Source organism: Mya arenaria, chromosome 8 (assembly GCF_026914265.1).
Source record: "Mya arenaria isolate MELC-2E11 chromosome 8, ASM2691426v1".
Classification (NCBI taxonomy): domain Eukaryota; kingdom Metazoa; phylum Mollusca; class Bivalvia; order Myida; family Myidae; genus Mya; species Mya arenaria.
In genome coordinates this window covers 49,947,632-50,067,037 of record NC_069129.1, presented here as the reverse complement: position 1 = coordinate 50,067,037, position 119,406 = coordinate 49,947,632, and the positions used below count along the sequence as shown (strand labels likewise).

The following is a 119,406-nucleotide window of genomic DNA, read 5'->3' as shown; positions in this document are numbered from 1 at the left end:
TAACTACATGCTTTTCAAGGATCATGACACACTTGAAAACGACCCGGCTCCACTGAAAAGCCGGTTGGAAGCATGGATAACAATATTTATGTTTACGAAAGGAATAGCGTCGCATTCTGTTTATTATAATGCAGAGCTGGGGTCTGTAACGTACTGAATATCTCTTTTGCACTATATTGATTAATTTATTGTGTGATCAAATGGAGCATGGTGAATTATACCAAGCGCTTTACAGAACACTTCCAACATGACTTAAATGCTAAATGAGTTTTCTTATTTTCTCACATTGTTGAGCTTCTTTTTCAGCATTAAGATCTCGGTCTTTTGGCCACACTCGGCAAATGAATAAAAATTACCAAACACTGATTAACACCTACTTTCATTTTTGTCAAAATGCATATATACCACCACCACCGCTACCACCGAAATACACATACCTCAATTCAACGGAAGTCCCGTCGGTACTGGAGGTATGCGTCGAGCAGGGATGCACGTCATGCATTTGAGCTTCTTACAACTTCATGGTACAACATACCACTGATTACAACTTAACTGTCTTGGACCCATATAAACAGACTCACCTTAAATGCATTAGGTGCTACGTCGTATATATTTGTACAGTAGAATGATGACAATAAACAACGCCACGAACAATTGTGTGACCAGCGCCATACTACATGCATGTACCATGCTTTGCGATTTTGGATGATCACCAAATGCTCATTCCACGAGCTTGTTTTAGACTAACGCTTACGTATACTAGTACACGGAATGCCTTCTTTTCTCAATGACTGTGATATTTTGTCTACTAAAGAGCCTCTTACATTGTAAACTTTCCAAAATAAAGAAACTAGTTGCCTGCCATATTGAACGACATACATCAGACCACGGTAGTTTGATGGGAATAAACTACTGCTTTGTTGCCATATGGCCTTAACAAAAATTTAGTGACATTTAAACTTTTTTTTTCTTCAGATTCATCAAGGGGTCACTCATACCAACTATCTAGCATAAAAATAGTTATGAATTACTGCAGTTTCACAATGTCAGAAATCTCAAAATGCCTATAAATCTGATCTAGGCGTTTCGAGATTTTCGGACATTGTTAAGGAAGTAGGAGTGACACCTTTGATAAATCTGAAGAAAGCATATTTATGATTAAATGTCACTAAAAATTAACAGGTCATATGATAACAACTTAGGGGTTCATTCCCATCAATCTACTGTGTATCAGATAATGTTCACGGCCAACACCAAACGTCTCTTTATGATATTTACGCCCTACTTGTATTTATTCAGAGCTCAGCTCAGTATACGTCGCGAAGTGGACATTGGGACTCCCTGTCATGGATAATACACATATTGTTTGCAGCCGATCAAGTCTTGATGAAGACCAGTGTTGTTGATCTAAAAACGGGTAGCCTTTCATTCTTAAAAAAAATAATGTCGGCGCTAGGGGCCAATTCATTTCTCGCGGCTTCCACAACTTTTCGGCCCCAAAATGCTTGTTTTGCTTATACTCCAGGAGCATTTGGGGGAGGGGGTATCTTTCTTTATTTATGAGTGTTTATGGAGGTCTGCCTGCGCCCATTTGCTGCATTATAGTTATCACGACCTAAGTATATGTTAGAGTTCATTTCGGCGATCTACAGGAAATGGAGCGGGCGGAGCGAGGCCGCGGGGCGACATTTTTTTGGTGAACGCACTAGCTCAATTAACGCACTTCAGTTAACCCACTAGCTCCTGCCTTTGTGTAGTCAAGTGGTATTTTGGCGCGAAAGTTCAACCACCTAGGCGTTTCATTAAATGAGTGTCGGGCGATGGTAAATTGTCGCGGCTTTGTGAATATTTTATAAAAGCAAATAAAATTGGTTGATGTTTTTAAAAAAAACTGGAAAAGCACCCAAACATGAACCTTTATAATACATTTCGTTTAAAAAAACAACACAATGTGGATATTTAGGTTATTAGACTAACCTAGGTATATCTGCTTAACAGAACTTTACTGGGATGACCGCGTTACGAATTTTATTCATAACAATCAATAAAAGATTGCACATTCTGAATTTGCTTGATTGGTTATATATTATGAAGAGCATATAAAAGGAAGAAACGTAAATCAGATTTGTATTTGAATATTGTCACAAAAATATTTTAATTATGCATCAATTATGAATAGATGGCAATACGATTTGATAGGTAATTACTCATCTATATCCAATTCGGGTACATGACGTAAGCTTCAATTAACTGCCTTTAGACAGCCGCGACGCCCTGTCAATCGTAGTAACTTCACGCATGCGCAGAGGACAGGGCGATCTATGAAAAATAGATGACTTTACCAAATCATGTAGATCGACAAAATTCTCTCCACGAACTTAAATGTTTGTATTCACCTTCAAATCTGCTTTACATGATGTGTAGCTACAGTAAATCCTCGATTGTCACTGGCCCACAAATATGTACGAACACCAAATTGTGTTTATATGCCATAAGTGACATGAGATAGAAGTGAATGGAATTTTAAGTCAAATCCAAATACATGTATTAAAATATCTAAATAAATAGAATGCGATATAATGAGGTCCGGGTGTTACAGCCTGGTTTTTGCGAATAGAGACGACTTACTTCTTTAGCGTGATATGTGTACAGCAACGAAACAAGGGGTACCACCTTTGAGGTTTTAATCAACCATGAGTTCATCATTTCTCAGTGATACCCTTTTAATGACGAACGCCAGGCAGGGGGGCTACTGGTATCATATTTTAACATCTTTCGGTATGACGTGACTGGAGTTTGAACCGAGACCTTCCGCATCCGACGCTCATTTACTTATACATACGATGCAGTGTCATTTCTTTGGCATTGAACAAGTGTATTTGACGCGGTCAAGCCATATTTCTGACAGCCATACAGGTTACGGCACACCGTCTTAAAATCCAATATAAGAAGTATACGTACTCGTTCACATAATAGCTTTACTATGACAGAACGCACCTGTATTTCTATTATGTTTCGGTATTTCTATTCTTTTCGGATTTTAAACGGACACATAATCGTATGCACTTCATTTAAATAAAAAATGCTGGGATGAATATCCTTCAGGAAAATTAAGGATTACGGCGATAACATGATTTCTTTATTCTAACTTTGCAGTTGTTTAATAATATGTCTTTTTCTGTATTTTAAGGGAGTTCTTTGGTGCCACTTGATCGCCCTTTTACGTCCATGAAGCTGTAAAAAGAAAATCATGTATACACCTTTCAACTTAACGGCACTACTAGTATAATCCACAGTGGTTTGATTTAATGAAATTGAATGCTATTATTGAAAATAATGGTTGGTTGAAGTACATGTTGGTGTTTGGTGTTTGGTGTTTGTTGTTTGGCGTCCAGATTACAAAATGTTGGGTACGTATTGAAATACCGTCGTTATTTTTTTGCACGATACTTACTGCATGCACGCTAAACTTGCATGTAAAGATCCGCCTACTGGTCAGTTTTCTTACATGATAATTAATGTATATTCGATAACACAATACTTCCTCTAATAAAGTACACCTAATATCTGTTAAATCCGGTGCAAAGAACTACATAAGTATTGATATTACTTAAGGATAATTTCTAAACATTGATATTAGTATAACATTGCCTTTTTGTTACTGTTAATTTTACAATCGGTTTAAACGCTCGAAGGTCGCATAACACAAATTTTAAGCGCGAACTATTGCCACTGAACATTTACAAGAAACATAATTCTTAATTTATTAAAATTTAAAGTTGATTATTTGATAATAAAAGAGCTTAAACAATATTCTGATGAAATGCGTGTATTCCGCCATGTTGGATTTGCTGAAAATTGTTGGCAAAGTGTAAAGATTTCACTTCACCTCTTCCCAATTTTTCAATTGTTTGCTTAGAATGTCACTGTGGCATCATTTCGAGACCCTGGAAAAATGAATACAATTGGATTTTGAATTAAAGTGATAATGCATAAGAGCTACAACTTTAAAATTAATGTAGTTGCATATGCCAATTCATTTTAATCGCATGATTATACATAATAATACTGATAAAAAGGTTTAAATTCTCCCGTATTGTTTACTTATAATAAAGGTAAACTCAAGCACCTGCTCATCTCGCTGAACGTTTCTGGATCTATATCGTTTGTTACGGTTACTTGCCCATCTTACAACAACTACAACAGCAATAAGGACAAGTAAAACTCCTGGTCCGATCAAAAATTCCACCATAAACATATTCGTCGACGGTTTGCTGTATTGGTATGCAGCAGGTTGGTGTGTTTCAATATGCCCATTTTTTGTAGATTTTCCATTCTGTTGTTTAAAAAAATGGAGAAAATCTGAAAAAATGATAATACTACTGGTTAAATTTTGCAAACTGTTGGGTTAAAAGCCGGAACCAATAAATAAATAAATTGTCGATACTTTTCAAGGTTGATAGTTATGAGTTATAAAGGTCCCCCATATATCTATTGTCCTACTAATTTGCAAAGAGGTAAACATTTATGATAGCGTTTAGATTATAGGCCCTTTATTCATGTTATTATTATATTCATTTTGAAATTAATTTTTGCGTTTTTCTGCCTGTTAGGTTCTTATAATATACTGAACTACTACACATTATTTTATAAATACATTCAAAGCGCTGTGCCCTACATATAACATACATGCGAGAAAGGGTAAGGATTAAATATAATTAAATGTATATTATCGAAACATTTTTTTCTGTTACATTATTCACGAACGCGTTCATATGCACGTTTTCTTAATGTCATTACACATACATTCATGTTATAATATATTATAGTTCTGTATGTGAACATGGAATAATAACTTACACTGACAATCGAATGCGATGTCTTCACTTATGCACTTGACGGGAATTCTGTATGTCGGACAAGCCATATCACATGGCTGGCACTCCGATGTTGCATCATCCCAGAACGAATCGATATCACATAACAAGGTAAAATCTGAGCACAATATATAAATTATGTCGTTTGTTTACAAATACATTATATAAATTTAAAACATTGTTTTAAAATGGATTAGAAATAAAGGAAATTTGATGAATCTTATACTTAAATACTTATGTGAAAAACTACAGAAACAAGCTCGGTAGCAAAATGTTTAAACATAAACACGGTTTAATGGCACTGGGTAAACGCCAAAAATGTCTGGTCAAAGACAGAGGAGCCATATGCGTGATACTCTGAACATACAGTGCTTATTGGGGCTATCGTTTGGATGAAATACAGACGTGGTACACCAAAATGAATCATTAAGGTGCCCATATAGGCATATACTTGAACTTATGCAATCAAAAATTGAGTGTGCTTTTTACATACTTAGGAAAGGCATGTGTGCGTTGTGTACAATGAAGTAAATTAAAGAAGTCATTGTTTATAAAATGTTTTTTTATTTAGATACTTAGTGTATTGATACTCTAAAGCCTGTAGACAAACACTTTTTCATTATGTAGATCGACGTTAGAGTTCTTAACCAAACTGATTTTTACAATACTTTTAAAATCATTACTTTCCAAATCGTTAACATGCGATAGCACAAAGAAAATGTTATATGTTTTACACTTGCAAACATGAACTTCAAAACAAATCAGCAAATGTTTCAAACGTTAAGATTTGTCAGGCCTTCCCTTAACACTTCTGTATGTCAGAAGCTTCTATAAACCTTACGTTTCTAGTTACCTTTTTGAAGAACTGTCATCAGTTTATCATGCTCAGTTGTAAACAGAACATGGTCAGCATCGGTTGCAACATCGAGCCATGGGTCAACGAAGCGAAAATCACCAACTTTGACCACTAGTGTTTTCTTTAATAGTTTCCGCGACAAAATAAAGGATACTGGTCCCATTAATGTAACGTCAGAACAAACGATAACCACGATTTCCGACATTTGCTGGCCATGTTGAGGGAACGTTTGGCGAACGTTTTTACCCATCAACGAGGTGCTCACAAATACGCTATTTTCAGTGGTATCATACTTTTGTAAGATACCAAGCAGCATGTCATCTGTTGAAGAATTCGTAGTGAAAGTAGCAATGTTCTCTACACTGTCCTGTTTAACGGCAGCAATGGTTATTATACTACCAGATGGAACCATGGCTACGATGGATAGCACAGTTTCTTTTTCCTCTGTGAAACTATCGGCCCAGCTTCTCGGAGAAAGCCATTGTACGAGCATTGAAACTGGCGTACCTGGTAAAACACAATTGTACAGTCGAGTGCACAAAGAAGTCGTTATCCGCTAAACACGACCGCGCGTTTCGTCTCCCCTTGATTGTCACGTTATTTTTTTTTTAAAGGTATAATTGATAAATAGGTTGATTCTCTGAAAATATGATGACATCAAATTCTGGAATTCTTAAATATCTCGAGAAATACTGAAATATTTCGGACTGAAAATATAGTGTTCAACGATCCATATACATGTATATTTATATATATTTTATGATTTAAAGTAACATAAAACACATTACGGTTAATTTACCTGAATGACCTCTCCAATCCAACATCAAAATTGATATTACAAATAAACCGTTTCGTATGAAAAACCTCATATTTAAGATAAAAAAAGTGAAAAATTAACCCTTTAACTCAACTCTTCCTTTGTTCAAACACTGTTTAAACGATATCAAGTACGTGTATGTCTTTTAACTCGTCTTGAGACTAAACAACTTTCAGTCACGGTTTATGTTTCAATGTCATTTATATTTAGAGTAATGCGTAATTAATATCTGATATGGTACATCGCATACTAGTTTACATGTATACGAGAAGTACATTCAAATAAGGCGCTATAGTTTAAGCATAACACATGCAACCATTACAGCATAATTAGTTAAGCAATCGTAACTACTTGCCGAAGCAACACTTACCAATACTGACACTGATCAGAATAGGGCATTGACATATAACAAGCTAAACTTGCGAATACCATACGCTTTAATGATAGAGTTCCATATTTCTTTCTGCCATTTGTCTCTCAAATGGCAAAAACCAAGAACATGTGCAGTCATGTTTTCAGTCAATAAACTGCACAAGTTACATCGCTCTGGATATGGGCGTGAAATTTAGGATTTTTACACATAGTGGACGAACTTTCAGGGTATATCAAATAGATATAAAATGGTCAAATTTTAACGTGTTCACTGCAAGAATGCAAATTGTTAGGAAATCATGAAAATAAATCCATACTACGGCAAAAAAGTGTAGGGTAGGGAGGAAAATCATATGGTCGGTCGGGTTAGTGCATGGAAACAAACATTATGTGTTTTACGCCCAATCGTTATGGTGCTAAGAATACTAAATTTAGTGTAATTGATAATTGGAAGGTTCAAGATTTATTTATAAAACACCCAAAAGGCCATACATAATATATATTGTGTTTTCAACCGATTCAATGCATACACATTTCAAAATTAGACAATAAACAACAAAATGACAAATAAACATATACAGCAACTGCCTAAGAAAGTCGAAATGTTTCATGATGCTATCTCTTATACATCTTTGTCAATTATTATATGTAGCTTAATTGACAAAATCGAAAACGTTAATGAATAAAACGAACATACAGACATACAATTCACATACAAATGTCGTCTTTGAACACCATAATTTTCACAAGCGTAAATAACGCTTAAGTTCACTTGCATGATAAGTTGACATTATCACGTGATGTTATCAATGTAACATTAAAAGGTCAAAACATCCATCTCGTTTGTATAAGTCCTGTTGGCCTAGTAGGTAAAACACCTAAAGAATTGCAAGATCATTTAGACACATTATTCGAATATTGTAATACATGGGGACTCAAAGTGAATACCACTAAAACTAAAATTATGGTTTTTCGTAAACGTGGTGGATTATTAGACACTGAGCGTTGGACCTATAATGGAAACGTTATCGATGTAGTAAATGATTTTAACTATCTTGGAACTGTTTTCAACTACACGGGTAATTTTGCACTTAATCAAGAACATTTAATTGGCAAAGCCCTTAAGGCTCTGAATGTTCTATTATGCAAATGTAAAGATTATGACATTAGTCCAAAAACGTTTTGCCAATTGTTTGACGCTTTTGTTTTGTCTGTTTTGAATTATGCTTGTGAAATTTGGGGAAATTCTAAATCAAAAGAAATAGAGAGAATACACTTAAAATTTTGCAAAAGACTACTGAAGGTTAGGCCAAATACATGTAATGCCTGTATCTATGGTGAACTAGGAAGATATCCGCTTTATATACATAGATATATGAGAATAATGAACTACTGGTTTAAAGTTGTTAAAACTGATAATATTATTTTAAAAACTGTATATGAGCAAGCTTTGTCAGATTGTAATAATGGTAAAAGAAATTGGGTATCAAATGTTAAGAATTTGTTAGACGCTCATGGTTTTTCTTATATATTTGACAATGTTGCCAATATAGATTGTAAAGTTTTTTTGTATGAATTTAAACGTAGACTTCTAGATATTTTTCAGCAAAATTGGCTCGGAACACTTAACAATAGTACAGTTTTAACTATATATAAAGAGATTAAACCTTCATTAGAATACGAAAAATACCTCGATATTTTACCAACAAATTTACGCTTGTACTTCTCCAGACTAAGGTTATCTGTATTTCCTCTGAGAATTCAGACTGGTAGATATGCCAGAAACCGAATACCTCGAGAGGAACGGTACTGTTTAACTTGCAATACTAACGATATTGAAGATGAATTTCATTTTATATGCATATGTCCATGTTATTCCGATGTTAGGAAGAAATATTTAAAACGTTGTTACTATATGCACCCTTCTGTATACAAATTTCTACGATTATTGAAATCAAATGATAGAAATGAATTAATTAAACTAGCTTTGTATATTAAATATGCTCTTGTTATTCGAAATAATTTGTTGAATGTTGAAAGATAAATATTAAGTTCAGCCTCCATTTTTTGTTACACATAGTAAATGATAGTATGTTGCTTTGTTACACATAATATGTTGTGTTATATAAAACAAAAACGTATTTACCATTACATGTTGTATATACACGTTGACATGTTTTATGAAAATATATTTGTTTATGTAGATGATGTACATTGTACAAGTCTAAATAAAAATGTCTGTCTGTCTGTCTGCCTAGTTGTGAAGGCGTCAGTTTTCTATATTTTCGTGACTTTACCGGCATGGATTCGCACCTCACTGAAACCAAAATGCTTTTTGATATTTTAATTGTATTTTTTCTGCAATTTCGAGATCATGGAGTTAAATTATGATAAAATAAGTGTTTTCAGATGCATTAACTGGAAAACTTTCTGTTGGTCCGAAACACGAGCTAATCCCATTAAATAGATTATAGATGCGTGATTCACAAACTGGATCCAACGTATTAAATGATTAATTGAAGCTGTTGATCCACAGTAAGAAAACGTTCATTATTGTAAACGCCTCTTGACACCGGCTTAAGCAGTAATTCATTTTCAAGAATCATTAAACCATGTCCGAAATATACTTGGATGGAGATTCTTCACAAAAATATCAAGCCTTACGACGATATTATGATTCCATTTTGTCACGTTGTCTCAGATTCTTTTTACCCAAGAGGCTGTAAAAAAAAAATACTTATTAACTTCACTGCTTTTTTCTCTTTTTAATCAAATATTTTGAACAAAGATTAATTTGTATCGAATAACTTCACAACGTATAAATCATAACATTAGGGTATTTTATCAGATCGCGTTTTTGATTTACTTTTATTAAGTGATTGTCACAGTTGGAGGATAATATGATATTGGAAAAAAAGTCATGAAGCAATTAGAACAATGGTACACAATGGTTTTCGGAGATGAAAAAACATCAACGAATGAATCGTTTGGGTAACTATAAAAGGCTAGGTTTGACTACTGCTAGGACGTATTAATCCATTTATACTCGTGTTAACCCATTTTATCATTTGCCACTACAATTTCGTTTTCAATAGTATATGTCATTATCATGTATTTCTTATGGTTGATGAAATTTGGTATTGCTCAACTGTACTTTGAACAAAAATTTTAGAACATCATCAATATAACTAAAAAGTTGGTATAGAGGATAAATGTTTATTTTAGTGGAAGATGTGCATTGTTTATCACCGAGTGAGCACCATAAGTAATATTTCACGCGTGGTATTGTCGCGAGTGTACTATTTACTTTTGATTTTCACGAGGTGATATGATATTTAGTAAGAAAACCGAGCGAAATTTCAACCAATGACTTCATTCCGGAAATGAAATTAAATGACGTCTGTGTATTTTATTCGCAGCATTTTTATGCATTTATGTTATTGACTTTTACAATTAAACGGGTAAGATATGAGAAAACAGTGAAATTGCAGTTCAGTGTAGGTAGCCCATCGTTATATTTTAATACACCATCGGAAAGCATGAAATCAATGCACATATCTTCTGACGAGGAGGTATTTGAGTCACTAACCTCTCTACTAAGTAAATTACGCACCTATTTGTATACTTTATCGATCAAAAATCGTATTTCATTTTTTAGACGCGAAATATTTTCAGTGAATATTAACAAGACACTTAACAATTTTAGATTGGCTGGTTATCGATAAAAGGGTAAATGATTATTTCCTGTAATAAGTGTATAAGTTGTAGCTTATTATATAAATATCAATAATAGTCAATTTTTGTACATACTAGTATAAATTAGTTATCAAATACATTCATTGATTGATAAGGATCATAATTGAATTGAAAATGCGCTATATTTATATACATATTTAGATATTGTTTTATTTACGTGGAAACTCGAATTATTAAACTTTATCGAGAAAATAAAGATGCATAGCATCAAGTCGGCGCGATAAAAGAGTCACCAAAAGTTTGTTTTTTTTATTTCAATGATAAATTGTCAAGTATACACATGTTCGAAAGACATTATTGTTGATAATACTGTAACACTTGTTTTTGTTTTTGTGAACACACTTTACTGTTATGAGTAAATTGAATGGGGATAAATATGGCTATATATTATGATGGAATATGTTACATGTTTTCCTTTTGAATGACATTTGCCATAAACAATCAATTAAACTCAATGTGATTTATTCAAATTTCCCTTTCTCGCTGCTCGTTTACCTCCCCCCCCCCCCCCCACTATGTTTGGCATTTAATCGTTCAACGTGGAACATATCAAACGCATTCTTATGCAATTCTTTTGAACTGGTCCCTAAGTTTAAGGTACATTTAGGACAACAAACAATATAGTCGGTGCCTGCCGACAAATAATAATAAAAGACAATGAAAGATACATCCGGGCCTGGCAGTCCGGCCGAAGTGTTTGCTAAGAAAAGACGCATTATATGACCCCGGCAACACCTGTTTTATTAAAAAAAACTCTTCTATAATTCAGATAATCAAACATACGCACCGCGTTTCCGCCGTTTCGCTTTCATTGTTTGGCGATTGGTCTGATTGTTGCGACTTCTGCACCATTTCAATATTCTGGCAAATTGAAAAACAAATGGTTCTTAAATTGATGTGATAAATGCAGCATAAGCTATTTCTTTATAATCATTATAGTTGCATATTCGTATTCTAATGATTCTTGATATTGATAAAATACATAAATTGTCACGTATTCTTCACTTATTATAAAAATAAACTCAAGCACCTGCTCCCCTCGAAGAGGTCTTATAGCGATTGTACACCATGTAATAAAACGCCTCAGTCTCTCCAGGTTTTTGAAAGCCAATATTGCTACAACAGCAACAACAACAACAGCAACCACAACCGCTATTAGGACAAGTATAAATACAACTACTGAAATCGTCAACAATTTGCTGTCTTGGTATACAAAAGACTGTTTTGTTTCATTCTGCTCATTTTTTGTTGATGTTTCTTTCTGTTGTTGTTGTTTCACAAAATGCAGAAAATCTGAAACAAAGATAAAACACTAGTATGGTATTCAATTGATTTAACCTGCGTTCGGTCTAAAGACAGAATCAATAAATTAAAATTCAGTAATTTTGTTCTCAGGTAAACAGCTATGATTTGTAATGGCCCGCAATTTTCCTATTTTCTATTGATTTGCAAATAGATAAGCATTTATAATAGTGTTTGATTATTAGTGTACTTTTTATCATACTTTATAAATTAAATTTTGCGTTCAAATCCTTGTTTTGCTCTTATATAAATTAACTTCTTCCTGTACATGTATATTTTTTCCAAAGCGCTATGTCCGTAATGGCGTATGGTGTATGCCCGGAAAACTATGCTCCAATGCATTAATCATGAATGCGATATTTACTTTATGCTATTCAGCATCAATTCATGTAGGAATCGAGGGTTTTCTAGAAAGTAAAAATGCAATTAATAACTTACACTGACATTCGAATGCGATGTCTTCACTTATGCACTTATGACTTCTGTATTTCGGACAAACCATATCACAATGGTGGCACTCTTGTGTTGTATCATCCCAGAACAAATTGATATCACATGCCAGGGTAAAATCTGAGCACAATATATAAAATATGTCGTTTGTTAACAAATATATTTTAAACAGACGTGGTACAAAATAGGAATCGTTTAGGTGCCTATATACTTGGAACTTTAGCAAACAACAATCGAGTGTGTCAGTTGTAACCAAGCCCCCCCCCCCCCCCATGTCCGGGGAATAGCGGGGACTTTGACTTTCGGTCCAGCCAACTCCGGGTAAAATCTTCGCACTGCGGGGACGAACTGATTGTAAAATCCCCGCCAAATGCCCCCGCACCCCAGGGACAGTAGGTAAGGCCCATTCCCCGCTATATTTTGCGCGGAGACAAAACCACCGCATACGCCCGGCCCTGCGGGGCCACCTGGAAGGTAAAAACACGGCCCATTTCCCCGGCTATCCCCGGTATACCCCCGGACCTGGGGGGCGTGGTTACAATTAACTGGTGCATTAAAATACATTACTTTCCAAATCATTGACATATGATTTACACTTGTAAACATGAACTTCAAAACAAATCAGCAAATGTTTCCAACGTTAAGATGTTTCAGGCATTCACTTACCACTTCTGTATGTCGGAAGCTTCTATAAACCTTACGTTTCTAGTTACCTTTTTGAAGTACCTTCATCAGTTTATCATGCTCACTTGCAAACAGAACATGGTCGGCATCGGTTGCAACATCAAGCCAAGGATCAACGGAACGAAAATCACCAACTTTGACCACTAGTGTTTTCTTTAATGTTTCCGTCGACAATATAGAGGAAACTGGTCCCATTAAAGTTACGTCCGAACAAACGATAACCACGATTTCCGCCATCTGTTGGCCATGTTGAGGGAACGTTTCATGAACGTTTTTTCGCATCAACGAGGTGTTCACAAATATACTATTTTCAGTGGTATCATACTCGTGTAAGATACCAAGAAGCATGTCATCTGCTGAAGAATTTGTAGTGAAGGTAGCAATGTTCTCTATGCTGTCATGTTTAACGGCAGCAATGGTTATTATACTGCCAAATGGAACCATGGCTACGACGGATAACACCGTGTCTTTTTCCTCTGTGAAACTATCGGCCCAGCTTCTCGGAGAAAGCCATTGTACAAGCATTGAAACTGGCGTACCTGGCAAAACACAATTGTACATATACAGTGGAGTGCAAAAATTATTAGTAATCTGCTAAATATGAAAACGCGTTTCGTCTCCCTTTGATTGTCACGTTTAACATTTATAGACAAACATGTTCTTCAGCAGGATATAAATAGCTAGATTCCTTGAAAACATGATGATGTCAAATTATTGGAAAACGTCTTGTTTGTAAGTGTCAGTATACAGTACTTGTAAGGGATCCCCTTTTCGCCCGGAAATGGAGGTTTTTCTTAAATAAACTTGACCTTTGATCATAAGGATATAATGAAAATACATGCACTCTAAATTAACACGACAAATTTGAATTTAATCAACATTAATGCATATATATATATATATAATGTTTAACGTAGTTTCTGATGATTTAAAAGTAAAAAATAACATGGTTTATATACCTGATGCACCTCTCCGTTGCAACATTAAAATAACTAACAAAACTAAAGCGTATCTGGATAAAATTCCCATACTGATTATCAAAGTTGTATTTAAAACTAGATTTTTTTTTTAAAGTTATAATAATATGATTTTAAATATGTCTATGTCGTTTCACTCCTTTCTATGCTAATTAACTTCACTTGTAAACTATACTGTATGGATCACATTTCTTATCTCTGTAACAGTATCAATTACATCTAGATGGATCTAATTTTAAGAATATAAGTATTTTCCATGACCGAGAGTGTATGATTATAAGTATCTTCTATGGCCGAGAGTGTAAGATAGGTTCATCCCAACCCGAGCGTAGGGTGTTTTGCGGAAACGAGGTTTCCGTGGAACACCCTGCATGAGGGTTGGGATGAACCTATCTTAATACCTGAGCGGCAATGGTAGATGTCTTTTCTTCCACCTCAGTTAAACAAAATAAAGTTAAAAAGTATTTTAGCTGGAACTCTTGAATTCGTAATGAAAATAATTCGAGTATAGCTATGTGATAATTTATGGTTGTCATGGATATGCGCGCAGTGATTCAATTATGTAAATAGTCAAATCTTTATTTAAATAGTTTTGAGGAGAGTACAGCATTATTTCTTGAATGCAGCGTGAAAGCCTTTTTTGAACCATTTGAAGCGAGAAATAATTTATTTGTATTTTAAATATTGCCACACAACAAGTTGTCAATGATACTACAGGCGACGACCTCAAAAAGAAGGATACTTGTGTGATGACAATAACATAGGAGTTCCATACGGGTACTTGTTTTATCTTTGCGCGTGGGCAAGATAAGAATTCCCAGCATGGCCATGTTTTTGGATCTACTTATCTGAGGTGGGAGAAATAAAGATATATTAATAAATATGTATATATGTATGTATCGGTATTAAAATAATTTGTGTCATTTTCACCCCCCTCCCCCCCCACGAAAAAAGGAGATAAAAATAAAATAAAAATGACTAACACTAGAAAATAAAGAAAAAGATATAATTAGCAAAGCTCGGGCTCTGTGTGAATAAAGAATTTAGTGTATATAAAGACCAGTGGACCATTCAGGGTCGAGCATGCTTTTCCCTGAAGGGATCTGTTGGTGTTTGTTTCACGTCGCACGTTACACTAAATCTGACATCATAATATAAATAGCGTCGTTGTTACCTCTCCAGTCATCTTTGTAACCGTTATGGAGCATGCATACTAGTGTTTTTCCTGGTCCTACTACAGATGTCTGAATAATTCTCGAAAATATAACAGGGGCAAGTTCATGTGTGGTATTCAATATTGTTCTTAATTGGATATACATGTATAATTAATATGGCGTATCGGATTGCATGGTTCAAATAACCGGCGACCAATACAGTGAATGAAGTTAATAATGTGTGCATGACCATAACATTGCCTAAAATTGCACATTAAATACTACCCAAAGATTTGGTGTTAGAGGGTGCGCACTTTGGGACTACAATTAAAAAATGACGTCCTTTTCACAAAGACAACGAACAATACATGGCTTTCATGATTTAATTAGAGCTTAAGGTAGTTCAAAACGAAACAAAAATCCAACAAAATTATTCCATCCTTTTTTATTCTGACTGGTCGCCGGTCAGACGCAGTGGTTATTTCCCTATGCAAGTAAAAGTATTGTGCTTGAAGTTAGTAAATTAAGTTATATCGAACATGAGCCATGGTGCAAAGGGTACAAGTATATCGCTTACAGTAGCGTAAGGCTCAGTTTAATAGGCAAAAATTAGACGAGTACGCACCTAATCTCAAACTTAATTGTATGGAACATCTTCAACATATTGATTAAAGAGACGCTTATTTCTATCATTTACTAGAACGTTTAAACTTATGTTTATCTTCATTCGAATGAAGGGAAAAATATATATATTCACATTTAAACCTATCCTGCCGCGTATTTGATGTATTGTAACATATTAGAATATGTACGTGTTTATTTCACGTGTAAACGGAGCGACCTGAGGCGACGTATTGAAGCCAGTTACAAGACTCGCCGAGTTACCGGCCATTCAGCGTGTCCGAGTTAGCTCGGTATGGATGGAAGGCAGAAAATTCGCGGCAAAGTAAGTAATGCAAGAAATTGTCGTTTTATATAGACTCCATCTTCTTAAGGCGATCGAATTGTTGGGCTGAAGGTCAGTTGACCTGTGACTTTATTAGGTGGAAAGTCATGTATCCTGTCTATTGTCCAAATACTCCATTTTCTTATTTTCCAGAATGTTACTAGTTTTAAGTTAATATGCCAGATCGAGTTACATTTATTTAAATGCATCGGTGATCGTCATTTACACACACAGGGGCCAGAAACAAATCATTTTTGTTTATTTAAGCCTATATATATATATATATATATATACAAATAGGCTTAAATAAACAAAATTAATTTGTTTCTGGCCCCTGTGATTTACACAGAGCTAAAGTGAATGATTATGATCCTGTTGCCGACGACAATGACGACAATGACGACGACGATGATGATGATGATGATGTGTAGCCCGTATCTCTGGTGTTTGATCGGACCAATAAGTCGAAAATACTTTATACTAAACCCAAGCGCCTGCCTGAAACTTTACCTTGGTTTGCAAGCGTTCGTAGACATTGATGTGACAGCACAGATTTTTTTCTGAAATGTATTGTCTCTTAAAATAAGATATTGGTTTATTCGTTTTATGTCATTTCAAATTGGTTAGATTATTATCGATGTTACCTTCTGACATAGATGATACAATTGTAGAGAACAAAGCGGAAATAGGCGTAAGTTAGTATTGTTTACTTAATGCTTGATTTATTTTACTTTATATTTTAATTGCACTTATAATGTTTGATTTCCTTTTCTGCTGATTTGTGACGAAAGTTGACAGTTTATAGAATCATTCCTTGATAGAAACCTGGTTTAATGCTTGTTTCCATTTTAAAATGGCATTCAATGATTCATTGCTCCAGATGGACTGTTTTTAGGGCAGTCCGCCCCTGCCACTCTTTTTATAGCCCTGCCCCCTCTTTTGGTAATGCCTCTATCACAATTGCTCTATTAATGCCTTCTATCCCCTTAGTGCCCTTTTTATTTTCAGAATCATCTTCAAAGCTGGACGGCCATTTAATCGGCTGTCATATTTGAGACTTATTGCACAATACTTATGATAGTAGTGTTTCCGCTGGGTGTTTTGAGCCCTTGCCAACACCATGCTGCCACTTTGATGGTCCAAAATGTGCGATGCTTCCCTTTCATCTTCCCATGTGCCTTGTTTTTGTCATATGACCGCTTATTGTATATTTGTGTAATTATCAGACAACCTGTGTTTCCATAATTGGTAATTTCCTAATCCGATAATTGGGCAGAGTAACAGCCAATTACAGTACACTCAACGAGTTAGACCCACTTTCCGTTTCCCTCCGCGGATTTTTGCTATCGCGGCCAACACAATGATTTTATCGAATGTCCGCGTTCCTTGGAGTTTGAATTTAAGGCCCTCGGAGGGTGATCAGTCGACCGAAGAATTACAAACTCGGCGTTTCTCGGAGGGGTTAACTCCGCGAAACTCTGCGGACACTAGATAAGAATCTACGCTAAAGTTATATTTATTTTATTAAAATTTTTAACCGATTACGACGGCTCCAGTAAAATGCATGAAGTTAGCTTACCACAAGAATGCAGTCATATTTCACTAGTTGCACATGCATCTTACATAAACGTGTTTTTGCTAATGACTGATAAACACATTTCTTCCGAGAAATTCTAGGTTACACATTTTCGGAAAATCAGGAGGTCAAACACGCGTTCAAAGTTCACAGCACATGGTTTTGAAGGCCTTCTTGCCTCATTTTCTGTGGAAAATTCCATGAAACGTCATAGTTATTTTTAACCACCAATAGTAAATTCTACATTGTATTGATCACGCGCTTGACGTCAGAGGTCATGGTTCAGAATCGTGTAAATAGTCGGCTGATTTATGATGCAATAACTTAGTGGATATACTTTAATGATTCAATGTTTATAATTCAAGACAATATTCAATTGGCGTTTACGGACATAAATACAAATTAAACGTTGGTACATGTAAGAATCTTTTACGCTTAACAATGTGCATCAGCATAAAAATAAATAACTTTTAAACAAGAATGATTTCTTGCTTATCTGATTAGACTCGGAGTTCCGCCGCGGGATCATAAAATCGGATGATTCTCAACGCTATCGTTTATATCAAACTCGGCGGTAAGCCAGCCACTCAGAGGAACTCGGGGGGGATTTTAGCGAGGGCAACAGTTTTACCCTCGGAGGAAACCCGCGATCATCAACTTTATCCCTCAGAGTGAGCGAGGAAAGTGGGTCTAACTCGTTGAGTGTACTGTAGTATCAGAATGTAAATTGTGAACTCATTCATTTAATGATGAAAGTTCGTAAAATGAGATTGAAAAAGCGAAGGGAAGATGAAAAAGGTTGTCAAGCACCTATAAACCTTTTAAAATAATTGTTTATTGTGTTGTACAAACCAAGCATGCAATATTAAACATTGTCGTTTTGAAGCAGACGGTCATTGCAGATTTGTAAACATCTGAAAAGTGGCACTGAGACAATCAAATTCATGAAATTTGCTTTGTACCCAATAAATATTTTAAAGCTTTATGTAGCGTTTACATAACATGTTAACGATCATGTCAGAAAAATGGAACATTCGGCGAGAATTTGGTCAGACCGATTTTTCAGAGTTTTTTTCTCAATGTTCTATTTTGAATTAGTGATTTTTTTCACCAAGGGCTGTGACATTTAATGTCATTTGGTTCTAAAATATCAGCATGTTAAACATTATTTACCGAAAACAGTTAAATAACAGCCAGGCTGAATGTATCATTTGTATCCTATACCCAAACTAAGTTTTGGGGTTTGCCCCCCTGCATATTTGTTTTTATGTTTATTATGCCATCATGATTGTTTCAAATGTTTTATCTGTCTTTGTGTACTCTTCATTTTAGATGCTTTTTAGGAGAAAAATGTGACATTTCATAAAAGGAGACTCCAGACAAGTATACTTAAATATTACCCCCCAAAAGACCCAATTTTGATATTTAGACCCCCTGTTTTAAAAAAAAATCCCAACAAGAACATCATTTTGTTAGAGCCTGGAAATGAAGAAAAATTCATTAAATTGGTAATTAAAACCAAACATTTCTAGGGGGAGACCCCCCAAAACCCCCATTCTGGGAGGGGTGCCCCCTTCGCACACCCATCCCCATTCGCCACTCATATTGCTTGCCCTTTTCAAAAATCTACCCTGCCCTTTTTAAATACTAGCTGGAGCACTGCCATTAGATGGTACCCAAGGTGGGGATACATGTATGATCAATGAGAGCCTGACACTTATACCACTAGACCACTCACTACACGCATTGATAAATTCATTACCGGGGTACCTACATTTCATAATCACATCTGGTAATGTGAAATCTCTATGGGAACAGGTGTTGCATTTTACATAATATATTGAATATAAAACAGTACCATATTTGCATTATTATCAGGAGTTGTTTCGTTATTACTATTTCTATGAAAAACCAGTTGACAATGATTAAACTATATCTTCAATCAGTTCATGATATTGTTTATCAATTATAGGCTAAAAGTAAACAATAAAAGATAAAGCTTTGGTTTTCAAATTTAATCAGAAATAATTATGTTGATGTTTTGAACCAGGTTATCTAAACGGCATGGGGAAACAGGCACATGTTGTTTTTGAAGTTTGCACAGCATATTTTTAAATACCTGCCTAATAAATGCTAACATCAGACTTGTGAACTCTACTGGCTATAGGATTCAAATAGCTATTTGGAGACCCACCTACAATGCAACTGATTTCAAGACAAAACCTTCCATTTTCAATAAAAAAATAATTGCCGTAAATCTTCACATTTTTTAACAAAAGGGCCATTCACTTGTCAAAATGTATGAGTGGGACCCCAAATGTACATGTCTGGCACTGCCAAAGGTTCACATATCTGGCTTAAGTTAAAGCGAAAGTTAATGTGAGACTGTAAATAACAAAAAAAAATGGCCATTATGACAAGGATGAACAGAATTACAAAACAAAAAGTATGTTTGTGAGAAAATCCTGTTTAACTTAAAAACCTTTCTTTTTTAAATGCATTGCTCATCAGCGTCAAAACTGGATTTGACATTGAAAGGTAATTTCCCTTATTTAGACTCTGTTAATTTTATTAGCACCAAGCAATTGTTGGAAAGAATGAAGACTACAAGGCCTATCATTATGATGATGTTTTAATGCTTATTCTTTGTTTTGCATGAGATAATTCCAGAATGAAAATATATAGGTCTTTAGAAAACACTGAAATAGCAGATCTTTTTCTGCCTATCTCACAGAATATCTGACCCATTCCCAATTTCTCAAGTACTTGATCCAAAATTGACATAAAAGGCATAAAATTTCTTTCAAACTGTAAATTCTATGTCACAAAATTTCCCAATTTCTCTAGGGTCTTTTTCCCAAAATGGACTGAAAAAGCTCTGAATAGTGTAATAGTTTTGGAAGCGAAAGGAGTATAAACAATTTGACATGTACATATCTGGCATCTAACCGTGACAGGCTATGACGAAAAAATCTGGTAACCCAGTAATTCTGTCATAATTACTCCATTTTCACCATGACCATGACTTTTAATAGTCACCAGTGACTATGAAGGCCTCAATAATTATCATTCAGGAAAGCAATTTAACTGCAGACTGTTACATTTTCCCAACCCAAGTAAAAATCCAAGCTTGCTGATGTCCAAATGTTTGTCATTTTTAGGAGATGATGCAAACTCTTCCGTCAGTCCAGGCATGTCAGCTGTCTGTGGAGGAGACGACCCGTATTCTAGATGTGAACCTCAGTCAGGGCCTCGACAGGTCAGAGGTCACTAGGAGACGGGCTGTTCATGGATTCAACGACTTTGACATAAACCAGGAAACTCCACTGTGGAAAAAGTACCTGGAACAGGTAACAATATTGCCAATATTTTTGCTTGAATACATTATTGATATGACCGTTATATTTGATTAAAATTGCTCTTGACAATTGCCTAATTTGTTTGACAAAAGAACTTATTGAATGCATGTGCATTTGTTTGTCATTAGTTATTATGCATCTAGTAAATTTTGCCATTTGTTATACATGTAAGTTTTAAACAGTTATATTTACATCAGGGTGATTTGTCTTCATGCATTGGTCGAAATTAGCACAAGCCCGCAAGCCCTGCTCTGGTAAAATGTCTTCCGGGCTTGCTCAAATTCTGAATTTTATTTAGCAGGGCTTGTTCATAAATATGTTTCCATGCAATAAAACAAGAGTTCAGGCTTGTTCATCCAAAAGTCTAATTTCAATGACTGTTCATGCTGATCGTTGTCAGTAATCATAGTCATGTTTAAATGCTGCTTTAATGATATTTGTAATCCAACTACAATGTATATGTATGAATAACATCATATGTTAGGTTTGTTAATTTTAAGCTTGTCTATATTTCAAAAATAAATACTGTAAATAGGGCTGTTATGATAGCCTAAATGCCAGGGTCTTACGAAAACTTAAAGATGGACTCTTACTCCCAAGTAAGATGTATCACAATTAATACAAATGTTTTAATTTACCGAAAAGGATGAATAAATATCAAAACAATGGTTCTTATAATGAACGATGCAGTGTTTAATTTGAAAGAAAGATGCAGAAAACACGGTATTTCTACCTTATGAGATGATTGTTGATCACTGTAAATCTTAGTTAAATAGTTGAAGGTTAATCACTCAAAAAAAGTTTTTGTTATACATGTGTATGATTTTATTTTAAATACAAGTGTCACTTTAGAACTAGGTCAAAAAAAAAAAAAAAAAAGGATTGAAATTTGGAATTTTTTTGCTACCAAGTCTGAGACTCTAATTATATGCACATTAGTAGTAGTATGTAATATGAGGTACCCAGGACAGTTAATTTAAAAGCAGGTCCCACAAATGTATTGAACTGTCCTTGGAACCCCATATTACATACAACTCACATTGATAGAAAAGCGCTCAACTCTGGCTTTAATAAGTATTAAGTTATGCCCCTTGTTCAACTGAAGAAACAAGAACAAGGTGAGCGTGGGTGTTTGCACATTGCATCGCTCATGTTTTTATTTTTAAACATTTATATATCAACATACAGAGCTCAATTTCGGTTTCTGTTTGATGAATTTACCAGAAATAAGTCTTCACATCTGTCACTCTTTGAAATGCATTGACATCAAGAATTGTTGTCTTTGATCATTTTTGTATTTTCATGTTATCATCGTAGTCATACAGTATAGAGTTAAACTTAAGATTTACTAAGAGAAGCAATACAAATCCATGTATCAATATCGCCATTTCAGTTCAACAATCCTCTTATCCTGCTTCTACTGGGTTCTGCCGTGGTCAGCGTCTTTATGAGGCAGTTTGATGATGCTATCAGTATCACTGTGGTAAGTATTTGTAAAGTTTACACTAACAGGGTTTTAGCCAGGTTTTAAAGGGGCTGTATGTTGCAGAAAGGACAGGGTAAAAAGCACACATTGTATCTTTTATGGATTTAAACATTATGAAAATTTGACATTAAAGAATTGTGTTTAATTGAAGTAATAGGTTTCAACAGACACATATCTGTGAATTTGTATGGTTTTATAGGCATATTTATTGTAAATTAAAAAAGACGGGCTTAAGCATTTAATTCTTTGAAGGCAGAACAAGGCCCAAGTCTAAAATAATAGACGTGTGAAGGATTTGCCATATCAAAAATTGTAACCCCCCCCCCCAAACTTACAATTATCTGGACTATACGAGGCCCATGCTGGTCTCCATTAAAGCAGAAGGGAGATACCAAAAAAGGACAGGGTGCAACACCCGCCCATAACTCAAAACCCAACACTCATTTCTTTTACCTCTTTTGTGACAGACTAATAGCTTATTAAAGAACTATGCTTGGTAGAAACAAGTTTAGATGTCCATTTTATACGGCCATTAGAAAATGTCCTTCGTAGGGCTGGAATCTTCAACCTCCTAAGAAAGTGGGACACCTTCTATGCTGCTTACTGAGCGGAGCCCCTCCTTCGTCTTTTACCAGAGTTTTATTGAGAGTTTAGTTTCTTATAACACTTAGACAAACCTTTTCACAAATCAGCCGGTTGATGGAGTACTGTCAAAACATTATTTTGGAATCAGGTTTGTCGAAGTGTTTGAGCAAACTAATCACCTTTAGAATCAAACTCCAGTAATAAAACAAGGGCAGGGCTTTTTAAATGACAAAGACTGCCCTTGGTTAAGAAAAAAAATGGCTTTGTTTCCTAAATCTTCAATGTTGCCTTCTGACGTAGCATTTATGACTTAATTTATCACATTGTATACACACACTCTGATACACGCTATAGATTTACATGTATCATGCTCAAACTATTGAATCATTTATCAGATTCTATCAAACTATAATGAAATGTAGATTAGACTTCAAAGATATTAAACAAATTACAAAATGTGGATCTCAATACAGAATTATGTTTGAAATCGAGTTTATATTTTCTGAAAACTCAAAAGGCAAGCCAAAAAAAGAAAGAAAAAATGTTGAAGACAATTTATTTATTGGTTCACATTACTTTTCAAAGCCTCATGAACTCTTCCTCTTTGTAAAATGTTATTTAATAAGTTTTACTTTTGATAAGATCATGTTTATATTTTGTTTTATGTTATCACAATAAGTGAATAGCATCATGCTTAAGATACAATTAAGGCTGGTTTATGGATGCAAACTCAATATGAATGTATCTTTTTACTTGCAGGCGATTGTGATAGTTTCCACTGTTGCGTTTGTCCAAGTAAGTAAATTCATGTTCTTAAATAATTTCCAATTTGCCCAATCATGCAATCTTTTTACTGTAACTATAGTACAAAATGTAGTTTCTTAAAAACTGTTATGAATTGTTATTCTTGTCCTGATCATGTCAATACCATTGTTTTTTCTGTCACTCTGCTTATATAAGAATCACTGTCATACTACTTTTTTACTATACTTTATTGAAATTCTATTAACAAATGAATATGATCACGTTTTCAATGATTCCTATTATTGAAACATTACCTTTTTCTGTGTTCAGGAGTATCGCTCGGAGAAGTCACTGGAGGCTCTGACCAGCCTTGTGCCGCCCATGTGCCATTGGTATGTTCATGCTGCGATTGTGGCTCATTTTTAGCTCGTTTTTTTATTCTAAGATAGGTATTTTTTATGACCTTGGTCTTGTTGTCTGACACTAGTGTTGTAGAAAATCTTGAACCTTGGTCAAAAAAGAAACTGGTGATGATATTGATTATGCACATCATGAAACTTAATACACATGCTATGCTGCCAGAGACAATATGCACTTGTCTAGCAAGACCCATAACTCTGGCTTAAATAAGTGTTCAGGGACTTTATTTGTCAGCAGAATTCCAGAAATCTGATGACATCATCTTTCTTTCAAGCTCTTTTTATTATATGTTAATAGTTATTTTTTAAGATAAAGGAATGGTTATTGATTAAATCTAAAAATAAAATGGGTTTCAATAAAAATATCCTAAGAATATTTATCGTATAGATTCTGCCTGTCATTTAACATGTCTCCTCCAATCAGCGGAAGCTTCATAATGACTTAAATATCTTAATATTAGAATATGCAGTTTATCATCATATGTCTATTGTAGTTGTCTTTACATGTACCTTACTATGTATGTGTATTTTCTATTGTAGTTTACGCGAAGGTGTACACGAATCCCGTCTAGCCAGAGATCTGGTTCCCGGCGATGTGGTTGACTTGATGGTGGGAGACAGGGTACCAGCAGACCTCAGACTGGTTGAGGTATGTAAGACGGGTTGTTATTAAAGATAAATCTCAGGGATCAAGCTATTATTAGAAAACTTAAATTGTTATTCAAACAAACCAGAAATTTCAAACTAATTAAGTTTCTTCTATATTTCAGTGGTTGAAATTAGCACAAGCCTGCAAGCCCTGCAACAGTAAAATGTTTTCCCTGGCTTGCTCAGATTCTTTATTTTAAATAGCAGCGCATGTTAAAAACATATAGGTCTAGTGTAAGATAAATCAATGTTCAGTCAGGAAATTGAAAGAACAACACTGTGAATTCTTGCACTAAAGCATGGTTTTTACATTCTCTTTAGAGAAAATCATCTCCCCTCAATCACGGAAACTACTTTCTTCTGTAGTTTCCCTCTAAATGATCCCTGAAACTTTTGAAAAAAAACTGAGCTCTTGATCAAACTTTGTGCATTTTTTAGTAATATTCATAATTTCTCTCAAATGACGTCTTTATACCAAGATTTAAGTACAATAATGCAAATTAATTTTTATTTTCCATGTAACTTTATGAACCTTAATGATTTTTTAATAGGAAATTGGACTTTTTCAAGAATGTTTTTTTCTTTGCAGGCAAAAGACCTCGCTATTGATGAGTCATCCTTCACAGGAGAGACAGTTCCGAGTCCCAAGTCTGTGGCTACCCTGCCAAAGGACAGGTGTGTACCAGCCAGTATTACCCAGAGGACAAATGTGGCCTTTATGGGGACCCTGGTGCGCTGTGGACGGGGACAGGTATGGGCTCATTGAGTTTGAATAATAATTGGTAAAGGGACTTTGCAAACTTTTCATAATAGTTGCCTAATGCTTGATGGAATGAATATAATTTGCAAACTCAGGCAATCATAGAGAAAACTTGAATATTATACCTTATATAAATGCGTCCCTTCTTTGTGTATATAAAGTTGATCGGTCCGTATATCACTGTATTTTAATGAAAATCAAGTTTTAATGACGTCAGCGGTCTATATCATATTTTTGGCCGGTCCAGACGCCGCCAAAAAATAATATGGACTGCTGACGTAATAGAAATGGTGAGTGCTACTTGCGATTTTCACAAAGGCGAAAAAAAAAACTTAAGTAAAAGTTATTGGCTTTGTTGTATGAAACACATTAAAAGCGCTTTAAAAATAGTGAATGGTGATATAAAGTGTTCGGTATAATATATGAAATGTAACACAACACTTCGGGCCATATTGCATTATAGAACCGGCCAGTCAGCCTCTGGAGGTAAATAGACTTCGACTAAATCCTCGGTCCATATACATCTTTAGGGGCTGACTGGCCGGTCCATATAATGTCATAATACCCTCATTGGTGTGTAATATTTCCTAAATATAAAATGTATGATATCCAAAACATGCAAATGTCAATGAAATGAAGATGCAACCATGCTATATTCTTTGCATCTGTTTCAGGGTATAGTGATAGGAACTGGCCACAACTCTGAGTTTGGAGAGATCTTCAAGATGATGCAGAGTGAAGAGGTAGGCTGTCTCTTTTATTCCGATAGCCAGCAAAGAATTTTCTGTCCTTATTTGAATGTCCAAGAAGTGCAATTAAACTGCAGCAAATCTTTTCTATGTCTTCAATATTTTTTATTTAACACAGAATCCCTAAAACTAAAGTAAGCAATGTTACATTTAGAAGCATTGAGTCAATTGTTCAGAACTTTAAGTTAACAACTTTGTTGTTAAGCCTCTTTGTTAACTTGAAAAGGTGAAATATTTTATGAAATTATCATATATTTGAAATAAAACAAGCAGAGCATTTATTTGTCCAAAATCTGGTTAAAAATACTGCAAATCCATAGTGTGTCCATGGATCTTCGAGAGCAATAATGACTTGAAAGTTAAAAATGATGGCGTTAACAACGTTGTTAACTTTCACAAAGTCTGAACAATCGGCCAATTGTTTAAAAAAATGTTTAAGATATTCCAACTACAATAATGCTTTCAAAACTATTAAAAAGTTCACCATTGTATAACATGAGCTCTGTGTGTGGGTGATACTGATGCCTCGTGTTAAAGACATGTCACATGGTTTTTATTGTCATACAACGCCATTGGATGAACCACAAGGGTTTTTCTATTACCATAAAAGCTTATTCAAATGTGGTAGGAATTTGTTCCATAAATGAGAAAATAAATTATACAATATTCATACATGTATTGAATTGCAAAATTATGTAAGTGTTATACTTATAAGGTTTAAAATAGGAAGGTTTAAAATAGGGCAGGGTGGGGCACATAGGGGCATGTTCCCATGGAAGAAAAGGGAAAAATGTACCTGGCTGAGAAGAATAAGAATATTATGAAATTGACAGAAAATGTTGTGAATTGTGTTTATTTGATGTTATTTGTGTTTCAATCCAATATGTGAACTTTGTATGTATTTATAATCATATTTTCACTTTTAATCAAAACGAGTTTTTTTTTGACTATCTGAAGCATATAGAAGGGTATACAAGGTGGTCTGTAGGAGCAGAAGGGTGCCAACCAAAAATGAAAGGGAGCAGCACCCTTCTATTACTCTTCATCTTAAAGCTTTGTTATTCTTTGTTATAATGTTAATAAATGTATACTTCCAGGCCCCAAAGACCCCTCTCCAGCGCAGTATGGACGCCCTGGGCAAGCAGCTGTCTTTCTACTCGTTTGGTATCATCGGTGTCATAATGATCCTGGGCTGGGTTCAGGGGAAAAACATCCTTGATATGTTCAACATAGGTGTCAGGTGAGGCTGCTAATTTGTAAGTTATGTTTATCTTGCCAATTTTTTGAGGGTCGGGTCGTTTGTTTGTTGTTGCCTGTGTTGTCATAAGCATGCAAAACAGTTTAACCTATAAGAATATTCAACAGTTGTGATCTTCACACTTTCAGTCTGGCAGTAGCGGCCATTCCTAAGGGTCTGCCTATAGTGGGGAAGGTCACACTGGCCCTAAATCACATGTTATATTTCCAGTCTGGCAGTAGCGGCCATTCCTGAGGGTCTGCCTATAGTGGTGATGGTAACACTGAATCTAAATCACACGTTATATTTCCAGTCTGGCAGTAGCGGCCATTCCTGAGGGTCTGCCTCTAGTGGTGATGGTAACACTGAATCTAAATCACATGTTATATTTCCAGTCTGGCAGTAGCTGCCATTCCAGAAGGTCTGCCTATAGTGGTGAAGGTCACACTGGCCCTAAATCACATGTTATATTTCCAGTCTGGCAGTTGCGGCCATTCCTGAGGGTCTGCCTATAGTGGTGACGGTCACACTGGCTCTGGGGGTAATGAGAATGGCCAAGAGGAAAGCCATCGTGAAAAAACTGCCCATTGTGGAAACTTTAGGTACGCTCCTTGTATTCTCACAAACAACTCCTACTATCTCCTACTTTTTATAGCTCACCTGAGCACAAAGTGCTCAAGGTGAGCTATTGTGATCGCCCTGTGTCTGTTGTCGTCGTCCGTCGTCAACAATTTGACTGTTAACACTCTAGAGGTCACAATTTGGACAGTATCTTAATGAAACTTGGTCAGAATGTTACCCTCAATAAAATCTTGGACGAGTTCGATATTGGGTCATCTGGGGTTAAAAACTAGGTCACAAGGTCTGATAAAAGGAAAAGCTTGTTAACACTATAGAGGTCACATTTATGACTGTATCTTCATGAAAGTTGGCCAGAATGTTTATATTAATAATCTCTAAGTCAAGTTTGAATCTGGGTCATGTGTGGGTGAAAACTAGGTCATTAGGTCACATAATAGGAAAAGCATGTTAACACATTTATGACCATATGTTCATAGAACTTGATCAAAATGTTATTCTTGATGATCTTTATTGGATCAGGTGAGCGATACAGGGCCTTCAGGGCCCTCTTGTTTCTTAAAAGCTCCTATTTTATTCTTTCTTTTCTATGGGACAGTTATGGAGAGCTTGTCTATGTTCGAACTGTTATGAAAAGATGTTATGGAGAGGAATACAATTCAAGCTTATGATGAAGACAAGAAAACTATCAATAGTACAATGTTCAGACTGTTATTATGATAGATGATTAGCAATGCAACAATCACTTATGTTAAATGTTTTATCTACAGGTTGTGTAAATGTGATATGTTCAGACAAGACCGGCACGTTAACCAAGAATGAGATGACTGTTACGCATATACATGCCTCGGATGGTACATACGCTGAGGTAATCATTTTATATGAAATGATTATATTTCCTTCTATTTTCTATAAAAAAAACTGATGTTCATTTTCCATGAACTCCTTGGCTGTAAGACTTCATTGTTTGTTTCACTGCTGCTCTCTGATTGGACAAGCATGACTGTTGCTACATTTTAATTGACCAATGGTAAAAAAAAGAAAGTTGTTCCTAATTTTGGCAACCTCTTTTACAGACATTTAATGCCAATAACAAGTTTCTCTCCTTAACTTCACCTGATAATGGTTATCTAAAACAATTAAGGGTCATAGAAAGTTGGAATATGGATTCATTTTTTGTGTGTTCATTCGCAATTTGGCATAATAAAGGAACTGTGGTTTGATTTTTGTGTCTGAAATGGCATGGAGACCCTTCGATAACAAATATTGTTCATTTCAATTACATTAAGTGATACTCTTATTCAAAATCAAAACATATTACACATAACATAAATAAATTTTGAGTGATAAACTTTTAACTGCTGACTAAATAATGCATTAAGTATTGAAAATATTAATTACTGATAAACAGATTGTAACCGTGTATTTAATAGCTGAAAATGCAAAAATATTAAATGATTAGTGAGTGCTAAAAGATTTACCGTGATTACTGTCTCATACAGTAAAAATACTTTGTTTTCTGCACCATTCTTTCAGATTAAACTTGGTATCCTTCAATGAACCATTGTTTTCGACATTAATCATTCTGTTTTGGTATATTAAAACAACTATATTAATTTCGGTTAATCTTATTCGGGAGTAAGAGTGCATCTTTAACGCAACAGAAAAGGTTTTTTTTTTAACATAGCAGGTAGTTATTTCCAGAAATAAATATTATTTAAGAGCGGCTTATATGGAACTATTATGTTTTTGCATGTACATTTGTTTATTCTATTCCACTAGTATGCATTTCTGTAGGTGTCTGGTGTAGGTTACAACAGCGTAGGTGAAGTGAAGTGTAACGGCCACATAGTGGACGATCAAAGCTACCCCTCCATAAGAAAGGTGATAGAGATTGGCTGTATATGTAACGACGCTGAGATACATAACAACCTCTTACATGGTCAACCTACAGAGGGCGCCCTGCTGGCTTGTGCGTTAAAGGTATGTTGTTATTATAAAACCAGTGTTCTCAATAAGAACCGGCTGCCGGCCAAAATGGACGTTTCAAATGGCAATTGGGCTGGTTCAAATTTGGAAAACTAAATCAATTTTAAATAGAATAAGTAGAAGCTGGTCGGTTACTTTACTCTTTGAGACGGTTCAACTGAAACTTATTGAGAACCCTGAAAACATTCAATTACATTCGAACCCCATTGGCTCGAACTCCTAGGGACCAGTGAAAATACCTCGAGCCTCGGAAAATTTGAGCCAAGCGGGATTGTTTACCTCAATTCTAAAGAAATTGGTCCTTTACATCTAGTTTTGGGGCATATGAAATTTGAGCAAAACAAAAATTTGAGCCAATGGGTTAGGACTGTAGTTATGAACAATATGCAATCCTCTCAACAGTGCGGAGTGGAGGAGGTTCGAGTCCCTTCCAGTGATAGCATAAGTTAATTATGATGAAGACTGTTATATATATATATAATTCTGCAAACAACATTTCACTGAAAAGGGTTTCATCGACATCACGCATGGTTCAATAAAGTATTATATATGTTTGGCAATTTAATTGATTTCATCTGCATCACAGTTGGTTCTATAAAGTATATATGTTTTGGCGATTGAATCGATTTCACCTGCATCAAAGATGTTTCTATAAATTAGATATGTTTTGGCAAAAGGAAAAAGCTCATTGAAGTAATGTTTTTTTTCTTATCATGACTTTAAATAAAGGTTTTTGTATCTACTGTAAACTGAAAACTACGTAGCAGCCAGATTGAGAAAATGAATCTTGATAGAGGCAAACCACTTAGTGTTTTAATGCTGATCTATTGTGTCAAAATTTCAATCAAAGGGAGTGAACATCTAAGGCTATCGATAGTATTTTTATTATAATTGATTTTTGAAAATATGTTCGTTAGAGCTGCCTTTCCATGATTTGAAACCATTTTAGTCACAATTATTTTCTTTCAAAACAAAAACTTTCACTAAACTTGTCACAAAAATTTATCCAACCATTTAGATACTTAATTTCATTACTTATAAATTTAATTAATACGTCATTTATGAAAAAAGTAAAAATTAGCAAAAACTGGGATGTCTTTTGACAAGCATTAAAATATTTTATTATCAGTCGCTCATGTATCATTTTTAATCCTCTATATCGATACATTTCTATTTGCAGATGAACCTACACAACTTACAGAACCTGTACATCAGGGTGGATGAGACGCCGTTCTCCTCAGACACAAAGTTCATGGCAGTACAGTGTACGCCAAGATATGGACAGGTACTGTGTTCTGATAAGGCCGAGTATTTCTGAATATTATTCATGTTAAACCTCTAAATCTTTCAAGTTCGATAACCTGTCATATCACTGGAGTGACTCAAGAGTTAATAAATTAAAAGTTGTGTTTACTTAAGTATCGATGTGGCAAGAAAGAACATGATCCTCATTACTGTGAATTATGTCAGCAATTTCCGAATGTCTTTAGATACTTGTGCTTCTTAAGCAACAGGAAGTCAATCTTCATGATTCTCAAAAAATAGTTGTTATCATATATAAAAAAACTAGAATCGGTCATGTCTGGTCAATTACTTCAGAATCCTTTGTCCAATCAAAACGAAATTTTTGGCAGAATGTGTATGGGCTTACTGGGACAAGTTTTGTTAACCAGTTATATTGCTTGAGTCAATCAAGAGTTATCGCCCTTTAGATAAAGAAATTACCAGAAATCTGTCTTGATGATCAAATATTATAGAATCCTTTGTCCTATTACACCATAATTTTTGACTGCAAGCATGTACAATCTATATTGTTATGTCAGAGTCACTTGAGAGGTATCACTCTTTATTTTAGAAATTTTCTGGTCTGGTCTCATCTTTATATCCAATCATCATCAAATTTTATCTGAAATAACATTGGAATACTATTTCAGCCAAGTTCTTAAAATTAGATTTAATCCCAATTCTGGCCATGCCACATCTGAGTATCATTCTTCCATTCCAGAGCAAGGAGCTTATCTACTTTGTGAAAGGGGCCAATGAGCGGGTGTTGCAGATGTGTACAAAATTCCACAGCGATGGTGGGAATCTGCCCCTACAGGAACAACAGAGACAGATATATAGAAAGGAGGAATACAGGATGGGCTGTAATGGGCTCAGAGGTGGGTGGGGTAAACACACTCATTTGAGGTCATTTAGGTAATGAATGGATGGGGGAAGGAATGCCCATTAGGTGTCAGCATTTGGCAATCTGCATCTACAGGAACAACAGAGACAGATATATAGAAAGGAGAAATACAGGATGGGCTGTAATGGGCTCAGAGGTGGGTGGGGTAAACACACTCATTTTAGGTCATTTGGGTAAGGAATGGATGGGGGAAGGAATGCCCATTAGGTGTCAGCATTTGGCAATCTGCATCTACAGGAACAACAGAGACAGATATATAGAAAGGAGAAATACAGGATGGGCTGTAATGGGCTCAGAGGTGGGTGGGGTAAACACACTCATTTGAGGTCATTTGGGTAAGGAATGGATGGGGGAAGGAATGCCCATTAGGGGTCAGCCTTTTGCAATCTGCATCTACAGGAATAACAGACATATATAAATAGGATCATGGCTTACAGGATAGGCTGTATTGGGCTCAGAGGTGGGTGGGGTAAACTCACTCATTTGAGGTCATTTGGGTAAGGGATTGTTAGGGAAGGATATGCCCATTAGGCATTTGGCATCTTCCCCTACATGAACTAGAGGGACATTTCTTAAGACACAAGGCTTAGGATAGGGTGAAGTGGGGAAAAAGGTGGGTGGGGTAAACTCACTCATTTGAGGTCATTTGGGTAAGGAATTGTTCGGAAAAGATATGCCCATTAGGCATTTGGCAATCTTCCCCTACAAGAACAACAGGGACATTTCTGGAGGAACAACGCTTACATGATAGGGTGAAGTGGGGGAAGAGGTGGGTGGGGTAAACACACCCATTAGAGGTCATTCGGATCAGGTATAGATGGGGAAATACATGCCCATTGGGGGGTCAGCAGATGGCAATATTCCCCTACAGGAACAATAGGGACATTTCTGAAGGAACAAGATTGAAGGATGGGTTGTAAAGGAGGAAAAGGTGGGTGGGGTAAACACACCAATTAGAAGTCATTTGGATAATGTGTAGATAGGAAAGATATGCCTCTAAAGGGTCAGTAATTGGCAGTATACCCATTCAAATACAATTGTAGACATATAGAAGGGAAGCTTTGAGGACAAGCAGTAATAAGTTAAAAGGTTGGTGGGGGCAGTATCTTGTGGGTGACCAGAAAGGGCCAGTGGTTGGAAATCTGAAATAGGACCTACTGTGACAAATCTGTAGGAATATATTATGGTCTCAGAGACTGATTGATTGGGCTTTAGAGGCTCATGGCAAGATATATTTGTATGTATTTATTGGTTGAGATAAACAATGTGGTATCATCAACTGTCTGTATATATTCTTTAGACAGATGTCCATTCATTCTTTTTTGTGCTAATATATTATTTTATCCAATCTTCTTTATCACAAAACAACTGAATTGTTACATATTACAGTATTGGGTATGGCTCAAGCCACAGGGGACCCAATATTTTTTTCCCTAGCCTATATGTACTATTAAAAGAAGTGATATTGTTTTTTTGTTTTTCTAGCCTATATATAAATGGTATATTATATGTGTATACAGTATATATAGACTAGAAAAAAATATGTAAATAGTTTCTGCGCCCTGTGGCTCCAGCACAAATGAATTGTATAAATACATGTACATAACATTAAGATAGGTTAAAAGATAGATGTATTTTGACCATAAAGCAATTACATTTCCAGTGCTGGGTATGGCGTATGGGTCCAGCATGCAGAGCCTGGCATATGTGGGTATGGTGGGGATAATAGACCCGCCCCGCCCCGGAGTTCGGGAGGCTATAAGTCTTCTTATGCAGGGGGGTGTGTCTGTCAAGATGCTGACTGGTGACTCACAGGAAACTGCAAAGGCTGTGGGTAAGCCAACTATTTGATGAATGGTTATTTTATAATTTGAAAGGTTCTTCAAAAACACATTCTAACAAGCTGCCCCCTTTTTATTTTACTGTATAGAAATTATCTTTGTCATGTACATCCTTATACAAATCCTTCTTAAGAACAGCCAGCCTTGTAAGGATAGATAACAAAATTGAATACATTACATAGAGGATAATTGTTTGTTTCAGTGTAAGATCGTAATATATTTCACCGAGTGAGAACAAAAATGTATATTCACTTGAAATATTCACTTTTGGTGTCCACGAGGTGAAATATAATTGCTATCTTACACTGAAACAAACAATTGTTCTTTTTACTATATGCCTAAAATTGGAATTAAAAACTTCTAATTGCACTTTTTTAGAAAAACGTGCCAATTTGTATGAACATGTAACTTTATTTCGGAAATGACATCGTTGAAATTGTGTCCCAACCCTGTGCATGCTGACGTTTGATTTGGAAAAGAGAGCGGGCTTAAATTTCAAAACAGTGAAAAAAACAAATTAATATTTTCACTGTTTAAACAGTGAAATATCAATTATATTTCACTGACATATTAACCACCAGTAAGCATATAACAGTAGTAAAATAGCTGGTATTTACCACAGATCAGTGCTGGTGATGTCAAATTGCTAAGAGATTGTGGCAATCACTGAATGTAACTATTATGATGATTGTTTTTTCTCTTTGTACACCTCTGTTAGAAGAAATGTACATTGCTTATAAAAACATGATTGTGATACTTGCTTAGGACTGGTGTATTACATTTGCTAACTGCTTATTAAAGCTGCACTCTCACAGATTGACCATTTTAACAACTTTTTTTATTTTTTGTCATAGAAAAAGCAATTTTTTGCGTAAATATCTGCAAACCAATGATATAAGATTGCTGACAAAAAATCAGATCGTAGATTTTCATATTTCCATTTGAAAAATTAATGTTTTATGGCTTAAACCTTACTAACGGTTTTAGAAAAATGCATAAAACATCAATTTTTAAACTTATATTATATAAAAATCCGCGATCTGATCGTTTGTCAGCAGTCTTATATAACTGGTTTCCATGTATTTTCGCTCGTTATTGGCTCATTCCAAGACAAAAAATAAAAAAAGTTTTAAAGCTTTAAAGCTGAACTCTCATAAATTTACAGTTTTGACCTTTTGAAAAATAATAATCTCAGAATCAGCTCATTTTGGCATCAGTGTCATATAAGATAAATCACAATAGAACAGATCTCAATTATTTGGCAATCTTCCCAAAATTTCATTTTTCTTAAAGCATAAGTAACGCTTTTAGCCATAAACATCATTTTTCAATTGTAAATGAGAAAACTGCGATTGGATATTACCGTACCCCAAAGACAAAAAATAAAAAGTCAAAACAATCAATCTGTGGGAGAGCAGCATTTACACAGTTGAAAACCATCACATTTTTTTTACATTCTCTCATACACAAAGCTAGCTATTAGAAACTTGTCATTTCTTTTATATGTTTTAACTGCATATCAGTTCGTGAATTTGAAATATTTATACCCACAAACTTCCCTACTCACTTCTCTATGTCAGCATCTCGACTGGGTCTGCACCAGGAAGGAGGGAGAACTCTGTCAGGCGAGGAATTAGACAACCTTGACATCGCACAGCTACGCTCTATCATCAGCCACGTGTACATCTTCTACAGGGTAACCCCCAGGAACAAAGTCAAAATTGTCAAGGTAAGCTTTATATCTATGCAGGAACTACACATTACCCAGCTACTCTCAATCATCAGTAGTGGGTACATCTTTTACAGGGTAACCCCCAGGAACAAAGTCAAAATTGTCATGGTAAGCCATGTACAAGAGGTAGGCATCAACCATCAGTCATGTGTACATCTTCTACAGAGTAAACCCCAGGAACAAAGTCAAAATTGTCAAGGTAAGCTATGTACAAGAGGTAGGCATCAACCATCAGTCATGTGTCCATCTTCTACAGGGTAACCCCAAAGAACAAGGTCAAAATTGTCATGGTAAGCTATATGTATATACAGGAAAAAGACATCTACCAGCTATGTTCCATCATCAGTAATTGGTACATCTTCTACAGGTTGACCCCCAAGAACAAAGACAACATTGTCAAGGTAGGCTTTGTACAGGTGGACGACATTACCCAGCTACGCTACATCATCAGCCAAGTGAACATCTTCTGCAGGGTAACCCTCAGGAAGAAGTTTCAACATCGTCAACGTAAGCTATGTCTATACAGGAAAAATACATACCAGCTATGCTCCATCATCAGTCATGGGTACATTGTCTATAGGATAACCCCAAGGAACAAGGTCAACATTGTCAAGGTAAGCTATGTCTATACAGGAAAGAGACATGCTAGCTACGCTCCATCATTAGTCATGGGTACATTGTCTATAGGGTAACCCCCAGGAACAAAGTCGACATTGTCATGGTAAGCTATTTGCCTATACCAAGAATACAAATCAACCAGCTACGCTCCATCATTTATCATGGGTACATTGTCTATAGGGTTACCCCCAGGAACAAAGTCAACACTGTCAAGGTAAGCTATATATCTATACAGGAAATAGAAATCAACTAGCTACGCTCCATCATTAGTCATGGGTACATTGTCTATAGGGTAACCCCCAGAAACAAGGTCAACATTGTCAAGGTAAACTATGTCTATACAGGAAATAGAAATCAACTAGCTACGCTCCATCATTAGTCATGGGTACATTGTCTATAGGGTAACCCCCAGAAACAAGGTCAACATTGTCAAGGTAAACTATGTCTATACAGGAAATAGAAATCAACTAGCTACGCTCCATCATTAGTCATGGGTACATTGTCTATAGGGTAACCCCCAGAAACAAGGTCAACATTGTCAAGGTAAACTATGTCTATACAGGAAATAGAAATCAACTAGCTACGCTCCATCATTAGTCATGGGTACATTGTCTATAGGGTAACCCCCAGGAACAAAGTCAACATTGTCAAGGTAAGCTTTTAATTATCATATTATTAAACCAATATTTACATCAATGATTTTCACTGACATTTTGTATTATGTAACTTAGATCTAGGTCTAAAGTCATCTAGATATAAAGAATTGTACTACATTTACTATTTGTGAAGATTACTGAAACAAAATATACATGCAAACAAAGATGGTGCAAACTAGTATTTTTTATATATTTTAAATTTATGGATTGTTTCATTAAAGATCTTAACCACTATTCAAGTTGAAAACAATATGGAGAATAGGAAGAAAAAAACATGTTGCCATCTGAGATGTTCCTAAAGTTTTAAGATTATCTGTAGTAACTATGAAAAATAAAATATAAACCACAGTGCTGTATTTTAGTGAAATGAATAAATAAGCAGTCAGAACCAGAAATAATTCATATATATATATATATATATATATATATATATATATATATATATATATATATATATATATATATATAGGAGGCTTGACTTAAGACTCATGTACACACTCTATTTTTCTAGGCTCTTCAAGCTAATGGCCAGATTGTTGGAATGACGGGTGATGGTGTAAATGATGCAGTGGCCCTCAAGGCGGCCGATATAGGTATATCGATGGGCATGTCGGGCACAGATGTATCAAAAGAGGCAGCTGATATGATCCTTGTGGATGATGACTTCTCGGTCACATTGTAAGTTTTTAGTTGTTAGTTTAAACAGTTTATTTTAGCTTATTTCTAAAAAAAACTTGAGTGCTAATATGGATCACGATAGGAGTTCGTATCTTGGTTAGAAACCAGTACTGCAGTCAATTGTATGAAACTGGCTTATTCTTTGATTTGAATAAAGTAAGACAAAAAAATCAATATTTATCCAATTATTACTGTTGATCAATTCAATTGCTGTTTCAAACTAGTCAATAGATAACCTGTGGATATTATCTGTGAATAACGTTTGTGTGGGTTGACATATTGTGACCAAACTTGGTATATAGGAACAGTTTATAGAAACCATTCATGGGATTGCATTTAGGGCCCATAGGGTCATAGTCACTGTTACTAAAAGTAGATAACTGTTTGGTACTGAATAACTTTAGTCAGGGTTTACATATTGTGACCAAACTTGGTATGTTGTAAGAGTTTATGAAGGATTTCTGTGGGATTGCATTTGGGGCCCATAGGGTCATGGTCACGTTTACTTTTAAATTGATTTTTTATTGCATTTAAAAGACACCTTGTAACATCATTATTGTATTCTTTTCGAAGACAAATTATTGTTGAGCGCGCTATCCTTGAACAACTTTTTTATCAATTGGCTGCTGATGTCCATTTTGAGATAAAAAGCCATAATGACCCTTGTGAAGCTCAAACCTGTAACATCTTGGGTGGTAGGCACTAGTCTAGAACCACTGGACCACTCTTACCTTGTTCCTTGTTTACATGCATGTAGTTAGTTTAATGATGATATATGCTGGTTTGAAAGAACACATTATATACGCATTGAACACAAGTTGAATAGTTGATAGTTGAGTTATTGAGAATGTTAAAATTGTAAATGTTAAACAGTGATCTGGTTTGTATGTATGTTCTTAAGATGATCTTCTATTACAGAAAAAGCATCCTGCGTTTTTTTTGTTCATTTTCTATTAAAAATTTATTTTTTGTTTCAATTAATTTATGTGAATGTTTCCTGTCTTCCAGGAGTGCCATCGAAGAGGGCAAAGGGATCTTTTACAACATAAGAAACTTTGTGAGATTCCAGCTTAGCACGTAAGAGTTCTTATAAAATACTCCGGAAAAGCTTTTGATTTTTAAAAAAACAATTGTCTGTCAGGATATTTTCTATAAATAGCAATTTTTGTCCATATAGTTTAAACCAATATTTACTGCAATTGGTTATTAGCTTTTCATAAACGGATTAAAAGTATCGTCACACCATTGGTATTGTCAATAGCTGCCTCGAGCAAAAATTTGGCCATAGCTCAAAAACTAAGATACCCATATGATGATGAAACATGGTACACATGATGCAAAAGGCAATTCAAACATGTTTTGCAAGGCCCATAACTCAGGCTTTTATAATGGTTAAAATATGTTCCTTGTTAGACTGAGAAACAACAGCGCTCTTATTATCCCCCACTGAACTGAAGGTTTTGGGAGGGGATATTGTTTTGGTGTGGTCCGTATGTCCTTACGTTGGTAAATCACACATTTTTCGTCCATATTTTGGTAGGGATTGGTCAGATAATGAAAAATCTTTCGAACACACTAGAGACAATATAATTGATCCAACATTCATGAAACTTAATCAGAATGTTTCTCTTTATAAACTCTTGAATCTAAAACTGGATCACTAAGCCAAATCTTAGATTTTTCTTTAAGAACAATATCCTGGTAAAGATTGGTTAATTTATGTTTAAACTTGGACAGAATGTTACCCTCTATGAAATCTCACCACTTCTTAAAATGGGTCACATGGGATAAAAAAAAAACTAGGACACTATGTCATATCTTAAAACAAATATTAGGATCATATTTTTGAAACTTGATCAGAATGTTTTCCTTGATGAGGTCAGAAACTAGGTCAGTAGGTGAAATCTTTGAAAATTTTTGAGTATTCTTTGTAGATTTTAAAAATCTAGTCACATGCGATTATAACTATGTTTCCGATCCAATCTTCATGAAACATTGTAAAAACATTTGCCTCCATGAAATCATGGATTATGTTGAAACTAGGTCACATGAAACAAAAACTAGGTTACAAGGTTTAAACCTTGGTAACACACTAGAGGCTATATTTTTGCAATATTTCTGGTTCAATCTTCATGAAAGATTTAATCAGAATGTTTTCCTTGATGAAGCCTTTTGCAACTGGGTAAAGTGGGTAAAAAAACTAGGCCACAAGGTCAAATCTAAATGCTACACTATATTTAATATTCTTTTATTTTGACAATTACGAACAAACTCATATCTTTACATCCAATATTCATTAGAGTCCATCACTCTGCAGCTGTATTGCTTGTTTGGGTGTTGAATTTTTCACCAACATTTTTATTTCCCTTCCATCTACTTTGCCGAATTATTAAATTAGGCCAGGGATATCGTTTCTACAAATTTGGTTGCATTCTTATAGGATCATGTGCATTATTGTCACTGTATTAAATTCCACTGTCTCACTGATCATGTTTCAGGAGTATAGCAGCACTCTCCTTGATCGCACTATCCACCTTGTTTGACCTACCAAACCCCCTCAATGCTATGCAGATACTCTGGATTAACATCATCATGGATGGACCGCCTGCACAGAGGTATTGTCACTGTGTGTTAGTGAAATAATTCGTATGAACATTGGTTTTTAATGTTTAGTTTTTAATATTTTATAAAACGTTACCTTCATGAAGGGGATTTGTAAAGCATTTCAAGTATTAGTTCATAATGTAAGATAGACTTAAAGCTTCATACTAAAAATCATCTCTGAATATTTCATCACAAAAACAAGGAGAGTGATATCGTGCCTAAGAGATGTTTTCAACAGTACAGTACTTCTGTTGAATATCTCTCCACAAAACAAATCATTCTATCAATTCCTGATGATATTGCTCTTGGAATGTCTGATGAAATTGCTCGTAGAATTCCTTATGAAGTCGCTCTTGGAATCTCTGATGTAATTGCATTTTGAATTCCTGATGAAAACACTCTTGGAATTCCTTATGAAGTCGCTCTTGGAATTCCTGATAAAATTGCATTTTGAATTCCTGATGAAATCACTCTTGGAATTCCTTATGAAGTCGGTCTTGGAATTCCTGATTAAATTGCATTTTGAATTCCTGATGAAATCGCTCTTGGAATTCCTGATGTAATCACTCTTGGAATTCCTGATGCAGTCGCTTTTGGTATTCCTGATGTAAGCACTCTTGGTTTTCCTGATGAAAGCACTCTTGGAATTCTTTATGAAATCACTCTTGGTATTCCTTATGAAAGCACTCTTGGAATTCCTGATGAAATCACTCTTGGAATTCCTCATGAAATCGCTCTTGGAATTCATCATGAAATCACTCTTGGAATTCCTGATGAAATCGCTTTTGGAATTCCTCAAGAAAGCACTATTGGAATTCCTGATGAAATCGCTGTTGGAATTCCTGATCAAATAGCCTCTTTAGCATCAACATTTCCAAATTTTTGTACTGAAAATACAGTTCAATCGTAATGTGCAAAATGAATTTCAGAAAAATTGATAATCCTTATACTTTATTCATACAGTCTTGGTGTAGAGCCAGTTAACCATGATGTTATACGCCAACCACCTCGCAAAGTGAAGGACCCGATTATCACCCGATATTTCATAGTCAACATTCTCGTGTCAGCAGCCATCATTGTATGCGGAACTCTCTGGGTCTTCTGGAGGGAGGTATAACCCCCGATAACTTTCTATCTGCCTTTTTCCAAACCCAATTTTTGGGGGGTATTATTTTGCTAACTCTATTTTTGGGTAGACTATATTTAAAAATAATGTATTTTCTTAATTTTCTCTGCAAAAATTAATATTAAAATTCCATTTTCACAGCTAATAGATTGGAGATATCTTGTCAATGAAGTATAGATATGTAATTCATACATGATTATGATATGAGTAAATGTACACACATATGAATAATAATTAATGTTTTACAGATGAGCGACAACAAGATCACACCACGAGATACGACCATGACCTTTACATGTTTCGTACTGTTTGACATGTTTAACGCACTCAGTTGTAGATCTCAGGTATGGCTAGAATGTTTTGTTCTTGTTTTATGTAATAGATAGACCAATTCGAGCTATTGCATTTAAAAATACCCATTCCAGGAAGGCAAAATAAATACAATTTATTTAAGGGGGGGTGGGGGGTTGTTATAGAATTAAATTGGCCAATACTTAATCAAGGTTTTAAAGGAGGAAGGTCAAATTTGAAAGTTCCTTCTACAGGTGGATTGTATTATCAATCTGAAAGCCCTTACTTGTAAGCAATCTTTGCTATTTTTGACTAAAAGAAATAAAATTATACGTTATTTGTTACCTAATTGTATAATTATAGTATGTGCCCAAAAATATTTAAAAATCTTTTCCATTTCATTTAATGCCTTTCAAACATTACATTGATTGATCAGAGTGTTGTTAAAGTTAATAAGTGATAAACGACTTCACATTAAATTTAATTAAAGGTGAAATGTTTTATGATATGCTCATATATTCAAATAAAACATGTACAAAAAAGTTGTCTTAAATCTAATTTCAATTTCTAGAACAATACAGATTTGAAAAGTAACAACGATGGCTTTAACAACGTTGCTAACTTTATTTAACTGAATTTGTTTGTATTTATAGTAAAACTCTGTTCTGACTGTTTCCAGGATAAGTCCGTATTTGAGCTAGGACTCTTCACCAATCGGATGTTCCTGATAGCAGTAGGTGGCTCTCTGATTGGTCAACTGCTCGTTATATATTTCCCGCCACTTCAGAAAACATTCCAAACAGAGGCACTCTTCTTCTCAGGTAAGGGCTATATGCTGTAATATTTTGGAGTAATGTTTTGGGACTTTTCTTATTGTTTTTAGCTCGCCTATCTTTGACAAAAACAGTATTGGAGTTGTGATAGTGTCATTGTTATCGTCGTAGTGCAACAATTTGTACAAAAAGGTTAAACATATTCAAATGAGACATGTTTCTGGAGCTGACATGCTTAAAACGAGGACCACAATTCTGGTTTTAATAATTGTTATGCCCTTGTTTGACTGAAAAAAGAATGTTGGTGGATTTACTGCTGGATTGTAACTCGAGTGTTGGCATTTTATATTTTGATAACTACACATGAAAAAAAGGTTTAATTCAATGTATTGTTAATGAGCCAGCTATATCATCAATATAACTAAATAAAAGGTACACAAGTTATTTAAGAAAAATAAAATTATTGCGTATTTAGGTACACTTTTTTTTAAATAAAAAGAGTTTTAATTATTTGCCCAACAGTAATGCACAGGGTCATTAGCAACATCATGCTGTTATGATGTGAATCAGAACCCCTTGGCATTTGATAAAAAAAAACAAAATACAAATATAGATGTATGTACATGCGTATTATCACATGTAAATTGGACATGGATTTATTTTATTAATTTTTTCATTTTCAGATATCATATTTTTACTCGCACTGTCATCCTCAGTGCTGATAGTTTCAGAGATTAGAAAACGTATACAGAACGTTTTAGACAGGCGAAGGAAACAAAGAAACACGGAGGAAGAATCCTACTTCTTTGTTTGATGATAGAACACTAATGTATTAAGGTCTGAGGAAAATAGTTCTCTGATTGTCATTAAGATTTTTGAAAATGGGGGCAGGTAGGCAGATTTACTTTTGAATAAAAAGCAATGTGGTATTTTAAAAATGATTTTATGTTGTTCCATTTTTAAGCTGGTCTGGGTTTTTGTGGAAATAGTGACAACGTATTGTGACTGCCTTGGTGTGGGAGTCGGTGTTAGCATTATAATCCTGGTCAGAGCTCTTAAAATGTTCAAAAGATATTTAAATGAAGCATGTGAACAGGGGCAGTCTTGAATAAAAAAACTGACACTAAGTTTGTCTGACCTAACGATCATTTATTATTGTGATATTTTGTGATTTTATGTAACAATTTGAAGGGATTTTGAATGGATAAGAAAGATCACATGATAATAAAAAGGCTCTATTTGGGTCAGATTTGGGAAAAAGAGGAGACAAAAATGTATGTTTGGAAACTTTTTTATTTATAATATCTCATTGAATTCTGTTTGGAACAAAAATTGTTGTGTTAAATGTGTGAAATGGAATTCATGTTAACATTTTTTTAATCACGTAAATATTTGAAAACATATACAGGGTACATACATGTTCTTTTGCCAGTATGTCATTCCAAATTTCAAATGGATTTGCACCCCATAAAAAAGATCAGGACAATTTTAAGTTATTGAAAGTTATTTTTCTGTGAATAATTGTTGGATACTTTATCATACCTATGTTTTCAATTATTTTAATAACTTCAGCTGAAGTTATCTCATGTTATATTCCATATGTGTTATTTATGACTTTATATTTGTGGTTATTTATTTATAAAGTGTACTTGTTCTTTTAAATGTAGACATTTCATATAAATGCTGTTTATATGTATAGTTTCTACATGTAATTTTTGATGAATCAATGCTCAATTTTCTTAAAAAAATATTAGAAGAAACAAATGCTGTTAATATTATGTAAGCTTTTATCCAAATCACTCTCTTTTCAACAGGATTCAATTAAAAGCACCATATCAAAGTCATGGCTGTAGTATATATGTTAACTTTAAAGCCTATTGAAACGTTTGATGTTCATATAGATTTTAATTACCTGCAGCCAAACACAAATCCCTAGCAGCCAATTGTATAAAAATGGATAAGATACCCGGTGGTTATCTTTTGGATAAATTCCTCAAAAAGCATTTTAATTGGTTGTCAATAATTATTGAATAAAATATCGACCAATCAATACTTATTTCTGATAACTTAAACCAAACTAAAGGATTAACCAGTTTTATACAATTGCCTGCAAATGTATAACTTTACATGCTGCTTAACTGAGGTTTTCATTAGAACATTAAAATGGAACAATGCCATAAAATTACACGATATCTTATCTTGTATGCACTTTTACCACAAGTGAAATGTTTCTGTATAGTGACATCTTACTCTGAACATAGTTCTCTTTTTCTTTTTATATCATGCTTTTAATTCATTAAAAACGATATTTAATTGGTAAATCGTGCCATGTTTTAGCTGAATAAGGTTTTGCGTTAAAATGATATCATAACGTTAATTCGTTACCGATGTGTGTTTAATTTGTTTGTTTTTTACAATAAAACAGCTTAACATTATGTTCAAATGGTGACTTTAACAGTATATAATCCAAAGTTAAATTTCATTAAATCAAAGAAAAACATAAAATGAATTGTACATATTCATATGCATATATTATATTAAAGTGTGTCTGCAAGAAATGATAACTGTATTATGATTGTTAATAATTATTTTATATGTATATTTTGATGAAATTAACACATAAATAGTGCTTACAAATTTATAGTACTAAGCAATTTTATTCTTGTATTAGTAAAGGTTATCTTACTTAATTATATGTAGTTTGAATCTTGATTAGAATATTTTTTGATGTTTCATAATTTCACATGATGACATGTATTCTTTGTCCCATTTCTATTCATATGAGGTATGTGAATCATTTCATGAAATTTTATGAAGTTAATTTAACTGATGCAACGCCAATATTGAAAGATAATATATGACATATATGAAAGTTATACCTTAGCTTTGATCTGGCTAGTTTTATTTTGAACTCTAAAATTGAAAGAAAATAACATCCAAAATATATTTTTTTTTACATGTATCGAAATGAAGGCACTCAAACTTTATTCAAAAGGTACATAAATTATTGTATGTTTTAGTAATGGCATAGCTGGTCTAGACTTAATGTGCAGGCACCAAATTAGGCCATGTCCCCCTACAACACCCACAGCCATCCACGCACATTTTTGAAAATAAGTGTGCTGATGGAGAACACATTTCCATTGGTATAACTGACTTAATATTTTTGTTTCTTACCATTTCGACACAAAGAATGTCATATTTGAAAAATGTTGGGATGTGCAGTACAGACCTGTTTTTCTTGCAGGAGTCATGCCGCTGTTAAGTATAGATTATATTTCTGTGTATTTGTAAATCTTCAATTTTCATTATTGATTTGAAAAATAATGTAACACTAACAAACATCAATTTCCCTGGTGAAGCCATTATAAAAGTGCCATGCAGCATTTCAGAATGAACAACATTATTTTTATATCATGTATATGTTCGGTTATTCAAATTTATTGTACTTACAAATGGGATCATTATTTCTAGCCACATTGAAGATATTGGCACTTAGATTCATTATTTCACTGTTAATCACAGTTCATGATGTGTATTGTACAACTCCCTATTTAGGGTTAAAATAATTGTGGAAATCTTTCAATAAACTACAGGCTGTTTGTCGTTGACCCACTCACTGTCGGTGTGCAATAGTTGTTCTTTGGCATTGAATATAATTTAAACATTAATACATTACATTCCTTATTTTAATGGTAGTCAGTAAACATGAGAATATCCACCTCTTAATTATTATTATTTATATGTTCTGTATGTTGATAGTATTATCAAGTAAAACGTAACTAACTGTATCAGAGTCCTTTACACAAAAGTCAATATATATTTGCCATCCAATAAAGTTAGGGTACATTACTCTTTTTTTAAATAATATTTTTTTATTTCATTGTTAAATCATCTGACGTATAATCACATAATCTTTTTTGACCTGTGTTTTTGTTGATATTTCGAATTAAAGAAATAAATAACTGTTTTTTTAGTATACACCTATCACAAATCCACACGCAATACATATCGCAAAATACGAAAGACAGTAATCCACTCCAGTCCAATACAGCCGTATTACACTCTGCTGACGTCATATCAAAACAGATATCGTTGCGCGATGTTAAAATGAAGTTAGAAAACAAAATAGTGCGACAGCAAAATGACATTTATTATGAAAACATGTGATGTATCCAGTAATGGTTAAAATAAAGGGGTTATAAATAGTGCATTTTGATCCTGAATGTTGTTTTCGATTTTGATTTATTTTGGCTTGGAAAACCGAGTGTGCAAAAATCTAATCGAGTCGAATAAAATCACTGGGAACAAAACTCTATACCTAAAGCCTTATTGCATTAGACCTCATAAACTCTTCTTATTTACCTTCTTACTTAGTGACAAAAAACTGTTATAATTATCTACGTAACATAATCATCTAGTAACTAATATATTATTTATTGATTATGAATGCATACTGATCAACATTTAGTTGTTTGCAGTGTTGTCAAGTCCCTTATCATGATGTACATCAAAGGCTTAGCACTAGACTTGTAATGCCTTCTATTTTACTATATTGAGTTACAACGATCTGGCATTAAGCCCGCAATATGTAACTTTCAGCCTGTTTTCACTTGCTGTTTTGAAAATATTCTATAAATGATATGATCTTTGTGAGTGTTTGTTATACTTCATGCATAGCAACCCAAACAAATATGTCAGACACAATGCAGTATTTAAAGGAGCTCATCCAGATTTTATTATGGGTAATATGCAAAAAAGTGTTAAATGTGAAGAAAATGCTTTTTTGAATGATTTTGCTTTTGGATGTTCGTAATATAACTTCAAGTTCATGATTTATGTTGCAAATAGGAGCAAAACCAAAGTAACTGAATAACAACAAAATTTGGAAAAAAAATAATCTTGCAGACATAAAATGTGTTAACAAGTCGCTTTAGTCGGGAACGACGCTTGGAGAATTGTATCCAATTTCCCGAAACAGTTGAAAATGGAGGAGAAATTCATTTTGAGGAATAGCCAAAGTACGAAAAATAAACACAGTTGATATTTTTACCATAAACTTATTTACACATTGGTGTATCGGTACATTTGCTCAAGAAATTTATTGGACACTCCTAATTCTAAAAAAAATCAATTTAAAGACCATCTTGTTCTTTTAAGAATGGGTGAGTATTGAATCCGACTGAAATAAATGTCCAATGATTATCGGTGTTGGAGAGTGAACAAGTATTTTGGACAACAGCATCCCATCCGTACGGTGGTAGGGCGAATAGAAGGTTAAAGTATTATTATTTAAGTACATAAAATGAACAATATACATCTTGGAAAAGCGTTTATAGCAACACACATATTTAAATACAGTATACAAATGAGAATATATCAGCCAACTCCCTCTTATTCAGAGTCTATGTTCACCATATTATTTGATAAGATGTTGAAACTTAACACTTCTCAAGGATTATAGTAAGGCACCTGGAAGGGATTTAAAAATGGCAGAATGGAGAGGTAAGATGATAGGAAAAGGGAAAGTTATGATGAAGAAGGGACAGTTACATGTATATGGGAGATGGAAAGAGAAAGGGAGAGCGAGAGTATATGGAAATGGGAGAATATAATGGGTTTGGTGGGCTGGCTGACAAGGGATATTGGGAAGTAGAGGGATATTGATAGAAGGGAAAGAAGGGGAAAAGATAGGGAAATAAATGCCGAAGAGTGGAATGGAGTAGGGGAGATTGATAGGGAATGGGAACTGAGAGGGACATGGATATGGGAAAGTGAGAGGTGACATGGATATTTGATAGGGAGAGGGAAAAATGACATGGGGAATGGGGGATTGAGGACATATAATGATGGGAAATTAAGAGGTGATAAATATGAGTGAGGGTATATGGGTATAAGAAAGGAAGAATGAGAAGAGATATAAATATAGGGAGCGTGAAGGTGAAAGAGTATGGGTATGAGAAAGGAAGAGTGGGAAGAGAAATGGATATAGGGAGTGGGTAGTGAGGGTATATGGGTATGAGAAAAGGAGACTGAAAAGAGAGATGGATATGAGGAGTGTGAGAGTGAGGGTATATGGTAATGAGAAAGGGAGAGTGAGAAGAGAGATGTATATGGGGAGTGGGAGAGTGAGGGTATATGGTTATGAGAAAGGGAGAGTGAAAAGGGCGATGGAAATGGGGAGTGGGAGAGTGAGGGTATATGGGTATGAGAAAGGGAGAGTGAGAAGAGAGATGGATATGGGGTGAAAAGATACACCTTGCCCCAATTTCTCGAAACTTCTTAAGCTTAAAAGGTTTAAGCTGCTTATTTCGATAAGCCAAAATACATAGTTATAGTGATTTTTTTTCAATGAATAATGGTTTATTGCGATAATCGTAACAATAACTTTTATCTAAAGTATTAAAACTTTTAAAGGAGTATATAAAACGCAAAATATTGAAAGACAAAAGTAGTGGGTTTAGCTTAATCCTGTTATAAGAGACTTAAGAAGTTTCGAGAAATTGGGGCCTTATCTATAAATAATAAAGATAATAGAAGAGAGATGTATATGTGGAGTGGGAGAGTGAGGGTATATGGTAATGAGAAAGGGAGAGTGAGAAGAGAGATGAATATGGGGAGTGGGAGGGTGAGGGTATATGGGTATGAGAAAGGAAGAATGAGAAGAGATATTGATTTCGGGAGTGGAAGAGTGAGATTGTATGGCTATGAGAAAGAGAGAATGAGAAGAGATATTGATATGTGAGCATTAATTGCATTCCCGGGCAAAACCTGCAAAACTCGAAGAGAACTTAATTTGAAATAATTAACCAAAAAAATAAAGAAAATAAAGTTACCTTAACAGCAGGTGATATTCCATATTATTTCTAGTAAGCTCAATTGCGATAAAAATCTAGAACTATTATTTATATACCAACGCTTATTGGTAATCAAAAAGGAAAAGGACTAAATATCAAGAATGGAATATATAAAGTATGAATGCGTAAGTTTCTCGTGATTGAATAGTGCGATTGTGTTAGTGCTTATCACGATATATCGTTTGGAAACGGATAATAATAATTTGATGTTGTATGTCTTTGACTGACTTGGCATTCTTACGTTTTTGCAATTTTAACAACCATAAATAATGAAACAACCATCTCACACTATCTTTAATATAGTTTATATCTAGTATATAAGATAAAAACCAAGATTCCGTGTCATCTGTGTTTCGACATTTGAATTATGACAGGGTATTTAATGTAAAATGTATATATAACTATTCATTAGTGTGACTTTCAGACATTTATAAGGGTAAGGTTCATCATCATCATCATCATCATCATCATCATCATCATCATCATTAATATTATTATGTCCCCCCTTCGAAGAAGAGGGGTATATTGCTTTGCACATGTCGGTCGGTAGGTCGGTGGATCGGTCGGTCGGTCGGTCCGTCGGTAGATCAAAGCTTGTCCGACTGATAACTCAACAATTTCTGAACGTATGGTCATCAAACTTGACATGAAGGTTTGGCCTGACCAGTAGATGACCCCTATTGATTTAAGGGCTCATCGGGTCAAAGATCAAGGTCACAGTGGCCTTTAATGGTAAAATAATTTAAAAGATTGTCCGAGTGATAACTCAACAATGCCCTGACCTATGGTCATCAAACTTGATATTGAAGTTGGGCCTGGCCAGTAGATGACCCCTATTGTATTTGCGGGTCATTTGGGCCAAAGTCAAGGTCACAGTGACCTTGAATGGTTAAAGGTTGTTTAAGTGATAACTCGACAATGTCTGCCCTCATGGCCCTCATACTTGACTTGGAGGTTGGGCTTGACCAGTAGATGACCCCTATTGTTTTTTGGGGTCATCATACCAAAGGTCAAGGTTACAGTGACCTTGATTGGTAAAAGGTTGTCCGAGTGATAACTTGAAAATGCCCGCACCCATTGCTTTCAAACTTGACTTGGAGGTTGGGCCTGACCAGCAGATGACGCCTGATTTTAGGGATCAAAGGTCAAGGTCACAGTGATCATGAAAGCAAACTCAACAATTCCTGGACCTATTGTCATCATACTTGACATGAAGATTGGGCCTGACCAGTAGATTTCCTTCTTGACTTTAGGGTTCATCGGGCCTAGGTCAAGGTCACAGTAACCATTAACGCAAAAAAGTTAACAAATCTTCTCCAAGTGATATCTCAACAATGACTGAACCTATGATCATCAAACTTGACATGGAATTTGGGCCTGACCAGGAAATGACCCTTATTAATTTTAGGAGTCATTGGGTCAAAGGTCAAAGTCACAGTGACCTTGAATGCGAAAAGGTTTCGAGTGAAAACTCCTGTACCCATGGCCCTTAAATCTGACTTGATGTTGTGTCTGACCTGTAGATGACCCCTTATGATTTTAGGGGTCATCGGGTCAAAGGTCAATGGCACGGTGGCCTTGAATGAAAAAAGCTTGTCTGTGTGATAACTTGTCAATGTCTGCACCCATGGTCCTCAAACTTGACATTTAGATTTTGGGTGACCAGCTGATGACTCCTATGTATTTTGAGGTCATAGAGTCAAAGGTCATGGTAATAACACACTCTATCCTCACACTTTGAATGGTCATAATCTTAAAACTGCCTCATCGGTATTTAATTTCAGTGACTAATCAGCTGTCATTTCGGTCCATGCATATTTCATCCAATTGTCCATATAATCCTGACAACATGGCACTCGGGGGGTGGGGGGTGGAGGGAGCATAATGTTTGACAAACATCTGTTGTTAATAATATTATTATTATTATTATTATTATCATTATTATTATTATTATTATTATTATTATTATTATTATTATTATTATTAATATTATTATCTTTATTATTCTAATTATTATTATTATTATTATTATTATTATTATTATTATTATTATTATAAGATGTTTTTTCTATCAATGTATTAAATCGATCAATAAAGTCCGATCGATAACAATTTGTTTAATGTTTAAACAAGTTAAGCACTTTAAAGGTATTTGTACACATGCGCAGTGGAAAATATCAATTTACTTCCTTGTTGGTTTTAAAGATCAACTAAGTCATCAGTCAAGGTAAATATTGCTCTCTTTATTTTTAATTGTATGATTTATTTAAAGTTTAAGGCAATCTTTTATGGACCAAGAACAATTACAAAATAACACATTTGAAATAATTCCAATTTAACTTTAGATAGGTGTTTTGATCACTACTTTCGTTTTGAAATATATCCGTATAGGCGAAACATGATTTGTGTTTTAGATAAGTTATTTGACTTTATCGTACAAAAAGTTTACGTTTTCATTTGAATGAAACAGTAAGCTTATAAAAGTAATTCATATAGTTTGTTTACATAGATGGAGGTACCCGGAAGGAAGCGTGACCCTGACCTTGACAAGGGTTCCACTGACGCCACTGTCTACTGCCAGCCGTGTGGAGAGGGTGGTAAACGCGCTGTGGCCCAGGGCTTCTGTCAGACCTGCGAGGAGTACATGTGCGCTCCCTGTGTCGAATACCATAAGAGATTGAAGGTGACCAGGAACCACGTTCTGCTGTCCAAAGACAAGATGCCCTCTTACTACCCGTCCACCAAGCAGTCAGCTATCGCCGACACGGAGTATTGTAAAAAACATCCGAAAGAGATGATCAAGTTTTACTGCCCGACCCACGGAGACCTTGGCTGTGGTGACTGTGTCGTACTCGATCACCGCAACTGTAAAGTTGATTACATCGCTGATGTGGCTAAAGAATTTGTCATTGGAAATCAATTCAAAGAGCTGGAACCATCAATTAAACAAACTGAAGATATTTTCTCTGGGTACATAAGTAATGTCAAGGAACTTTTTGGCGAGATCGAAAATCAGACTAAGGATGAGATGGACAGACTGAAGAAGTTCCGAGCAGAAATCAACACCTACCTGGACCGCCGCGAGAAGGAGTTGCTCGACAACCTCCATCATGTGAAGAACGAGGATGAAAACTTGCTGAAAACCCTAAAAAATGATTGTGAGTTGACGAAAGCCGGACTTGAAGCCATGAGGATGGAACTAACTTCCGGTGAAGTCTCGGTGAATCAGAGGTACGTGACGGCAAGACGAGCCCAGAAGGAGCTACGAGTGATTCGTGACGAGTTGTGGAAGACGGCTGGTAGGATGAAGGCCCGGAAGTTCCGGTTTACTAAGGACGCGGACTCGGAGCGGCTGCTGGGATCGAAAACAGGCCTTGGAACGCTGGACGTGGTCGAAAATTTGAATAGTATGTACATGTATAATAATTACTTTAGCGTAAACAAATGCGTTGTTATTATTTGACTCTACTTCAAGGTAAATCTCTTAATAATTTCGCTTAAGTGTATATAATATTTTAAGTTATATTGTGGGGTTTTTTACAGAATGGTTATCCAAAACAATAATTTAATTATAAAACACCAGTTTAATACTTATGTAAACCGGTTTAATACAAGTTTGTTGATCATCAGTCAGTTCCTTCTGGTCAATCAGATAAACCAGTCCGGTTGCACTTACACTGCAAACAAACATAAGAGGGCCGCGGAGCAAACGCCAACGCCCGTCTGTATTTCCCATTCGGTATAACTCGAAATATACCATTAAATCCATAGCTTCTGGGCTTACTGTTAATATACGTATTGTCTCTAGCAACGATACGTACTGTTAGTGAAATAGATACAAAGCCCGACTTTTAAATCAATAATACGAACTTAAAATTAGAAAAAAAATATGTTCAAAATATTATTTCAAAGACAGTTGTCATTTTTTCAGGGGTATTAGAAATAATGAGCATTTTAGTGTTGCGTACACAGTTTTGCCCATCATTTGCACCCGGGTGCAAATATATCCACTAGATGGAGCTTGCCCTTGGGCTATGTTTAAGAGAGGTCAAGGTCGTGTCAAGCTGTGTGGTACTGTTCATTTTTAGACTTTTTCATGGTGTTTAGGATTTCTTTCTAATTTGAAAATTGTACTATTGGATTCACAAGGTTTTTGTTGGATAGAAATTGAGTAAGTATGATTAACTACATATACGATTATCGAAGTTTTTCTTTTTCCAATATACATATCACTTATCAATATGTTCGAGAAATATGTACGCCTTTTTCACTGGTGAATAACTATGCCTTATTAGAGATCGTCTGTACAGATTTACAGTAAAAACATGTTACAGTAGATAATCCCTAAATACCGAGTACAAAATTAAATCTTTATATCTATGAATCTCAAACAATTTTATACACGCAAGGTCATTAAAAACGAAACTACCTGTAAAGTACAAATTTGTAAAATATATTTATTATATTAGTCTTAGTTTACTTTAGAAGATAATAGTGTTCTTTTTCTTAGTACTTACACAGCTCGACCGATTTAATTTTTGAATGTTTATTTGTTGTAAACCTCGTATCTCATGTATTATATGTGCAGAGTGTACAATCAACGTTGAAACTCGTTGTATTGACCATTGAGAAACATATATTTTAAATATATATGTCTATACATGTATATATTATATATATATCTACTATTTTGACGATTTTTGACAGATGTATTTATGTTTTTATAGGAATTTGCCTTTCCATAATTGTTGTATCTCGAATATTAACTGAAAACATACGGGTAAATTTTGGTGTTTGTGTTTATGTACACACAATTGCTCCGGGGGTAAATCGCATGAAAAATAAATGATTTGCTTTAGTGGCTCCTCGGTGAAATATATTGCTGTATTATGCTACACGGAAACAAAACAACAATAACCTATATTATAATTACCGGGTGTTAATTTACTAGTAAGTTAAATCTAAATATACTCCTTAAAATACTGCGAATTGAAGGTGTTAATTTTCTTAATACAAATTTGAACCTTTGTTTCATTTAATTTTATGAAATGAAGGTGAAAATGTTTTTTTTATTTTGTTTCAGTTCCAGTTCCTGACCTCTCTACTGTGACATGGAAGAAGGAGGTAGACATTTACGTCGGAACGCCACAGGACCAGAATATCTGCGGTATTAACGGCCTCGCCCTGCTGTCTCCCGGTATATTCCTTCTGACCTATTGGGAAAACCACACTGTCAAGTTGATGAACGTCACAACCCGCACCGTCATGTCCCGCCTCGAACTGCCAGGGGAGCCCTGGGACGTCTGTGTGCTCCCTGATGATCAGGCCGCCGTCACTCTCTCGGATAACTCAATTATACAGCTGCTGTCTACAAAAGGAGGACAGTTATCATGTGGCAAGAAAATTAAAGTATCATCTGGGTGTCGTGGTATTGGGTATTACAACAATAGATTATACGTTTCTTACACATCTAACCCGCGTATTGAAGTGATGACAATAGATGGTCATATTATAAGTACATTCCAAAAAGATGACGGAAGACAGCTTTTCCAACGCCCATTATACCTGACAGTATCAGCTTCCACACCACCGACCCTGTACGTGTCTGACAGTATTGCACACACCGTCCACCAGCTGTCATTAGACGGGAAGGTCCTAGGAGAATACAGTAACGAGACGCTCAAACATCCCATGTCCGTAGTACAGGTAGGTCCGGGTCAACTGCTCGTGTGTGGGAGTACCAGCCACAACGTGATGCTGCTGACAGAGAGGGATGGCAAGATGGCGGAAATACTTGGACGGAATGACAAAGCGACATGTCCCTACTCGGTAGCATTCTGTCCTTACACACGTACCATAGTTGTCGGGACGCCCTATAATGAATCACTTAAGGTATATAATGCAAACTGACAGAGTTTCTACATCATTCCTGATTTTTCTGTCATTGGTAGAAACAACCTTGTATTAAATCATGTTTGAGCAATTAAATGATAAATACAATAGTATTTCTTTACAACGGAAGGTTATTGTATTGATTCAAATTGAAAAGACATTGTTGTTTTATGACATGTACATATATTTGATAAATATCAAGCGTATTTTGCAGTTATGTTTAGCAAAATGTAGGATAAAGAATTAGCGTTAATAAAATAATTCTATTATACAACGTTCCCTTAAGAATTTTAGGTATTACGTATTTTTGTTTTACATTGAAATAAAATCATATACAAGTATTTAAATAGACGTAAGTGTGTTAAATCTGACATCGTTAAAATATGACTACATTTTGGTCCAATTGCTTAGAACTTTGCTAAAGTTTACAACGTTATTAACGACATCGTTGTTAACGTTCAAATTGTTACTGCTCTGGAAGTTTAATGGATAAATTTGTGATTTGCGGTGTTCTTAACTATATTTGAAATCACTGTTCCATCTGCACCTGTTTTTTTTAATATGGTATAACATCACCAAAAATTACGCTTAAAATTTACAACGATATCGTTATTCACGTTGTTAACTGAAAAAAAGAGTTCAGAACAATCGGCCCTTAAAGTTAATGAAAAAAATATACGATGAAACAAGCTTTAAACGGAAATTTGCAAGAGTAACTCGAGCCTCCTGTCAGAGTATTTTTATTGGAAGTTTGACGAAATGTTAACTTGTTTTAGAAAATGTATGTAACTTTTTTTCTTAATTTAGACATGACATGAACATAACCAAATATTTCCCTTAAACAAGTTTAATTTAAACTGTTATGCACACTTCTCGAAGAGTCGGTTGAAATATCCTCTATGGTCTCTGTTATTATGTTAAAGAATCACTGTGTAACTGTACCAGATGTTATTCTTAATAATTCATCTTAATAATGTTTATCCTGCCATCAATACTGTTTCCCAAACTGCAACATTATTGCACTATAAACATGCATATATTCATATCTCATACAAGAATACTACAGTTTATGCTTTATTGATGTAATACAAAATGTATGCTTTTCCGCACTAACAATGTACATACATTTGACATATATAACATAAGTATATATGTTTAGACTATGAACTTGTATAAGTCTTCATAAACGGCTATTCCGTTCTATAACTGTAGACATATTTTCTCAAAATTTCATTTATAATTAAGAAGAAAATTGTAAATAGCTTGCGAACAGAAAATACATTCAATGTTGCACCCACAGTTAATCATTGCAATTAATATTCAGAATTTGATGTGAGGTGTTTTTCGTATTATGTATGTTTCATAAGATAAGACTTTAAAACTATGCTGTATGCTTGTAAATTGAATACTTATACTTATTAAAACAAGTATAATATGTTCATAAATAATGTGTTTTGATGCATGTTCTCCTTAGTAATATTATATATTTGACATGTTTGTAATGCATTCAAGTGGAATACACTAAACGTTATATTGACTATTGTTTATATGTATAACCAAGTTGATGGATGATGAACTGTATGTTTAAATATCCGAATAAACTATTTTATTCTATTTTATACTTATTGAATTTTGAAATATTAATATGTAAAGCCGATAAAGCACCTGCTTTCCATGATTTTGATTGTATTTTGTTAACATGTGGTTATACACAAGTATTAATATCCCTCTAATTTACACTTTCACTTAATTACTATAATATATTGAGACATTAATGTTTATGAAGGAAACTCGCAAAACTAGGTAATGTCAGATGATAACTTGGTCACAGGTTGAATTGCTTAGGGAAACAAAAAAACAGTATTTTTAACACTTTATATGTCACATTTCTTCCTAGTCTTCATGAAACTATGCCAGTCATAATGAAATTTATGAAAAAATGATTCTCGACCATGTTCGGTCAAGAGCCAGGTCACTCGTAAAATAAGTGAATACTTTGTTTAAAATATGTTTGCCACAGTCATAATGAGGCTGTGATATACTATGGGCCTCTTTGAAAAACTAGATCAAGTCAAAGTATGGGTCATGTCGTATCAAATAATGAGGTAACTACCTCACATTAATAATGCACCAGAGACCACAAGCATACTTAAATCTTGAATATAATTTGCTCCGTCAAAAGTATGTTACTATGCCAAAAAAGACAAAAAAACTGGATAGCTCTCTGAATGTCTTATGTTATAAGGTGCCTAAAATTATCTGGATAGCCGGACAGCAGGAATAGATTTCCGGTCGGATAAAACACTATTCTGCCGTATTGTTTTTTCTGCCGGAGGTATATAAGTTCCGACTGGGTCTGTTTTTTCACTACAGTTAAGTAGGCAGGGTATCACCAACAACCCCGTTTACCTCAACATTCTAGGAAAAATCTTTTACGTGGCATTTAGCAGGAACGGTTGTAACGGTAATATTAAGCGTTTCAAATAAAACAACAGTATATACTTCCGTTTTCATCAGTTAAGATAATTGTCTATTAAGCATCTACGAGGAAGCTTCGTGACTGAGTTTCTATTTAATTAATGTATTTCATGTATACTTGTATACAAAAAATCTTGACCCAGACAAACCTTGGCCGATGTGAGACACAAAGTTACTGTATCAATTGTGCCCTTAAAGCGTTTGTAGAAGCCTCGAAACTAAACTTACTTTGGACTTCAACCTGTGTTTTATCCAACAACAGGAAAACGAAAAATTTGTGCTTACAAAATTAAAAATAAAACGGTTAAAATATGCAAATGTGATAATTCTTATTTGACAAATGATGAGATCGTCCCATTATCAAAATATTGATTTGTATAAATAATACCGTTTCCTTATTCGGTAAGGTCACGCAACGGGAATTATTTATTTTTGAACGAGTTTTGCTGGTTCAGAATACGACATAGAAGGACACGTTCACCTACCACACCATGCAACTGAAGGTCAAAATTTGGGTAAGCGCATTAACTCGTTATAATTACGCGTAAGGTTGGTTAGAATTAATGCACAATAACTGTTTCCAGACGGGGTCTTGTACTAGAATGAGGTAGGCAAAGTACCACCTACTAGGTTATGTAGGGGACACGCTTGCCGATCATCATAAAAGGGTCAACAGTCTGGCAAAACTCATGGCCACAAAACCCGCATTCCTGCTGCGTCTGGTACTCACTTGTGAAATAGGCAGAATAACATCAACTTAAGGTTGAAAAGAACGCAATCCTACCATCAAAATAGGTCACAACTCTATTGAAACTCGTAAACTCGTTTAAAACTCTTGTGAAAATGGTCTCAAATTGCCACAAACCCACTTTTGTGCTTGATCAGCTTCTCAAAAGGTGTAAGTAGGCTGATTACCCTCTAGGATGTTTAGAAATGAACCTGCCGGCCTATTACCTCATATTGGTCAACACTCTGGTTGAACTTGTTTGTTCTTTAAAAGCACTCGCAAAAGTGGTTAAAACTCTATACAAATCCCGTTTTCCGACTGAGTCAGGTACCCACTATACTCTGGGATACCCCCATTAACTTGTTAAAATCACTCCCAACTTTCAGTTCGGTTTTGTACTCCCTAGAATGGAGTAGGAGGGTTACAACCTTTTAGGTGTTTAAGGGACAGTCCTTCCTACCATCTCATATAGGTCACTACAAATAAGTTATTTGTTCATTTAAAGAACCAGAGAAGATGGCCACTAACTCCTCATACTTCAGCCAATTGTATAACAGTTGTATAAAGTTTTTGTTTGGTTTAAGCCAAAATGGTCAATAATTCTCCAATAATTACTGTTGGCCAATCAAATTGCTTAAATTATCAATCCATCCAAGATATAACCTGTGTATATCTTATCCAATTTTAGAGGAATGGATGCAGTTGTCCTTTTTGAGAGGCCAAGACATCGTGGTCCTAGAGGAGCTATCCAGTGACCACTTGGGTGAGAGGCGGTAGACCACAACTACTTGACCTCTATCACCTTCTATTGTGTTGTCTACATTCATGTTAGTGATTTAGTGATAAAATATGCTGGTTTGAAAGTAAACATTACATCAGAAGCAATGAAAACAAAATTTAGGTGTATTCAATTGTTATTTACATTATTGAGCTGTAAGAGTGTTTTGTACATATGCTCTTCTGATGTTCTTTTTAACATGAAATGCATGCCATTTTTTTATGTACCTTCATGTGTATGTACTGGAAAAGTGCAAGTTCTATTTTATTTGATTTAAATGAATATTTTCTATTTTGCAAGAGTGCGGTAGAAGAGAGCAATGAAATATTTTACAGAAACTAGAACATGTTTTAGGTTCCATAACGTTAGGATTTTACAAATACTCTGGAAAAGCTTGTGAAGTTTTGCTCATTGTAGAAAAAATAATTGCATAAATGGATGTTTTCAATGTATAGCGATTTCCGTCCTTATAATTTGTGATGGGCTTTAATGAAACAATGATTTTCCCCTTTACGCCTCATGTTTTTGTAATGTTTAATTAGCTTGTCTATTTTTTTAAAGAAAATAAATGAAGTATTGTCTTGGTGTTGTCGCTAACTAGGTTCAGCAGAAACTTTCAACTCGGCCATTACTCAAAAACCAAGATATTCATATTATTATTAAACATGGTACACATGCTGCAAAACTCGAAACACATATATTCAGCAAGTTCCTTAACACTGGCTGTAATAGTTGTTGAGGCTCCTTGTAAGACGTAGTGAAAAGTAAAAAGACAGCTGTTGGCATTCACTCGCAGCGCTCTTGTAGTCTTAGAATAACATGTCGATTTACATCAATTTATACAAACCCTTCTCACTGATCGTGTTAAAGGTACATATTCTGATGAAATGGCGCCTTTATCATTTACCTCTCTACTAATATTTGTATTGAAAATCCATTTCTATTATAACATGCTAAATGAATTTTCGGAAAGGTTTATCATCCTAATTAAATGTTTCTGCCAAAATTAATTTTAAAATTCCATTGCTCAACATATGATGCACAATTTATAGATTGAAAATGCCTTATCAATTAAGTAAAACTAGATAATGTATACATAATCATGATACGAGAAAAGGTACACATAAATGGATAATTAATGTTTTACAGATGAACGACAACAAGATAACGCCACGAGATACGACTTTGACCTTTACATGTTTTGTACTGTTTGACATGTTTAACGCACTCAGTTATATATCTCAGATACTGGCGTCAATGTTCTGTTCTTGTTTTATGTAAAAGATAGACCAATTCGAACTATTTCATTTAAAAATACCCATTCCAGAAAGGCAAAATAAATACAATTTATTTGGGGAAGGTGGTTGCTATAGAATTAAATTGGCCAATTCTTAAACAAGGTTTTAAATGGGAATGTCAAATTTGAAAGTTCCTTCTTCGGATGGATCGTATGCTCAATCTGAATAACCCTTAAATATTATGTGCTCAAAAATGTTTTAAAATCTTTTCCATCTGATGTAATGCCTTTCAAACATTACAGCTGTAAAAGAATTCAAAATAGTTCCTATTTACGTGTAAACATATATTAGGCCGATTGGTCAGAACGTTGTTAAAGTTAACGCTTGATAAACAACAATACATTAAATTTAATTAAGGATGAAATGTTTTATGATGTGCTCATATATTCAAATAAAACATGTACCAAAAAGTTGTCTTAAATCTAATTAGTAATACTGCAGGTGGTAAGCGTATTCTTTAAAGATGCACTCTTACTCCCAAATAAGATTTAACACATTTGATACAATTGTGTAAATATACCAAAAAAGATGACCACATGTCAAAAATAATGGTTCTTATGAAGTATACCGAGTTTAATTTAAAAAAAATGTGCAGAAAGCATAGTATTGCTATCTTATGAGACCATTCTGAATCGCAGTAAACCTTTTAACATTCACCAATCATTTAATATTTTTGCATTTCAGCTATTTATTTCACAGTAATAATATTGTTTATAGTACTAATTTTCCATAAACGCATTAATGAGTAAGAAGTTGAGGGTGTATCACTCAAAAGTTATGATTGTTTTACATGTATATGTATTGATTTTGAAGAAGAGTGTCGCTTTAAACTTCTAGAACAATACAGATTTGAAAGGTAACAACGATGACGTTAACAATGTTGTTAACTTTATTTAACTGAATTTGTTTGTATTGAGAGCATAATTGTGATCTAACTGTTTCGAGGATAATCCGTATTTGAGCTAGGGCTGTTCACCAATCGGATGTTCCTGATAGCAGTAGGTGGCTCTCTGATTGGTCAACTGCTCGGTATATATTTCCCGCCACTTCAGAAAACATTCCAAACAGAGGCACTCTTCTTCTCAGGTAAGGGCTATATGCTGTAATATTTTGAAGTACTGTTTTGGGACCTTTCTTATTGTTTTTAGCTCGCCTATCTTTGATGAAAACAGTATTGGAGTTGTGATAGTGTCATTGTTATCGTCGTTGTGCAATAATTTGTACAAAAAGATTAAACATATTCAAATGAGACTTGTATCTTGAGCTGACATGCTTAAAACGAGGACCACAATTCTGGTTTTAATAATTATTGAGTTATGTCCTTGTTTGACTGAAAAAAGAATGTCGGTGGATTAACTTCTGGATTGTAACTCCATTGTTGGTATTTTATATTTTGATAACTACACATGAAAAAAGGTTTAATTCAATGTATTGTTAATGAGCCAGCTATATCATCAATATAACTAAATAAAAGGTACACAAGTTATTTAAGAAAAATAAAATTCTTGCGTATTTAAGTACACTTTTTTAAATAAAAAGAGTTTTAATTATTTGCCCAGCAGTAATGCACATGGTCTCGTAAAACTAGTAACATCATCATTAGCAACATCATGCTGTTATGATGTGAATCAAAACCCCTTGGCATTTGATGAAAAACAAACAAAAATAAATATAGATGTATGTACATGCGTATTATCACATGTAAATTGGACATGGATTTATTTTATTTTTTTCATTTTCAGATATCATATTTTTACTCGCACTGTCATCCTCAGTGCTGATAGTTTCAGAGATTAGAAAACGTATACAGAACGTTTTAGACAGGCGAAGGAAACAGAGAAACACGGAGGAAGAATCCTACTTCTTTGTTTGATGATAGAACACTAATGTATTAATGTCTGAGGAATATAGTTCTCTGATTCTCATTAAGATTTTTGAAAATGGGGGCAGGTAGGCAGATTTACTTTTGTATGAAAAGCAATTTGGTATTTTAAAAATGATTTTATGTTGTTCCATTTTTATGCTGGTCTGGGTTTTTGTGGAAATAGTGACAACGTATTGTGACTGCCTTGGTGTGGGAGTCGGTGTTAGCATTATAATCCTGGTCAGAGCTCATAAAATGTTCAAAAGATATTTAAATGAAGCATGTGAACAGGGGCAGTCTTGAATAAAAAACTGACACTAAGTTTGTCTGATCTAACGATCCTTTATTATTGTGATATTTTGTGGTTTTATGTAACAATTTGAAGGGATTTTAAATGGATAAGAAAGATCACATGATAATAAAAAGGCTCTATTTGGGTCAAATTTGGGAAAAAGAGGAGAAAAAAGTGTATGTTAGGAAACTTCTTTATTTATAATATCTCAATGAATTCTGTTGGAACAAAAACTTGTTGTGTTAAATGTGTGAAATGGAATTCATGTTAACATTTCCTTAATCACGTAAATTTTGAAAACATATACAGGGTACATTCATGTTCTTTTGCCAGTATGTCATTCCAAATTTCAAATGGATTTGCACCCCATAAAAAGATCAGGACAATTTTAAGTTATTGAATGTTATTTTTCTTTAAATAATTGTTGGATACTTTATCATATCTATGTTTTCAATTATATTAATAACTTCAGCTGAAGTAATTTCATGTTATATTCCATAGGTGTTATTTATGACTTTATATTTGTGGTTATTTATTTATAAAGTGTACTTGTTCTTTTAAATGTAGACATTTCATAGAAATGCTGTTTATATGTATAGTTTCTACATGTAATTTTTGATGAATCAATGCTCAATTTTCTTAAAAAAATATTAGAAGAAACAAATGCTGTTAATATTATGTAAGCTTTTATCCAAATCACTCTCTTTTCAACAGGATTCAATTAAAAGCACCATATCAAAGTCATGGCTGTAGTATATATGTTAACTTCAAAGCCTATTGAAACGTTTGATGTTCATATAGATTTTAATTACCTGCAGCCAAACACAAATCCCTAGCAGCCAATTGTATAAAAATGGATAAGATACCCGGTGGTTATCTTTTGGATAAATTCCTCAAAAAGCATTTTAATTGGTTGTCAATAATTATTGAATAAAATATCGACCAATCAATACTTATTTCTGATAACTTAAACCAAACTAAAGGATTAACCAGTTTTATACAATTGCCTGCAAATGTATAACTTTACATGCTGCTTAACTGAGGTTTTCATTAGAACATTAAAATGGAACAATGCCATAAAATTACACGATATCTTATCTTGTATGCACTTTTGCCACAAGTGAAATGTTTCTGTATATATATATAAGCTGTTCACAAGGTGAATAATAGTGACATCTTACTCTGAACATAGTTCTCTTTTTCTTTTTATATCATGCTTTTAATTCATTAAAAACGATATTTAATTGGTAAATCGTGCCATGTTTTAGCTGAATAAGGTTTTGCGTTAAAATGATATCATAACGTTAATTCGTTACCGATGTGTGTTTAATTTGTTTGTTTTTTACAATAAAACAGCTTAACATTATGTTCAAATGGTGACTTTAACAGTATATAATCCAAAGTTAAATTTCATTAAATCAAAGAAAAACATAAAATGAATTGTACATATTCATATGCATATATTATATTAAAGTGTGTCTGCAAGAAATGATAACTGTATTATGATTGTTAATAATTATTTTATATGTATATTTTGATGAAATTAACACATAAATAGTGCTTACAAATTTATAGTACTAAGCAATTTTATTCTTGTATTAGTAAAGGTTATCTTACTTAATTATATGTAGTTTGAATCTTGATTAGAATATTTTTTGATGTTTCATAATTTCACATGATGACATGTATTCTTTGTCCCATTTCTATTCATATGAGGTATGTGAATCATTTCATGAAATTTTATGAAGTTAATTTAACTGATGCAACGCCAATATTGAAAGATAATATATGACATATATGAAAAAGTTATACCTTAGCTTTGATCTGGCTAGTTTTATTTTGAACTCTAAAATTTAAAGAAAATAACATCCAAAATATTTTTTTTTTACATGTATCGAAATGAAGGCACTCAAACTTTATTCAAAAGGTACATAAATTATTGTATGTTTAAGTAATGGCATAGCTGGTCTAGACTTAATGTGCAGGCACCAAATTAGGCCATGTCCCCCTACAACACCCACAGCCATCCACGCACATTTTTGAAAATAAGTGTGCTGATGGAGAACACATTTCCATTGGTATAACTGACTGAATATTTTTGTTTCTTACCATTTCGACACAAAGAATGTCATATTTGAAAAATGTTGGGATGTGCAGTACAGACCTTTTTTTCTTGCAGGAGTCATGCCGCTGTTAAGTATAGATTATATTTCTGTGTATTTGTAAATCTTCAATTTTCATTATTGATTTGAAAAATAATGTAACACTAACAAACATCAATTTCCCTGGTGAAGCCATTATAAAAGTGCCATGCAGCATTTCAGAATGAACAACATTATTTTTATATCATGTATATGTTCGGTTATTCAAATTTATTGTACTTACAAATGGGATCATTATTTCTAGCCACATTGAAGATATTGGCACTTAGATTCATTATTTCACTGTTAATCACAGTTCATGATGTTTATTGTACAACTCCCTATTTAGGGTTAAAATAATTGTGGAAATCTTTCAATAAACTACAGGCTGTTTGTCGTTGACCCACTCATTGTCGGTGTGCAATAGTTGTTCTTTGTCATTGAATATAATTTAAACATTAATACATTACATTCCTTATTTTAATGGTAGTCAGTAAAATGAGAATATCCACCTCTTAATTATTATTATTTATATGTTCTGTATGTTGATAGTATTATCAAGTAAAACGTAACTAACTGTATCAGAGTCCTTTACACAAAAGTCAATATATATTTGCCATCCGATAAAGTTAGGGTACATTACTCTTTTTTCAAATAATATTTTTTTATTTCATTGTTAAATCATCTGACGTATAATCACATAATCTTTTTTGACCTGTGTTTTTGTTGATATTTCGAATTAAAGAAATGAATAACTGATTTTTAGTATACACCTATCACAAATCCACATGCAATACATATCGCAAAATACGGAAGACAGTATTCCACTCCAGTCCAATACAGCCGTATTACACTCTGCTGCCGTCATATCAAAACAGATATCGTTGCGCGATGTTAAAATGAAGTTAGAAAACAAAATAGTGCGACAGCAAAATGACATTTATTATGAAAACATGTGGTGTATCCAGTAATGTTTAAAATAAAGGGGTTATAAATAGTGCATTTTGATCCTGAATGTTGTTTTCGATTTTGATTTATCTCGGCTTGGAAAACCGAATGTGCAAAAATCTAATCGAGTCGAATAAAATCACTGGGAACAAAACTCTATACCTAAAGCCTTATTGCATTATACCTCATAAACTCTTCTTATTTACCTTCTTACTTAGTGACAACAAACTGTTATAGTTATCTACGTAACATAATCATCTAGTAACTAATATATTATTTATTGATTATGAATGCATACTGATCAACATTTAGTTGTTTGCAGTGTTGTCAAGTCCCTTATCATGATGTACATCAAAGGCTTAGCACTAGACTTGTAATGCCTTCGATTTTACTATATTGAATTACAACGATCTGGCATTAAGCCCGCAATATGTAACTCTGCCTGTTTTCACTTGCTGTTTTGAAAATATTCTATAAATTATATGATCTTTGTGTTTGTTATACTTCATGCATAGCAACCCAAACAAAATATTTCAGACACAATGCAGTATTTAAAGGAGCTCATCCAGATTTTATTATGGGTAATATGCAAAAAAGTGTTGAATGTGAAGAAAATGCTTTTTTGAATGATTTTGCTTTTGGATGTTCGTAATATAACTTCAAGTTCATGATTTATGTTGCAAATAGGAGCAAAACCAAAGTAACTGAATAACAACAAAATTTGGGAAAAAAATGTTGCAGCCATAAAATGTGTTAACAAGTCGCTTTAGTCGGAAACGACGCTTGGAGAATTGTATCCAATTTCCCGAAACAGTTGAAAATGGAGGAAAAATTCAGTTTGAGGAATAGCCAAAGTACGAAAAATAAACACAGTTGATATTTTTACCATAAACTTATTTACACATTGGTGTATCGGTACATTTGCTCAAGAAATTTATTGGACACTCCTAATTCTAAAAAAATCAATTTAAAGACCATATTGTTCTTTTAAGAATGGGTGAGTATTGAATCCGACTGAAATAAATGTCCAATGATTATCGGTGTTGGAGAGTGAACAAGTATTTTGGACAACAGCATCCCATCCGTACGGTGGTAGGGCGAATAGAAGGTTAAAGTATTATTATTTAAGTACATAAGATGAACAATATACATCTTGGAAAAGCGTTTATAGCAACACACATATTTAAATACAGTATACAAACGAGAATATATCAGCCAACTCCCTCTTATTCAGAGTCTATGTTCACCATATTATTTGATAAGATGTTGAAACTTTAAGGATTTAGAAATGGCAGAATGGAGAGGTAAGATGATAGGAAAAGGGAAAGTAATGATGAAGAAGGGACAGTTACATGTATATGGGAGATGGAAAGAGAAAGGGAGAGCGAGAGTATATGGAAATGGGAGAATATATTGTGGGGTGGGCTGGCTGACAAGGGAAATTGGGAAGTAGAGGGATATTGATAGAAGGGAAAGAAGGGGAAAAGATAGGGAAATAAATGCCGAAGAGTGGAATGGAGTAGGGGAGATTAATAGGGAATGGGAACTGAGAGGGACATGGATATGGGAAAGTGAGAGGTGACATGTATATTTGAAAGGGAGAGGGAAAAATGATATGGGGAATGGGAGATTGAGGACATATAGTGATGGGAAATTAAGAGGTGATAAATATGAGTGAGGGTATATGGGTATAAGAAAGGAAGAATGAGAAGAGATATAAATATAGGGAGCGTGAAGGTGAGAGAGTATGGGTATGAGAAAGGAAGAGTGAGAAGAGAAATGGATATAGGGAGTGGGATAGTGAGGGTATATGGGTATGAGAAAAGGAGACTGAGAAGAGTGATGGATATGAGGAGTGTGAGAGTGAGGGTATATGGTTATGAGAAAAGGATAGTGAAAAGAGAGATGAATATGGGGAGTGTGAGAGTGAGGGTATATGGTTATGAGAAAGGGAGAGTGAAAAGGGCGATGGAAATGGGGAGTGGGAGAGTGAGGGTATATGGGTATGAAAAAGGGAGAGTGAGAAGAGAGATATTTATGGGGAGTGGTAGAGTGATGGTATATAGTTATGAGAAAAGGAGAGTGAGAAGAAAAATGGATATAGGGAGTGGGATAGTGAGGGTATATGGGTATGAGAAAAGGAGAGTCAGAAGAGAGATGGATATGGGGAGTGTGCGAGTGAGGGTATATGGTTATGAGAAAGGGAGAGTGAAAAGGGTGATGGAAATGGGGAGTGGGAGAGTGAGGGTATATGGGTATGAGAAAGGGAGAGTGAGAAGGGAGATGTATATTGGGAGTGGGAGAGTGGGGATATATGGTAATGAGAAAGGGAGAGTGAGAAGGGAGATGTATATGAGGAGTGGGAAAGTGAGGGTATATGGTTATGAGAAAGTGAGATTGAGAAGGGAGATGTATATGGAGAGTGGGAGAGTGAGTGTTTATGGTTATGAAAAAGGGAGAGTGAGAAGAGAGATGTATATGGGGAGTGGGAGAGTGAGGGTATATGGGTATAAGAAAGAGGGGCGGGACAAGAAGAGAGTTGTTTATGGGGAGTGGGAGAGTGAGGGTATATGGTAATGAGAAAGGGAGAGTAAGAATAGAGATGGATATAGGGAGTGGGAAAGTGAGGGTATATGGGAAAATGAAAGGGAGAGTGAGAAGAGAGATGTATATGGGGAGTGGGAGAGTGAGGGTATATGGTAATGAGAAAGGGAGAGTGAGAAGAAAGATGGCTATGGGGGTGGGAGAGTGAGGGTATATGGGTATTAAAAAGGGGGGGGGGATGAGAAGAGAGATGTATATGGGGAGTGGGATAGTGAGGATATATGGTAATGAGAAAGGGAGAGTGAGAATAGAGATGGATATAAAGAGTGGGATAGTGAGGGTATATGGGTATAAGAAAGGGAGAGTGAGAAGAGAGATGGATATGGGGAGTGGGAGAGTGGGGGTATATGAGTATAAGAAAGGGGGGATTGAGAAAAGAAATGGAAATGGGGATTGGGAGAGTGAGGGTATAAGGGTATGAGAAAGGGAGAGTGAGAAGAGAGATGTGTATGGGGAGGGGGAGAGTGAGGGTATATGGTAATAAGAAAGGGAGAGTGAGAAGGGCGATGGAAATGGGGAATGGAAGAGTAAGGGTATATGGTTATGAGAAAGGGAGAGTGAGAAGGGGGATGTATGTGGGAAGTGGGAGAGTGAGGGTTTATGGGCATGATAATTGAGAGTGAGAACAAAAATGTATATAGGGAGTGGGAGAGTGAAGGTATATGGTAATGAGAAAGGTAGAGTGAGAAGAGAGATGGATATAGGGAGTGGGATAGTGAGGGTATATGGTAATGAGAAAGGGAGAGTGAGAAGAAAGATGGATATGGGATGTGTGAGAGTGAGGGTATATGGGTATGAAGGGAGAGTGAGAAGAGAGATGTATATGGGGAGTTGGAGAGTGAGGGTATATGGTAATGAGAAAGGGAGAGTGAGAAGAAAGATGGATATGGGATGTGTGAGAGTGAGGGTATATGGGTATGAAGGGAGAATGAGAAGAGAGATGAATATGGGGAGTTGGAGAGTGAGGGTATATGGTAATGAAAAAGGTAGAGTAAGAAGAGAGGTGGATATAGGGAGTGGGATAGTGAGGATATATGGTCATGAGAAAGGGAGAGTGAGAAGAGAGATGGATGTAGGAAGTGGGACAGTGAGGGTATATGGGTATGAGAAAGGGAGAGTAGGAAGAGAGATGCATAATGGGAGTAGGATAGTGAGGTTATATGGTAATGAGAAAGGGAGAGTGAGAAGATAGATATATATGGGGTGTGCGATAGTGAGGGTATATGGGTATGAAAAGGGAGAGTGAGAAGAAAGATGGGTATGGTAAGTGTGAGAGTGAGGGTATATGGGTATGAGAAAGGGAGAGTGAGAAGAGAGATGTATATGGGGAGTAGGAAAGTGAGGTTATATGGTAGTGAGAAAGGGAGAGGGAGAAGAGAGATATATATGGGGTGTGCGATAGTGAGGGTATATGAGTATGAAAAAGGGAGAGTGAAAAGAGAGATTGGTATGGTTAGTGTGAGAGTGAGGGTATATGGATATGAGAAAGGGAGAGTGAGAAGAGAGATGTATATGGGGAGTGGGAGAGTGAGGGTATTTGGTTATGAGAAAGGGAGAGTGAGAAGAGAGATGTATATGGGGAGTGGGAGGGTGAGGGTATATGGGTATGAGAAAGGAAGAATGAGAAGAGATATTGATTTCGGGAGTGGAAGAGTGAGATTGTATGGCTATGAGAAAGAGAGAATGAGAAGAGATATTGATATGTGAGCATTAATTGCATTCCCGGGCAAAACCTGCAAAACTCGAAGAGAACTTAATTTGAAATAATTAACCCAAAAAATAAATAAAATAAAGTTACCTTAACAGCAGGTGATATTCCATATTATTTCTAGTAAGCTCAATTGCGATAAAAATCTAGAACTATTATGTATATACCAACGCTTATTGGTAATCAAAAAGGAAAAGGACTAAATATCAAGAATGGAATATATAAAGTATAAATGCGTAAGTTTCTCGTGATTGAATAGTGCGATTGTGTTAGTGCTTATCACGATATATCGTTTGGAAACGGATAATAATAATTTGATGTTGTATGTCTTTGACTGACTTGGCATTCTTACGTTTTTGCAATTTTAACAACCATAAATAATGAAACAACCATCTCACACTATCTTTAATATAGTTTATATCTAGTATATAAGATAAAAACCAAGATTCCGTGTCATCTGTGTTTCGACATTTGAATTATGACAGGGTATTTAATGTAAAATGTATATATAACTATTCATTAGTGTGACTTTCAGACATTTATAAGGGTAAGGTTCATCATCATCATCATCATCATCATCATCACCATCATCATTAATATTATTATGTCCCCCCTTCGAAGAAGAGGGGTATATTGCTTTGCACATGTCGGTCGGTAGGTCGGTGGATCGGTCGGTCGGTCGGTCCGTCGGTAGATCAAAGCTTGTCCGACTGATAACTCAACAATTTCTGAACGTATGGTCATCAAACTTGACATGAAGGTTTGGCCTGACCAGTAGATGACCCCTATTGATTTAAGGGCTCATCGGGTCAAATATCAAGGTCACAGTGGCCTTTAATGGTAAAATAATTTAAAAGATTGTCCGAGTGATAACTCAACAATGCCCTGACCTATGGTCATCAAACTTGATATTGAAGTTGGGCCTGACCAGTAGATGACCCCTATTGTATTTGCGGGTCATTTGGGCCAAAGTCAAGGTCACAGTGACCTTGAATGGTTAAAGGTTGTTTAAGTGATAACTCGACAATGCCTGCCCTCATGGCCCTCAAACTTGACTTGGAGGTTGGGCTTGACCAGTAGATGACCCCTATTGTTTTTTGGGGTCATCATACCAAAGGTCAAGGTCACAGTGACCTTGATTGGTAAAAGGTTGTCCGAGTGATAACTTGAAAATGCCCGCACCCATTGCTTTCAAACTTGACTTGGAGGTTGGGCCTGACCAGCAGATGACGCCTGATTTTAGGGATCAAAGGTCAAGGTCACAGTGATCATGAAAGCAAACTCAACAATTCCTGGACCTATTGTCATCAAACTTGACATGGAATTTGGACCTGACCAGGAAATGACCCTTATTAATTTTAGGAGTCATTGGGTCAAAGGTCAAAGTCACAGTGACCTTGAATGCGAAAAGGTTTCGAGTGAAAACTCCTGTACCCATGGTCCTTAAATCTGACTTGATGTTGTGTCTGACCTGTAGATGACCCCTTATGATTTTAGGGGTCATCGGGTCAAAGGTCAATGGCACGGTGGCCTTGAATGAAAAAAGCTTGTCTGTGTGATAACTTGTCAATGTCTGCACCCATGGTCCTCAAACTTGACATTTAGATTTTGGGTGACCAGCTGATGACTCCTATGTATTTTGAGGTCATAGAGTCAAAGGTCATGGTAATAACACACTCTATCCTCACACTTTGAATGGTCATAATCTTAAAACTGCCTCATCGGTATTTAATTTCAGTGACTAATCAGCTGTCATTTCGGTCCATGCATATTTCATCCAATTGTCCATATAATCCTGACAACATGGCACTCGGGGGGTGGGGGGTGGAGGGAGCATAATGTTTGACAAACATCTGTTGTTAATATTATTATTATTATTATTATTATTATTATATTATTATTATTATTATTATTATTATTATTATTATTATTATTATTATTATTATTATCTTTATTATTCTAATTTGTATATTATTATTATTATTATTATTATTATTATTATTATTATTATTATTATTATAAGATGTTTTTTCTATCAATGTATTAAATCGATCAATAAAGTCCGATCGATAACAATTTGTTTAATGTTTAAACAAGTTAAACACTTTAAAGGTATTTGTACACATGCGCAGTGGAAAATATCAATTTACTTCCTTGTTGGTTTTAAAGATCAACTAAGTCATCAGTCAAGGTAAATATTGCTCTCTTTATTTTTAATTGTATGATTTATTTAAAGTTTAAGGCAATCTTTTATGGACCAAGAACAATTACAAAATAACACATTTGAAATAATTCCAATTTAACTTTAGATAGGTGTTTTGATCACTACTTTCGTTTTGAAATATATCCGTATAGGCGAAACATGATTTGTGTTTTAGATAAGTTATTTGACTTTATCGTACAAAAAGTTTACGTTTTCATTTGAATGAAACAGTAAGCTTATAAAAGTAATTCATATAGTTTGTTTACATAGATGGAGGTACCCGGAAGGAAGCGTGACCCTGACCTTGACAAGGGTTCCACTGACGCCACTGTCTACTGCCAGCCGTGTGGAGAGGGTGGTAAACGCGCCGTGGCCCAGGGCTTCTGTCAGACCTGCGAGGAGTACATGTGCGCTCCCTGTGTCGAATACCATAAGAGATTGAAGGTGACCAGGAACCACGTTCTGCTGTCCAAAGACAAGATGCCCTCTTACTACCCGTCCACCAAGCAGTCAGCTATCGCCGACACGGAGTATTGTAAAAAACATCCGAAAGAGATGATCAAGTTTTACTGCCCGACCCACGGAGACCTTGGCTGTGGTGACTGTGTCGTACTCGATCACCGCAACTGTAAAGTTGATTACATCGCTGATGTGGCTAAAGAATTTGTCATTGGAAATCAATTCAAAGAGCTGGAACCATCAATTAAACAAACTGAAGATATTTTCTCCGGGTACATAAGTAATGTGAAGGAACTTTTTGGCGAGATCGAAAATCAGACTAAGGATGAGATGGACAGACTGAAGAAGTTCCGAGCAGAAATCAACACCTACCTGGACCGCCGCGAGAAGGAGTTGCTCGACAACCTCCATCATGTGAAGAACGAGGATGAAAACTTGCTGAAAACCCTAAAAAATGATTGTGAATTGACTAAAGCCGGACTTGAAGCCATGAGGATGGAACTAACTTCCGGTGAAGTCTCGGTGAATCAGAGGTACGTGACGGCAAGACGAGCCCAGAAGGAGCTACGAGTGATTCGTGACGAGTTGTGGAAGACGGCTGGTAGGATAAAGGCCCGGAAGTTCCGGTTTACTAAGGACGCGGACTCGGAGCGGCTGCTGGGATCGAAAACAGGCCTTGGAACGCTGGACGTGGTCGAAAATTTGAATAGTATGTACATGTATAATAATTACTTGAGCGTAAACAAATGCGTTGTTATTATTTGACTCTACTTCAAGGTAAATCTCTTAATAATTTCGCTTAAGTGTATATAATATTTTAAGTTATATTGTGTTTTTTTTACAGAATGGTTATCCAAAACAATAATTTAATTATAAAACACCAGTTTAATACTTATGTAAACCGTTTTAATACAAGTTTGTTGATCATCAGTCAGTTCCTTCTGGTCAATCAGATAAACCAGTCCGGTTGCACTTACACTGCAAACAAACATAAGAGGGCCGCGGAGCAAACGCCAACGCCCGTCTGTATTTCCCATTCGTATAACTCGAAATATACCATTAAATCCATAGCTACTGGGCTTACTGTTAATGTACGTATTGTCTCTAGCAACAATACGTACTGTTAGTGAAATACAAACAAAGCCCGACTTATAAATCAATAATACGAACTTTAAATTAGAAAAAAAATATGTTCAAAATATTATTTCAAAGACAGTTGTCATTTTTTCAGAGGTATTAGAAATAATGAGCATTTTAGTGTTGCGTACACAGTGTTGCCCATCATTTGCACCCGGGTGCAAATATATCCACTAGATGGAGCTTGCCCTTGGGCTATGTTTAAGAGAGGTCAAGGTCGTGTCAAGCTGTGTGGTACTGTTCATTTTTAGACTTTTTCATGGTGTTTAGGATTTCTTTCTAATTTGAAAATTGTACTATTGGATTCACAAGATTTTTGTTGGATAGAAATTGAGTAAGTATGATTAACTACATATACGTTTATCGAAGTTTTTCTTTTTCCAATATACATATAACTTATCAATATATTCGAGAAATATGTACGCCTTTTTCACGGGGGAATAACTATGCCTTATTAGCGATCGTCAGCAAAGATTTACAGTAAACACCTGTTACAGTAGATAATCCCTAAATATCGAGTACAAAATTAAATCGTTATATATCTACGAATCTCAAACAATTTTATACACGCAAGGTCATTATAAACTAAACTACCTGTAAAGTACAAATTCGTAAAATATATTTATTATATTAGTCTTAGTTTACTCTAGAAGATAATAGTGTTCTTTTTCTTCGTACTTACATTACTTGACCGATTTAATTTTTGAATGTTTATTTGTTGTAAACCTCGTATCTCATGTATTATATGTGCAGAGTGTACAATCAACATTGAAACTTTAAGACGCGTTGTATTGACCATTGAGAAACATATATTTTAAATATATATGTCTATACATGTATATTATATATACTTTTTTGACGATTTTTGACAGACGTATTTATGTTTTTATAGGAATTTGCCTTTCTATAATTGTTGTATCTCAAATATTAACTGAAAACATACGGGTAAATTTTGGTGTTTCTGTTTATGTACACAAAATTGCTCCTGGTGTAAATCTGATGAAAATAAATGATTTGCTTTAGTGGCTACGCTGTGAAATATATTGCTGTATTATGCTACACGGAAACAAAACAACAATCATCTTCATTAATTACCGGGTGTTAATTTGCTTGTTAGTTAAATCATAATTTACTCCTTGAAAATACTGCGTTTTGAAGGTGTTAATTTTCTTAATACAAATTTGAACCGTTGTTTCATTTAATTTTATGAAATGAAGGTGAAAAATGTTTTTTTTTTATTTTGTTTCAGTTCCAGTTCCTGATCTCTCTACTGTGACATGGAGGAATCAGGTAGACATTGACGTCAGAACACCAGAGGACCAGTATATCTGCAGTATTAGCGGCCTCGCCCTGCTGTCTCCCGGCATCTTCCTTCTAACTGATTCCAGAAACGATTGTGTCAAGTTGATGAACGTCACCACCCGCACCGTCATGTCCCGCCTCCAAATTACAGGGTGGCCCTGGGACGTCTGTGTGCTCCCTGATGACCAGGCCGCCGTCACCCTGAATAACTCAATTATACAGCTGTCTACAAAAGGAGGACAGTTATCTTGTGGCAAGAAAATTAAAGTATCATCTGGGTGTAGTGGTATTGGGTATTACAACAATAGATTATACGTTTCTTACTCATCTAACCCGCGTATTGAAGTGATGACAATAGATGGTCATATTATAAGTACATTCCAAAAAGATGACGGTAGACAGCTTTTCCAACGCCCACTATACCTGACAGTATCAGCTTCCACACCACCGACACTGTACGTGTCTGACAGTATTGCACACACCGTCCTTCAGCTGTCATTAGACGGGAAGGTCCTGCGAGAATACAGTAACAAGACGCTCGAAAATCCCAAGTCCGTTGTACAGGTAGGTCCGGGTCAACTGCTCGTGTGTGGGTGGGCCAACCACAACGTGATGCTGCTGACAGAGAGGGATGGCAAGATGGCGGAAATACTTGGACGGAATGACAAAGCGACATGTCCCTACACGGTAGCATTCTGTCCTTACACACGTACCATAGTTGTCGGGACGCTCGAAACTGAATCACTTCTGGTATATAATGCAAACTGACAGAGTTTCTACATCATTCCTGATTTTTCTGTCATTGGTAGAAACAACCTTGTATTAAATCATGTTTGAGCAATTAAATGATAAATACAATAGTATTCTTTTACAATGTAAGCTTATTGTATTGATTCAAATTGAAAAGACATTGTTGTTTTATGACATGTACATATATTTGATAAATATCAAGCGTATTTTGCAGTTATGTTTAGAAAAATGTAGGATAAAGAATTAGCGTTAATAAAGTAATTCTATTATACAACTTTCCCTTAAGAATTTTAGGTATTACGTAATTTTGTTTTACATTGAAATAAAATCATATAGAAGTATTTAAATAGACGTAAGTGTGTTAAATCTGACATCGTTAAAATATGACTACATTTTGGTCCAGTTGCTCAGAACTTTGCTAAAGTTAACAACGTGATTGACAACATCGTTGTTAACTTTCAAATTGTTACTGCTCTGGAAGTTTAATGAATAAATTTGTGATTTGCAGTGTTCTTAACTATATTTGAAATCACTGTTCCATCTGCACCTGTTTTTTAAATATGGTATTAAATCACTAAAAAATACGCTTAAAGTTTACAACGATATCGTTATTCACGTTGTTAACTGAAAAAGTTCAGAACAATCGGCCCTTAAAGTTAATGAAAAAAATATACGATGAAACAGGTTTTAAACAGATATTTGCAAGAGTAACTCGAGCCTCCTGTCAAAGTATTTTTATTGGAAGTTTGACGAAATGTTAACATGTTTTAGAAAATGTATGTAACATTTTTTCTTAATTTAGACATGACATGAACATAACCAAATATTTCCCTTAAATAAGTTTTATTCTTGAAGTGTGCTGAGCTATGAGCTGATTTGTCTCTGTTATTATGTTATAGAATCACTGTGTAACTATACCAGATGTTATTCTTAATAATTCATTTTAATAATGTTCATCCTGGTATCCATACTTGTTCCCAGACTGCAACATTATTGCATACATACATATATTCATATCTCATACAACGATACTAAAGTTTATACTTTGTTGATATAATACAAAACGTATGCTTTTCCGCACTAACAATGTACATACATTTGACATATATAACATAAGTATATAAGTTTAGACTGAAAGTCTTCATAAACGGTCATTCCGTTCTACTAATGTAGACAAATTTTATATAAAAAAAATGTTTATAATTAAGGAGCAAATTGTAAATAGCTTGCGAAAAGAAAAATACATTCATTGTTGCACACACAGTTTCAAAAACCTTAATACATGTACAAGCTCGTAATTTCCTTGGAGTACAGCTTTCGATGAAGTAAACCACATTTAAAGGTTGTGGTAAGAAGTTTCTACTTCTTGCCTTTAAGGTCATATTCTAGATTGGGAGGGGGACTCTTTTTTCCAGGGAGGGGGACTTTTTCTAGTGAAAGGGAGTCATTACTTTTACAACCAGAAATATGTCTTATTTGTCATGTTCTGTTTAACTACTTTAAAACTAGCTAACGTGTATCGAACTTAATTTTGCTCCTGTCATGGAAACGGGCAATGTCTAACTATTACAGGGGAATAACTATTATGAGCTGTATATTCCTCTCAAATAAATAAACGACTGATAATTAGGTGTGACAAAGGATTTGTCTACATCTGAAGCGACATGCTTTCTTAATTCATTAGAAACTAAATAACGGACTTCGTACATTTACTACTTTAGTTATTACGGATACTATTTAGTTATTCCTCTCGCTGTGTTTATGTTTTTCTATGGAACTGATTGTTAAACCAATTTGTAACTGTATGATTGGAAGATTGAGTGACCATTGACTATGTTATAAACATTAACGTATTTTATTGATTGTGTACGCATGGGCGTATTGCCTATTGTATTCTGAAATAAACTCTAAACTCTATACTGCAAATGCGTTGACATGAAGAAAAGATTTGACAGCGTGAATAGAAATACTCTGTGGTTTAAGTTGTCTTAAATAGGAATAAATAGTAAAATGGATAGAACTGTGAGATATATGTATGCTTTTGTTAGATCTTTAGTGAATATTCAGAATTTGATGTGAGGTGTTTTTGGTATTATGTATAATATTTTCATAAATAATGTGTTTTGATGCATGTTCTCCTTTAATTTAGTAATATTATATATTTGACGTGTTTGTAATGCATTCTATATGGAATACATTAAACGGTATATTGACTATTGATTACATGTATAACCAAGTTGATGGATGGTGAACTGTATGTTTAATCTCCGAATAAACTATTCTATTCTATTCTTATTGAGTTTTGAAATATGAATATGTAAAGCAGATTAAACAACGTGCTTTCTATGATTTTATTTAATTAACATGTGGTTATACACAAGTATTTATGTCTCTCTCATTTCCACTTCCACTCAACTTATTAAATAGATTTATGAAGGAAACTCGCAATACTTGAGTTCCATCAGTGAACTACGCTATAATCTTGCTGTTTCCAACAGTAAAAATAAAACGAATGATAGTAGTTCAAGCCCACTTTCACACCCAAGCCCACCCTTACACCCAAGCCCACTCTCACACCAAAGCTCACTCCCACATCCAAGCTCACCCTCACACCCAAGCTCACCCTCACATCCAAGCTCACTTTCACACCCAAGCTCACTCTCACACCCAACCCCACTTTCACACCCAAGCACACTCTCACACCCAAGCCAATCTCACACCCAAGCCCACCCTTACACCCAAGCTCACACTCTCACAACAAAGCCCAATCTTACTCCCAAGTCCATCCCAAGCCCAATCTCACACCCAAGCCCATCCTTACACTCAAGCTCACACTCTCACACCAAAGCCCACTCTCACACCCCAATGAGGCATCAGCGCGTAAAATAACTTCGTCATTGTTTTTATGCGAAAAGCGCATCAAATTGTATGCAAACATAACGTCATTTCAAAACACAATCTAAAGAAAATTGAGCGAGCGCAGCGCAGGCGAGAAAGTTTGCATTAGTTTTGCTGTGGTTCGCTAAAATGAAATATACTCAATTAGTTTTCGCACTTATTTGACCCATTAGCGGGTGTTGTCACGTGGTATTTTGGCGCAAAGTTTAAACTGCCTAAGCGTTAGTTTCATAAAATGAGTATCGGGCGATGCTAAATTTTCTTAAAAAAGTGTTGTTTTTTTCCACAGATAATGTGAGAATAAGCTAATTCAGATGGTGTTCTTCCCATCCAATATACGTGTATTTACATTTTTTTTAGTTTTGAGTCCATACTGTTCGTAAATATAGGCTCTGAAATTCGTTTATGAGTTCATCCAAGTCAATGTAGATATAACAATTGACATTTGTTCCCAAGCATATACATTGAGCATCTTTGTTTACTTTAAACAACACGTAGTATTGTCCATTCGCACTTTTTGAGAACAATCCAAGCTTTCCCGAACATGGAAGCCGGGTCAAAACAATGGGGATGTTAAAAACAACCAAGTTCTTTCCATGTCTTTGACGAGAAAAAAGTTTTAATACAATTCATTTTGGCCTGCTATTATTATTAGTCCAGCAGCGGAAGTCGAGAACCTTGCATCAGAGTATATAGAAAATGTGTTTGTTTTTACGTAGATTTGACCCCCTAGTTAATGGTCTCGCGCCACCTTTGGGGCAATCGAGATATTTAAGATGGCGGCCAATATGGTCGAAAAGGTTTACCAAAATCAACAATTAACTTTTACTTTTGTGTCATTGCTTTGATTCTATCGCAAATCCATACTTTTATTGTTTCTGAATATAAAACGATAGATTTGAGATATTTCACATCATATTTAGGCCGTCATGGCGTCCAATATGGCCACCAAAACAAAAAGAACTTATTCCATACGTCTTTAAAGTCCATTTTGCGTTTTAAAATTTGATATTTTCACAGCTATTTTTATTAATGTCAACGCTTTTTTAAACTTTGTTATGCTTGCAACGACAGTGAAGCCGCTTACAACACTGTATTAATAACTGTTGTTGGAACAATGTTGCACACGTGAGTGTGGTCTTATACTGAGTCGGATTAGCTGGAGGAAGACTTCTCCGACTAGGTGACCGTAAACCAAACTCACCAGCGCAAGCCCTGGAACAAAACGGGACGCATTGGCGAGAAGAGGATGCGCTGGCACTGAATCTCGTACAGTGTCGATTTTGGCCTTCCTTTGTGCCCGTAACAGGGTTAAATCTTAAATGTCAGGCATGCTCCTGTACTTGTTATTGTATCATTGTTACCAAGTGAAAAACAAAAGTGGTAATAAGTTCTGCCAAAGGTTAATAAATCCTGTTTTGAATGTGTTCCTCTAATACTAGCTTTCGATCAAAATAAAAGTTTAACACTTGACATGATCTCTATAATATCTGGCCGGAATAGCTATCTCTATTACATATTTTACTCGATTACTTGGAAAACTCGATTATTTGAGGTGAAAACTGGGCTGAAATGCTTGGGAAAACAACAATTCAGCAATGTTGACACTTAATTTGTCACTTTTCTTCTCCAAAGACTTCATGGAACTATACCAGTCATAGTGAAATTGATGAAAAATGAACATTTTCGAAAAATAACTGAATACGTTGTTTAAAATATGTTGGCTACAGTCTTAATGAGGCTATGTTAGACTATGGGCCTCTTTGAACACTAGATCAAGTCAAATTATGGGTCGTGTCGTATCAAATAATGAGGTAAGTAGCTCACATTATGAATGCACCAGAGGCCACATGCATACCTAAATCTTGAATATAATTTGCTCCGTCAAACGTATGTTACTGTGCCAATAGATCGAGACAAAAACAACTGGTTAGCACTCTGAATGTCTTATTTTATAAGGCGCCTAAAATTATCCGGATAGCCGGACAGCAGGAATAGCTTTCCAGTCGGATAAAACACTATTCTGCCGTATTGTTTATTTTGCCGGAGGTATTTAACTTCCGACTGGATCTGTTTTTGGTCACTACAGTGAAGTGGGCAGGGTATCACCAACACTCCCGTTTACGTCAGCATTCTAGAAAAAACTCTTTTACGCGTTTAAGGCATTCGAAAAATTAGCAAAAAGCATTTTCAAATTCTATCGATGCCTGAACTCTTAGCAATATTTAAAATGTCTTGCCATTTTTGCGAGTAATTATCAACCCTTAAAATACCATATGTTTTAAATTTAATTTATCCATAAAAAAATCAGCTAAACTTTTCATGTGTATATCTATATGATTATCAATATTCCTTTGATCCAGTACCTCGTTAGTAGCTTTTCTATTATGAGGTAAATACATTGAACAACTTGAAAATCAACTTTTTTTTGGAATTGGAAATGATGTCATAATGATAAGTGGCATTAAGCTGGACCGGTTGTAACGGTATTATAAAGCGTTTCAAATAATACAACAGTCTATACTCTCGTTTTCATTAGTTAAAATAATTATCTAAATAACGTCTACTAGAAAGCTTCGTGAATGCGTTTCAATTTAATTAATGTATTTCAGATATACTTCTACGACACATCTTGACCCAGACAAACCTTGACCGCTGTGAGACACAATGTATTAATTGTGCTCTTAAAGCGTTTGTAGAAGCCTCGAAACTAAACTTACTTTGGACTTCAACCTGTGTTTTATCCAACAACAGGAAAACGAATAAATTGTGCTAACAAACTTAAAAAAACAGTTAAATTATGCAAAAGTGATTATTTCTTATTTGACAAATTATGAGATCGTCCCATTATCAAAATGTTGGTTTGTATAAATAATATCGTTTTCTTATTCCGAAAGGTCACGCAACGGGAAGGACACATCCACCTACCACACCATATAAATGTAGGTCAAACTTTGGGTAAGCTCGTTAACTGGTTTAAATTACTCGTAAGGTTGGTAAGAAATAGGAATCTTTCACAACATCAGAAACTTTGTGAGGTTCCATCTTAGTTCGTACGGAGTTACCACAACACTTTCTTTTAAAGTAGTCGCTAAAGAAAACGAGTTGTGTAAATAGATATTTGCCATGAAAAGTCATATTTGTGATTTTCATTAATAAAACATATTTTTCACTTACGAGTCAATTTTAGCTGTAATTTATTATTAGCTTCTTAAAGAAAAGGGAAACGTATTGTCAGGCTTGTGGTATTGTCGCCAGCTGCTTTGAGCAAAAACATTGACCCTTGCCATAACTAAAAATCTGCTTATAATACTCATGTGAAAGAAACTGAGTACACATGTTTCAAAAAGCAATATACACATGTTCAGAGAGTCCCATATCTTTGGCTTTAGTTATTGTTGATTTATTCTCCTTGTTAGACTGAGAAATACAAACAGGTGCAGGCATTCATATATATGAGTACATTCACATAACTCATATATGTGGTTATTTATTGATAAAGAGAAATTGTACTTTTAAATGAAGACATGTCATAGAGATGCTGTTTATATGTCAGTCTGAACATGTACTTTTTGGAATTAATGCTCGATCATTTTAAAACAAATATAAGAAAATAGTTTTGCTGTGAATAATATGTTAGTTTTTATCCAAATGACACTCTTTCAGTTGGGTCTAACTAAACGCACCATATCAAAAACATGCATAGTACATATGTCTATTCCAAAGCAGGTGCGCGCGCAGCCATGTAAATGGTGAAAAATCTTAGCTACCACACACAATGTAATCTTTTTTAAATAAGTAAAATGAACCTGGATTATTTTAACATTTCTATATTTAAATGGTGACTCAAACAGGATATTATCGTTCTATTTTATTAAATCACATATAAACATGACATGACTTGCACATATGTGCATGCATATATCCGGTGTATCTGCAAGAATCACTAAGAATTAGAATAAGAATTACTGCACAATGACTGTTAATTATTATTTTGCATGTGTATTTTTATGAAATAAACACATTAATAGTGGTTACACAGTTAAAGTTGTAAGAATTGTTATTCTTGTATTAGGAAATATTATCTAACTAAAATATTTGTAGTTTGAATTATGATAAGATGGTTAATTTTGATGTTTCAAGGTTACCATGGAGACATTTATTCTTCATTCCAGCTTTATTCATTGTACGTAAATATGTGAATCATTTCTCGAAAAGTGTGGTTTTTTATTTATAAAGACTATTTATCTGATGCAAAGACATGCATGAAAAGATCATTCATGGCATTTATAAACAGAGTGATACCTTGGCCTTTAAATAATATAACACCCAACAATGTATTGTCATTTAAAAGTGTTTTTGACCCGTTTACATGCATTGTATTAAAGGCGCCAAAACTATATGCGTATCGTGATATTTTGTGTGAAAACTGATAATGATGACTAAAATGATGTCTTTTTTTCTTCGCCTAACTATTACAATTATGACATTAGATCATCATAAAACAACAAGTAACATCATACACAAACTATAACATACTAGTGGAAAATGATTTTTTGTTCCACATTTCAAAACACATCGATGATTTTACAGTATGGTAAAATAAAACATAAAACATATCGATATTTCGCATTTGCGCATCGATACATATCGCGTCTGCTTCTATATCGATACTGCCGTATATCACGAGGATTATAAGATAACAAGAAAGTTGAGGAAAGGAAAACAGATCATTAAGATGCAAAATGTATTTAGTTGTGTAATCTTCATAAATTCATAGTGTTAAGGGTATAGAGTTTATCGTTATTATTATTATTATTATTATTATTATTATTATTATTATTATTATTATTATTATTATTATTATTATAATTATTTAGTTTCGGTTTAGTCTGTTCATTTGATAAACATTCATAAAAGTCCCGAGTCGTAATGATAAATATCTTGAGTATATACCATACTTAATGTTTAAACTTTGTGATGCGGTATTAAGGACGTTTAAGAACATGCACAGTGGTAGAAATCCATTTATTTCCTTCTTGGCTTTCAAGATTATATGTTGCTTGTTTTTCTTTATTGTGTATTGTGCATTGTTTGATATAACAGACATTAAAGGCAAACACTTATGGAACAATAACAAGATAACACATTTGAATCAATTGTAATGAAACTCTTAATTGGGACTTTCGTTTATAAAGATATTTATTTAGACAAATTATAATAGTTTGTGTTGGGTTCACTTTTTGACTTGAACGTACAGAAGGTTTACGTTTGCATTTGCGTCAAAAAGGTGGCTTATACAAGTGATTCATATACTTCGTTTCCGTAGATGGAGGTACCTGGAAAGAAGCGTGACCCTAACCTTGAAAAGGTTTCCGCAAACGCCACAATTTACTGCCAGACATGTGGAGAGGGCGGTAAACGCGATGTAGCCGAGGGCTTCTGCCATACTTGCGAGGAGTACATGTGTGCTCCCTGTATCGAGTACCATAAGAGATTGAAGATATCTAGGAACCACATTATGTTGTCTAAAGATAAGATGCCCTCCTTCTACCCGTCTATCAAGAAATCAGCTATCGCCGACACGGAGTATTGTAAAGACCATCCGAAGGAGATGATCAAGTTTTATTGCCCTACCCACGGAGACCTTGGATGTGGTTACTGTGTCGTACTCGACCATCGCAGCTGTAAAATTGATTATATCGCTGATGTGGCTAAAGAATTTGTCATTGGAAATGAATTCAAAGAGTTGGAACCATCGATTAAACGAGCTGAAAAACTTTTATCCGGGTACATAATTAATGTCAATGAACTTTCTTGCGAGGTCGAAAATCAGGCTATGTATGAGATAGACAGACTGAAAAGGTTCCGGGCAGAAATAAACACCTACCTAGAACGCCGCGAGAAGGATTTGCTCGAAAACCTCCAGAAAATGAAGAACGAGGATGAAAACGTGCTGCATACCCTTAAAACTGATTGTGAGTTTACAAAAACCGGACTTGAGTCCATGAGGACAAAACTAACTTCAGCTAACATCTCGGTAAACCAGAGGTACATGACGGCAAGGCGTGCCCGGAAGGAGCTAAGGGGGATTAATGACAAGTTGGAGACGATGGCGGATAGGATGAAGGCCCGGAAGTACCGGTTTACTAAGGACGCGGACACGGAGCGGCTGATGGGATCGAAAATGGGCATTGGAACACTGAAAGAGGTTGGAGAGTTTCGTAGGGAGAGTATGTACAATTATCACTTTACCATAAAAATATTGCGTTGTGATTATTTGAGTTACATTCTAATCTCTCAATAATTTGGCTTTAATACTTATGTAAAACACTTTAATACACGCTAACTGATCATTATTAAGTTCCTGCTGGTCAGCCTGTTGCAAGAACACTGTAAAATATTACTCCTAGGTTTCTGAGCGAACGGCAACGCTCGTCTGTTTTTCCCATTTCTTATTACTCAGAGTTTATCATAAAAACCATAGTATTTTGGGCTTACTTTTCATGTGCGTATTTTCTCTAGCGACAATACGTACTGTCAATTAATAGTATATTCAAAGGCTTTCACAACACCCCGACCTTTTCACTGTTAAAAACTAAATAGAAATAACCCTAGGGAAATGGGACAAATTTGGGTGTTTGTGTTTTATTTGCACATTTGCCCCTGGAGTAAATTTGATAAAAATAAATAATTCGCTGTTGGTGCTCATTCGTTGAAATATATTCCAATCGTACATGAAAACAAAACAATTATCCTCTGGAAAAAATCATGATGTCCGTGTCATCTTTGTTTAATCTAAATGTGCTCATTGAAGAGTACAAAGTTTTGAAATTGTAAACTTAAAAAATTGAAGCATTGTCTCATTTAAATTTGTAAGATAAATTTAAAGTAATAAATGATTTATTATTTTATTTTGTTTCAGTTCCAGTTCCTGACCTATCTACTGTCAGATGGAAGAATGAGGCAGACATTCACGTCAGAACGTTACTGGACATGGACGCCTGCTGTATCACCAGCTTAGCCCTGTTCTCACCTGGTCTATTGCTCGTGGCTGACTGGAATAGTCTCAAACTGGTGAACATCACCGCCCGCACGGTCACGACCCGCCTCCGACTGCCAGCATATCCCTTTGACGTATGTGTGCTCCCTGATGACCGGGCCGCTGTCACTCTACCGAATAAATCCATAATCCAGCTGGTGTCTACAAAGGGAGGACAGTTGTCTCGTGGAAAGGAAATAAAAGTATCATCTGAGTGTTGTGGTATTGCGTCCTACAACAATAGATTATATGTTTCCTACTTATCAAACCCGTGTATTGAAGTGATTTCATTGGATGGTCATATTCTAAGTACATTCCGAATAAATGATGGAAATTATCTTTTCCAAACACCAAATTTCCTGACTGTGTCAGCTTCAACTACGCCGACCCTGTACGTGTCTGATAACGCTACCAACACCGTCCTTCAGCTGTCCATGAACGGGAGGGTCCTGCAGAAGTACCGAGACAAGCAGCTGTTGTCTCCTCAGTCCGTGGTGGCGGTATGTCCGGGTCAGCTACTCGTGTGTGGGCAGAGCAGCAACAACGTTATGCTGCTGACTGAGAGAGACGGCAAACTGACGGAAATACTTGGACAGAAGGACGGACTGATCAATCCTTACTCTGTGGCATTCTGTCCTCGTACACGTGCCATAGTTGTCTGTGTTTTCATGAATGACTCATTGAAGGTATTAAAAGAAAAATGAAAGTGTTTCTAGATCAGCCATAATACTTTGTAGATATAACCATGTATTCAGCACTGTTAGAGCAACTAAATAGTAAATACAATAATATGTAGTTTACAACATAAGCTTAAAGTATTGATTCGTTGTAAACGATTTTATATTATTGATAAGCCATTGATGTTTAATGACGTATTAACGAATTAGTGTTAATATTGTAATTCTAATATACCATTACATTTTCTAGGATTTCTTAGTGTGTAGTACTTTTGTTTTGCATGTTCAATAAATATATCATTGATTTTAAAACATGATCATGACCATTCCTTGATTAAAGCTGCACTCTCACAGATATACCATTTTTACAACTTTTTTGTTTGTTTTATTTGTCTTGGAAAGGGCAAATTTTGCGTAAACACCTTCAAACCAATGATATAAAATTGCTGATAAAAAATCAGATCGTAGTTTTTCATATTTCCGTTCGAAAATGGATGTTTTATGGCTTAAACCATTACTAACAGTTTAAGAAAAATGCATAAAACATCAATTTTTGAACTTAAATCAAATTCAGCAACCACTTGTGATTCAGTAACCACTTGTGATTCAGCAACCACTTGTGATTCAGTAGCCACTTGTGATTCAGTAGTCACTTGTGATGCACCAACCACTTGTTCTTCAGAAACGACTTGTGATTCAGTAACCACTTGTGATTCAGTAACCACTTGTGATTCAGCAACCACTTGTGATTCAGCAACCACTTGTGATTCAGCACCTATTTGTGATTCAGTAACCACCTGTGATTCCGCAACCACTTGTAATTTAGTATCCACTTGTGATTCAGTAGCCACTTGTGATTCAGTAGCCACTTGTGATTCAGTAGCCACTTGTGATTCAGCAGCCACTTGTGATTCAGTAGCCACTTGTGATTCAGTAGCCACTTAAGATTCAGCACCCATTTGTTATTCAGCAACCACTTGTAATTCAGCACCCTTTTGTGATTCAGCACCCACTTGTGATTCAGCAACCGGTTGTGATTCAGCAACCATTTGTGATTCAGCAACCACTTGTGATTCAGTAGCCGCTTGTGATTCAGTAACCACTTGTGATTCAACAACCACTTGTGATTCAGCAACCATGTGTGATTCAGAAGCCGCTGGTGATTCAGTAACCACTCGTGATTAAGTAACCACTAGTGATTCAGCAACTACTTGTGATTCAGCAACCACTTGTGATTCAGCAACCACTTGTGATTCAGTAGCCACTTGTGATTCAGCAACCACTTGTGATTAAGTAGCCACTTGTGATTCAGTAGCCACTTGTGATTCAGCAACCACTTGTGATTCAGTAGCCACTTGTGATTAAGTAGCCGCTTGTGATTCAGCAACCACTTGTGATTTAGCAACCACTTGTGATTCAGTAGCCACTTGTGATTCAGCAATCACTTGTGATTCAGTAGCCACTTGTGATATAGCAAGCACTTGTGATTCAGCAGCCACTTGTGCTTCAGTAGCCACTTGTGCTTCAGCAACGACTTGTGATTCAGCAGCCACTTGTGATTTAGTAGCCACTTGTGATTCAGCAACCACTTGTGATTCAGCAAAGACTTGTGATTAAGTAGCCACTTGTGATTCAGCAACCACTTGTGATTCAGTAGCCACTTGTGATTCAGTAGCCACTTGTGATTAAGCAACCACTTGTGATTCAGTAACCACTTGTGATTCAGCAAACACTTGTGATTTAGTAGCCACTTGTGATTCAGTAACCACTTGTGATTCAGTAGCCACTTGTGATTCAGCAAACACTTGTGATTCAGAAACCACTTGTGATTCAGTTGCCACTTGTGATTTAGTAACCACTTGTGATTTAGTAACCACTTGTCGTTCAACAACCAATTGTGATTCAACAACCACTTGTGATTCAGTAGCCACTTGTGATTCAGTAGCCACTTGAGATTTATCAACCACTTGTGATTTAGCAACCACTTGTGATTCAGCAACCACTTGTGATTTAGCAGAAGCCACGTGTGATTATGTAGCCACTTTTGCTTAAGTACCCAGAAATGTAAATATATCTAAAGATTGCCTTATGTATAAGAGTGTTTCTTTATAAGAAAAAATCAAGGGATTTCATTAGTTTTAGTTATTTGTATTGAATAATAGCAGCTATTATTTTAATTGTTGCTGTATATAACAGACTAGCGTTGTGACAAGCTATAATATATGTACACAGAAGGCATGATCGTTTAGCATATAACCCGTGACAGTGCTAGTTGTATGCGTTCCACTTATAGCTTGTCGAACGATAAGCTATATTTCTGACAGGATACTTGGTTTTTTCTAATATTCCTCGTGGCAAGGTAAGCTTTAATGCTGACATAAGGCATGATCATTCCGTATATTTTTCGTTACAAGGTAAGCTTTAATGCTGACAGAAGGCATGATCATTCCACATATTGCTCGTGACAAGGTAAGCTATAATGCTGACAGAAGGCATGATAATTCAGCATATAGCTCGTGACAAGGTAAGCTTTAATGCTGACAGAAGGCACGATAATTCCGCATAGAGCTCGTGACAAGTTAAGCCATAACAATGACTGAAGGCACGATCATTCCGTATATTTTTTGTGATAAGTCAGGCTATAACAATAACATAATGCATGACCGTTCAACAAATAGCTCGCGACAACGTAAGTTAAAATTCTGACAGAGGGCATGATCAATCCAGATATTGGTCTTGACAGGGTAAGCTATACAGCTGACTAAATGCATGGTCATTCCGAAAATAGCTCGTGACAAGGTAAGCTATAATACTTACACAATGCTTGGTCATTCCGCATATAGCTCGTAGGAAAATAAGCTATGATGCTGACAGAAGGCATGAACATTTCGTATATAAATCTTGACAAAGTAAGATATTATATAAATATAATACATGATCAATCCACGAGCTATATGTGACTTTAAGCTTTGGTATATTTACAATGATTGTGAAACAACGTATTACAACACTGTATTTATAACTATCGTTGGAACGATGTAACACAAGTGATTGTGGTCTTCTGCTGTAGGGGGAACCAGAGTTGCCGGAGGAAACTAACTCGTCCAACTCAGTGACTATTAACCAAACCCACCAGCGCCCAGCCCTGGAATCAAACCCGAGACGCATTGGCGAGAAGTGGTTGCGCTAACAACTGTTTCTCGTTCAGTGTCAATTTTGCACTCGTTGAGCCTCTAACAGGGCTTAATCTTAAATGTTTGACTATAAGGTTTGCCCCTGTACGTAATATTGTATCATTTGAACCAAGTGAAAAACAATAGAGGCCATAATTTCTGCCAAAGGTTGATATAACATGTTTAGAATGTGTGTCTCTTAAGCAAGCGTTAGATCGAAACGAAGAACACTTGATCCGATCTCTATAGAATTTTGCCGGTATATTTATCTCTATTTCATCTAGATTATACTCGATTACTCACAATACTGGATTCTGTCAGGTTAAAACTGGTTCACAGGCTGATATGCTTGGGGAAAACAACAGTTCAGCATTGTTGACACTTTATATGCCTCTTTTCTTCCTAGTTTTTATGAGACTATGCCAGCCTTCATGAAATTTATGAAATAATGAATTTCGACCACGTCCGGTCAAGAGACGAATTATAAAAACAATTGTTTTCGACATTTATTTATCCTTCTTGATATATCAAAACAATTGTATTATTGTCGTAAATCTTATTTAGGAGTAAGAGTGCATCTTTAAAGTTATTGAATATGGCTGATACCATATGACTTTCACTCGACAGCGTGCTATCTTGTTAACGTATTTTTCTGAAAGCAATCACCGACCAAAATAACTGTTTTAGGGTAATAGAATAATGTTGCACTGAAATATGAATAAGTCATCCTTAATTAGGCGCGTAGCTACCTATACGCGAGTACGCGGCTGATTCCACATGATTCTTACAAAAACTCAAAAAATGCGCCCGACCCCCCCCCCCCCCCCCCCCCCCAGCACAATTTTAAATCCACATAAATAGAGAGCTAGCTACGCCCCTGTTAATATATGCTGATTTCTCACGTAAGTTAGTAGACCCATTAATAAGCTAAGTTTCTTTAAGTTCCATTTAAGACCAAACATGCATATTTGTAAAATTATTTTCAGTACTTTTTACAATGTCTTCTTTGCCCTTAAAATGCCTCTCCAATGTTAGGCATTTAAATCCATATAGCTCATTATATGATGCCTTTATAATACTAGTAACAGTGAAAAATATCATTCATTCATTCATATTCAAAAACACGCTTGACCACTATTACACTGAATAGTCGTTCCAGTTATAATTGACATACGTATGAAGATTAGGTAGATACTGCATTGTAGTTAAATAGTTCGTATGTATCATTGTCCGCGTACGTGAACAGTAATGAATTAGATGATAATTTATTGCATTCAATGTGTGTATGCTTTGTAATTCATAGACGGATTTCGGTTGGAAGTGTTCTGGCGTGTGGTCCCATTGACTGAAAGGTATTGTTTTATTACTCAAAAGTACTTTGTTATTAATAAGTTAAAATGCTTTATATATTTTATGAAATATTTACAGCAAAAAGAAATGCAGAATTTAAATTAAATGGAGCAAAATAATCATAGTACAATGCAATTTACGGTTATTTTACCTGATAACAGTTAATTATAATAATATTAATATATATAAATGCTCTTTTTAAAAAGAGATTAATCAGTGAAATAAAAAATGTATTTCACAACAATATCAGCGACGTCATTCCCGAAATATTGTTACGTGCGCATACAGTTTAGAGCGTTTATTTCTTTGAGAAAAATGTGTTCAAAAGTTTCTTTATACCAATTCTAGGCTTTAAGTAAAAAGGCAAAATGTTTGACTAAATGTAAGATCGCAAAATATTTCACCTTTCGAACACCAAACTTCACGCCACACGTGAAAATATAACTTTTTGTGCTCACTCGGTGAAATATATTACAATCTCACACTAAAACAAACAATTATCCTCCATTTATCACATGCTGTACATTGTTTCCGATTTAATATAGCCATCACGTACTTTTCTGTATTACACATGCGTAATACAACATTGCCATATTTCTATTCGTAAGCATTTATATCACTCCGTAGTCTGTAAAAACAATAGATTGACAGATATAATAGTTTAATTGGCAAGATTCTACCAAGTAATGCGTCAAAACAGAACCATTTTTTTTTTTGTAATAAGATAGTACAAATTCAAGCGTTGCCCTGAAAGTTCGTGCAAAGAAAAACAATTGAACATTTAAATGTTTTGTTGTTTTTTTTCAAATTGATGTGTCTTTAAACTGCACTCCTCTCACAGATTGAACGTTTTGACATTTTTTTTTATTTATTTTTTTTGTCTTGGAACGAGCAATTTTTTTGCGAAGATACATGGAAACCAGTTATATAAGACTGCTGACAAAATATTAGATCGCAGATTTTTATATTTAAGTTCAAAAATTGATGTTTTATGCATTTTTCTTAAACCGTTAGTAACGGTTTAGGCCATAAAACATTTTCGAACGGCAATATGAAAATCTACGATCTGATTTTTTGTCAGCAATCTTATATTATTGGTTTTCAGATATTTATGCAAAAAAATTGCTCTTTCCAAGACAAAACATAAAAATAGTTGTAAAAATGGTATATCTGTGAGCGTGCAGCTTTAATAATGTTACTTTTTATCATGCTATCATCCGCTGATTATTGATTTTGTTGCTATTGAAACGGCACTATACTGTGTTGAACATTTCTAATTTTAGCAAAAAATTGTGAAGCAATCATCTATTTTCGTAATTAATTACACGAAAGACGTGTTATTCATGAAGACGTGTTAAATCAAGTACATGACCTATCTGGGCATTCGGAAAACCTCGGCCATTTTCTATCTAAAACAAGAAACGTTGCGAACTTGATGACCAAGCATTTGTCTGGTTTCTTTTCCACTACATAGTTTTTTTATATACATGTAGTATACATGCAATGTGCTGTTTGTGGAGTTTTGTTCTGTCGTCTCATGTTTCTTGTTTGTGATGTCTTTTTGTTCTATGTCTTTGGTATTTACCCTGTGCCATTAGAGGCAACATGAGCTTGCAAGAAATAACTCCGATGTGGGGCATCGCCTGACTTTACCACAATTTAGGTCATCCGACTCAGATATCATTAAGCAAAGTACATTAGTATAAAATGATATCGTTTTAAACAGTTCATTAAGCATGCTTTAAAAACAAGAAATGTTTTGGAACTTATTCTCAACTTGATGACCAAACATTTGTCTGGTTTTCTTTTCCACTACAAAGTTTATTCATAGTTAAGTTATAACACATTCAACTCATTGAACACATTGGTTATAAAATCAGCAATGAATGTATATTAATTTGTACATATAAACATAATAATCGTGATAAACACACCTAGTTTTTATATACATGTAGTATATATGCACTGAGCTGTTTGTGGTGTTTTGTTCTGTTGTTCCATGTATCTTGTTTGTGATTTATTTTGTGTTCTATGTCTTTAGTATTTACCCTGTGCCATTAAACGGGATTTATGTTTAAACTTTGGGCTACTGTGCTTGTTTCTGTATAATGTATAAATATAATGATATACCTTTGAATTTATATATGCGCCTCTTCTGTATAACTATGTTAAATTACGGGAACATTTCGGAAGGCTTTTGTAAGGGTCTATCCCGCATCTTTTTCAAAACAAATGACCGGCTTTAGTTGGAATTTCAAAAAATTAGGAGTAATAGATCCTTAGCCTAGCTAACCCGCGCTTCTAGTTCAACTGGCCAGACTTTGTTGAAATTTCACAGGAGTAATTGGTTGTGCATATCATAAACAGATTCCGACTGGATTATATAATTCGTAGCTAAGTATGAGTCCTACTAAGTAATAATTACATATTGTTAGAAAGTATTTTTCCAAAAAAAAAATGTTTTAAAGAAGTCGCAAAAACATCTATTTAGAGGAAGTACATACTATCAATCTTTAAATTTTAGGGGTATACATTGTATTGTGTACTACTATCTACTGACCGGGCCAGCCGATGTGAATGTACCGTTTCACCTGATTAAACTCAAATGCGGCTGATTGGATATTTACAGAATAAAGCGTATAGGAATACTTACGTAAAAGAGCTTTATCACTGGACAAACTATAATGGTGCTCTCACAGATTGAACGTTTTGACAACTGTTTCTTTTTTGTCTTGGAACCAGCCAATTTTTGCGAAATTCCATTGATATCAGATATATAAGACTGTTGACAAAATAGATCGCAGATTTTAATATTTAAGTTCAAAACTTGATTTTGTATGCATTTTCTTAAACGGTTAGTAACTGTTTAAGCCATCAAACATTATTTTTTTAACAGAAATATGAAAATCCGCGATATGGTATTTTGTCAGCAGTCTTATATCACAGGTCTGCATATATTTACGCAAAACAACGCTTGTTCCATGACAATAAATAAAAAGTTGTAAAAATGGTATATCTGTGAGAGTGCAGCTTTAAACTATTTTAGGGGAATTCAAACATCTATACACGACCAGTCTAGTCACACATATGCAGAGTACCTCAACTCAAACTGTCCTCAATATAAACACAGACAACCCTTAGTGACTACCTATTTGTACTAAGGTAACGCATTCCATATCCCTGTGCACTGTACCATGAGTAGGGTGGAGAAAAACAGACAGTTGTTTGATGACAAAACACGTTGCACTTCTTTTATTCAGATGAGATAAGCAGATATGTGCACGCAAATCTATTCAAAGATTAATGAGCAGCGTGAACATGCCGAAAGGTAATGTGAAAAGAGGGTGTACGAAATAGCGCTGAAGTGAGGCATTGCCCGACTATATCAATATTTAGTTTATCCGACTCTAATATCACAAAGTACATCAGTATAACATGTTATCGTTTTAAACAGTTAATTAAGCATGGGGTTAAAACCATGAAACCTTGGAGTATTTATTTTCAACTGGATAACGAAGCATATGTGTGTGTTTTTTACCACAACATACTAATTAGGTTCAAAATGAAAGGGGTAGAATCTAGTTTAATCGAGTACATGACCTCTTTGGGCATTCGGATTGCCAGTAGTCCCAGTGAACAGCGTTTTCAACACTTATTTGAAGGCTCTTTATTTGTAAAACACAACAATTTTAGTTCACTCTATTACTTCATTATTTTCTTCCCAATGTTTGTCAATCGTTGATACAATGATTATGGGTGTAATGTATATAATTCATCTTGTGTTCATCCAGCACTTTTTACTCAAGAATTATGGCAATTATTTTTTTTCAAATTTAATTCAATTTTCTGACTAAAGTAATCCCTATTTAATGATTTTCAATCCCTGCTACACTGTGAATGGTTGCAATAGATCGAATAATGAACACTGGAGTAAGTTCCCTTTATTAAGTCTGTCAAAACTTTACACATATCACGTTATCCTCTTTCTAACCAGGGACCAATAACAAATAATTCGACTCCCAGCTATAACTAAAGCATTTCCTGTCCGATCTTTACTCAACTTTGTAACTGTGGTGATGGGCGTTGTATACCGACTGAGTTCGTAACACAGCCATTGTATTACATAAACCCTGGCTTATGGCCATCGAAATGCCAAATGTTGTTCAAATGCTCTCTTATTTGAGGATTTAACCCACTCTCAACTAAAATGGGATACGAAGTTTAAGGGCTTACTATCTTAAATACGTTTTATTACCAGTCACATCACATTGACATTTACTCTTGAGTTATCGCCCTTAAATTGTCAAAAAACTGACAATTCACATGGAATCCTAAAATATTATTTTTTTCATATTCTTTTCAAATGAGATGACAATGGGCATTTGGAACAATATCGCATTCTTTATTCCAGAGTTATGGCACATGAACATAACAAAACATGAGCAAATGCACTTTGTCAGTTTGTAGCTTTTGCCATATAATAAGGACCTTTATTCGATGTTCCTTCAAAAAACAATGTATGCCTCGCGAATGACCTGACATAGGCATTTAACAACTACATGTATATTTTACATTTTATATTATTTTTGACTTTTTCACTAAATTCCGTTCGACAATGCTAGGCATGAACCACGTCAGGCGACATTTCCGATGTGGGAAGATATTTATAAATCTGACAGTCTTAACTTGTATTTATTGATTATGTACAATTAACATTAAATAAATATCATATGGCAGCATGTGTGACATTGATATTGTCAACCCGAGAGCAGAATGGTTTGTCACTAACATATGTCTACACATTTGTGGGACGATTCTTCTTCCCAATGGCTTCTAACTCAATGAATACATTATCATCACGAAAAATCTCCTCAAGAAAGTCCATATCATCACTTATGTCAACCCCAGAAGTAGCTGTTTCAGTAGGAGGATGTCGATTTATTGGAGCCTGTTGATATAATTATATTTGTCATATTTGGCTTTTTCTGCAAGGATTTAGCCAGTGTGTCAGAAATTTGCTACTGTTTTTCATCACACAAACGTCTCGAGTAGCTACGTATAGACATTTCTGATTTGTCTCCAGACACTCGTACCAGGTGTCAAGTCTCGATCCCAATTCTATCAAGTTCGGATATTGATGTGGCTGGAACACTATGGTTTGTGTACCGTTTAGACAAATGTGCCAAGTTTGAAATATCGCCCATCATTCCAGCTAGTTTTCCCTTTTCTAAGGGAGCCTTACAGTACCAAATTGGTCCATCGAATTCGAAGCTATCAAGCGGTCGCTGCCATAACCAATTAATTTGTGGATGCAGTTTGCTGAGATACTTTTCAAACGAAGCCACCGGACAATTGACACCACCAGGACATCACCATTTAAAAGCAAACTGAAAGATCTGAAAAAAGGGTAAAGGATCTATTTGAAGGATTTTCAAGCGAGGAATTAAACAAATCTCTTCGAGCATTCTTCGCAAGCATTAGGAAGTCAGATGGCATCGCTTGAAAATCCTTCAAATTCGCAGTTTTCGCCGAGGAATTCACGAAACAGAGAAACACTTCTTTTGATTACACGTTTTGTGTTTGTTTAATATTTTTGTCCATCAAGAGTGTCTAAATCGTCTTCGGAAATACTTGTAAACCGTGACACGTGCTGACAGTTCCTTTCGTCTGGTGTTTTTGTGTACACACTGAATAGTGACGTCACTGCTGTTTGTGTATAAGGGAGGAAATCGCGTCATGATTTAGCTAAAATATTGATGTAGTTATTTGCTCTTATATGACATTCAAAATGCCACAGCGGTCACATGACCTGACAGTGAATTTTCGCTTGGTCACGTGTCAAAAATGTTGCAAATGTTTCTGACAATCAACATATCCCTTTTTCGGGTAATGGAATTTTACCATTGTAGATAAAAGTGAAGTATAATAAATCGGAATATGCCGGTGTCTGGAGTTCGTTCATAAAAGAAAATTGTTTCCGAGTCGTCTGTATAGAATATCAGTACTCAAGGAATCAGACAGGAATGCCTAGATACACAGCAATTATTTATACTTACATCGTATTTTAAACAAATCGTTGCATTTAAGCTGTAGTTTTATCACTGTTGATATATTTTTGAAGAATAACTCTGACCAAGTATTTTAACAGTAGTGTAAACAGTTTACGTATTAGACCAACTTTTGCGTTTTATGTTACCTTTCACATTATTACAATGAACCTGTACACGGGGGTGCGCGCATTCAGCAAATCAGCCACTGTCAACTTGTTAATCAGGATAAATTCTACCGTGTTAGTTGAATAATCGAGGTTTATTTTATAACAGGACTCTTTTTGGTCCAAGTGACATGCAATGTATCAATCATGAAGCAAGACACACACTAAATTATATAAAAAATAGTATAAACATATAATATAACGTTATTAAACAGTTTTTATCAATTTTTACATCAATCATTGGTTGTTTGCTCACGGCGATTGAGTTAATCAAAATCACATTAATTCGTGTTATCCCGACTTGTAAGAGCTTGGGTGATGTACAAAGTAAGTTTATAAATATACATATTTATTTCTAGTTCTTTTAAAAATAACATTTAAACAAAAGGTGTAACTCATCACTAATTATTTAACTGGTATAACAAGGATAGCATGTGCTCTAATGTCAACAACATCATAAAAGCGACTGTATTCAAAAGGTAGTTAAAATATATTACTGACCGTTCTTAGGCGGTACCTAAAATCCTTGATAAACATACCTAGTTTTTTATATACATGTAGTATATAAGCACTGTGCTGTTTGTGGCGTTTTGTGCTGTTGTGTCATGTTTCTTGTTTATGACTTTTTGTTTTAGTGTTTTATGTCTTTGGCGTTTACCGTGTGCCATTAAACGCGGTTAATGTCTAAACGTTTGGCTATTGAGCTTGTTTCTGTAGCTTTTTACATAAGTATTAAAATTATACATATTACACACCGGAAGATCTAAGTTTATAGGTTCTTTATCCAGATATATTCAAAGCAAAGTTCAGTATACTTGTACGTTAAGTTTTGAGAACGTAAAACGACGACTTAATAAAGATGCACATGTGTTCTTGACTGACGCATGTTAGTCCATATATTGACATTGTGATAAGTGCTCGGATTGTTTATTGAAGCGTTCTTTACTGGCGCATGTAAGTCCATATGTTGACTTTGTGATGACTGCTAAGTTTTTATCTTTAGGTTCATGTACTTATACAGTATTAGCACTATATCTGTGTCGTACTTAAACAGTTTACAAACTGTCTGTAAGCACTATTTCATCATTAGAAATGCGATTCATAAAGTCAGCATTATTTAACTAAAAGGACGTAAAACTGCTCACATCAGGTGACCATTTGCCGAATAGCGCCCTCTTCCCAGTTTTCTAAAACATAAGGCGATTCATTTTCTAGCGTTTCTTTTTCATAGATCGCAATCTACCATAGCATGCCAACATGCGTTTATGATAAAAGAATATAGTAAAAAAACATCTATGATATGTTTAAATAACGTTTTCCTAGTGACACCTTAAAGGTAAAAACACGGCCCATTCCCCTCGCTATCCCCGGTATACCCCGGACGTGGGGGGGGGGGCGTGGTAACAATTGACTTGTGTATAATCTAACTCCTTACAATTATTTACAGAAATGTAAGTGTATTCTTTCAATTTTAGGACTATTACTGAGACCCTATATTTCCGATCCGTAACTTAGGACTGGATAAATAAGTTCATCGGAAAGATCCAATATAATTTATATGGATAATTAGGTAAAGCTCCATTATATGTCCATCGAACTTTCAATCACCATTTTTTCTAATCTTCAACCCGATCACAGCGCTCACAACGATGGGACGTCGTCGTAATCTTGAGGACATTGACGTTGACCACATCTGGAATGTACTCAATCCATGGGGCCGCTACCAATGGAAGCAACTATCCTCCTATCTCTTTATCTGCGTCTCCTGGGTCATTCACCAGCTCAGCATTGTTTTCATAGGTAACAACTTTATTTATCTTTGGTCAACTTTTACTGCGGTAAATGAACTGTTTTGTTTAGCTTTGAGTTGAATAACTTTTCCTTAACATAGTTATATTTATGTTCGTAGGTTACATCATTCCTTTTGAAAGTGTCGCCAAACTCCTTAAAGGTGCACAATATAGGTTGATGTATATTCATTTTAATGCATTTTCATATTTAACCCATTTGAATTTAATGATAAACACAAAACAACGAATAAACATATAAGCCTTCGTAAATGTTTTTTTTTAAATAATAACTACATGGCCACAATATTCCCACTAAAACTGGCACCAAAATATCGCTATTATCATCTGTAACTAAATCATATGCAAGTTCTTTGTTTCTACCATTCAAATGAGTTAACGTTGTGAAAAGATACATATCACTAGTTTGAATTACTGTCTTGATTTGTGGCAAATTCGTGTTCTAGTGATAACACACTTGATTGTCAATCCAGGGTTCGCAGTTTCGATTACCCGCCGCCCGACTGCAATACTAATTGTCTTATGGGAGGGCCGTTAAATGGAAGGTCCCGTGTGACCTTGCCATACACTGGTGCACGTTCAAGAAACAGGGGAGCTCTAAGCAGAGTATTATTCTGTCTGAGCACTATGCCCCGAACAGCATACATGTAGTAAGACTTGCAATCTTATCAGAGCACTCGCCGAATTGGTCTTCCCCGAGTGCAAGTATAAATAAATCCACCATCCAGTCGTAATGTTGCCGAGATGGCTAGAATACGTTTTTTCACCTTTGGGGACTGCCTTTACATGATTAATATGCTTGTCAAACGATTTAAATCTCTGCTTTCAGTTTGTTTAATCGCCCTTACTGAAAAAGACCGTTTATAAGTATGGCCTAACGTTCAGGTCAAAATATGCCTACTATTAGTATCACATGACATAGAGATGCACATATAGAAAAGTATAGTTCAGAAGTATGGGGGTATACGAAAGCCTATTGACTGAAGAACATTCACTTCAGTCTATTTTATTTCATAATACATTAGTCAATATGTCCATGACAAAAGGTACATTGTAATACAAATAATTCAAAAGTTCTTGTTCTTCTTGTTCTTGTTATTGTTATTGTTCTTGTTTATTCATATCATTCTGACCGCGACCATGTTATGCTTTTAGTTTTAGAATCATACAACAACTTCTATCTTTCGTCAGGTTACCGTCCGAACTTTTACTGCACACCTGGTCCCAACGATTCCATGATTGCCAACGAGACTGGCATCAAGTTTGAATATGAAGAATGCTCGATTAAAACGTTTGAGAACACAAGTGATGGTGAGAAAGAAACGAGCACGGATTGCAAATATGGCTTCACATACGACATACCCACCGAGCAGTCGTTTGTATCTGAGGTTACGCATACTATAATGATTTTTGTTTTTTCCGTCCAGCATATTTAAAAAATAGCTCTGAATTCAATACATACTCATATTTACAATGCAAATGTTTTGCACAATACATTAAAAGATTAACTGTTAAAAATATTTCTTGATCTTGACGTATATTTCAGTGGGACTTTGTTTGCGACAAGGCGGAGATGGCTGAGGCCACCCAGACACTGCTTATTCTCGGCATGATGATCGGTACATTCATCTGTCCCACACTTTCTGGTAAATGATTCGTACATTTCCACATTAAAAGGAGCCATGCGCAAATGCATCTATTATGCTATAAAATACAAATTAGTGATACGATTATTGTTTTGAACATATGATTACATAATCAGTGTTGAAGTTGAAAAAATATAGCGAAAAAATGAAACTCATTTTGAAAAGTTTAACACCATACGGAATGCCCAGCTAATTTTTAGATGGATTCAATACATAAACTGTATGCAGTGTCAACTTCATCAAGAACTCTTTTTGATCTAAGCCAGAAATCCCCCATTTCCTTTCTGGATGTATTAGTGTAATTTTGCCGATTTACGAAATGTGTTTCGTACAATTGGATCTTTAATTTTTAGTGATACATTATACAATTCCGACTCATAAGGATTTTTTCTTTGATATTTTGTTTAAACAAGTTATCTTCCTTTTATCATTTATATTGAATACTAGATTGCTAGTCTTGATAACAAAAACACTTCTTGCAGACGTTTTTAAAACATATGTTTTTGAAATTGTGAAACGTACTGCGATGAACCTGCCAGCGAATGATTTTATACTTTGACATGACAAAGGATATGCAACATGTCTAAAATGAAAAGCAACAGTTTAAACATGGCAACAGTTTAAACATTTAGCCGAAGAGCATTCAAGCAGTGCTTGATCGTTAAGAGCATCTTTAAATGTCCGTTTTTTTCTCACAGACAAGTTTGGCCGGAAGCCAGTGATGGTGTTTAGTCACGTGATATTGTTCGCCATTGTCCTGGGAACGGCATTTAGTCCCAACTACACTGTGTTTGTAGTGCTCAGAATTCTTACTGGGGCCGTAACACAGGTTTGAAGAATTTCTTATTTAGAGAAAGCTTTCTTTACGTCAAAAAGAATATGGCAAGTAAATTTTTATCAACTGGACGGGAACCTAATTTTCAACATTGAGCATCTTAAGACGTCATTTCCTAACTTAAGTCGATTTATTAAAAATGCCAGAGTCAAATTTAAACAAATGGATACAAACTAATTTTGAAGTATGTTTCTTTATGAATATGGTCAATGGAAATAATGTATTTCAGAACTAATTAATACTTTTTATATCTTGTGACCAATCAGATACTTAAATTAAGAAAGTGACTTCATTTCGGACAGTGTGTGTAAACCACGTGATAAATTTCGTCATAAATGCTACGTCGGCAAAATTTTGCTTCGAATAAAAACTTTAAACAAAGTCAACTTTTCTATTTCTTCACCATTTTAAATAAAACATTGCGCAGTCTACGTCGCTTACGGAGTCCCGCCATCGTTTTATTACCAGAGTTTGATTGAGAGTTTAGTTTCTTAAAACACTTCGACAAACCTTTTCACAATACGGCCGTCTGACGGAACACTGTCAAAACATTATTTTGGAAACCGGTTTGTCCAAATGTTTGATGAAACTAATCACCATATTAAACTCCTGTAATAAAACGAAGGCGGGGCTCCGTAAGCGGCATAGACTGCCCTTTGTTTCATTTAAAGTGGTGTAATAAAAGAAAAGTTATCTTTATTTTAAATCTTCATTTTAAGCAAACTGTTGCCTTCCTATGTAGCATATATGACGTAATTTATCACGTGGTATACCCAAACTGAATGAAACGACTTCAGACGCTTTATGAATACTGATCCAGGAGCGGAATTCAATATAGTTCTTATCATAATCCATAGACATTCTAAAGTGATTCCGTTTAGTTTATTTTTCAATTAACTTATCAGTCGAATCAAATCACTTAGAATCCACTTTTAAATTTTGGATTGATGTAAGTGTGTTTTTGAATAGTGCCCCACTTTTTACAATTCAGGTAGGTTTTGTAAAGATAACATTCTTATGATGGAATAATTTTATTCATATTAATACCAGAAACCCAACAGAAAAGACGATAGCCCATGAAACCTACAAAATACATGAAATTTACTGAAAATATGATTAACGATTGAATAACTTACCTCAATTTTAGTAATATAATTGTCAGGAGCCGTGTACTTTTCCGAAACTTTTAACTCCAAGAAATCTGTTGGTCAAGATTTTTAGAAAAAGTTTAGGATTTTAGAGAAAGTTCCTTATAGCCGTGGAAATTGATTGTTAATACGGGGTTTACGGCCTTGATATGACAAAAATTATCCAAGTTTTAAGAAAGTTATCTAAAAATACTACCTGAATCGAGACCTTTTGTTTACATTATTTTACCGTGCACTTTACCAAAAAGTCACGTGGGTTCTCCAAATATATTCAAAGCCTCTTTAAGCAGTCTCTTTTTCACTCTGTGGAAGTACACAGATGAAGTTAAAGGCAAAGGATCAAGCCTAAATCAGTTAAATACGTTAAATGCTATGTTTAAATAGAAAGTAAATTTTAAATGAAAAAAAAAAACTTACGGTAAGTTAACGTGCAGAAAAGGCAAAACTACCACTTTGTTTGTCGATGCAAACGGAATCCCGATAGAAATATTCAGAACGATTACATGTTATAAAGCCAGCCAAAAAAGATTTACAGGAACAAGAACCTTGAATGAGGATGTCAAGCGACAATCCGTGTACAAAATAATAGTTTACTATTGTTAACTTACCATCTGTGTAAAATAAAAAGTGTCCGAATATCGCTATTTTTGTTTTACAAACAAGTTTTATATACTAAATGAATTCCATAATTTCTATCCATCAAACATCTACATACAGGGTGCGTTATCTGGGACTACTCTCGCCTTAGAGACTTTCCCCAAGGAAATACGTCACAATACGGAGGTACTAGCCCTCGCAATGTGGACGACTGCTATCTGTTTAATGTCTCCAATCGCGTACGCTCTACGTTTCGTCTCCTGGCGCTACCTCCAGATTACGTACGCTCTCATGAGTGCTTGGTCCGTATTCCAGTGGTGGTACGTATAACACCAGGGGCGTAGCTAGCCCTCTATTCATGTGGAATCATATTTTTGCTAGGGGGGATCGGGGGCATGCCCCCTCGGAAAATGTTGAAAACCATGGTGCAATCTGATGCATTCGGGGCGTTTTGATGTGCTTTATTTAGTACCGGAAAAATGGACAGCTTAAGGAGTGAGTAGATTTTTTTGGTCAGAATCATGTGGATTCAGCCGTGTACTCTCATATAGGCTGCTACTCGCCTGAACACGTGAACTACTATTAACCTAAGTATACGTGACATGAAACCATAACGATACACGCTGTTGGAAAATCGAAACATCCACGCAGGTTCAATTTAATATTTATATGAAAAACTACAGAAATAAGCACAGTAGCCAAAAGATTATCCGTTTAATAGCATAGAGTTAACGCCAAAGACATAGAACACAAAAACAAAAATTACAAACAAGAAACATAGAGCAACAGCACAAAACTCCACAAACAACACAGTGCATATATATTATATAAACAATAGGTGTTATTATCAAGAATTGTTAGGTACCGCCTTGAAACGGTCAGTAAAATATAAGTGTAAGGCACACTTTGTGGCTTTTTTAAATTATTATGAACAGTCCAGCTCTAGTGACCAAAAAGCCCCATCTATGCCGTTTGTTTAGGGATAATATTATTTTATGTGATAAGTCAGCTGCTCATAAACAAATCCATGCGCTATTTGTTGTGTAAACTAGGTCAACCAATGATCATGTGATATACAATGGTGGTTTTTGAATACTCCTCGCCAATCATAGCTCTTTTATCTATGTGACACTGTGTGTTTTTCTGCATAACTTGTATGTGAGCCAAAACACACAATAGGAGTTCAACACAACGACGAACCGTCAGATAGTATATTTACGTGGCCATTGTGCCTCGACAAGAAAAAATTGGATATTGTAACATCATCTTGTTCATCATTAGATTTTAGCATTTTATCAAGTATATTATTTATGAAGAAGAAGTGGGAATTACCTAAGAAGTAACATTGGTTTTAAACACACACTGCTATTCTATAATTCTTACAGAAAACTATGACGTCTTATTTTCCGCTGACGTCATAAGTATTTGAAAACTTGTTATACTTCCAGCGTGTCTTATTTTTGTTCAGGATGCTTGACGAATCTCTTCGTTGGGTGATAGCCAACGGAAAGCTAGATCACGCGAAACGCATTGTCAAGAACGCATGCAAATGGAACCATAAAAACTACGAAGACGTTCTCAGACAGATTGGGCTGGATGAATCAGAAGACGAAACTCAAGAGTTAACACACGAGAATGGTGCAACAGAAACAAACGGCAAGCTTGTTAAAACAAGCACTATTGGTAACAAGATTAAAGAAGAAATGGCAGTTGAGCAACTGAATGTTACTGTCATCTTTCGCCATAAAGGAATACGAAATGTGTCCTTTATAATTTGGTATACATGGTAAGAGGTTGTAGATACTACTTTTTATATTCAGGGAGTATGCGAAACATTAATGAAATGATCACATACGCAGCATGAAAACGAAAGTAAAACTAAACACGATTTGGAATCATACTATGTTATTATGAGGTAAAATTGATTGGGATCGAGATTGAGATTTGACTTGATTATTTCCGTGATATTAAGGCCGTCCCTGAATAATAATATCTGTCATGTGTTCCCGTTCCGGATAGAAAAATCCGACCCGAGGGCACTTGCGTTGCCAGGTAACGGGGCTTGCCGAGTTACCGGCTACGCAGCGTGCCCGAGGGTCGGTTTTAAACTATCTTGAACGGACACACATGATAGATATTTTTTCTAGCATACCTTAAATTCTATTTTTGGCGAAGAAAATGCATAACAAAGCTCATTTTTGTACATTTCACCAATAAGCGCGAGCGATGATGTTTACTGACGTCATGACGCGCAGTAATTTGTATTCACTGCATACATCAATAAGTTCCTTCGATATCAAGTCTTTTAAGGGTTATTTTGTTTTGTTATGAAGATATATTTTTGTAAAGTTAATGTTTATGGTACTCATCTATTGAAATCTCATAATTATGGTTACTTAAAATATATAATAAAATAAATAAAAAGTATTACGTCACAGCGCGTGACTCATCTGGCATGGGGGGTGCCAGATGGAATTTTCCAGCACGGCTGACGTCACCGGAAATGCCTATCCGGTGTGCTAGAAATCATGTCTGTAGTCCGGTGTCGTTTGGATCTTTGCGTTGTGCCTCTAAAGTTTCGACCACTGCAGTTGTCATTGCTTACATATCGTAAAGTTACCATGCCAATTTGTTAATCTGATCCACTTCAGGATGGTTGATAGCCTGGTATACTATGGCCTGTATATGATCTCTGGTGATCTCTACGGAGACAGATACATCAACTTCTTTCTCAGCGCTTTGATCGAATACCCAGCCGCAGTGTTTGAATATTTTGCACTTGCACGGTTTGGTCATTATTATTTTATTTTATTGTCAGTTGGAAAGATCTGCAGCAAGTTGTATAACACTTGGTTAAGTTGTCCACTCGTTATATTTCGGTTAGGTTGCACATTTGAAGGATCTGATTAGTTAATGGAATTTATTGCATAACTATTCACCAAATCAATAAATTTCCGGCTATATTTGACCAAACCAAAGAATAAACCAGTTGTATACAAACGGTTTCTCAAGCTAAATGTTTAGAACTGTTTTTTATTTTGGTTTCGTCAAGTATAGCCAAAATGTTTATTGATTGGTCTAAATGTATCCTCTAAAAACTGCAATTAAAATAGTTTTAATGTAAAATATAACCAAAAATCTGTTTTACGTATCCTGTTTAATGCAACTGGATGCAGAATGCATTTCTCTCTCTCTCTATTTTTTTTACTCTAACTGAAATGATATAGCTTCGAGCCAAACCAGTGCGTTCTCCTGGCATCTCTCGAAAGACAAACATATTGGTTTCCACCCTTGAAACCACTCATAAAACTGTATCGTGGTAGAAACATGTCCAGCAAAAGAGCTTAAAAGAAAAGAGATTAAAATACATAAGATTGTGGATATATGAGATACAACCTTTCATTTTAAAACAATGAAAAGCAAAAGCTTGGGCGTCTTTTTTAATTGTGCAGCCATTAAAATCCATTTTCGCACAAGTAGGGACGTCCTATTCAGTAAATGAACTTTTAGTGTACAACATAACGTTGCTTTTGAACACAGTGTCATGGCTTTGATCTAATTATGGCAAAATGTTGTTTTCCAGGATTGGTAGGAAGTGGACATGTGTGATATGTCACAGCGTAGCCGCCGTTGCGTTGATCATTGCTACGGCCCTAACATACAGCGCTGGTATGGTGGTGCATATTTAAGGGACTCACTCATGTTTTAAGACCAAAAAATGGTTATATGAAAACACTTATTTTATAATCAATTAAATATTTGATATCGAAATTGTAGAAAAGAATACAATTGAAGTAATAAGTGGGAGCAAACCCAAGCCGATACAGTCAAGGAAAATAAGAGATAACCGAAGCCTCATTCTCTCTGCTACAAGGACTGATACGACATGAGATATATATTTTAACCTTTATTGAAGCCATTGGAAGTGATAATGCGGTCAACCAATTACGCAACAACATTTTTGCGATTCGCGTTGCTACCGTTATTTTTTTTACAAAAGACATTATTTGAGCAAATATAAGCATTTATTGAAGGGTTTCAGCTGTTAACGTCTTAGTTTTAACGTTCCTTCTGATTTGCCATACTTTATTTCTAATTATTTTTTTTTATCGTAAAAAAATCAGTTACAAATCATGAGCGAGTCCCTTTAAGCTAAACGACGTGCATTAAAGGCTGTCATTTCATTGAGTGATGTGTAATAAAGTGCAATGCCGGTGCTTGGTGACACATACACTATTGATAGCATTTGAAAAGGGAATAAAGATTAATTATATACATAAATTACTTAAAAAAACATCAGAGAAAATATTGTATTTCTGTTCAATATTTCAACACGACGGGAAATAAATGACATATTTTGCACTCATTCAAGTCCATTATAGTGCGCACGTAATGTTGTTGGAAAAGTATTTATAGTCTTGCTCTGCTCATATCACCATTTTCAACGATGTTTTAAATATGAATGGTATGAAAACATGCAAATAAAAGTACAACGGATGTACACACCAGCTCATTTAAATGGGTAAGATTGGTATAATGTATAACGGTGTCGACCTCTCATTGAAATACTAGAATCCGTTGAACACTTGCCTTTGTCCTCTCGCAAAGGTCATTGAACCGGTACTGGATTCTACCGAATGTTATTATCAATCGTAAATTGAATAGTACAGAAATAATACATATATTTTCGAGTAATTGATAGTTCAATGAGTCTTTAAAAACTGTTGTATAAATACGTGCACGCATGTGTAGAAACTTTCGTGTTTTAGATGGCAATACCAATATGTTGATGGCGGGAACAGCTTTCACCTTGGTTGGTAAAATGGGGATTACTGGAGCCTTCAGTTCCTCCTACGTCGTCACACCGGAACTCTATCCGACTAACCTAAGGTTTGTTATGCCACACGTTCAAACAAATGAGTAATTACAATATTCAATTGTTGCTTCATAATGTTTGCCAATACGTTATTAAAAATCCCAGCACATATCAGCACTCATGTTTACACTGGTCGGTGAAGGTCCTCTGATACAGGATTAGAGGGAAATTACTCTTACCGACCATGTCAAATTATGAAGAAGAGCTACCTGACTTGTTAAAAATACACCCTTAATTAATCTATATTTGCTTTCCATGGCTTTTCTTGGCAGTTTAATGTTTAAGATTCTCAATATTAAATTGACAAACTATCAGATCATTCATTTAAAGCCACCTTGTAAGCCATTATTTAAATGTAGAGTTTAAGCTTGTATTTGTAGATCTTAGTTTAGATTGATTGCCAGTGAAGCGAATTATTGCAAACATAATTAAGATTTCCAAAAGTAAAGTCATAAGGATTAACTGCTAAATTAAATTACTACGCGATCTACTTGAAGCTGACTTAAAACCGTGCGAGGTTGTTTTCGTCAAAAATGGCCGAGGAGTTCCGAATGGAACTACTTAGTCGAAGTCATTTCCCTTGCAGTCTTTTTTATTAAGAAACGAAAGAATGGCTCATTAGTGGCCATTGTGACGTTGTGTACCAGTAACGGTCGCTAAGAACTTAAGCAATATACGCGAAGCTATTTTCGCTCTGGTCACTACGTGTTTTAGGCTTCGCCCAGAAGTTCATACGTATATTTATTACTAAACATGTGACCACGTTTCATCCAATGAAAAACGTTAAACCAATATGTTGTGATGATACAGTTATAAATAAAGACACCAACAGTTTGATTAGGATACTGACATGACTGATAAAACTGGCAGTGGTATTGTGATACTATATCACAATCAACAACCCTTTTAATGTCCGTAAAATTTGACATTTGGAATTAACAGTCCGTGAAATGTGAAAATAATAATATATTCATTGAACAATGATTTGATAGGATACATATTGTTTTCAGAAACACTGATGACATTTGGAATCAACAATCGGTAAAATATAAAATAAATGATATATACATTGGACAATGATTGGATTGGATATATATCTTGTTTTCAGAAACATTGATGACATTTGTAATCAACAATCGATTAAATATGAAAGGAATAAGATATACATTGAACAATGATTTGATTGGATATTTATTTATTGTTTTCAGAAACACGGGACTTGGCGTCGGCTCATTCATGGGCAAAATTGGTGGCATGATTGCTCCGTTCTCTCGCAATGCTGTAAGAACCCATTTGAGCCGCGACAAGTAGATATGTATCTTAAATGTATCTTATTACAACACAGTGACATAACAGTTTTCTGCGACTTTGACGTCGTAGTTTCTCCTTTGATTTAAATAGAATGGCGGCATCAATAGTACATTTAACGAAACAAGGTCCAGAAAAACGCTTTTTTTTAACACTTGTTATTTCAATTTAGTAGAGTTTCCATTTAACTGTCACAATCATAAAATTATAAACATATATACATGTACACATTTCATACAATAGTTTGTTTATACCATGAAAATTGACAGCAAGTTGGTTGATTCAATATCAGTTGTTTAACATTCAAACATCTATTCCAATTTCAGTCACACAGGATAAAATGGCTTCCTGGCGCAATCTACGCTGTTCTTTGTCTGGTTGTCATTGTCTTATTTGCGTTCGTACCTGAAACGAATGGCGTTGAACTCCCACAGACTCTTGACGAACTCAGTGAATGGTACAGGGTTAATAAGTTTGAGCTCAAAATCGGCAAAAACAGGGTTGCAGATAATGCTGCCAAAAAGGGGGAACATGAAATAAATATTACAAGTGAAAAGAATTAATCGCAAGACTGCAAGACTACAATATTTCATTTTTAAACATTACTGTACAGTATATGTGTTTTTGTTTTGCTTTCCGAAGAAACAGTAGATAATGACTACGAGATCAGATGGAATGTAAAACCATTTTCTCGGCTCCGACCAGTTTATTTGCTTATATTAACAAATTATGTATAGTTGGTTATTTTAGGCGTGTTCTTAACTTATTACCTATAAAGTAAAAGTGTCGACTTTGTTCATAAGTATGTTCAATTCACATTCACCAATAAATGATTTTTTCGTTTATTTGTTAGATTTTATTTGACAATTGTCGCTCCTATGAGATACTTTGTTAAGAAGACGGTAAAATTGGTAGTTGGCAGTTGGGGATTCGAATATTCATCTACCTGCAAGTTGCCAAGTTGATGATTCGAATGTCTAACTACCAGTTCGTTGCCAGTTCGGGATTTTAGTTTTCAACAACCTGTTACATGTGTAGATGCCAGTTGGGGATTCGAAAAAACAACAACAACAGAGTTAGATGTTGATGTTGATATTAAGCTACTCGACTATTTCCAGTCGGTTATTCGCGAAATTGAATTGGTAGTTTGGGATTCAGATTTTGTCTTGTTTATGGTTAAAAGGTACACATGTGAAGAAATCACACTCCAGATGTATTTGCATTCATGTTCAAAGATCAACCTTGAAGGGGTCGACTAGTTTTATATACATAGGCCCTGGACCTCAACACGAGAACTGGTTATGGCAATTTGCATATTACTAAGTACACGAACGTTCTATGAACGCACTTCCGCATACAATGGAATGTTACATAAGATTGGGATTCAGATTTTGTATTGTTTGTAATTAAAAGGTACACATATGAAGAAATAACAACGCCAAATGCATTGTAATGACGAATGTACGAATAATAGTGATTTAAAACGGTGTTTGTTACGAAGATTCATATGTGTATTTAATCGTACATTCGCCATACGGAGATTTGCATATTTCCAGTCGGTTATTCGCGAATATCAAAATAACAACGAGTTGGTAGTTAGGGATTCCGATTTTGTCTTGTTCTATAGTTAAACGGTAAACATGTGAAGAAAACACACGCAAAATGCATTGTTATGCATGTACACATATGAATCTTCGTAGCAAACACTGTTTTAAATCATTATTATTCGTACATTCGCCAGTCGGATATTTAACCGTTTCCAGTCGGTTATTCGCGAATATCCAACTACCAATTATTTGGTATTTTAGGATTCAGATTTTGTCTTGATCAGGGTTATAAGGTACACATGTAAAGAAATCAAGCGGTTATTGTATTTTAATTTATGTATACAGATGTATCTTCGTAACAAATAATGTTTTAAATATCTTTTACTTGTACATTCGCAGTCGGGAGTAAGGATTCAGAGTATTACTTACTTATTCTCTAGTCAAAAGTTGTTAATGTAAAGAAATATTACGTTTTTTATCTTTTTATCCATGTTATACACACTGTTTATTTCGCAGTTTTCGTACATTTGCCAGTTGGTTCTCCGAACATTGCCAGTCGGTTATTCGCAAACATTGAACTACCAACCAGATGTATCGTTATTCATGCACACAAATGTTAGAGATTTTTATTCACGGGAACGTATAGGATGTGTCTTCGTTGTTGTTGTGATTACATTCCAAAGGGCGCTCACAATTTTATGTTTGAAACCGTCGTTCGTGGTAAAGGCGTCCGCCTAGGACGCGGAAGGTCAAAGGTTCGAATCGCACACGGGGTTTGTTCTGATAAGGTCTGGTTGCTGACCTAGCAGCTTGTGAAATTAATGCGTACCGATTGCCTTTTTGTCAGGCGACTGCCACATAATCGGGAGTAGAATGTGTACTATTCAAAGTGTCTCATAAGCCCAACGGCTGCCCCTTAATGGAGTCGCGATACACTTGTTTCAAATTACGGAAATCAGTTTGTTCATTTATGTTTTATGACTCTTTTCTATGTCTGTGACTATTGTTTTGATTTGCTTTATTTGGGCAAAGACAAAATTAAAATAAAAACTGCAATGTCAAAACAAAAGATTTCGCACGAATAAATGTCGTTTTTCTTATGTTTATTATATTGAAATTAAACAGTTTTTAAACAAAGCATTTCACACTAAACAGTGTTTCTATAGTTTATGCATGTAATTATTCAGTATGACACATTATAATTAACATTATTTTGTTGTTTTTGTTTTTGCATAATTTGACATTGTTATTGCCAAATTCCATATATTCCCACTCTTAATGATTCACATTTCGCACCGTTTTACTCTTCTAGAATTTAAAGTATATTAAAACATGTTTGTGACGTCATCCATTTCTTTTTGTACTCTATATGGGTTATTGGATTGCGTTTCGTACTTAATTTTGACTAACTGCTCAATATTTAAAGAACGGACAGTCCATTTCGTTAATAATGGAGAGTCATTGTTTAAATAACGAACACTCAGTAGAAATAGTAGTGAGTTTAACATACTGCAGAATCAAGACGTGTTTTGATAAGCTTGTTTTTCTTGTGAACGCTATCAAAACTGTGCAGAACTATGCACTTATTTAAAGAAAATAACTTTAAACCCCTCTTTTTTATTAAGGTTTAATCAATAATTATAAAAATGTTATTTTCTTTTTAAAGTTCTGATTTTTAAGTTGTAACAACTCAATGCCCAATGTAGATGTGACTGAGGTTTGCGCAGCCGCTACGTAAAATAAGAATGTTTATTAGTTTTGCTGTACGTCCGTTAAAGGATAGAAACAAAACTAAAACAAATTAAAGGTTTCCGAATTAAGCGAATAATTCACAATGATAACACATTTTGCACTTGTTATATATCTGCAGAAGTTTAATTTAAAGATAATTTTTTAAATAATAACCAATTATTGACAACAGTGCCATGAAATTCATGATTTTGACCTCGATGTTTACATGTTTTAAGTAAATAAAACGTCTCAAACTAACCATAATTTCATAATGGACAGTTTTCGGCTTTTCACCCTTACTTAAAAGTGGTGTATTATATCACAGTATAAAAAACACAAATTTCTATGCATTATTCCCTTCTTTTTTATTAAAATTAACTAGACTTTAGATATTATGTAATCAAATAACAATCAAAAAAGTTATTACCCTTTGTTCTAACGTTGCCACGTTAGAAATACCAAATAAGGTTTATGATTTGATCTACATGACACTGGGTGTACCATATGAAAACGAGTAAGTATGAGAACAGTATAAACACGAACAGTATAATATCTCTTGATTTACCAGCTTAGCACCAGGTAAATATCTATGTTTCAGGGGAAACTTGTAATAAATGGTCAAATTGGATAAATTTGAGATTGAGATTTGACCTTGCTTTTCTTTAGATTATGTATAGTCAATCTAAAATGCCGTCCAGGCTTTTTGGTGGCATTTAAGAATGATTAGTAGCATGTAAAGCTTATATGTATCTTCCAGTAACGAATCCAGGATCTGTGCTCACACCAAGGGGGTGTAAGTTATTAAGTAGGGGTGAAACGTTTTGGCACGCGGCCCTCCATCAAAACTAGAATTAGTATGACTTAATTAACAGGGGATCCATAGAATACTGTAGTTAGCCGTTTTAAGTTTAGAAAGGTGCTGCGTCTTTTTTTTTTCTTTCCGTTTATGCCGAGAATGGGGTTCGAACACACGCCGGCAGTCAAGAAAGATATTGGCAACACGTTCTGCCAGCGTATCAACCGCGCCTCCGAGCGTAATAAAGTGGCGGTGGTGGCTTTAACCTGTTCTCACACGGGGTTAGAAATCCATTCAGCATGCCACGATAAGAGTATTTAGTTGTTTGAGGTGGTTGGGCATAGTGCACAGACAGCTTCAGATCATTTTCAGAAAAACCCGTATGTGATATCACTGTCTCAAAGTATTTTGTATTCACGTCCCTCCGGAAAGATGACTTATGTTGTTGTTTTATCGTTAGTTGTAAATCTTGGGATCGAACGTGCGATCACTGGGTTGACAGTCAAGCGTGGTACCACTAGAGCACTCATCCGACACTAACTATGGAGAATTACGATTTAAACCCATAGAGCGAATCTGGTAGTAGCCAGGCTAGTAGCTAGGGTCAATTTGGGATTACGCAGGTCAATGCCTAGCTCCTTCACCCCTTCACCCCTTATCATCTTTCGTTTTTTTATTTCAAATTCCGTGGTTTTTTTGTATGACGAAAACTTTGGCCTGTCGAAAATTCATTAAGCAACTACGTATTCGCGTTCAGTCACCTATTTAATGATTGTTATGATTGTTTGTTTCAACTTTGTCATTACAACCATTTAAAATATGGCGTGTTATCAAAATCTCAATCTATACGCTTCAAGTGCACGTATTTATATTCTACATTAACCGATAACCTTGCTTCCCTGGTTCGTTTGCTGCATTTATCCCCCGTAAATAATGTTAATAATGCCATTGAAGCGACGATAAAGAAATATCAATCTATTCATATATCGAGAATGCCGCTTATTTATCATTTAATTTACACTTTAATAAAAACAGCATTAATCTTCTATCATTTTTAATAGATACCCATAAATTTCATTTTAGTGGTAGTTACAATTAAGCTTAAATGTAATTTACTTTTATTTGTTGGGGAATGTGAGAATCTAAGTAAAATCAATTTAAGTTGATGCGAAGTTTAATTTGGATATTTGAATATTTTCTTCAACCGTAAAGATTACGGCCCTGGAACGGCAATCCATTCGGAAAATTCATTAAAATTGATGGATTAAAGTTTGACCATGGCGTGCATTATGACAAGCGTTATAAAAACCATATTAACTTACAAAAAAAACCCATTTCAATGAAGAGTTGAACTTTATGCACCAGGATCCTCACGGCGGCAACACCTCTGTACAACGCCTTACCCCCATGGGCTTAATGTCGGCCATAAAATACATAAAAGCAGCGATAGCAAAATGACCAATTTAATAGAACAGGTCCTTAATAGCAACAAGTTAAAGTTGCCGGCTGTTGACGACGGAATGAGTTCGGTAGAGATGTAGATCGACGACATTGAAAGTCATGCGGTTTCGTCAGTGACAAAAAATGACTCACGAAACATAGAGGTAAACTCTATTCAGAAACATTTAACCATAACAGATACAATTTGTTAAAGTCCCGTATCTGCAATGCAGTCTTTTGAACAAGAAGCAGAAAGATTTAAAGATGATCTTTTAGATATGAAAGCGCGATCGATGCGTGACTAGCTTATATTCTACGGGATATGCGTATGCGAATGTGCACCTAGAAGTCATGTGGACTGAGAAGGGCTCGGAAAAGACTTCAGTTGAAATTACAGTTTGAGACAAACAGTATGAATACGACCGTGCGCATCGCCATTCGGAACTCCTCGGCCATTTTTTTCAAAAACAACCTCGGATGTATGCAGGTACATCAGTTGAAGTAGTTCGTAAATTTTGAATTATATCATTAATTAAATGTAGTGTTTTAGAGTAGTATTTATTGATCTAAGTTTAAATTGATTGCCATTGAATTGTATTATTGCAAACATATTTAAGAATCCCAAGAGCAATGTCACAAAGTTTAACTGCTAAATAAAATTACTACGCGATCTACTTGCAGCGGACTTAAACGTACCACTTTTTGAGTATGTAAACCGTCCAAATACATTCAAGGTTGTTTTCGATAAAATGGCCGAGAAGCTCCGAATGGCGCATCGCTTGGGGCAAAGGTTGCAGGCTACTGAGCTTGTTTCTGTAGTTTTCCATATAAATATTTCAAAACATACTTCCTTAATCTGATTATTAAAGATTACTTATAGGAACATATACTGGATATTAGTCACACAACACAAAGACTGGCCGTTTTGCGGTGGCAAATCAATTTAGTATTTTTAAAGTGCTGAAAAACATCAACATGGTATGAATTGGATGAAGTTAAGTTACTTTGACGAAGATGTATATATTGGTAACACATAATTTATATCCCTCTGAGTACGTCCAAGATATAAAAAAAAACTGATCAATTTGTTTTGTGTGTGCGTATGTTTTTTAAGAAATAGAACTTGATTTTGAGAAATGTTCTCCGCTTAGTAAATGTTTTATTGAAAGGGATTTTAATAGTAGAAGCTCCAATAACCTTTCTTTCGTCAGAAAACTTGAGAATAATAATCTGCTGTCAGGTTTTGTTAACATTTCTCCAGGTGTTAAGAAAGATCAATTGCTTAAAAGTACACATGATACACCTGATTGTATTATATTAATCCAATTTTTTATCATTGGAATGGTCGACTGCACAGCGACCATGGTGTAAGCGACTATACATTTTATTCACTTAATGGGTCAAGCGTAGTAGATTATTTGGTACTAATGCCGAACGATATTTTTCAGACTTCAAATTTTCAAATACTCAATCATTACCTATTTTCGGATCATTCTTTTCTCTTTTGATAGATGGGTAGGAAACAATAATAATAATAATAATAATAATAATAATAATAATAATAATAATAATAATTGGAATACATTAAAAAAATAGGAATTTAAAAGAAATGTGTTATCAAAATATGACCAATTGTCTTTACTTTAATAAGAAAAGGGAAACTCTAATACGGATATTAATGATATTACGAATAACTTCATATTGATACTTCAATACTCGTCTACTTGTGTGTCTGTCCAAACGCAGACTGATAGAACAAACACATAACATTCAATTAAAAAAGGTGGTTTAATAAAGAATGCATTAATGCATGGGCTCATTTAAAAAAATCTAGAAATAAATATGTGCGTGTTAAAGGTGTGCCATTTTATGGCATGAATACCTTGAAGCAAAGTCTAATAAGGCTGAAACGAAAATAAATAAATACAAGAATATCTTTTTACAAAACTGAGAAAATCAAAACCTATTGAATTTTGGAAATAAAAGCAGAGTCAATATAAAAAGTTCCTCCCAATTTCTGGGAATCTAAATGCGTCGAAATTTTAGGTGCACCCCGTTGGCTCGAACTCGCTTGACTCGAATTCCTCGTTGGCTCGAACTAGATTAAAGGGATCGATCTATATATGCTGAATGTAAAAATTTCAGCTTGGCTCGAAATTTCCGAGACTCGAGGTCCCTAGGACGTCGAGCCAACGGTTTTCGACTGTACTACTTATGATAATGACCAGAATGAAAAGCAAATATTAGCGATGATTTTCTTGATAAAAAAATGCATTGGCAGAGATAAGAGAAGCGGTATTTTTCAAAACAAAAATAACAGTAGCGGTTTAGATGTAATTGTCGCAGACATTTATAAAACTGTATTTACCGATATATCAGCATTCCTTTTACAACTATTCATTCGTATCTTTTCTTCGGGAGAATATCCAAAATCCTTTGGGAAAGGTATAACAGCTCTGAATTTAGTGGGGTTGTGGGGGGGGGGGTTGACGAACCAAAGAAATATAGAGGAATAACTTTCGTTAGTGTTGTTTCACGTATTTACTCTCAAATATTACTTAATAGACGGACAAAGTGGAGATGTTCTTAACATAAAATTATTGAAATTCAGTTAGGCTTTCAAACAGAAATGACAATGATTGATTCCGTTGATTCTGTATATATCTTATATTCAATCGTTGCAAAAACCCTTTCCTCAAAGATTAAACTCTATTGTGGCTTTATTGATTGTAAAAAGAGTTTCGATACAATTACAAGATCCAATCTTTCCTATAAACCTATAACCGCAGACATAAGAACTCGTTTCGTAAAAGCTTTCCAGACGATATATAGTACCGTTAAGGCATGTGTACGATATAAAGCACACTTCCTTACTTTACATCAAACACCCGCATGAAACAGGGAGACCCCAGTTCAAAACAATAGTTTTGCACTTGGCCAACACAACATTTCATTACACTTATGTCTTTAGACAGCGGAAAAACTGTGCTTAATGATAGTAATATTATATTTCATGCTGTTTTATTACGATCGAGAACTTCATGATGTAAAGAAAAAATGATATGAAGTAATATACTTCTCTATTGACTATGCCTTTGTTCTTCACGATGATTTGTTTTTTAACTTATGTCTAATGGCTATTAATATTGTAACATTTAATGCTGAATAAATTATATTTTTGTTTGACGACAACTATATAGAGGCCTTCTTTGTTCCCTATTGTTGAAGTTACCAATGATATAGGTAACGAGTCAGGCGACTGGGTAGTGTTACTGAAATGAAGTCCTGAAATTCATTACTTTTTATATTTTATTGATATTGCTAGTATACTTCATGAATACAGAAAATAGGTGTGCATAGTGTGAAATGTTACACACAATGTATGTAAATTTTAACTTTCCAGCAACAATTATCTGCCAACATACAAAGTAACGGATTCCCTGTTCAGACTCTATCCGTCTCCTTTGTCCAGCAATATTTACATTGCTTTGCAAACAAACAATGTGATCGATCCCTCTGTCCTGGGTCTATCTCTTTCCTTTGCCCATGCATCAAGTTCTCCTCTATCTTTTAAGTCAGAGATCTTCTCCTTAATTTGCCTCTATTCCTCCTCCGTGGCAAGGGCCCAATAAGACTCCGTATCTCTCCACCAGTCATGCAACGGGCCTTCATAGAACTCATTCTCTTTCAGGTAGTGCTTGGAAAGTATGTCAAAAGTTTCAACCAGTTCAAATTTGGCCGCACAAAATGTTCTTTCATAGTAATCCAAGTCTGGCCAGCATTTCATGTTGCGTTCTGTGAGGTTCTCGTTGATCTGAGAAAACCAGAATTTGTTTTTGAGGATATTTGGAAGTTGAGGGGTTACAATGAGTACGCCGTTTTTCTTGATAACTCGTATTGCCTTTGATAAGCGGAAATAGATACAGGACACCGTCTTGGCCTTTTTTCAAACAAATAAATCAAGACCAGTGATCATTAATTTTATATCACGACTGACAAAAGATAATGTGATGCGGAACAAAAAATCACTTGGGCAGAGAAAAATCTTCATTA

The 119,406-nt window shown here is 35.0% G+C and overlaps 7 protein-coding genes across 12 annotated transcripts; 5 read left to right on the top strand and 2 right to left on the bottom strand.

Moving 5' to 3' along the window:
• Window positions 1-3,147: 3,147 nt before the first annotated feature.
• On the bottom strand, window positions 3,148-6,754 carry LOC128242428 (uncharacterized). Of its 2 annotated transcripts, XM_052959576.1 has the most exons (6): window positions 6,533-6,754; window positions 5,731-6,240; window positions 4,861-4,995; window positions 4,130-4,362; window positions 3,890-3,947; window positions 3,148-3,234 (listed from the first exon to the last, which is right to left on the bottom strand). In XM_052959576.1, the coding sequence occupies exons 1-5, from the start codon at window positions 6,600-6,602 to the stop codon at window positions 3,924-3,926; spliced, it is 972 nt and encodes a 323-aa protein (XP_052815536.1). In that variant the 5' UTR covers window positions 6,603-6,754; the 3' UTR covers window positions 3,148-3,234; window positions 3,890-3,923. The 2 variants fall into 2 exon arrangements, with proteins under 2 accessions (XP_052815536.1, XP_052815535.1); XM_052959575.1 differs by lacking the exon at window positions 3,148-3,234 and having other exon boundaries at window positions 3,751-3,947.
• Window positions 6,755-7,413: 659 nt separating this feature from the next.
• LOC128242426 (uncharacterized) lies at window positions 7,414-14,228 on the bottom strand. 3 transcript variants are annotated; one of them, XM_052959572.1, is made up of 7 exons: window positions 14,074-14,228; window positions 13,144-13,653; window positions 12,419-12,550; window positions 11,709-11,971; window positions 11,466-11,539; window positions 9,587-9,642; window positions 7,414-9,239 (listed from the first exon to the last, which is right to left on the bottom strand). In XM_052959572.1, exons 1-6 carry the CDS (start codon window positions 14,141-14,143, stop codon window positions 9,594-9,596), a joined length of 1,098 nt encoding a protein of 365 aa, XP_052815532.1. In that variant the 5' UTR covers window positions 14,144-14,228; the 3' UTR covers window positions 7,414-9,239; window positions 9,587-9,593. The 3 variants fall into 3 exon arrangements, with proteins under 3 accessions (XP_052815532.1, XP_052815533.1, XP_052815534.1); XM_052959573.1 differs by lacking the exon at window positions 9,587-9,642; XM_052959574.1 differs by lacking the exon at window positions 9,587-9,642 and having other exon boundaries at window positions 7,414-7,800.
• A 2,496-nt stretch (window positions 14,229-16,724) lies between these two features.
• On the top strand, window positions 16,725-47,480 carry LOC128243647 (calcium-transporting ATPase type 2C member 1-like). Of its 2 annotated transcripts, none has more exons than XM_052961522.1 (23): window positions 16,725-16,882; window positions 20,929-21,117; window positions 22,520-22,609; window positions 23,957-23,992; window positions 24,272-24,333; window positions 24,901-25,009; window positions 25,598-25,759; window positions 26,443-26,511; window positions 27,615-27,757; window positions 28,232-28,356; window positions 29,104-29,201; window positions 30,131-30,316; window positions 31,503-31,607; window positions 32,328-32,484; window positions 34,174-34,344; window positions 35,932-36,080; window positions 37,869-38,035; window positions 39,044-39,112; window positions 40,534-40,650; window positions 41,603-41,750; window positions 42,014-42,109; window positions 42,736-42,877; window positions 43,513-47,480. In XM_052961522.1, the coding sequence occupies exons 1-23, from the start codon at window positions 16,829-16,831 to the stop codon at window positions 43,641-43,643; spliced, it is 2,775 nt and encodes a 924-aa protein (XP_052817482.1). In that variant the 5' UTR covers window positions 16,725-16,828; the 3' UTR covers window positions 43,644-47,480. The 2 variants fall into 2 exon arrangements, with proteins under 2 accessions (XP_052817482.1, XP_052817483.1); XM_052961523.1 differs by having other exon boundaries at window positions 16,749-16,886.
• Window positions 47,481-51,856: 4,376 nt separating this feature from the next.
• Window positions 51,857-57,186, top strand: LOC128242556 (uncharacterized). The gene is made up of 3 exons (XM_052959749.1): window positions 51,857-51,913; window positions 52,196-53,093; window positions 54,770-57,186. The coding sequence occupies exons 2-3, from the start codon at window positions 52,196-52,198 to the stop codon at window positions 55,594-55,596; spliced, it is 1,725 nt and encodes a 574-aa protein (XP_052815709.1). The 5' UTR covers window positions 51,857-51,913; the 3' UTR covers window positions 55,597-57,186.
• Window positions 57,187-72,550: 15,364 nt separating this feature from the next.
• On the top strand, window positions 72,551-78,556 carry LOC128242155 (uncharacterized). The gene is made up of 3 exons (XM_052959222.1): window positions 72,551-72,607; window positions 72,890-73,787; window positions 75,465-78,556. The coding sequence occupies exons 2-3, from the start codon at window positions 72,890-72,892 to the stop codon at window positions 76,283-76,285; spliced, it is 1,719 nt and encodes a 572-aa protein (XP_052815182.1). The 5' UTR covers window positions 72,551-72,607; the 3' UTR covers window positions 76,286-78,556.
• A 5,911-nt stretch (window positions 78,557-84,467) lies between these two features.
• LOC128242281 (uncharacterized) lies at window positions 84,468-86,922 on the top strand. The gene is made up of 2 exons (XM_052959372.1): window positions 84,468-85,398; window positions 86,091-86,922. The coding sequence occupies exons 1-2, from the start codon at window positions 84,495-84,497 to the stop codon at window positions 86,909-86,911; spliced, it is 1,725 nt and encodes a 574-aa protein (XP_052815332.1). The 5' UTR covers window positions 84,468-84,494; the 3' UTR covers window positions 86,912-86,922.
• A 2,211-nt stretch (window positions 86,923-89,133) lies between these two features.
• On the top strand, window positions 89,134-110,678 carry LOC128242699 (organic cation transporter protein-like). Of its 2 annotated transcripts, none has more exons than XM_052959953.1 (12): window positions 89,134-89,243; window positions 99,260-99,421; window positions 100,621-100,817; window positions 100,976-101,075; window positions 101,774-101,904; window positions 103,776-103,975; window positions 105,124-105,441; window positions 106,307-106,441; window positions 107,239-107,324; window positions 108,425-108,545; window positions 109,740-109,812; window positions 110,166-110,678. In XM_052959953.1, the coding sequence occupies exons 2-12, from the start codon at window positions 99,271-99,273 to the stop codon at window positions 110,400-110,402; spliced, it is 1,749 nt and encodes a 582-aa protein (XP_052815913.1). In that variant the 5' UTR covers window positions 89,134-89,243; window positions 99,260-99,270; the 3' UTR covers window positions 110,403-110,678. The 2 variants fall into 2 exon arrangements, with proteins under 2 accessions (XP_052815913.1, XP_052815912.1); XM_052959952.1 differs by lacking the exon at window positions 89,134-89,243 and adding an exon at window positions 91,288-91,409.
• The last annotated feature ends 8,728 nt before the right edge of the window (window positions 110,679-119,406 follow it).

Coding starts and splice junctions, on each gene's coding strand:
- LOC128242428 (XM_052959576.1), bottom strand. CDS start 6,602: ATGAGGTTTTTCATACGAAACGGTTTATTTGTAATATCAATTTTGATG. Junction 4,996..5,730: donor GATGACAGTTCTTCAAAAAG/GTAACTAGAAAC, acceptor TATTGTGCTCAG/ATTTTACCTTGTTATGTGAT. Junction 3,948..4,129: donor ACGTTCAGCGAGATGAGCAG/GTGCTTGAGTTT, acceptor TCATTTTTCCAG/GGTCTCGAAATGATGCCACA.
- LOC128242426 (XM_052959572.1), bottom strand. CDS start 14,143: ATGGGAATTTTATCCAGATACGCTTTAGTTTTGTTAGTTATTTTAATG. Junction 11,972..12,418: donor CATCGCATTCGAATGTCAGT/GTAAGTTATTAA, acceptor TCTTTGTTTCAG/ATTTTCTGCATTTTGTGAAA. Junction 11,540..11,708: donor GACCTCTTCGAGGGGAGCAG/GTGCTTGAGTTT, acceptor TCAATTTGCCAG/AATATTGAAATGGTGCAGAA.
- LOC128243647 (XM_052961522.1), top strand. CDS start 16,829: ATGTTACCTTCTGACATAGATGATACAATTGTAGAGAACAAAGCGGAA. Junction 25,010..25,597: donor CAGACCTCAGACTGGTTGAG/GTATGTAAGACG, acceptor TTTTCTTTGCAG/GCAAAAGACCTCGCTATTGA. Junction 32,485..34,173: donor GGGCTGTAATGGGCTCAGAG/GTGGGTGGGGTA, acceptor TTACATTTCCAG/TGCTGGGTATGGCGTATGGG.
- LOC128242556 (XM_052959749.1), top strand. CDS start 52,196: ATGGAGGTACCCGGAAGGAAGCGTGACCCTGACCTTGACAAGGGTTCC. Junction 53,094..54,769: donor CGTGGTCGAAAATTTGAATA/GTATGTACATGT, acceptor ATTTTGTTTCAG/TTCCAGTTCCTGACCTCTCT.
- LOC128242155 (XM_052959222.1), top strand. CDS start 72,890: ATGGAGGTACCCGGAAGGAAGCGTGACCCTGACCTTGACAAGGGTTCC. Junction 73,788..75,464: donor CGTGGTCGAAAATTTGAATA/GTATGTACATGT, acceptor ATTTTGTTTCAG/TTCCAGTTCCTGATCTCTCT.
- LOC128242281 (XM_052959372.1), top strand. CDS start 84,495: ATGGAGGTACCTGGAAAGAAGCGTGACCCTAACCTTGAAAAGGTTTCC. Junction 85,399..86,090: donor TGGAGAGTTTCGTAGGGAGA/GTATGTACAATT, acceptor ATTTTGTTTCAG/TTCCAGTTCCTGACCTATCT.
- LOC128242699 (XM_052959953.1), top strand. CDS start 99,271: ATGGGACGTCGTCGTAATCTTGAGGACATTGACGTTGACCACATCTGG. Junction 101,076..101,773: donor CATCTGTCCCACACTTTCTG/GTAAATGATTCG, acceptor TTTTTCTCACAG/ACAAGTTTGGCCGGAAGCCA. Junction 101,905..103,775: donor TTACTGGGGCCGTAACACAG/GTTTGAAGAATT, acceptor ATCTACATACAG/GGTGCGTTATCTGGGACTAC.